Source organism: Oryctolagus cuniculus, chromosome 13 (assembly GCF_051225735.1).
Source record: "Oryctolagus cuniculus isolate XC-2025 breed Fujian yellow rabbit chromosome 13, ASM5122573v1, whole genome shotgun sequence".
Lineage (NCBI taxonomy): Eukaryota > Metazoa > Chordata > Mammalia > Lagomorpha > Leporidae > Oryctolagus > Oryctolagus cuniculus.
This window is the reverse complement of record NC_142879.1, coordinates 69,990,288-70,131,571: the sequence shown is the minus strand read 5'-3', so window position 1 is coordinate 70,131,571 and position 141,284 is coordinate 69,990,288. Positions and strand designations below refer to the sequence as shown.

Below are 141,284 nucleotides of genomic sequence, written 5' to 3'. Positions count from 1 at the left end.
GATGCCAGCACCATAAGCAGAGGCTTAGCCTACTACACCACAGCGCTGGCCTCATCCCCTTAAATTTTGCCGCTTGGGAGGCTGCCTCTACTTGCCTCAGCCTAATCTGGGGCCTACTGAGCCCGGGGAAGAAAATGAATGGATGGAACATGAAATGTGACCCCTGACCTTTGGCCTCAGAGAGGCTTCAGGGATTGGTGGGAACAGCATCATGAACTGGAAAGCCCCACTGGGCCCCAAAGGAGCTCCAGTATTGGGTGTGGACAGCATGTTATCCTGGGAGAATGTGCACCCACGGGACCGTCAGTCTGTGAGACCAAGAAGTCAACCATCCGGGGTGTGTGAGGATCCTCATTCCCTTTTGAATGCAAGTAATGAAATTAAAACCTTCTGGCTGGCGCCGCGGCTCACTAGGCTAATCCTCTGCCTAGCGGCGCCGGCACACGGGGTTCTAGTCCCGGTTTGGGCACTGGATTCTGTCCCGGTTGCCCCTCTTCCAGGCCAGCCCTCTGCTGTGGCCAGGGAGTGCAGTGGAGGATGGCCCAGGTGCTTGGGCCCTGCACCCCATGGGAGACCAGGAAAAGCATCTGGCTCCTGGCTCCTGCCATCGGATCAGCGCGGTGCGCCGGCCGCGGCAGCCATTGGAGGGTGAACCAACGGCAAAGGAAGACCTTTCTCTCTGTCTCTCTCTCTCACTGTCCACTCTGCCTGTCAAAAAAAAAAAAAAAAAAAAACCAACCTTCTAAGGCCAAGGGATTAAATATATATATATATATATATATATATATATATATATATGGCTGCTGTTCGTTCTGGCTTCAGGGCAATCAATTCAGAATCAATACAAGGTGTATTGGATCAATACTGCTTTCCCAGCAGTAATATTAACATGATGTTCCCTCTGGTTATCATCTACACAAGCATCTAAATTCCACATTTTAGCCCCAGAAGAAGCAATCCCGAGCACGTTCATGTGTCAGTAGTCAATATCCACATGATTAGGATTCTGAGGTCCTCTGGCTTCTCACTGATAAGAGCCAAAAAGGCACAAGGCCCACAAATTGATTTCCTGGTAAACAAACTGGACTAAAATCCAGTTTAGTTAAAACTCGCACACCCTTCACATTTTCATATATCTTAAAATTTTTGTTTCTAACTCATCAGCTCTGAGAGCTGCAGCAACGTGAACTTATACCTTCCGGAAGCCTTGGGTTCTGTTCCGCCCGGATCCATGGATGAGCAAAGGATGAAAGAAAACTGTGTCCCCCTTCTCCATCACAAGGTGCACGCGGGCGTTGTTCTTCTCGTAGTCCTGGATCCCGTGGTACATTATGTTAACTCCTCCCTGCAACACACAAGAGAAGACACAGCTAAACGCGAGGAAGCAGCAGCATCAGTAAAAACTTGTTCAACGGCTCACCACGGGAGCACGGGCGCTCTCTGTTCTTCCAAGAGAAAGAGACATCTGAATCAGAGTCTTGGAAAAGTTTTCAGGGGCCAGCACTGTGGTACATGGGTTGAGCTTTTGCCTATATTGCTGGCATCCCATGTGGGCACCAGTTCAAGTCCTGGCTGTCCCACTTCCAATCTAGCTCCCTGCTAATGTGCCTGGGAAGGCAACAGAAGATGGCCCAAGTGCCTGGGTGCCTGCACCAATGTGGGAGACCAGGAAGAAGCTCCAGGCTTTAGCTTGGCCCAACCCCAGCCCTTGCAGCCATTAGGGGAGGGAACCAGCAGATGGAAGCGCTCTCTTGCTCTCTCTCCCTCTTTCCCTCTCTCACTGTGTTTGTGTGTGTGTGTGTGTGTATGTGTGTATCTCTGCCTTTAAAATAAATAAATAATTATTTAAAAAAATAAGGAAAGCCAAATTTTTCCATACGCAAAAACTCTCGGGTGTCTGGTTTGAGAAGTCATGTGTTGGTATTAAAATCTTTGAAATTTCATGACTGAGTCAAACAGGAAGCCTCAGACGGGCTTTGCTTTTTGGATCAGTACAGGGGCGACCCTTCCCGCCCTCCTCCTGACCCTGCCAGCTGACTCTGTAACAGTCTTTGCCAGCAGTGTCCTCTCCCAGAGCTCGCGAACATTCTTCTCCATTACAGGGCCGCGTCTCTGAGAAGCCAGTCCTTCTGAAATAGGGGCAGGGTGGAAATGCTCAATTTGTACTTTATTTACTTTTTGCTCAAAACCATTTATGTCACTTCCTTAGTAAGAAAAAAACAAAAAGAATACAGTTGGTGTTTGTTTAAAACTGTTTCCAAAGCAAGTTATCGCTTTAGGTAATGGGTTACATCTTTATTGCAGAAACTCAAGTGAGAAGCATGTAAAGCTTGCAAGCCTCAGGGTGTGGTTTGGCTTAGCTGTGTAGATGCCTACACTCCACATGAGGGGCCTGAGTTCCATACCCACCTCCAGCTTCCTACTAACGCCGACCCTGGGAGGCAGCAGAATATGGGTCAGGAACTTGGGTTCCTGGGGCCGGCGCTATGGCACAGTGGGTTAAACCTTGGCCTGAAGTGCTAAAACCGGCAATCCATATGGGCGCTGGTTCTAGTCCCAGCTGCTCCTCTTCCGACCAGCTCTCTGATATGGACTGGGAAAGCAGTGGAAGGTGGCCCAAGTCCTTGGGCCCCTGCACCCACGTGGGAGACCCAGAAGAAGCTCCTGGCTCCTGACTTCGGATCTGCACAGCTTTGGCCGTTTTGGACATCTGGGGAGTGAACCAGTGGATGGAAGAACTCTCTCCCTCAGTCTCTACCTCTCTCTGTAACTCTGCCTTTCAAATAAATAAAAATATCTTTAAAAATAAATAAAATAATAAGCTGTAAGCTCCTATTTTTAAAAAAAGTACTTGGGTTCCTGCCACCCACATGAGAGACCTGGCCTGAGCTCCCAGCTCCTTGGTCTCTGCCACTGCGGGTTTCTGGGGAGCGTGAACCAGTAGATGGGAGTGCATGCATGCGCTGTGTTTGTCTCTGAAAGAAAAAGAGAAGGAAGGAAGGGACAGAGGGAGGGAGGGAGACAGCGAGGGAAAGAGAGGGAGGAGGGAAGGAAGGGAGAGAGGAAAGACAGACAGCGAGAAAGACAATAAAGTTCACAGTGTGGGAGTTTACATGGGTCACTGGGGGGCAGGGAGGCAGGAGCACCCATTCAGCTTCCCAAGGGATCCCAAATCCCATGCCTCTGTCTGCGCCCACTTCCCTGCTGCAGAGTGGTGAACCTTGACCCAGTGCCCTTCTCCTCTGGTCCAGGTGGAAACGTGACGCAGGCTCCGCGAGTCAGACCCCCCAGCCCGGCAGCTGCCACCACTCTGAGCCCCGCAGAGGGGACAGCCCCAGCCTGGCCCTGGAGTCCTACAGACATCCCTCGGCCTAAGGCATCCAGAGCCTCTCCTGCTGCTTACTTGCATTAACTCTCCCCGAAACCGGAACTTCATGGATGATCTCACAATTCCAAGTTTTTCCAACAGGATCCAGACTCAAATATTTTCACGTAACACTAATCATCCATGCAAGAATTCTAACTAACGGAGACGAACGTTCAGAGGTTCTTCATTTCTGAAGACCCACAACCCCCACTTCCTGCTCAGCCGCAGGTGCTCTTCCAGCCCAACCGTCTCTCAGGCCTTCCCAACCTCCTCATCTTATGCCTCAAATGCTCATGGTCTCCTTCTGGTTCCTCTGGCTCTGGACGCCCACAGCTCCAGTGCATCCTGGGCCAGAGTGTCAGCCTATTCTTCCTCAAGGACTGATCTGATGCCGCCACTCGTTGGCTTAAAGGAGCTTAACAGTCCCCAGCATCTACAGCTGCACGGATGCACAAAGCCAGAAAGTAACTCAGTGTTTACCTGTGATTAAGAGAGCTTATCTCGCCAGCACTGCAGCTCACTAGGCTAATCCTTCGCCTTGCGTCACCGGCACACCAGATTCTAGGTCAGTCGGGGCGCCGGATTCTGTCCTGGTTGCCCCTCTTCCAGGCCAGCTCTCTGCTGTGGCCCGGGAGTGCAGTGGAGGATGGCCCAAGTGCTTGGGCCCTGCACCCCATGGGAGACCAGGAGAAGCACCTGGCTCCTGCCATCGGATCAGCGCGGTGCGCCGGCCGCATTGGAGGGTGAAACATCGGCAAAGGAAGACCTTTCTCTCTGTGTCTCTCTCACTGTCCACTCTGCCTTTCAAAAAAAAAAAAAAAAAAAAGAGAGAGAGAGAGCTTCTCTCGATTGTGGTGGGGATTGCACAAGGGTGTGTTTGTGTGTGTGTATGTGTGTCAAAGTGATCATGTTATAGATTCAAAATATGCTCAATTTGGGGCAAAGATGATGACTGGGAAACCCACATGCCACATCAGAATGCCTGGTTTGAGTCCTGGTTCCTAGGCTTCTGGACCCAGCTTCTTGCTGACCCAAATCCTGTGACAAAGCAGGTGTCAAGTGTGTGGGTCCCTGCCACCTACGGGGGAGACCTGGCGCAGCCCTGGCTGTTGTGATCATTTGGGGAGTGAACCTGCAGGTGGAAGAGCTCTGTCTCTCTCTCTCTCTTTCTGCTCTCTGCCCTTTAACCCAGGCCTCCTGCTTGGGCCGTTCTCCCCCGCGCAGCCCTCCGAAGAGCCCCGATGGCCTCTGCAGTTGCAGCACACGGTCCCATCCTCTTCTCCGCTCTCAGAGCCACGGTCAGCGAGCAGACTCGGGGGGCACGTATCACCCACATCCAGGGCTGAAGTGCTTACGTCTTCCTCTGCGATTAGGCCGTGCCATCTCGGGCCCTCCGCAGCACCTGCTCAAGTTCCCCCTCCTGGGCCGGTTTTCAAACACGTGTTCAAAGGACAACTACACTGGGTGTTTGGTCTGACATCCTGCAACTGGCCCTGATCGCATTTCTAAGTCTTGGGACAGCGCTTGGCTAAGAAAGGCAGTGCCCTCTCCTCTGTATGCTCTTTATGGATGCTGAGTGAAATTTAAAACTGGGAAGGAGATTCGGCTCCTAGACAGACTTACCTCCCACTGCGGGTAGTCGTGCGGCTTCAGGGGGCCTTTGTGGGTGCCGGGAAGCACCACCAGACAACCGTTGTTCCGGTCAATGTGCTCCATTGCGGTCCACGCACAAACAATGAGATTGCTGGGCCGGAAGGGGAAATAGTGCAGATCCTGGTGCAAGGGATGACGGGACGTCTTCTTGCCTGAAAGACAACCTGCTGTTAAAAGCTGTTCAAGGGCAGACAAGAGGCCCTGTGGTTAAGACACTGGTGAGGACATCTGCATCCCCATTCAGATGCCTGGGTGTGATACTCAGTCCTGGCTCCTAACTCCAGTTTCTTGCCACTCTGCACCCTGGAAGGCACTGGGTGAAGATGGTTCAAGTACCTTAGTTCCTGCCACCCAGGTGGGTACCGGGATTGAGTTCCTGGCCCAGCCCCAGGCATTGCAAGTATCTGGGGAGTGAATCAGAAGATGGGCTCTTTCTTGTACTCTTTTCTTCTCAGATAAATATTTATAATTTTAAATAAATAATCAAATTAAATCTAATATCTTAAAAAGACATTTGTCCAAGTCTCAGAATTCCTTATCCTTTGCCTGGAAAACCGGAAAAATGATCTATCCCCAGGCAAATGAAACAACACTACAGAAAAATCAACCTCGAGAGAGAAGCAACCAACTGGATGTCAAATCAACATGGGCAGGGGCCGGCACTGTGGCATAGAGGGTAAGGTCGCCACCTGCAGTGCCACATGCCATATGGGTGGGGGTTTCAGTCCTGGCTGCTCCACTTCCGATCCTGCTCTGTGCAATGGGCTGAGAAAGCAGTATACCGTGGCCCAAGTCCTTGGGCTCCTGCACTTGCGTAGGAGACCCAGAAGAAGCTCCTGGCTTTGGATCGGCCCAGCTTTGGTCATTGTGGCCATTTGGGGAGTGAACCAGGCACTGCAACTGCAGGAGCAAAGCCAGTCTGAGCCAGAAGCCTGGAAGTTCTGCACCAGCAAGGTCAGAACATCAACCTCACATATGTTAATTGAACAATTTTTTTCTATGTTCTCCTTAATAAGAAGAGTCCTGGAGCCATTGTGGTGGCACGGCTGGTTAAGTACCACCTACAATGCTGGCATCCTTTATGAGCGCTGGGTCAAGTCCTGGCTGCTCCACTTCCAATCCAGCTCCATTCTGATGTGCCTGGGAAGGCAGCAGAAGATGGCCCAAGTGCTTGGGCTCCTGCCACCCATCAGGGGAGACCCAGAGGGAGCTCCAGGATCCTGGCTTCAGCTTGGCCCAGCGCTGGCTATTAGAGGTCATTTGGGGAGTGAACCAGCAGATGGAAGATCTCTCTCTATCTGTAACTCTGCCTTTCAAATGAATAAATAAATCTAAAATAATAAGAAGAAAAGTCCTTTACCAACATCTGGAGGTTTGTTAATCAGCATTGTGTGCATGGCCATAATATTGGGTCCGGTGAAGCACTCCACATATTTCAAGATCTAAGAAAAATAAGGGGGATAAGGAGGAACAAAGTTTCATGGGCAATCAGAAGTACAGGCCAGTGGCACCAAGGCCAGCTACTCTATGACAGGCAAGATGGTAACAGTCAGTATTTCACAACACTGAGAACAAAGCATGGCAGAAAATCCAGAAACTGGAAACCACTCTATATCTACAACCCGTTGAATTGGGCAGGCTTGTCTGAGTAGCTGGGAATATAACCTGTTTCTCTTCTACAAGAAAGGGGTGCGTTTCTGTAAGGTATCAGCCTAGAAGGCCAGGACCAGCCCTTCTGCCACCCAAAGCCACAGACAGTGCCCAGGGAGAAACGGCTTCCTTTTTCTTCTTGGAGACCCTGCACAAGAACGACCCTGCCTAAGTGGGCCCAAGGGGAGCATCTGGCCCGGCAGCTGGGTTTGAGTCCCAGCTCTGTGCCCAATTCCAGCTCCCTGCTCCTGCACACGCTGGGAGGGAGCAGCTGATGGCTCAAGTCGCTGGGTTCTTGCCACCCACGTGGGAGACCTGGATTGAGTTCCAGCGCCCACCTTTGGCAGGCCCAGCCCTGGACACTTATGGGCATCTGTGGAGTAGAATTGTGAGTGGAGATTTCTCCATCAGTCTGCCTCTCAGACAGTAAGAGAAGAAAGGAAGAGCCCAACAGGATTTGCTGCTGTCAGGAGCGGCCAGGTCAGAGCAGGGCAGCGGCTCAGAGGACACTGCACAACCAGTGTGCCCTCCCCTCCACGTCTTCACATAGGCAGGAAGCAGGCCCAGTCACAGGAAGCAGGCGTGCAGCAGTGGACAAGAAAAGCAGGTCCTGTGCCTGTGCAGTTGGAGGTCACATAGGAATCAAGATGCTGACTCGATCATGACCTGGGAGCATTGTGTGGCACGGCCAAAGGTGAGCTGCACCAAGAGGACCTGACAAGGAGTGGGGAATTGGTCCCGGGCTCTGGGGGTGGGGGTGCTGCGGCACACAGGGACCCCAGCCACAGACTCCCAACCAAATGCCCATGACACATCGGGCCAAATAAGCCTTACATGATGCCTAAATTTCACTCCGTCTTCCAAAGAATCCCTGAAGATGAAAGTCCCGCACGGATAAACCCAAGACTCAGAAGTCAGATCAGGGAAGAAGACGGCATTCAAGCATGGCCGGATCTGATTCCAAAACAGGAGGCAGGGGCAACTCCTCCTCACAGCCTGATCTCTGCTAGGTCGGGAATGTTGGCAGTTACAGCCTGAAACACTTGACTTGTACAGACAGCTCGAGAGGCAGGCCTCACGGTTCCATCTACACCAAGCCTGGGACTGTGCGCCTTCGCCTGGGCTGGCGCTTATAAACCCCCACGGCTGAGAGCCATCCCCACCATCACTGCTGTCCTCCGGACTGTTCTTTAGCCAGTCACTTCTCTCAATTACATCATCTTCCTTCTAAATCTTATCCCAAGTTAACTTCCTGAAAATCGTTGAGTTTGATGTGCTGGTGATGCTTCCCAACACATGGACAGAGAAGTAACCATTCACGTAACTCGTACCCACTGAGGGCGCTACAGGAACTGCCAATATTCACCCAAGGTATTCACAGCAGCGTTTCGCCAACCACAAGTTGTCACCCACCATCCCGCAGCCGAGTTCCATCTCCAGCACAGGACTGCACGACAGTCCAGGGGGCCGCTTCCCCTCGGTCCTCTGTCTGGGACCTGAACGTGACAGCACAGGTGGCATCCCTGTACAGCCCACCTCTGGGAACCAAGCTCTCTAACAGCACCTGGTTATAATTCCTATACTCCCTGGGAAGCCTCCTGCAAACAAATGGCTCGGAAACTAAGACCCTGGTATACTGCAGTTTGAAAGTTACCAGGTGGCTCCATGCAGAGGGCTACGGGAGGATGACAGGACCCACTGTAAGTGAAAAACACAAGGTGACAGCCAGGAGGTTCCTGATCCCCGACACAGGCAAGGGGTGTACAAGTGAGAGAAAACCCGACACATACACTCAACAGGGAGCAAGGTTCCGGGGAGGTGGGGTCACTCCTTTTTGCTTCATGTCTTTGTGTACTCTTTAGATCTTTTCTTATTTGTTTTTAACTAATTAATTAATTTATTTTTGACAGGCAGAGTCGACAGTGAGAGAGAGAGACAGAGAGAAAGGTCTTCCTTTTCCATTGGTTTACCTCCAATGACAGCTGCGGATGGCACACTGCGGCTGGAGCACCACGCTGATCCAAAGCCTGGAAGCAGGTGCCTCTCCTTGTCTCTCATGTGGGTGCAGGGCACAAGGACTCCAGGCCACAGCAGAGAGCTAGACTGGAAGAGGAGCAACCGGGACAGAATCGGGTGCCCCGACTGGGACTAGAACCCAGTTTGCTGGTGCCCCAGGTGGAGGATTAGCCTATTGAGCCGCAGCACCTGCTTTAGGGCTCACTTGGCTAATTCTCCACCTGCGGCACCAGCACACCAGGTTCTAGTCCCGGTTGTGGTGCCAGATTCTGTCCCGGTTACTCCTCTTCCAGTCCAGCTCTCTGCTGTGGCTCGGGAAGGCAGTGGAGGATGGCCCAAGTGCTTGCGCCCTGCACCTGCATGGGAGACCAGGAGGAAGCACCTGACTCCTAGCTTCGGATCGGTGCCGCACGCCAGCCGCAGCAGCCATTTGAGGTGTGAACCAACAAAAGGAAAACCTTTCTCTCTGTCTCTCCATCTCTCACTGTCTAACTCTGCCTGTCAAAAACAAAAAAAGATTAATACTATTTTTTAAAAAAAACAGAAATCTAATTTTAAAACAAATGCATCCTGGGCTAGTGCTATGGTGTATCGGGTAAAGCTGCCGCCTGCAGCATCAGCATCCGATATGGATGACGGTTCAAGTCTCAGGGGCTCCACTTCCGATCCAGCTCTCTGCTATGGCCTGTGAAAGCAGTGGAAGATGGCCCAAGTCCTTGGGCCCCTGCAGCCACATGAGAGACCTGGAAGAAGCTCCTAGCTCATAGCTTTGGATGCACCCAGCTCCAGCTGTTGGGGCTTTTGGGGAGGGAACCAGCAGATGGAAGACCAATCTCTCTCTCTCTCTCCCTCTCTCTGTCTGTAACTTCTATTTCTAAAGTAAACATTTAAAAAAAAAAAAGGAAAAAATACATGAGTTTACGAATCATAGCCTCAGGAACTTGACGCCCGTTGTCTTGGAAGGGCTGTGTCCCATTCACCCAGAATTCTGTTCCTTCTCAACAGACACACGGCTCCTCAAAGCTGCCATCCCTGGCGCTGCGGGTGCGGTCATTCTCTGTCTGGGGAGGGGGCTGCTCTGGCTCTGGGCACTGTAGCATGGCTGAGCCCCATTACTGCGTGATCCCCGGCTCCCACCCAGGAGAAGCCACCGCGAGCCAACCAAAACCTGCCAATACCCACTGGGGGCCCAAAGCACCTCCAGCTGCGGACTACAGCGCTTAGAGCCACATGTGGGAAGGGGCAGGGGCAGCAGATCTGGGGACAGGGGTGCAGGCTCGCAGCCTGGCGATGCTGCACACAAGCCCAGCACACAGAGCCTCTGACCTCGGGCAGGGTGCAGTATCTGAAGAGCTCCTCGTCTTCCTGGAAGTCCTGGATCTTGGTAACGGATTTCTCACTCAGGTTATGCTCCGATTTCACAATGGCCACATCTTTCATCACCAATAAGCCCGGTGGTCTCACCTCCTTTCTGCAGATTCTTTCAAACTCACTCCTAGGAAAATAAATTTGCATACGGTGTCATGAAGCCAGGCTCCCAGCACCTGTCCAGTCCCGCCCTGCCAGAGGGACCTACAGACTCCAGCGGCAGGTTTTCCTGCACAACAGAATAGTCCTGGCGATAGGGAGGGGACACGGCCACCTCAGATGTGCCGGCCTCTTTACTGCCAGGTAGGGATCACCCTACCACAATGAAAACGTGGCTCAGCTTGGCAAACCTGCAGGGAAACCGTTTTGTGGTTTTGGTTGCACGGTAAAAATGATGGCCACAGGCCAGTCGCGTTCACCGCGTGCCAGCCCCCACTTGCTACGTTTTCCTTACTTGTCACTGTACTTAGTCTTAGCCGCTGGGATGGCGGCACTGTCCCGATGGCCATTGCACAGATGAAATGTAGCAGGGAGGGGACACGGAGTCGCGGAAACCTAGGCAGATAGCCCAGGACGCGGCCCTCAGTCTAGCCCAGAGCTCATACCCAGCTCCTAACAAAGTGAATCACTGCAAACACGGATCAGGAAGAGGCGGGTCTTGACTCGGGTCCTCATGCCACAGAACACACAGTTCATAACGAACAAACAGTGCTACCGTACCTGAAGCGCTGAATGTCAGCATCCGACACCAGATTCTTAATGACCAGATACCCGTTTTCTTCATAAAATTTTCTCTGTTCTAGGCTTAGAACATTATTATCCAGAGTATACCTAAAGAAGGAAAGATTTCCATAATATCTTTATAATTATAAGGAAACAACATGTATCAAGAACATAACAAATATTCATACTCTATTCTCCAATCTGTTATTTCTGTTCCTGACTGTATGGAACTAATCTAAAACAACCTAAAAAGCATGAACTATAATTAACCCCCCAAAAAACTGCAGTAATAGAAGAAAAATTAACTGACATTATGAGGGTACTTCAAAAAGTTTCAGGGAAATAGAGTAAAAATACAAGTTTATTGAGGTACAAAGAATTTTTTTGAAATCTATGCACAGTATTTACACAGTCTAGATTTTCCAACTTTTTGAACACCCTTGTATATCCACTCAATAGATTATGTCTCCAGCATTAAAAAAAAAGGGCATGGGGCCAGTGCTGCGGCGTAGCGGGTTAAGCCGCTGCCTGTAGTGCTGGTATCCCATATGAATGCCAATTCAAGACCCAGCTGCTCCACCTCTGATCCAGCTCTCTGCTATGCACTGGGAAAACAGTGGAAAATGGCCCAAGTCCTTGGGACCCTGCACCAACTAAAGTGGGAGATCCAGAGGAATCTCCTGCCTTTGGATTGGCACAGCTCCGGCCATTGTGGCCAACTGTGGAGTGAACCAGTGGATAGAAGACCTCTCTCTCTCTCTCTCTCTCTCTCTCTCTCTCTCTCTCTGCCTCTCCTCTCTGTGTATAACTCTTTCAAATAAATAAATATTAAAAATAAAGGGCATATGATAGTTTGGATGATGTTTCTTCTAATACGATATGAGGACCGTGATGTAAAGCCAAGACACTACTTGTGGGAAGATGCAGGGGCAGGTGTTTGGAGCAGCAGCGTAAGTCATCCCCTGAGACACCTACATCCCATTCCTGAGTGCCTGGTTCGAGTCTTGGCTACTCCATCTCTGATCCAACTTCCTCTTAATGTGCATCCTGGGAGGCAAGAGATGATGGCTCAGCGGCTTGGATTCCTGCACCCGCGTCAGAGACTTGGATGGAATTCTGGGCTCCTGGCTTCAGCCTCGGCCTAGTCTCACCTACTGTGTTCCTTGGAGAGTGAACCAGGGGGTGGTAGCTCGCTCTCTCTTTTTTTGCCATTGTCTTTCTCTCTCTCTCTCTCCCTTTCAGATAAAATGAAAATACATCAATAAAAACTTAGAAGAAAAGTTTAAAACCTGCAAAAATATATCCAAAATAATTTGTAAGAGTGAGTGCCTTTCAGCAATGGAATTATAGATGAGTATATAAGATTTTTGGTGTAATGAATATAAGTGGTTTTTCAGATGGGAAACAATCCAATACACTTTTAATTTTCTGGTTGGTGCATTCGTAGAAGTAATCAAAGTGACAACATCCAAGTAAGTACACAGCATGTCCACAGACTCAAGCTACATAACCCACTCCTTGACATGAGCCCTTCTGCTCTGTAACACAGCAGGGTACCTGGACTCTAGAACAATTAATTATGCACTTGATACCACGTAGAGCAGAAGAAATGGTATCTGAGGAGGTAGAAAAACTAATTACCCCATTTGATCATTTTATATTGCATACATGTATCAAATTACAACATCATATCCCATAAATAAGTATAAATCTTAACCAGCAATTTAAAAATTGGAATTATTGCTAATAATATTTATTACAAGAAGAATATTTATGAAGGTCAAAGCTTTCTCTATCAAAAGTGACTTAAGATATGCCAGAGATGCTAGCTAGCTAATATGTCAATATAACTACAAGCTAATTTAAATGTAATATATATCATGCCTGGGTTATTAGTTATGTAGTTTCTGATGCTGTTCCTTCCTTCTGAAATTTACATATAGAAAATTAAAGTCAACATGTGAAACATTTTCCCAACTTTACTGATTAGAACTAGTTCTGGGGGACTGGTGCTGTGGTATATATAGTAGGTTAAGCATGTGCCTGTGACACCAGCATCCCATATAGGCACCGGTTCGAATACCAGCAGCTCCAGTTCCAAACCAGCTGCCTGCTGATGGCCTGGGGAAGTAGTAGCAGATGGCCCAAGTGCTTGAGCCCCAGAACCCTCTTGGGAGACCCGAAGAAGCTCCTGGCTCCTGGCTCCAAATCAGCACAGGTCTTGCTGTTATGCCCAATTGGGGTGTGAACCAACGGATGGAAGACCTCTCTTTCTCTTTGTGTCTCCTTGTCTCTCTGTGTAACTGTTTCAAATAAAATAAATCGTTTTAAAAAAATAAAAAATCACAGTTAGATCTACTTACTGGAATTGCTGAGGCTGGAAACTGGCAGGGGAAGATGTCCCTGAAGTGGGGTGGGCTACCTAGGACGTGAATTAAGGCAAATAAGGTAAAACCGAGGAGCCAGCCGGTCCGAGAAATAGCCCCCCCCCCCCCCCCCCCCCGTGCTAGTTCAGTTCTCACGAGAAAGGCATCTTCCTGAACAGACGCGGGAGCTCTGACTTCACTCCTCCTCGGACAGGTGCACACCGCGGCTAAGGCGCTTTGGCCTCTACCACCTCACTTCATCTTCACAAGGACCCTAGAGGTGGCCGGAAGATGAAGAACCCCCCGCTTTGGCATTTGTGAGCAGGGCTCTGGGCGGCCTCAGAGAAAATGGCAAAGTCCTCTTCGGAATCAGCTGCCCAGACCCCAGAGCAAGAAACCGAACCCTTAAGGGCGCGCGGACAATGGAGCAAAGCCACAGAGGCCAGCGAGGCCCGCCGGGGCCACCAGCGTCGCGGGACACGACCTCCTCCCCGCTGCCCGGCTCGCTCTGGGGGAAAAGTGACCCTAGCTGGGACGAGCGCACACAGGCCATCGCCCCGAGCCCGGACCCGAGCAGCGCGCGCGCAGGCTCAAGGATATGATGGCCGCAGCCGAGGGGTGGCAGAGGTGTCCCAGCAGGATCCTCAGGCGGGCGCCAGCGCGCAGCTGATCCATGGCGGCAGCGCGGAGACCCCATGGCCTGGGACTTAACTCTGCAGGCAGCACCGGAGGCGGGGCGGCCCCGCCCAAGACCGGGGCGTGGACGCTCGCGGCACGCGGGATCCCTGGCAGCGCCGCCCCGGCGTGGGCTGGCCGGGCCACCGGGCTGCGGGGACGTCCTCCCGGCGACCGGGGGAAGGGGGTCCTCCCGGCGGCACCCAGGCTTGAGGGCCAGGGATTGGACGGAGGCCGTCCAGTGACCCGTGGCTGAGCGGAGAAGGGACCCAATCCGTTTAACCCCACGTGGCTCCCTTCCACTAACTGCAGAGCGCACGCAGTCAAAGGTTCACCCCTGCAAGTCACACGCCTGAGCCCTTTGGCCTGTGACCCCTCCTCCCCCAGAGCCCCCGAGGTAGCAGAAGGACCTCGGGCCTGCTCCTTGCCCTACTCCCTGTTAACCTCCGCCGCCGCCCCGGTCACCCCATGCAAGATCCTGATCCTTCAGCTGGCAGGCTGGGATCGCGGAGGCGCACCTGGCTTTTGAGCCCCGCTTCAGAGGCTGAGCCTTGGAGGAGCAACTACCAGATGGGGAGCGGACCAACTGGTGTCTCCCTACCGCCCTCGCCTGGTGAGCAGTAGGAACTGCTAAGAAGAGAGAGAGAGAAAAAAAAAACTAACTAAAAATACGAATGCGGCTCACCTGTCACCTACTTGGAGCTCAGACCTCGCCCGAACTGGGCCTGGCAGTGACTGCTTTCCCACCTACTTAGACCTACACTGGTTATGCTGCTCTCAAATGCCCTCGTTGAGCAGGTGTGAAGATCCCCGCTCCTGCTAAGACATTTTTTTTAAGATATGTTTCAATGTATGATTGTTACCACGAGATGAAGAAAATCCTTGAACGTCTACAATCGTCCTTTATCTGTTTAAAGTCTAAAGGATGTTCTCTTCCTCCCTTCCTTCCTTCCTTCCTTCCAGTTGGAGGCAGGTGTTGAGCCTAGGAGTTCAGATGCCTGCATACCACATGGGCGTGCCTGGGTTCAATTCCCAGCGTCAGCTCCTGTCTCCAGCTTCCTGAGAGGCGGCGACGGCTCCAGTGGTTGGGTCCCTGCCCTCCACACTGGATATCTGGACTGTGGCAGTCTTGGATTGAGTTTCCGGCTTGGGCCAGCCCAACCCATGCCGTTGTGGGAATTTGGGGGAGTGAAACATCCAATGGGAACACTCTCCTTCTCTGTTCCTCTCAAAGACATTTCTTAAAAAAATTTTTAAACAAATTTGTTCATTTACGAACCCATGGGGAATTAAAACAATTTTTTAAATAAAGGGGTCATTTGATTGATGTTATTTGCATTCTTAAGCAGCAATTTGGACTACTTGGACATTTCCTGCTTAAGCATCTTCAGGAACTGTGTTGCATTTTAGAATATTTATCTGGGGCCGGCGCTGTGGGTAGCAGGTAAAGCCGCTGCCTGTGGTGCTGGCAGCCCATATGGGAACCAATTCGAGACCTGGCTGCTCCACTTCCAATCCAGCTCTCTGCTATGGCCTGGGAAAGCAGTAGAAGATGGCCTAGGCCCTTGGGCCCCTGCACCCACGTGGAAGACTTGGAAGAAGCTCCTGGTTCCTGGCTTCAGATCGGCCCAGCTCTGGCCGTTGCAGCCACTTGGGAGTGAACCAGTAGATGGAAGACTCTCTCTCTCTCTCTCCCTGCCTCTCTTTCTCTCTCTGTGCAACTCTGACTTTCACATAAAATAAATATACCTTTATTAAAAATAAATGAAGTGGGGGCCGGCACCGAGGCTCACTTGGTTAATCCTCCACCTGCATTACCAGCATCCCATATGGGCCCCGGGTTCTAGTCAGATTGCTCCTCTTCCAGTCCAGCTGTCTGCTCTGGCCCGGGAGGGCAGTGGAGGATGGCCCAAGTGCTTGGACTCTGCAACTGCATGGGAGACCAGGAGGAAGCACCTGGCTGCTGGCTTCGGATTGGCGTAGCTCCGGCCATAGTGGCCATTTGGGGGGTGAACCAAGGAAGGAAGACCTTTCTCTCTTTCTTTCACTGTCTAACTCTATCTGTCAAATAAATTTAAAAAATGAAGTGTTTAATAATTATTTATTTAAATTTGAGTGGTAAAGCAAGTGAGCCGGATGCTGAACTCCAGACCCCGTCACCAATGGTCTACATCATATTGCCTCTAGGATTTCTTTTCTTTCTTTTTCTCTCTCTCTCTTTCTTAGTTATTTATTTGAAAGGCAGAGTTCCAGAGAGGCAGAGGCAGAGAGAGAAAGAGAGAGGTCTTCCATCCACTGGGCCACTCCCCAGTTGGCTGCAACGGCCAAAGCTGTGCTGATCCGAAGCCAGGAGCCGGGAGTGTCTTCCCTGTCTCCCACTCACGCACACTCACACATATGCTTCCCGTTACTGCCATTCCTTTAGATCTGAATTACAATTTCAGTTCTGCACCAGAAATTGAGGTGGTCTCATGTAAGAATAATTAAAAAAAAAAAAAAACAGGATAAAGACATTTCCAATAGCACAAACACAACTAAGCCGTAGGCGGTGGTTTGAAGACAACAATCTTGATGTGAATGGAAGGGGAGAGGGAGCGGGAAAGGGGAGGGTTGCGGGTGGGGCCCTCCACCAAACACTGTAACTCCAAGTAGTTCAGACTCAGCGACCCATTAACAAAGAAAGCTCAACAGGACGCTTGCTTACTCAGAGGTTTCCAGCACACTTTATTTTGCAGACCACTGGCCTGCGGCTCGAGGACCAGCGTCTGTATAAATGCCTGTGAAACGTTCAGTTAGCTTCAGTTCTGCAGCAGCCTCTCGCGCACCAGCCGCCACACAGGGCTGCAGTCCAGGCGCTCCTGCAGAGGGGCTGCCTCGGTTCCCACGGGAAGGCTCCTCCAGGTAACACCTCTTCCAGGGAGCCTCCCCTTCCCTGTTTTGGAGCCTTGGGCAACAAGTGGATGGGTGTGCAAGTGCAGCTCTGGTGCCCGGAGCAGGAAGTGTTCAGGCCCTGGGAGAGACGCGGCGCTTTCTCTGACGACAGACACTCAGGGGCTCGGTGCCCCACGCTTCGCCCACGGTTCACCCCACAGGAATCCCCCCTGCTTGTTTACTGGGTGAAAATATAAGGAAGCCTCCGATTTTAAGCCAGACAGTCAACACCCGTTTAGATAGCCTATGGTTTCTAGAACTACAAAATTCAATTCAAGAAAATACAGGTCCCATGAAAGACTGAAAAGTTTTTTTAAAACTAAAATCTAGTTTTCCCCGATAAATTGTGCTTTAGGCAAAATCCTCCCGATGCTTCTAAAATAATACCAAGAGGGGCATCTGATTATACAAGAGCAGTTAAAAAATTAAATATTTATTTGAATAACAAGTTTAAGTTCAAGCTGTAATGTTAGCAATGCCGATTTTTAACACAGATCACAAAAAGCATGCACAAAAAAAAAAAAAAAGGACTGGTGCTAAGGGCAAAATAATGCTAAGAATTAGGCTAAATAGCTACTGATTTTAACAAAAGGCTTGCAATCACTATACAAAATATAAAATGTATTTTTTCACTTTTATTTAATAAATATAAATTTCCAAAGCACAGCTTATGAATTGCAATGGCTTTCCCCCCACATAACTTCCTCCCACCCGCAACCCTCTCAACTCCCGCTCCCTCTCCCATTCCATTCACATCAAGATTCATTTTCAATTATCTTTATATACATGAGATCAATTTAGCATATATCAAGTAGAAATTTCAACAGTTTGCACCCACACAGAGCATAAAGTATAAAATACTGTTTGAGTACTAGTTTTAGCATTAATTCAGATTGAACAACACATTAAGGACAGAGATCCTACCTGAGGGGTAAGTGCACAGTGACTCCTGTTGTTGACTTAACAAATTGACACTCTTGTTTATGGTGTCAGTAATCTCCCTAGGCTCTTGTCATGAGTTGCCAAGGCTATGGAAGCCTTTTGAGTTCAGAGACATTGATCTTATTTAGACAAGGTCATAGTCAAAGTGGAAGTTCACTCCTCCCTTCAGAGAAAGGTACCTCCTTCTTTGATGGCCCGTTCTTTCCACTGGGATCTCACTCACAGAGATCTTTCATTTAGGTTTCTTTTTTTTTCCCCCAGGGTGTCTTGCTTTACATGCCTAAAATACTCTCGTGGACTCTTCAGCCTTTCCGAATGCCTTAAGGGCTGATTCTGAGGCCAGAGTGCTGTTTAGGACATCTGCCATTCTATGAGTCTGCTGTGTATCCTGCTTCCCATGTTGGATCGTTCTCTCCCTTTTTAATTTTATCGGTTAGTATTTTCAGACACTAGTCTTGTTTATGTGATCCCTTTGACCTTAGACCTATAAGTATGATCATTTGTGAACTGAAATTGATCACGTGGACTAGTGAGATGGCATTGGTACATGCCACCTTGATGGGATTGAATTGGAATCCCCAGGCAGGTTTCTAACTAACCATCTGGGGCAAGTCAGCTTGAGCTTGTTGCAAATTGCACATCTTCTCCCTCTCTTATTCACACTCTTATATTTAACAGAAAAAATTTTCAGTTAATTGAAACACCTAAGAATAATTGTGTGTCAATGACAGAGTTCAACCAATAGTATTAAGTAGAAGAAAAAAATAGTAAAAGGGATAAAGTATTAAGTTGTACATCAACAGTCAGGACAAGGGCTGATCAAGTCACCGTTTCTCATAGTGTCCATTTCACTTCAACAGGTTTCCTTTTTGGTGCTCGGTTAGTTGTCACCGATCAGGGAGAACATATGATATTTGTCCCTTTGGGACTAGCTTAATTCACTCAGCATGATGTTTTCGAAATTCCTGCATTTTGTTGCAAATGACTGGATTTCATTGTTTTTTACTGCTGATAGTATTCTATAGAGTACATGTCCCATAACTTCTTTATCCAGTCTACTGTAGATGGGCATTTAGGTTGATTCCAGGACTTAGCTATTGTGAATTGATGCAATAAACATTAAGGTGCAGACAGCTTGTTTGTTTGCCCATTTAATTTCCTTTGGGCAAATTCCAAGCAGTGGGAAGGCTGGGCTGTATGGAAGGGTTATATTCAGGTTTCTAAGGAATCTCCAGACTGACTTCCATAGTGGCTTGACCAGCTTGCATTCCCACCAACAGTGGGTTAGTGTCCCTTTTTCCCCACATCCTCACCAGAGTCTGTTGTTGGTAGATTTCTGTATGTGAGCCATTCTCACCTGGGTGAGGTGAAACCTCATTGTGGTTTTGATTTGCATTTCCCTGATTGCTAGTGACCCCAAACATTTTTTCCTGTGCCTGTTGGCCATTTGGATTTCCTCTTTTGAAAAATGTCTATTGAGGTCCTTGACCCATCTCTTAAGTAGGTTGTTTGTTTTGTTGTTGTGGAGTTTTCTTGATCTCTTTGTAGACTCTGGTGTGGGGAGCAGCCCGGACTGGACTAAGTTACTGGAATTAAGACTTATTCTATGCATCTGCTCTCCTGTGGGGAGCAGCCCGGACTGGACTGAGTTACTGGAATTAAGACTTATTCTATGCATCTGCTCTCCCACAATATGGCGCTGGGAGAGAAGTAAACAGCTTCCGCACAGCTGCCTCCAGTTCAACCAATTAACTGTAGGACTTGCTCCTGATTGGAGAGCAGCGTACTCGGCGTGTGGGCAGCCGAGTTGGGATTGGCAGAGAAGGACTATAAAGGAGGAGAGAGACGGCACGCACCAGGAACATCTATGGGGAACATCTAAGGGAACCCGTGCAGCCCCCCAGAGAGCCGGCCGGCGGTGTGCCGCTCCCCTGCGGAAGTGGGGAATGCGGCCAGGGGGAACTGCCCTTCCACGGAGGTGGAAGGGATAGTAGCCAACCCGGGAAGAACCAGCAGCAAACCCGGGGAGGGCCGAGCAGATGAAAGAACAGCGCAGGGTCCTGTGTCGTTCCTCCACGAAGAGGGGGAGCGACATAATGGTGCCGTGACTCGGATAGGAAACCTGACTTGGATAGGAAACCTAGCTCGGATAGGAAACCGAGGACGGATATGAAACTTAGGAGGGAAGAAACGGGAAGAATTGGGAAAATATCGGAGAGAGAGACTAGCAAACAGCCTAGGGAAAATACCGGAGAGAGAGACTAGCAAACAGCCTAGGGAAAAGCCGGACGAAAAGGGTGCCGGAAGAAGCTATTGAAAGCCTAGGCATAGACTCGGATACGGACTACGGGGGGAAGCTGGGAGGAATCTCTAAGGTCGAAAGCGAAAGTGAAAGCTAGAACAAACAGACTCGGACGCGGACTGTGGGGAGAGGCCAGGAGAAATGAGGGAGGAATATCGTTGGAGGAAAGCTTGGGGAAACATACCGGGTAGAGAAAAATGTTAGGGAAATTGAAGCCGCGGGGGGCAGGCCAAGGCGGAAACGAAAGCCACTTTGGGATTCTCAAGTTAGCCCGGGAATAGGGGGCGGAAAGTTAAAACCAGAAGCTGAGACGCAAGCCAGATTGGGATCCGTCTGATTAGCCCGGGGAGCAAAGGACGGGAAGCCAAACCGTGGGGCGGAGACGTACGCTGGGTTGAATTCGCCAGGCTAGCCCGGGGAACTTGGATTGAATGCTAGTGGTGGAGACGCAAGCTACGCTGTGTTACTCGCGGAAGCCGCCGCGTGCAGAGAGAGCACGGGGCGTGAATAGATAGGGAACGCTGGCGTAGGCCGTGGTTCAGACGCGAAAGGGTTAAGCGTGGAGACCGCGGAGCGCGCAAAGCCGAGCCGCGCAAAGCCGGGAAGCTGCGCAGATGAGAGAGGCGCGCGGGCTGAAGCGGCGAGGTGCCGGGAAGCTGCGGGGATAAGAGAAACAGAAGTTTGGAAGTGAAGTAAAAGAGAAATGGGAATGCTGGAAGATAGAAGTAAAATGGGAGAAATAGGAATGCCCGGAGATAGAGAAATAGAGAAAATAAGGCCTCCCCTCAACATGCCAATTAGAAGGCTTGGATTCGGTCTGCCCGATTAGTGAGGCGATGAGTACCTGGGCGGCTAGCCGCAGGTCACCGAAGACAGGCACGAATTAACATCAGTAAAGCTTCCCCACAATGCAACAATTAGGAGGCTTGGATTCGGTCTGCCTGATTTAAGGCGGTAAGCGCCAGCAAAGCTCGACCAGAGTATGAGCTGCAGGTCACCGAAGATAGGCACGAACCAACACTGATAAGTCTCCCCCACAATAAGGCAATGAGAAGGCTTGGATTCGGTTTGCCTGATAGGTCTTGTAAGTCCCCTGCAGGCAGAGCAGAGCATGCGCTGCAGGGCACCGAACACAGGCACACATCAGCGCCTAAAAACCTCCTCACAACATGGTGAAGAGAGGACCCGGATTCGGTTTTCCTGATTGATAGGACTTGTAAGAGCCTGTGGCAACTCTAGCAAGCAGAGCAGAGTGTGTGCCACGGGGCACCGAAGACAGGCGCGTATCAACGCCAAAAAATAAAAAGAAAGGGGGATCTGTGGGGAGCAGCCCGGACTGGACTAAGTTACTGGAATTAAGACTTATTCTATGCATCTGCTCTCCTGTGGGGAGCAGCCCGGACTGGACTGAGTTACTGGAATTAAGACTTATTCTATGCATCTGCTCTCCCACAATATGGCGCTGGGAGAGAAGTAAACAGCTTCCGCACAGCTGCCTCCAGTTCAACCAATTAACTGTAGGACTTGCTCCTGATTGGAGAGCAGCGTACTCGGCGTGTGGGCAGCCGAGTTGGGATTGGCAGAGAAGGACTATAAAGGAGGAGAGAGACGGCACGCACCAGGAACATCTATGGGGAACATCTAAGGGAACCCGTGCAGCCCCCCAGAGAGCCGGCCGGCGGTGTGCCGCTCCCCTGCGGAAGTGGGGAATGCGGCCAGGGGGAACTGCCCTTCCACGGAGGTGGAAGGGATAGTAGCCAACCCGGGAAGAACCAGCAGCAAACCCGGGGAGGGCCGAGCAGATGAAAGAACAGCGCAGGGTCCTGTGTCGTTCCTCCACGAAGAGGGGGAGCGACACTCTGGTTGTTAATCCTTTACCAGTTTCATCGTTTGCAAATATTTTTTTCCCATTCTATCGGTTGCCTCTTCACTTTCCTGACTTTTTTTTTCTGTACAGAAACTTCTCAATTTGATGCAATCCCAATACTTAATTTTGGCTTTGACTGCCTGTGCTTCCGGAGTCTTTTCCAAGAAGTCTTTGCCGGTGCCTATATCTTGCAAGGTTTCTCCAATGTTCTCTAATAATTTGATGGTGTCAGGTCATAGATTTAGGGCTTTAATCCATGTTGAGTGGATTTTTGTGTAAGGTATAAGGTAGGGTTCTTGCTTCATGCTTCTGCACGTGGAAATCCAGTTTTCCCAGCACCATTTATTGAATAGACTATCCTTGCTCCAGGAATTGGTTTCAGATCCTTGATCAAATCTAAGTTGGCTGTAGATGTTTGGGTTGATTTCTGGTGATTCTATTCTCTTCCATTGGTCTATCATCTGTTTCTGTACCAGTATCATGCTGTTTTGATTACAACTGCCCTGTAGCATGTCCTGAAATCTGGTATTGTGATGCCTCCAGCTTTGCTTTTGTGGTACAAGATTGCTTTAGCTATTCGAGTTCTGTGTTTCCATATGAATTTCAGCATCATTTTTTCTAGATCTGAGAAGAATGTCTTTGGTATTTTGATTGGTATCACATTGAATCTATAAATTGCTTTTTGGAGAATGGACATTTTGATGATGTTGATTCTTCCAATCCATGAGCATGGAAGATTTTTCCTTTTTTCGTTATCTTCTTCTATTTCTTCCTTTAAATATCGTAGAGATATTTAAGGTCCTTGGTTAAGTTTATTCCAAGGTATTTGTTTTTGTGGCTATTGTGAATGGGATTGATCTTAGAAGTTCTTTCTCAGCCGTGGCATTGCCTGTGTATACAAAGGCTATTGATTTTTGTGCATTGATTTTATATCCTGCTACTTTGCCAAACTCTACTATGAGTTCCAATAGTCTCTTAGTAGAGTTCTTTGGATCCCCTACATAAAGAATCTTATCATCTGCAAAAAGGGATAGTTTGACTTCTTCCTTCCCAATTTCTATGCCTTTAGTTTCTTTTTCTTCCCTGATGGCTCTGGCTAAAACTTCCAGAACTATATTGAATAGCAGTGGTGAGAGTGGGCATCCCTGTCTGGTACCAGATCTCAGTGGAAATGCTTCCAACATTTTCCCATTCAAAAGGATGCTGGCCATGGGTTTTTCATAAATTGCTTTGATTATATTGAGGAATGTTCCTTTTATACCCAATTTGTTAGAGTTTTCATCATGAAAGGGTGTTGTATTTTATCAAATGCATTCTCTGCATCTATTGAGATAATCGTATCATTTTTATTCTGCAGTCTGTCAATGTGGTGTATCACATTGATTGATTTGCACACATTGAACCAACCCTGCATACCAGGGATAAATCCCACTTGGTCTGGGTAGATGATCTTTCTGATGTGTTGTTGCATTCTATTGGCCAGAATTTTATTGAGGATTTTTGTGTCTATGTTCATCAGGAATATTGGTCTGTAATTTTCTTTCAATGATGCATCTTTTTCAGCTTAGGGATTGAAGCAATGCTGGCTTCATATAAATATTTGGGAGGATTCCATCTTTTTGGATTTTTCTAAGTTTTGAGAAGAATTGGAGTTAGTTCTTCTTTAAATTTCTGGTAGAATTCAGCAGTGAATCCATCTGGTCCTGGGCTTTTCTTTGATGGGAGGGCCTTTATTGCTGTTTTAATTTCTGTCTCAGTTATGGGTCTGTTTAGGTTTTCTATGTCTTCATGGTTCAATTTAGGAAGGTTGTCTGTGTCCAGGAATCTATCCATTTCTGATAGATTTCCCTGTTTGCTGGCATACAAGTCCTTGTAGTAATTTCTGATGATTCTTTTTCTTTCTGTGATGTCTGTTGTTACTTTCCCTTTTTCCTCTCTGATTTTATTGATTTGGATCTTTTCTCTTCTTTTTTTAGTCAGTTGGGCCAAGGGGTGTCAATTTTGTTTATTTTTTGAAAAAATCAGCTCTTCTTTTGGCTGATTTTTTGTAATGGTTTTGTGGATTCAATCCTGTTGATTTCTTCTCTGATGTTAATTATTTCTCTTCTCCTACTAGATTTGGGTCTGGTTTGCTGCAGTTGTTCTAGATGCTTGAGATGCACTGAAAGCTCATTTATTTGGTGCCTTTCCAATTTCTTGATGTAGGCAGCTATCGCTATAAAGTTTCCTCTTTACACTGCTTTTGCCGTATCCCATAAGTTTTGATATGTTGTGTTGTTATCCTCATTTACTTCCAGAAAGTTTTTGATTTCTCTTTTGATTTCTTCTGTGACCCAGTGTTCATTCAGGAGCTTGTTGTTCAGTCTCCGTGTGTTTGCATACACTCTAGGGATTCCTGAGTTGCTAATTTCCAACTTCATTCCACTGTGGTCTGAGAAGCTGCATCATATGATCCTAATTTTTTGAATTTGCTGAGACTTGTTTTATGGCTTAGTATGTGGTCAGTCCTAGAGTGGGTTCCATGTACTGCTGAGAAGAATGTAAATTCTTTAAGTGTAGGATTGAAAGTTCTGTAGATATCTGTTAGATCCATTTGGGCTATAGTGTCGATTAAACCTGCTGTTTCCTTGTTGATCTTCTGTCCGTTTGATCTGTCTATTTCTGAGAGTGGAGTATTGAAGTCCCCCAGTGCTATTGTATTGGAGCCTACATCTCCCTTTAAGTCCCTTAGCATATGTTTTAAATAAACCAGTGCCCTGTAATTAGGTGCATATACATTGATAATAGTTACATCTTCCTGTTAATTGTACCTTTAATCATTATACAGTGCCCCTCTTTGTCTCTGTTAACAGTTTTTGTGTTAAAGTTTATTTTGTCTGATATTAAGATGGCTACACCTGCTCTTTTTTCATTTCTGTTAGCATTGTATATCTTTTTCCAGCCTTTCACTTTCAGTCTGCATGCATCTTTATTGGAAATATGTGTTTCTTGGAAGAAGCAAATGCATGGGTTTTGTTCATTAACCCATTCAGCCAGTCTGTGTCTTTTAACTGGAGAGTTAAGGCCATTAACGTTCAATGTGACTATTGATAAGTAGTAACTTTGCCCTGCCATTTGCCAAAGATATTTTCTAATATAAGCTTTTAACTTCCTGTGATCTTTCACTGTGAGGTTTTTTTTCTTCCTTTCCCATCTTTCATATTGACAGTCGTGTTTCTGTGTGTAACACATCTTTGAGCTTCTTTTGCAGGGCTGGACGAGTGGCAACAAATTCTTTCAATTTCTGTTTGCTATGAAAGGTCTTTATTTCACCTTCATTCACAAATGAGAGCTTTGCAGGATATAATATTCTGGGCTGGCAGTTTTTCTCTCTTACTACCTGTGATATATCTCACCATTCCCTCCTAGCCTGTAGGGTTTCTGATGAGAAGTCTGCTGTGAGTCTATTGGAGATCCTCTGAAAGTAATCTGATGTTTCTCTCTTGCACATTTTAGAATCTTTTCGTTGTATTTCACTGTGGTGAGTTTGATTACAACGTGTCATGGTGAAGATCTCTTTTGGTCATATTTACTAGGGGTTCTATGAGCTTCTTGTATTAGGATGTTTCTGTCCTTCTCTAAACCCAGGAAGTTCTCTGCTAGTATCTCACTACAAAGACCTTCTAATCCTTTCTCCCTCTCCATGCCTTCAGGAACTCCTAGAATCCAAATATTGGGTTTTTTAAAATAGTTTCCTATAGATTCCCAACTATATTTTTTAGATTTCTAATTTCCTCTTCTTTTCTTTGGTTTGACTGTATACTTTCCTGTGCTCTGTCTTCTAAGTCCGATATTCTCTCTTCTGTTTCACTGACTCTGTTGTTAAGGCTCGCTAAATAGTTTGTCATTTGATCTATCAAATCTTCAATTAATTTTGACTTCTCTTCACTATCACAATTTCCTGCTCTACTAGTTTCTTCATTTCATTTAGATCCCTCCTTAATATTTCATTTTCATGAGAGAGATTTTCTATCCTGTCCAGTAAGGATTTCTGTAGTTCAAGAATTTGTCTTTGAGAACTTCTTAATATTCTTATAAATTTTTTGAGACCTATTTCTTGCATTTCTTCTATCTCATCATCCTCATAATCTTGAATTGGGGTGTCTTGTTCATTTGGGGTGCGTCATAATGTCTTCCTTGTTCTTGTTTGCTCGGTTTCTGCGTTTGTTGCTTGGCACTGTGGAGATATTCTTTGGGTTCTTCGCTGTAGTGGTTTTTCTCATTATACTATGACTCTAGATTAAGTGGGCTGTCTGCTTTTGACGTATTCTTAGAGGCTTGTGATAGGTGTGCCCAGAGAACTCTGTTTGGTTCTTCAGGGTTAAGGGTGTGCCAAAGTTGACATATCCAGGTTAGGGGTGGTAAATCTCTCTCTCTCTCTCTCTCTCTCTCTCTCTCTCTCTCTCTTCTCTCTCTCTTTCTCTCTCTCTTTTTTAAATTCAGAAGGGAAGTAATTGAGCACAACTGAGCAGAATTCAAAGTAGTCAATGTCTGAAATCTGGGCCCTGTGGGTATCTCTGTAGTCTCCCACCAGGTTTCCAATATTACTGAGTTTGTGCACTCTCTGGAGAGTACTCCCGTCTCTGTGAGTTCTCTCCTGAACCTTCAGATTTTCACAGTCTCAGTTCATTAGCTCCACATGTTCACTAGGTCCTAACCTCCTGGTAGTTCTCCCCACCAGAGTCAGGTTTTTCTGCTTGGCTGATGGCAGTCGCTGCTTTTACGTCTGTCCAAAATGGCACCTGCTCTTTATCTTACTCGCCTTTGTAAGGTGAGTGTAGAGAGAGACTCGTGTCCCTACCGGTCCCTTTTATTTATTTATTTTTCTCTCCTCTAGTTAGCCTGGTGAATTTTCCTCAGTGGAGCTTCAACCTCGTTCCCTCTAGGCTCTTCCTGCCATTTCCCCACCAATGTCTCAGGTTACTGAGATTTTGCCTTGCCTCCCTTTCCAGTGGTGGTGGGTAGACTCCACGCCTGGGCTCCCGAGCCGTGGGCACCCTTGCCCCCAAGGTAGGTTCACCGAGCCCCCTAGTTCTGGAAGAGTATCCTCTGCATTTTTTTTTCCCGAACCTTTTCCCTGAAACTACAGTATCTCCACTTTTATTAAACTATCTTTTCCCGGACTATCAGTGCACGCCCTCATGATTCTGCCATCTTGCCTCCCTCCCCATATAAAAGGTATTAAACACTACCATCCACACAACAGTCTTTATTACTGATTTTATTTAAAAATAATCTGCGTAATTATATATTGAATTGTAAATGAGTATTATACATGAACTCCCTTCGGGAAGGCAATTCCTCATTGCACTATAGAACATGTAATTACATTGCAAAGAGTATCCTTTTTTGAGGTCAACAGAGAAAACAGTTAATGATGCTACTGTAAATATCAAGAAGGCTACAAAAAAATAAATAAAATTTCTTTTTTGTCTTCTAAGTGCTTTCCATGCAGAGGGAAGCACTCGACTTGTGGAACTGAATGCACTATTGGAGAATGTCCTGGGCCAAAGACATGCTCTAGGATGATAAGACTCAAAGGAACCATGCAACCCTCCTGCAGCTCAGAAGCCGTCATTCTCATTTACCAATTCCATCTTTCCAGACGCCATTCAAGATGCTTGAAAAAAGATCAGGCTTTTATGATAAATACACATCAAATGAAAAGACACGCACCGCTACCTGACACCACTACTGGTGACGTCTGTGCTGTGTGAAAGCACCTTTAGAAAGAGCCTATGCGGCGAGAGATAAGTGTCTAAAGATTCAAAATGAATCAACAGTATTGGATAACAATATAATTCTCAACTCAGAAGCTGCCTCAAGAGCAGGTGCATCTTCAGTTAATGTAACAGGAAAAAAAGGCCATGGATTTTATTTTATTAATTGTACCCACTCACAAATCGACCTCAGGTCACCAGATGTGTAGACACAATGAGATTTTTGTTGTTGCTTATAGTCTTTAAATGAAGTGATGAGAAAGGAAATAGATCTATTTAAAAACAAAACCAAGTAGCTACTGCTGTCTAAATTAAGAGGTAGCACCGGGTGTGGGGTTCATATTTTGAGTGGCCACTTGTGGGATGACTTCAATGATCCAGGGCTTATCTATGATCCTGGCGGTATGGTTGCCCTTCTCTACATCCCAATAACCCTTGCTTGGTGACCTTCACCATAGTTGGGGGACTTTATCTCTGCACAGAACCGAGCTGCTTGCTCACGTGGTAAACAGATTAGGAGGCCTCCTGGCAAAGGAATAAAGAGGGACCATTAGTTGTGACACTACAAGAGCAACTTCTCCAACCAGCGCCGTGGCTCACTAGGCTAATCCTCCGCCTGCAGCGCCAGCACACTGGGTTCTAGTCCCGGTCGGGGCACCGGATTATGTTCCAGTTGCCCCTCCCCCAGTCCAGCTCTCTGCTGTGGCCAGGGAGTGCAGTGGAGGATGGCCCAAGTACTTGGGCCCTGCATCCCATGGGAGACCAGGATAAGTACCTGGCTCCTGCCATCGGATCAGAGATTGGAGGGTGAACCAACGGCAAAGGAATACCTTTCTCTGTAACTCTCTCTCATTGTCCACTCTGCCTGTCAAATAAATAAATAAACAATTAAAAAGAAAAAAAAGAGCAGCTTCTCCACCTCTGTGTGTCTACAGACACTTCCAACCAGACCACCACCTCACTGGGCCTGCAGCTCAGATGCCTCGTCTATCCTGTACAGCGGTTCAGCAAGTTCTCAGTCAGCTCCACTTTGTTAAATAAAAAACACTTCTACAACAAACACTCAAAATGGTGAAAACGATCAATCTATGAACGATTAAATTTACATAGGAGTAAGGGAGCTACACTGAAGTCCATACAAACAAGAGGATCCCTCATCTTAACCAAGAATGTGCTCTGGCGTGTTTTAAAATAAAAACTCTTTCATGAGTATATGCCACCATGTACTTAAGTTCTAGTGCAGACCATCATTCCTCTAAATATTCACCCTCTCCCACTCACCACCAGATTCTGATGTCAAAAAGAACATGGGACACTCCCAATGAAGCAGCTCTGTCACACACAGGCTGCTGGGGCCTAGAAGCCCATACACAGCAGGAGGCTGCCACGGCCACAGGGGACTGACCTCAAAGTGGGGTCACATGCACAGACTGGACCCACACCCTTGCACCTGATGTTTCCAGGCAGGTCCCATGCATGAGGCCAAACATGTTTCCACAGGCCTTGCTCACAGCAGCCATCTTGGCCAGCACAGGAAGGTTGTGGATCACAAACGACACCTCATTCCTCTGCTGCGTGGCTAGCATCTGTGCCTGGCCCAGGATCCCGAAGTCTGTGAGAAGCCTATTCTCCAACTGGTGCCCATATGGGATGATGGCACTTGCAAGCAGTGGCTTTGCCCATTACGCCACAACACTGGCACCTAGAGGAAAACTTGTCACCCAACTACATTGTGGGTTCGGTTTTATCATAAAATCAAATCAGCCCACAAGACTTCCTATCATCAGAAATCTGACTTTATTTTTCAGGTCAACCTTCAAATACAATAAACCTGCAAATACACCCCCTGACACAATCATGTCACCTCCAACTTCAGAGGCAAATAGGCAGGCACAGTGCCTTGCTGTCAGTTTCTCTCGGGGATGGAGTCAGCTCCCGTGCCTGCAGGTTTTCTCACTGCTGCTTCCTTACTCTGTTGTCACCCGATTTTGAAATCAGAAGAACATCCACCTGGAGGTTTTCACTCCCTTGAGGAGTGAACCTCGATGAGGTCCATACATTGGGGCTTGGGGAGGAGCTCTTTGTCTATTTCTTCTAATGTTTTTTAAATTATTTTAAAGATTTATTTATTCATCTGCAAAAGCTTGGGTGATGGGGAAAGAGAAACATTCCACCTTCTGGTTCACTCCCCAAATGCCTGTAACAGCGAGGATTGGGCCAGGAGCCAGGAACTGCATCTGCCAGTCCCTATTTTTACTTATTTGAAAGGCCAAGAGAGAGAGAGACAGAGATCTTCCATCTTCTGGTTCACTTCCTAAATGGGCCAGGCCAAAGCCAAGAGCCTAGAATTCAATCCAGGTCTACCATGTGGGTAGCAAGGCTCCAAGCATTTCAGCCAACACCTGCTGCTTCCCAGGGAGTGCATTGGCAGGAAGCTGGAGGCGGATATGGGATGCAGTGTTTTAGCAGTGAGGCGAAACTTCCACTCTGGTCTGAGCTACCGGTAAGTGCACAGTTCAGCAGCATTGCATGCATTCCTCACATTGCACAACCACCACTGCTGCCTATCCCCAGAGCTCTTTTTCTTTCCAGCTTGTAAAACTGAGCCCTGCACCCATTCAAAAATGGCTTGCCATTCCACTTCCCAAGAACCAGCAGCCACCATTCCATGTTCTGTCTAGGAATTTGATTGCTCTAGGCACCTCATGTAAGTAGAATTAGATAGTATTTGTTCTTTTGTGTCTGGCGTATTTCACTAAGCATAAACTCGAGGTTCATCCACCTCAGAGCCTGTGTCAGAGTTTCCTTCCTTGTTTAGGCTGAACAATATAGTGTATGTTATGGGGCAGCCATCACCAGGTTAAGCCACTTGTTACTCTCTCTCTCTTTTATTTTTTTTTTACCAGACATTCCCTACTGGGTGTGAGGATTTGATTTACACTGTGCTGCTTGTCTTATGTGAAAAAGTGGAAAGGATTGGAAAGCCCACACCTCCTCCGTCCCTGGGCACATGTCAGAACAGTTTCAGGAAAGAGTGGATGGAGATTGAGCTAGAACTTGGTGCTCAAAACCAGGGCCACTGCACCTGCAGAGACTTCACGGACACCTCCCTCTCTGACCTCGGGAAGGCGTAGGGAGAAGAGAGAAGGTCTGAGAAGGCAAAGCGTGCACAGAGTTAGACATCAAGGACAGGAAGAGAACCAGCAAAGGAGACTGAGAAGGAACCCCCCGGAGGCTCTAGGAGAGTGGGGTTGAGAGCCCGCAGGGGAGGGCCAGGGAAATGAGTTGCTGGCAGGAGGCATCCCGCACATCTGGGGAACCTGGGCACTGATTCTCAGTGGGGTCTTTATGGCCTTGGAAACACCTTCTTTCAGGGTCCTCAGAGTAGGTTTGGTGGGGTCAATCGGCAGAGAAAAGAGAGTACCCCTCATGTTCTGGGGTCACCCTGGCCTCCTCTCTTCCTCTCACCATCACATCTAACTCCGCTGCTTCTGTGTCTTAAACAAGGTCCACTGTGTCCATTCTTGCATTCTGCATCTGCTATGGCTGAGGCTCTCATTTCAAACCCTCCCATGCTGCTTTCCCTGTCGGGAGTGCCCGTTTTCTCCCCCTTAGCATCCTGTGAACTGTTTCCGGAGTCATCTTTCCACAATGTGAATCAGATCACATTGTCCCTCCACCCAAAGCCCACAAGCAGGGCTCAGCACAGCAATGGCACGTGCCACTCCCTTCTCTGGCAGCAGAGCTGAGATGTCATCCAAGTATCTGCCAACCATGTGCATCTCGACCCATCTCCAGCCCCTGGGGTAGGGCTTGATGAGTCAACTCAGTTAAGTAAGTCCCCTTGCTAATCATTGATTTAACAAGGGGTGCATGAACCTGATGGTGTGGAGGAATGAACCTTATGGGGTGTATGAGATTTGGGGAAAGGTTTCTTAGTTCTTAGTTTTTACAAAGAAACAAATATAAAGAAAGGATTCTAATCCCTTGAAAGGAGACAAAAGGGCAGGCACAGCAGGTTAGAGCCCTGGCCTACAATGCTGGCATCCCATATGGTCGCCAGTTCAAGTCCCACCTCCACTTCCCATGCACCACTTCCAATCCAGCTCCCTGCTAATGCACCTGGGAAAGCAGCAGATGATGGTCCAAGTGCTTGAGCCCTTTTACCCATGTGGGAGACCCCAAGGAAGCTCCTGGCTCCTGGCTTCAGCCTGGCCCAGCCCCGGCTGTTGCAGCCATTAGGGAGTGAACCAGCATCCAGCAGAGGCCCTAGCCAGCACAGGGGCCTCAGGGACAGGGCTGGGGATTAGAGATCTCACAGATCCCAACAGTCATAACCCAGCCTGTCCCTTTGCACTGTGCCCACCCGCTCTGCACCCCTGGCTCCCAGCCTCATTTGGGGCAAATCCCTGTGCCCCAGAACATCTGCAAACAACAAAGTCCATTTGCTGTTCTCAGGGTCTGGGTCAGCTTCTGATGTTTGCAACCAAAACAGCTGACTGCTCCTGACATACACGCTTACCCAGAATCCATGAAGAGATCACATCTCCCCTCATGCCTTCAAGCAGTTCCCTTCTGGGCAGCAATGACACAGAACTGGCAAAGGATGGGGCTTAACAGGTGACTCCACGCAACTCAATTCAAAACCGGCCACTTCAAGAAAACAAAAGGAGCCATTCTGCACACCCAGGAGGGTGTACAGAGGGAGAGGCTGGCAGAACCTTCTGCCCATTTGTAAGAGCAGTGAGGAACGGGTCCCCCAAAGCACCGCTCCTCAGGTGGGGGTGCTGCTTGCCAAGGTGCAGGGCTGTTTGCTTTGCTGAAGTTGTATGTTCATCTAGAGCAGAGCAGGCAGACCAGAGCCCCAGCCTCAGGCCTGGCAGACGGCCTCTTTGTAAATAGAGTTTTGTTGGGTCCCAGCCACGCTCCTTGAGGTCCTGTTGTCTCTGGCAGCCTTCCTGCCCCAACGGCAGAGTGGAATCAATGCAGCAGATGTGGCCTGGGCTGCATGGGGGAAAATACTGACCATCCGGGTCTTGACAGGACAAGCTTGCAGGCTCCTGACCCAGGGCCCAAGTATGCACCTGACTCGATGGAAAGTTCTGCTTGTACCAGAGGGTCTTCACAAGGTTCATAGAAAATGCATGTTATGGAAACAGGGCACATGGATTTCAAATTGTGGCACCCAAATACATGTGTTTTATTTTCATTTTCTACCCACTTTTTTTAAAGGACTTTCGTTGTCCTGGGTCCATTCTCTGTTGCTCTAAATTTCTTCCTGTTTATTGTCTCTTTTTCTTTTTCTCTGAAGAGTTGTTTATTTATTGGAAAGGCAGAGTGATGGAGAGGAGAGAGGGAGAGACACTGGCTCACTCTCCAGATGGCCTCAACAGCCTGGTCAGGGCCAGGCAAAACTGGAAGGCTGGGGCTCCATCCGGGTCTCCCACATGGATGACAGGGGCCCAAGTACTTGGGCTGTCTTCTGCTGCCATCCAAGGTAGATAGCAAGAAGCTGGGTCAGAAGCAGAGCAGCAGGGACTCGAACCTGCTACTAGAAGTAGCCACTTAACCAGCTACACCACAACACTGGTCACCCTGTTCATTGTTTCAATTTAAAAATTCATTTTAGTTTCTACACATTTGTGTGATTTACATGAAAATCAAAGGAATACAAAAAGTCCTAAAAAAAAAAGAAGAAGAAGAAGAAAAGGCCAGCGCCGCAGCTCACTAGGCTAATCTTACGCCTGCGGCACTGGCACCCCGGGTTCTAGTCCCGGTCAGGGTGCTGGATTCTGTCCCAGTCAGAAACCATGACCCCTATGCAAGAGACATAGAAAAAAACAAAGCAGACCCATGGTGCATTAAAACTCTGTAGAAGAACTGATCGGTTGCTGTGCACTTCCTATATAAGTTCCTAATACCCAGACCTGGATGGACCCCTCCCTGGAGGACCCCTCCTGAAAAATGGAAGCCTGCTTCTCAATGAAATCAGCTTAAACTTACTTTTCTCACCCTATTTGCTGTCCACATCATGATTCTTCCTTGTGGTGAGACAAAGGCCCAACTCCAAACTCCTATAACACCTGGGCCCCTGCCCCCAGTGTGAAGACCTGGAAGAAGCTCCTGGCTCCTAACAAAGAGAAAGGCCTTCCATCTTATGGTTCATTCCTCAGATGGCTGCAACAGCCAGGGCAGGGCAAGGCCAAAGCCAGGTACCAGGAGCTTCATCTGGGTCTCCCACATGGGTGCTGGAGTCCAAGTACATGGGCCATCTTCCATTGCTTTCCCAGGGACATTAGCAGGGAGCTAGATAGGAAATGCAGCACTCAGGACTCAAACCATGACCCATATGGTAAGCCAGTAATGCAGGTGGCTGCTTTACTTGCTACGCCACAACATTGGTCCCCATGACTTTTTTTTAATGACTTTTTTTAAAGACTTATTTATTTCACAGGCAGAATCAGAGAGAGAGAGAGAGAGAGAGAGAGAGAGAATGAGAATCTTCCATCTGCTGGTTCACTCCCCAGTTGACCACACTGCTAGGGTCGGGCCAGGCTGCAGCCAGGAGCCGGGAACTCCACAGGGATCTCCTGTGTGGGTGACAGGGGCCCAAGCCCTTGGGCCATCCTCCACTGCCTTCATAGGCGCCTTACTAGGAAGCTGCATCAGAAATAGAGCACCCAGGACTCAAGCCAGCATTTACATGGGATGCCAGCCTTGCAAGCAGTGGCTTAACCTGCTGTGCCACAATGCCAGCCCCTGGCCAAGGCTTTCTGCCTCCACGTTGGTCAGTCACAGGGGAAAGGGCGTGACCTTGGTGGAGGCAGCTCTGCCGCGGAGGCCATTCCCAAAGAGGCTGGCATTTGAAGGCTGTTTACTGACAGTCCTAGCAGCGGCAGGAATTGTGTTCTGTATTACTGAGAGGAATCTGGGCTGTGCAGCACTCCCCACCCCACCCCACCCTCGCCGCAATATATCATCCTGTGAGTCCCGTACAAACAGCCTACAGAGCAGTCATATTGTAGATACTTTATAGATGAGGAAACAGGCTCCGAGAGGTCAGCTTGCTGGGAATTGTGGGCCTGGGGTTGCACGGCCTCCGCTGTTGTGTGAAACCCTTCCTCTTGCAAAGCATCCAGCCTGCAGGCCTGGCGACCTTCAGGGAAGGAGGTCCACGGGACGGCTGCCCCAGGGCTTCATTTACGAGGTGTTCCTCCTTAGAGCCTGCCAAGATCTCTCCTGATTTATCAACGTGGCCCTCATGAGCACGGAAAACAGCTTTTTAACGTCTCCTCAGCCTCTTCACCAACTCCTTCATTAGGTTTCTCTAAGCTTCTAGGCTTCAATCTAACTTGAGCCCAAACAGGTGCATTCCTTGGAGTCATTGTGAAGTCACAGTCTGTGGTGGAATGAGAAGGCCATGCCAAGGTGGCCACTGGCAAGCGAGCGTCAGTTACTCAGGAATGGCTTTGAAACCCACCTGGCTTTAGAAGCTGCCTGGCAACAGGCTGTGATTGGTTGGGGCATAGACCGCCCCTTGACCAGATTGGCTGGTCTTGGCTATATAACATGTGGTTCCAACTGTAATAAACTATCTGCGGGTTAACGCCCTGGCCTGAAGCCCCAACATCCTATATGGTGCTGGTTTTAGTCCTGGCTGCTCCATTTCTGATCCAGCTCTCTGCTATGGCCTGGGATACCAGTAGAAGATGGCCCAAGTCCTTGGGCCCCTGCACCTGCATGGAAGACCCAGAAGAAGCTCCTGGCTCCTGGCTTCGGATCGAGAAGCTCTGGACGTTGCAGTCATCTGGGGAGGAAACCAGCAGACAGAAGACCTCTCTCTCTGTCTCTACCTCTCTCTGTAACTCTTTCAAATAAATAAAATCAATCTTTTTAAAAAATGGCATATGGGTGCTGACGCTGTGGTACAGTTGATTAAAGCCTTGGTGTGCAGTGCCAGCATCCTCTATGGGCACCAGTTCGGGTCTCTGCTGCTCCACTTCTGATCCAGCTCTCTGCTATGGCCTGGGATACCAGTAGAAGATGGCCCAAGTCCTTGGGCCCCTGCACCTGCATGGGAGACCCCGAAGAAGCTGCTGGCTTCTGATTGGCTCAGCTTCAGCAGTTGCAGCCATTTGTGGAGTGAACCAGTGGATGGAAGACCTCTCTCTCTCTCTCTCTGTCTCTACCTCTCTCTAACTCTGCCTCTCAAATAAGTAAGTCTTAAATAAAAAAACAGTTTATGTTGGGTTGGTGTTGTGGTATAACATGCTAAGCTGTTGCCTGCAGCACCGGCATCCCATATGACCACCAATTTGAGTCCTTGCTACTCCACTTCTGATCCAGCTCCCTGCTAATGTGCCTGGGAAAGCAGCAGAAGATGGCCCAAGTGTTTGGGTCCCTGTACCCATATGTGAGACCCAGAAAAGCTCCTTGCTTTGGACTGGTCCAGCTCCAGCCATTATGGCCATTGGGGAGTGAACCAGCAGATGGAAGATTCTCTCTCTACTTCTCTCACTGTAACTCTGCCTTTCAAATAAATAAAATGAGTCTTTTTTAAACAAAAGTTATGGAAAAAACAAACCTGATTTATGTGGAAGAGTTTCCATTAGGGGCATTTTACAATTGAAAAAAAAAAAAAAAAGAACACAGGAATGAAAGGTGAGTCGAGGAAGGCTTGCACTGTAGACAGTGAGCAAAGACCTTTGGTTTTCCTAAGCTGGGAGTCCCAAAATTCATACAAGGGAAGCCTTTCCTTTTGTTTCGTTTTGTGCTTTGTTTGAGCATTAACTTCTAGATTAGTCTCTGCTGAAAGGAACAGCAGCCCAGGCCAAGTCCAGCCTCTGAGGCACCAGGCAGCCCTCATTCTGACAAGCACCAGTGCCATCCACTTTACAGCTCCTCCTCTCTCCTCCACTCGCCTGGGATCCACACAGACGATGAGCAGTGCCCATTTCCTCAGCTGTTCTTTTCCTTCATGGACAAAACCATGGATAAAATGTGACGTCCTGATTGGTTGGCTTTCACTCACAAATACACATGGACAGAAACAACATCTTGTGCTATCTACTTTTCCTACAGAAGTTTTTTTTTTTTTGTCTTTATTTTTTAATGTACTTATTTATTTGAAAGCCAGTGTTACAGAGGCAGAGAGAGAGAGAGAAAGAAAGTCTTCCATATACTGGTTCATTCCCCAAATGGCCACAACAGCCAGAGTCTGCCAATCCAAGCCAGGAGCCAGGAGCTTCTTCAGGGTCTCCCATGCAGGTACAGGGGCCCAAGGACTTGAGCCATCTTCTACTGCTTTCCCAGGCCATAGCAGAGAGCTGGATCAGAAATGGAGCAGCCAGGACTTCAACCAGCACCCATATGGGATGCCAGCACTGAAGGCGGCGGCTTTACCCACTATGCCACAGCACCGGCCCCAAATCCACTCTTTTCAAACAAGCTCCACGCACTATGCCACAATGCCACACACACACACACCCTTTTTTTAACACTGAAGTTTGAAACCAGCTTGGGAAGTTTAGTCCAGAACAAAACAGTGTTGCCTAAGTGCTATCTATTCACACTGGCATTCCTTCTTTACATTTTAGCGCCATTCCACAATCCAGTCTGCTCAAATCCTCCCCAGGAGTCCCTTGGCAACCCTGGTTTCCAGATGGAACAAGTCCTAAACAAGGTGTCCCTACAAAGAAACCGACCAGAAAGGTGATGCTAGATTTGGGGACATTTCTGCTTAGCAGAATGGCAAGAAAGCGACCCTTTGTTATTTTTTCTCACTAAAGTCCTAACTACAATTTTAAAAATCAAGACTGTGTTTCCTTGCTGCCCTCCACTGGTCCAGAAATATGGTGCTGTGGTGAAGTCCTCTCCAGTCCATGGATACTTCCAATCCAGGCAAAAGTACCTAAAACTTTCTCTGTACAATGAAGGAAGTGGTGTTTCATTCATAAATGCTCAAGGCTTTCGACTGCCCTGCCCAATAGAACACACCATCTGAACAGAGGAAAAGATCAGAGGTAGGGGCCAGCATTGTGGCAATAGTAGGCTAAGCCTCCACCTGCAGTGCAGGCATCCCGTGTGGATGCTGGTTCAAGTCCTGGCTGCTCCACTTCCAATCCAACTCCCTGCTCATGGCTTGGGAAAGCAGTGGAAGATAGCCCAAGTCCTTGGGCCACTTCACTCACATGGGAGACACAGAAGATGCTCCTGGCTCCTGTCTTTGGCCACGTAGGGAGTAAGCAGTGCATAGAAGATCTCTCTGTCTCTCCCCCTCTCTGTCTGTAACTCTGCCTCTCAAATAAATAAACTAATTTTTAAAAGAACAGAAATACCAGGTGGGTTTCTTAAGGAGGACAGTTGGGTTGAGCAAGTTGTGCAAGAAGGCCTGTATCAGACCCTTACTGTGTCTTTATTATGTCCTCCTGAAGCCTTTAATAAAAGGTCAATGTGTTATATGGTGTTCTTAATTGGAGAAGCATCTGTCACGACAGGAAATTGGTAGGTTGTGGGTTTATCAGGACAGAAATGCAAACCTCAGCTCTTCCTGAGTTCCAAAGCATTCATTTCAGCAACTGAACGAAATAACCGACTTCACACACTGAAATTATGTCAACTATCTTTATTAATCTTGTTGTAACTCCAGATGATTTTCCTTGAGACAATACTATTTCAGTTTTACTGTTTTTACTTCCATCACCACACCCTCATTGCACTGCAGAATTCACTGTATGCAATCAAGTACCTGAGCCATGGTTTGTGATTTTGTTAACGAGTGATAGCACAGATGACACCATCACAAGGGAAGGGTTTTCTTCTGACACCTGGTTTTGTTTTGGGTTCCTGTAGGAGAGTTTTAGCAAAGGGTGGTTTCAAAGGTTGACTCGTTCCCCCTTCACAAGTCGACTTCGAAATATAAAAACATCCTGGAAATAAGGCCAAACAGAAGGAATTTATGGAACACTTCTATTTGCCTACTCACCATCTACATAGGGTTAAATAGGGGGAAAATTCCCCATAATTGCTACACTGGTTAGTAAGTAAACCATGTTCTCAGACTCCAATTAATGTAATATCTAAAATAGTGCCACCACACTAAGTCAGTGGGGGCCCCACATCGCCAGCCCTGGCTGAGGTGGTGCACCTGCTAACTGCAGGGAATGTCTCGTAACGCTAGGGCTGGGAGAAGAAAACAGGAGAATGGACATGAACGTGCTTTGATACCTCACAAAGAATTATAAAGCAGATCACAACAATTAGTACCGCCATTCCCAGTAAGCCTGAGGAACAATGACCTGCTCGATAACTCAATTAAATATAGGAGGCATTTATTCAGCATAGCCTTGCTGAATTCAAACATATGTGCAGCTGGACCTCATCATATCTTCAGGGCACTGGTTCCAGGACCCCCAGGGAATACAACATCTAAGGCTGCTCCAGTCCCTCGTCTGAGTATCAAGTAGTGTATAAAACCTGAATCTAACCTGTGCACATCCTCCTGCCTACTTCAAGTCATCTTTAGAGTCTTCATAATATTAGTACAATGACTATGCTATGTAAACAGCTGTTCTGGATCATTCAGGGACTAATGACACAGACAATTTGTCTGCTGGTCACCGGTAGCTTTGACTGTCTGCTCGTTAATAAGGAACAGGTCTGTATGTATTCAGAACAAGTGGAATATTTTTTCAAATGTTTCTGCTTGTCTTTTATACATTGGATGATTGACTCTACAGACGCAGAACTTGCAATTAAGCAGAGCTGACTGCATACTGTGTTTATCCTATGTTGAAATTCAGGGTGTCAGATATAAGTCCCAGTGGACAGATTAGGTTGTCTGTGTGAGGCATTTTAAGGACTGAACAAAAGGCAAGGGACAAGATTTCGTGGGAAAAATGCCAAGACCTGCCAGCTGGGGTCACACCTGCAGGTAATGAAGGAAGAAGATTCTCATGCTGGGAAGCTACTTCAGAAGGTGCACTCTGCACCTCCCAGAATTAACCTGGGTGGGAGAACCATGAAGCATCTGAAGACACACCTGACACCTGTACCTAATTTTTCACAAGCGTACCTTCAAGTCCACGGTGCCCTCATAGCCCTGGAATTTATCCGCCATTCGTGAAGCTTCCTTCCCAATGTTTTCTTGGCTGGTGCCCTCCACATCAATGTAGTGGCAGTCGGCACTGGCGTAATGGCAGGAAATGGCCTGTGGAGAGTGGTGAAATTGAGAAACACATCCCATTGCTGCCAGCAACCAACCAGGCAGGGAGGCCTTCTCTTACCCATCCAATTCTACACTGGAAGCCTGCTCCATGGGACACAAAATCAGTGTCTCTGTAGCTCAGCTCCATCCCTCTCCCAGGACCCCAGTTAAAGGCTAACTGAAAATTTACAAATGGTTTTAACCAGGTGTGATAACTGAGGCAGCTGAGCCGATCATTGTTTTTTAAAAGGTGTAGATGGGGGGCTGGTGCTGTGGCATAGTGAACTAAGCCTTTGCCTATATCACCAGCGTCCCATATGGGCACTGGTTCATGTCCTGGCTGCTCCTCTTCCAATCCAGCTCTCTGCTAGGGCCTGGGAAGGTAGTAGAAGATGGCCTAATTACTTGGTCCCCTGCACCCATGTGTGGACTTGGAAGAAGCTCCTGGCTCCTGGCTTCAGATCAGCCCAGCTCTGGCCATTGCAGCCAATTGGGGAGGGAACCAGTGGATGGAAGACCTCTCTTGGGAAAGCACTTGGGTCCTTGCCCCACACAGACTTCCAGGATTCTGCTTTCAGCCTGGCCCAGCTCTGGCTATTGCAGCCATTTGAGGAGTGAACCAGTGCATCAAAGATCCTCTCTCTCTCTCTCTCTCTTTCTCTGTCACTTTGCCTTTTAAATAAAAAGTACATCTTTAAGAAAAGAAAAGGTATAGAGGGGACAGGAAACACAATCCCCTAGGTGAGAGAACTTTGCCATGGGATTTTCCTAAGCCCCACAAAGCCAGGTATCCCAAGTAGCCCGTCATCTTCTTAGTTCCAAGGCTAGTCCCCCTGCCAAATTTGGGAGGGTTAGTATTCTGATGGCAAGCATGAAAACAAAAGACACCGTGGAAAGAAAACCCATGCCCACCTCCTCGCAAATCAGAGGGAACACTTCAAGGCCAAGGCCGCTGTTTCCTTCAAGGCAAAGGCTTAAGTTATGTGGTTCTTCCCGTTCCAGAAAAACTTATACACAGACCTAAGTGGCAAAGCAACGTTAAAACTCACTGTCTTTGCCACAGGTCAGATATCTTAAGGTGACTGCACCCTGCAGGAGGACTTACTACTTTGCCCAACACATGGAGCTTCCAGAGAGTGGAGTGACAAACTCCATTTCCTTAGGTGAGCCCCCGTGTAGCCACAGCAGAGCCCCAGGCAAAGGCAAACACGTGTGCGCCGGCATTCACATTGTTATGTCATGATGATTAATATTTTTCCAGGGCATTAAGGCTACTGAAAACATCCTGGAGGAACACTGCACAGTCAGGTAGTAAAACCCACAGCGACATTTGCATAACTGTCCCTGCACCTCCTCACTCCTGTGGCTCGGAGGGCTGTGTGAGTGCAGAGTCCAATCCCATCTTCTATTTAAGATTCTGGCATTGTTGCACAGGATGGGTTGTTTGTGTTCATTGTGACTTGGGAAAAATGTAAGGGACCTTGATTGCTGAGGTTTTATTGGAATCCTCTGAATTTTTTTAAGTTTTTTTTTTTTTTTTTGAGAGGTCAAGTACAGAGACAGAGAAAGACAGAAAGATCCACCATCTGCTGGTTCACACCCCAAATGACCACAATGGCCAGAGCTGGGCCAGGACAAAGCCAGGAGCTTCATCCGGGTCTCCCATGTGGGTGGAGGGACCCAAGCACTTGGGCCATCTTCCACTGCTTTCCCAGCCATAGTAGACTCTGGATTGGAAGAGGAGCAGCTGGGACACGAACCAACAGACATATGGATGCCAGCACCACAAGCAGAGGCTTAGTCTACTACACCACAGCGCTGGCCTCATCCCCTTAAATTTTGCCCCTGGGGAGGCTTCCTCAACTTGCCTCAGCCTAATCTGGGCCCTACTGAGCCCAGGGAAGAAAATGAATGGATGGAACATGAAATGTGACCCCTGACCTTTGGCCTCAGAGAGGCTTCAGGGATTGGTGGGAACAGCATGATGAACTGGAAAGCCCCACTGGGCCCCAAAGGAGCTCCAGTATTGGGTGTGGACAGCATGTTATCCTGGGAGAATGTGCACCCATGGGACCGTCAGTCTGTGAGACCAAGAAGTCAACCATCCGGGGTGTGTGAGGATCCTCATTCCCTTTTGAATGCAAGCAATGAAATTAAAACCTTCTAAGGCCAAGGGATTAAAAAAGATACATATATATCTCTATATATATCTCTATATCTATGTAGATATAGATATATACAGATGCATATATATGGCTGAAGTCCATTCTGGCTTCAGGGCAATCAATTCAGAATCAATACAACAGTATTGGCTCAATACTGTTTTCCCAGCAGTAATATTAACATGAAGTTCCCTCTGGTTATCCTTTACACAAGCATCTAAATTCCACATTTTTGCCCCAGAAGAAGCCATCCCGAGCACGTTCATGTGTCAGTAGTAATATCCACATGATTAGGATCCTGAGGTCCTCTGGCTTCTCACTGATAAGAGCCAAAAAGGCACAAGGCCCAGAAATTGATTTCCTGGTAAACAAACTGGACTAAAGTCCAGTTTAGTTAAAACTCGCACACCCTTCACATTTTCATATATCTTAAAATTTTTGTTTCTAACTCATCATCTCTGAAAGCTGCAGCAACGTGAACGCATACCTTCCGGAAGCCTTGGGTTCTGTTCCGCCCGGATCCATGGATGAGCAAAGGATGAAAGAAAACTGTGTCCCCCTTCTCCATCACAAGGTGCACGCGGGCGTTGTTCTTCTCGTAGTCCTGGATCCCGTGGTACATTATGTTAACTCCTCCCTGCGACACACAAGAGAAGACACAGCTAAACACGAGGAAGCAGCAGCATCAGTAAAAACTTGTTCAACGGCTCACCACGGGAGCACGGGCGCTCTCTGTTCTTCCAAGAGAAAGAGACATCTGAATCAGTCTTGGAAAAGTGTTCAGGGGCCAGCACTGTGGTACATGGGTTAAGCTTTGGCCTATAATGCTCGCATCCCATATTGGCGCCAGTTCGAGTCCTGCCTGCTCCACTTCCAATCCAGCTTCCTGCTAATGTGTCTGAGAAGGCAACAGATGTTGGCCCAAGAACCTGGGTGCCTGCACCAATGTGGGAGACCAGGAAGAAGCTCCCGGCTTTAGCTTGGCCCAACCCCAGCCCTTGGGGAGGGAACCAGCAGATGGAAGTGCTCTCTCACTCCCTCTCACTCCCTGTCGCTCCCTCTCACTCTCTCTCGCGCTCTGTGTGTGTGTGTGTGTGTGTGTGTATCTCTGCCTTTCAAATAAATAAAAGAACCTTTAAAAAAAAAACAGAAAGAAAGACAAAGTTTTCCATACACAAAAGCCTCTCGGTGCCTGGTTTGAGAAGTCATGTGTTGGTATTAAAATCTTTGAAATTTCATGACTGAGTCAAACAGGAAGCCACAGACGGGCTTTGCTTTTTGGATCAGTACAGGGGTCACCCTTATCCGCCCTCCTCCTGACCCTGCCAGCTGACTCTGTAACAGTCTTTGCCAGCAGTGTCCTCTCCCAGAGCTCGCGAACATTCTTTTCCATTACAGGGGCGCGTCTCTGAGAGGCCAGTCCTTCTGAAATAGGGGCAGGGTGGAAATGCTCAATTTGTACTTTATTTACTTTTTGCTCAAAACCATTTATGTCACGTCCTTAGTAAGAAAAAAACAAAAAGAATACATTTGGTGTTTGTTTCAAACTGTTTCCAAAGCAAGTTATCGCTTTAGGTAATGGGTTGCTTCTTTATTGCAGAAACACAAGTGAGAAGCATGTAAAGCTTGCAAGCCTCAGGGTGTGGTTTGGCTTAGCTGTGTAGATGCCTACACTCCACATCAGGGGCCTGAGTTCCATACCCGCCTCCAGCTTCAACTAATGCCGACCCTGCGAGGCAGCAGAATATGGGGCAAGCACTTGGGTTCCTGGGGCCGGTGCTATGGCACAGTGGGTTAAAGCCTTGGCCTGAAGAGCCAGAACCAGCATCCCATATGAGTGCTAGTTCTAGTTCCGACTGCTCCTCTTCGGAACAGCTCTCTGCTGTGCTCCAGGAGTTCAGTGTAGGATGGCCCAAGTCCTTGGGCCCCTGCACCCACATGGGAGACCCAGAAAAAGCTCCTGGCTCCTGACTTCGGATCTGCACAGCTTTAGCCATTGTGGCCATCTGGGGAGTGAACTAGTGGATGGAAGACCTCTCTCTCTCAGTCTCTACCTCTCTCTGTAACTCTGCCTTTCAAATAAATAAAAATATCTTAAAAATAAATAAAATAATAAGCTGTAAGCTCCTATTTTAAAAAATTACTTGGGTTCCTGCCACCCACATGAGAGACCTGGCCTGAGCTCCCAGCTCCTTGGTCTCTGCCACTGCGGGTTTCTGGGGAGCGTGAACCAGTAGATGGGAGTGCATGCATGCGCTGTGTTTGTCTCTGAAAGAAAAAGAGAAGGAAGGAAGGGACAGAGGGAGGGAGGGAGACAGCGAGGGAAAGAGAGGGAGGAGGGAAGGAAGGGAGAGAGGAAAGACAGACAGCGAGAAAGACAATAAAGTTCACAGTGTGGGAGTTTACATGGGTCACTGGGGGGCAGGGAGGCAGGAGCACCCATTCAGCTTCCCAAGGGATCCCAAATCCCATGCCTCTGTCTGCGCCCACTTCCCTGCTGCAGAGTGGTGAACCTTGACCCAGTGCCCTTCTCTTCTGGCAAAAGGTGGAAACGTGACCCAGGCTCAGTGAGTCAGACCCCCAGCCCTGCAGCTGCCACCACTCTGAGCCCCACAGAGGGGACAGCCCCAGCCTGGCCCTGGAGTCCTACAGACATCCCTCGGCCTAAGGCATCCAGAGCCTCTCCTGCTGCTTACTTGCATTAACTCTCACCAAAACCGGAACTTCATGGATGATCTCACAATTCCAAGTTTTTCTAACAGGATCCAGACTGAAATATTTTCACGTAACACTAATCATCCGTGCAAGAATTCTAACTAACGGAGTCGAACGTTCAGAGGTTCTTCACTTCTAAAGACCTACAACCCCCACTTCCTGCCGCAGGTGCTCTTCCAGCCCAACCATCTCTCAGGCCTTCCCGACCTCCTCATCTTACGCCTCAAATGCTCATGATCTCCTTCTGGTTCCTCTGGCTCTGGACGCCCACAGCTCCAGTGCATCCTGGGCCAGAGTGTCAGCCTATTCTTCCTCAAGGACCGATCTGATGCCGCCACTCATTGGCTTAAAGGAGCATACCAGTCCCCAGCATCTACAGCTGCACGGATGAACAAAGCCAGAAAGTAACTCAGTGTTTACCTGTGATTAAGAGAGCTTATCTCGATTGTGGTGGGGATTGCACAAGGGTGTGTTTGTGTGTGTGTGTATCAAAGTGATCATGTTATAGACTCAAAATATGCTCAGTTTGGGGCAAAGATGATGACTGGGAAACCCACATGCCACATCAGAATGCCTGGTTTGAGTCCTGGTTCCTAGGCTTCTGGACCCAGCTTCTTGCTGACACACATCCTGCGACACAGCAGGTGACAAGTACAGTGTGTCCCTGCCACCTACTGGGGACACCTGTCCAAGCCCTGGCTGTTGTGATCATTTGGGGAGTGAATTTGCAGATGGAGGAGCTCTCTCTCTCTCTCCCTCTCTCTCGCACCCTCTCCCCCCCCCACCCCTCCCCTCTCTTTCTGTCTCTCTGCCCTTTAAACCAGGCCTCTCTGCTTGGGCCATTCTCCCCCGACCAGCCCTCCGAAGAGCCCTGCTGGCCTTTGCAGTTGGAGCACACGATCCCTTCCTCTTCTCCGCTCTCAGAGCCACAGTCAGCGAGCAGACTCGGGGGGCACGTATCACCCACATCCAGGGCTGAAGTGCTTACGTCTTCCTCTGCGATTAGGCCATGCCATCTCGGGCCCTCCGCAGCACCTGCTCAAGTTCCCCACCTGGGCCGGTTTTCAAACGCGTGTTCAAAGGACAACTACACTGGGTGTTTGGTCTGACATCCTCCAACTGATCGCACTTCTAAGTCTCAGGACAGCGCTTGGCTAAGAAAGGCAGTGCCCTCTCCCCTGTATGCTCTTTATGGATGCTGAGTGAAATTTAAAACCGGGAAGGAGATTCGGCTCCTAGACAGACCTACCCCCCACTGCGGGTAGTTGTGCGGCTTCAGGGGGCCTTTGTGGGTGCCGGGAAGCACCACCAGACAACCGTTGTTCCGGTCAATGTGCTCCATCGCGGTCCACGCACAAACAATGAGATTGCTGGGCCGGAAGGGGAAATAGTACAGATCCTGGTGCAAGGGATGACGGGACGTCTTCTTGCCTGAAAGAGAACCTGCTGTTAATAGACGTTCAAGGGCAGACAAGAGGCCCTGTGGTTAAGACACTGGTGAGGACATCTGCATCCCCATTCAGATGCCTGGGTGTGATACTCAGTCCTGGCTCCTAACTCCAGTTTCTTGCCACTCTGCACCCTGGAAGGCACTGGGTGAAGATGGTTCAAGTACCTTAGTTCCTGCCACCCAGGTGGGTACCTGGATTGAGTTCCTGGCCCAGCCCCAGGCATTGCAAGTATCAGGGAGTGAATCAGAAGATGGGCTCTTTCTTGAGAGGGCTCTCGCTCTCTCTCTTTTCTTCTCAAATTTTTTTTAATTTTAAATAAATAATCAAATTAAATCTAATGTCTTAAAAAGACATTTGTCCAAGTCTCAGAATTCCTTATCCTTTGCCTAGAAAACCAGAAAAATGAACTATCCCCAGGAAATGAAACAACACTACAGAAAAATCAACCTTGAGAGAGAAGCAACCAACTGGATGTCAAATCAAATGCGAAGGGGCCAGTACTGTGGAGTAGCAGTGCCACATCCCATATGGGTGGGGGTTTCAGTCTTGGCTGCTCCACTTCCGATCCAGCTCTGTGCAATGGCCTGAGAAAGCAGTTTACTGTGGCCCAAGTCCTTGGGCCCCTGCACTTGCGTAGGAGACCCAGAAGAAGCTCCTGGCTTTGGATCGGCCCAGCTTTGGTCATTGTGGCCATTTGGGGAGTGAACCAGCCACTACAACTGCAGGAGCAAAGCCAGTCTGAAGCCAGAAGCCTGGAAGTTCTGCACCACCAAGGTCAGAACATCAACCTCACATATGTTAATTGAACAATTTTTTCTTGCTTCTCCTTAATAAGAAGAGTCCTGGAGTACTGTGGTGGCACCGCTGGTTAAGTACCACCTACAATGCTGGCATCCTTTATGAGCGCTGGTTCCAGTCCTGAATGCTGCACTTCCAACGCAGCTCCCTTCTGATGCACCTGGGAAGGCAGCAGAAGATGGCCCAAGTGCTTGGGCCCCTGCCACCCACCAGTGAACTCAGGGGGCTTCCATAGCCTTGGCAGCTCATGACAAGAGCCCAGGGTGATTACTGATGCCATAAACAAGAGTGTCAATTTGTTAAGTCAACAACAGGAGTCACTGTGCACTTACTCCTCATGTAGGATCTTTGTCCTTAGTATGCTGTACATTGTGATTTAATGCTATAACTAGTACTCAAACAGTATTTTTCACTTCTTGTTTCTGTGTGGGAGCAAACTGTTGAAATCTTTACTTAATGTATGCTAAACTGATCTTCTGTATATAAAGAGAAACGAAAATGAATCTTGATGAGAATGGAAGGGGAGAGGGAGTGGGAAAGGGGAGGGTTGTGGTTGGGAGGGACGTTATGGGGGGGAAGTCATTGTAATCCATAAGCTGTACTTTGGAAATTTCTATTCATTAAATAAAAGTTAAAAAAAAAAAAGAAAGAGGGTTGGAGGGAGGTTACGGGGGGGAAAACGCTATAATCCAAAACTGTACTTTTGAAATTTATATTTATTAAATAAAAGTTTAAAAAAATAAAATTAAATAAAAAAAAATAAGAAGAGTCCTTTACCAACATCTGGAGGTTTGTTAATCAGCATTGCGTGCATGGCCATAATATTGGGTCCAGTGAAGCACTCCACATATTTCAAGATCTAAGAAAAATAAGGGGGAGGGGGAGGAACAAAGTTTCATGGGCAATCAGAAGTACAGGCCAGTGGCACCAAGGCCAGCTACTCTATGACAGGCAAGATGGTAACAGTCAGTATTTCACAACACTGCGAACAAAGCATGGCAGAAAATCCAGAAACTGGAAACCACTCTAAATCTACAACCCGTTGAATTGGGCAGGCTTGTCTGAGTAGCTGGGAATATAACCTGTTTCTCTTCTACCAGAAAGGGGTGCGTTTCTGTAAGGTATCAGCCTAGAAGGCCAGGACCAGCCCTTCTGCCACCCAAAGCCACAGACAGTGCCCAGGGAGAAACGGCTTCCTTTTTCTTCTTGGAGACCCTGCACAAGAACGACCCTGCCTAAGTGGGCCCAAGGGCAGCATCTGGCCCGGCAGCTGGGTTTGAGTCCCAGCTCTGTGCCCAATTCCAGCTCCCTGCTCGTGCACACGCTGGGAGGGAGCAGCTGATGGCTCAAGTCGCTGGGTTCTTGCCACCCACGTGGGAGACCTGGATTGAGTTCCAGCGCCCACCTTTGGCAGGCCCAGCCCTGGACACTTATGGGCATCTGTGGAGTAGAATTGTGAGTGGAGATTTCTCCATCAGTCTGCCTCTCAGACAGTAAGAGAAGAAAGGAAGAGCTCAGCAGGATTCGCTGCTGTCAGGAGCGGCCAGGTCAGAGCAGGGCAGCAACTCAGAGGACACTGCACAACCAGTGTGCCCTCCCCTCCACGTCTTCACATAGGCAGGAAGCAGGCCCAGTCACAGGAAGCAGGCGTGCAGCAGTGGACAAGAAAAGCAGGTCCTGTGCCTGTGCAGTTGGAGGTCCCGTGAGAATCAAGATACTGACTCAGTCATGACCTGGGAGCATTGTGGGTGCACGGCCAAGGGTGAAGTCAGATCAGGGAAGAAGACGGCATTCAAGCGTGGCCGGGTCTGATTCCAAAACAGGAGGCAGGGCCCGCTCCTCCTCACAGCCTGATCTCTGCTAGGTCGGGAATGTTGGCAGTTACAGCCTGAAACACTTGAAATGTACAAACAGCTCGAGAGGCAGGCCTCACGGTTCTGTCTACACCAAGCCTGGGACTGTGCACCTTCACTTGGGCTCGCGCTTATAAACCCCCACGGCTGAGAGCCATCCCCACCATCCCTGCTGTCCTCCGTACTGTTCTTTAGCCAGTCACTTGCCTCAATTACATCAGCTTCCTTCTAAATCTTATCCCCAGTACTAACTTCCTGAAAATCGTTGAGTTCGATGTGCTGGTGATGCTTCCCAACACATGGACAGAGAAGTAACCATTCACGTAACTCGTACCTCCTGAGGGCGCTACAGGAACTGCCAATATTCACCCAAGGTATTCACAGCAGCGTTTCGCCAACCACAAGTTGTCACCCACCATCCCGCAGCCGAGTTCCATCTCCAGCACAGGACTGCACGACAGTCCAGGGGGCCGCTTCCCCTCGGTCCTCTGTCTGGGACCTGGATGTGACGGCACAGGTGGCATCCCTGTACAGCCCACCTCTGGGAACCAAGCTCTCTAACAGCACCTGCTTATAATTCCTATACTCCCTGGGAAGCCTCCTGCTGAGCCATTCCAACAAATGGCTCGGAAACTAAGACTCTGGTATACTGCAGTTTGAAAGTTACCAGGTGGCTCCATGCAGAGGGCTATGGGAGGATGACAGGCACCCACTGTAAGTGAAAAACACAAGGTGACAGCCAGGAGGTTCCTGATCCCCGACACAGGCAGGAGATGTACAAGTGAGAGAATTCCCGACGTATACACTCAACAGGGAGCGAGGTTCCGGGGAGCTGGGGTCACTCCTTTTTGCTTCATGTCTTTGTGTACTGCTTAGACCTTTTCTTATTTGTTTTTAATTTGATTTATTTATTTAATTTTGACAGGCAGAGTGGACAGTGAGAGAGAAGCAGAGAGAAAGGTCTTTCTTTTCCGTTGGTTCACCTTCCAATTGCCGCTGTGGACAGCACGCTCGGCCGGCGCATCACGCTGATCCAAAGCCAGGAGCCAGGTGTTTCTCTTGGTCTCCCATGCGGGTGCAGGGCCCAAGCACTTGGGCCATCCTCCACTACACACACCCAGGCCACAGCAGAGAGCTGGACAGGAAGAGGAGCAACCGGGACAGAATCCGGCGCCCCGACCGGGACTAGAACCCGGTGTACCAGTGCCGCAGGTGGAAGATTAGCCTATTGAGCCGGGGGGCTGGCCTGTTTAGATCTTTTTTGTAAATATGGTTCATGCTTAAAGAATAATACTCTTGGATGGCGCCGCAGCTCACTTGGTTAATCCTCTGCCTGTGGCTCCGGTACGTTGGGTTCTAGTCCCAGTTGGGGCGACGGATTCTGTCCTGGTTGCTCCTCTTCCAGTCTAGCTCTCTGCTGTGGTCCAGGAAGGCAATGGAGGATGGCCCAAGTGCTTGGGCCCTGCACCCACATGGGAGACCAGGAGGAAGAACCTGGCTCCTGGCTTCAGATGGGTGTAGCACTCCGGCTGCAGCAGCCATTTGTGGGGTGAACCAATGAAAGGAAGACCTTTCTCTCTGTCTCTCCATCTCTCACTGTCTAACTCTGCCTGTCAAAAAAAAAAAAAAAAGAATGCTCTTTTTCAAAAAAAAAGAAATCTGATTTTTAAATCAAAGCATCCTGGGGCCAGTGCTGTGGCATAGCAGGTAAAGCTGTCGCCTGCAGCATCAGATTCCGATATGGGCGCCGGTTCAAGTCTCAGGGGCTCCACTTCCAATCCAGCTCTCTGCTATGGCCTGGGAAAGCAGTGGAAGATGGCCCAAGTCCTTGGGCCCCTGAACCCACATGGGAGCCCCGGAAGAAGCTCCTACTCATAGCTTCGGATGCGCCCAGCTCCAGCTGTTGCGGCTATTTGGGGAGGGAACCGGCAGATGGAAGACCTCTGTCTCTCCCTCTCTCATTCTGTAACTTCTATCTCTCAAGTAAATAATCAAAAGAAAAAAAATACATGAGTTTACGTATCGTGGCCCCAGTAACTTCACGCCCGTTGTCTTGGAAGGGCTGTGTCCCGTTCACCCAGAATTCTGTTCCTTCTCAACAGACACACGGCTCCTCAAGGCTGCCATCCCTGGCGCTGCGGGTGCGGTCATTCTCTGTCTGGGGAGGGGGCTGCTCTGGCTCTGGGCACTGTAGCATGGCTGAGCCCCGCTACTGCGGCATCCCCGGCTCCCACCCAGGAGAAGCCAACGGGAGCCAACCAAAAACCGCCAAATACCCACTGGGGGCCCAAAGCACCTCCAGCTGCAGACTACAGCGCTTAGAGCCACATGTGGGAAGGGGCAGGAGCAGCAGATCTGGGGGCAGGGGTGCAGGCTTACAGCCCGGTGATGCCACACACAAGCCCAGCACACAGAGCCTCTGACCTCGGGCAGGGTGCAGTATCTGAAGAGCTCCTCGTCTTCCTGGAAGTCCTGGACCTTGGTAACTGATTTCTCACTCAGGTTATGCTCCGATTTCACAATGGCCACATCTTTCATCACCATTAAGCCCGGTGGTCTCACCTCCTTTCTGCAGATTCTTTCAAACTCACTCCTAGGAAAATAAATTTGCATACGGTGTCATGAAGCCGGGCTCCCAGCACCTGTCCGGCCCCGCCCTGCCAGAGGGACCTACAGACTCCAGCAGCAGGTTTCCCTGCACAACAGAATAGTCCTGGCGACAGGGAGGGGACACGGCCACCTCAGACGTGCCAGCCTCCTTACTGCCAGGCAGGGATCACCCTACCACAATGAAAACATTGCTCAGCTTGGCAAACCTGCAGGGAAACAGTTTTGTGCTTTTGGTTGCATGGTAAAAATGATGGCCACACGCCAGTCGCGTTCACCGCGTGCCAGCCCCCACTTGCTACGTTTTCCTTACTTGTCACTGTACTTAGTCTTAGCCACTGGGATGGCGACACTGTCCCGATGGCCATTGCACAGATGAAATGTAGCAGGGAGGGGACACGGAGTCGCGGAAACCTAGGCAGATGGCCCAGGACGAGGCCCTCAGTCTAGCCCAGAGCTCATACCCAGCTCCTAACAAAGTGAATCACTGCAAACACGGATCAGGGAGAGGCGGGTCTTGACTCGGGTCCTCATGCCACAGAACACACAGTTCATAACGAACAAAGAGTGCTACCGTACCTGAAGCGCTGAATGTCAGCATGCGACACCAGATTCTTAATGACCAGATACCCGTTTTCTTCATAAAATTTTCTCTGTTCTAGGCTTAGAACATTATTATCCAGAGTATACCTAAAGAAGAAAAGATTTCCAAATATCCTTATAAGAAAACAACATGTATCAAGAACCTAAGAAAGATTCATACTCTACTCTCCAATCTGTTATTTCTGTTCCTCACTGTAAGGAACTAATCTAAAACAACCTAAAAAGCAAGGACTGTAATTAACCCCCCAAAAAACTGCAGTAATAGAAGAAAAATTATCCAACATTATGAGCGTACTTCAAACAGTTTGAGGGAAATAGAGTAAAAATACAAGTTTATTGAGGTACAAAGAATTTTTTTGAAATCTATGCAGAGTATTTTCACAGTCTAGATTTTCCACAGACTTTTTGAACACCCCGGTATATCCACTCAATAGCTTATGACTCCAGCATTAAAAATAAAAGGCATGGGGCCAGTGCTGTGGCATAGCGGGTTAAGCCACTGCCTGTAGTGCCGGTATCCCATATGGATGCCAGTTTGAGACCCAGCTGCTCCACCTCTGATCCAGCTCTCTGCTATGCACTGGGAAAGCAGCAGAAAATGGTCCAAGTCCTTGGGCCCCCACAACCAACCCAAGTGGGAGATCCAGAGGAATCTCCTGGCTTTGGATTGGCACAGTTCCAGCCATTGTGGCCAACTGGAGAGTGAACCAGTGGGTAGAAGACCTCTCTCTCTCTCTCTCTCTCTCTCTCTCTCTCTCTCTCTGCCTCTCCTCTCTGTGTGTAACTCTTTCAAATAAATAAATATTAAAAATAAAGGGCATATGGTAGTTTGGATGATGTTTCTTCTAATACGATATGAGGACCGTGATGTAAAGCCAAGACACTACTTGTGGAAAGACTGCAGGGGCAGGTGTTTGGAGCAGCAGCGTAAGTCATCCCCTGAGACACCTACATCCCATTCCTGAGTGCCTGGTTCGAGTCTTGGCTACTCCATCTCTGATCCAACTTCCTCTTAATGTGCATCCTGGGAGGCAAGAGATGATGGCTCAGCGGCTTGGATTCCTGCACCCACGTCAGAGACTTGGAAGGAATTCTGGGCTCCTGGCTTCAGCCTCGGCCTAGTCTCAACTACTGTGTTCCTCTGGAGAGTGAACCAGGGGGTGGTAGCTCACTCTCTCTTTTTTTGCCATTGTCTTTCTCTCTCTCTCTCTCTCTCTCCCTTTCAGATAAAATGAAAATACATCAATAAAAACTTAGAAGAAAAGTTTAAAACCTGCAACAATATATCAAAAATAATTTGTAAGAGTGAGTGCCTTTCAGCAATGGAATTATAGATGAGTATATAAGATTTTTGGTGTAATGAATATATGTGGTTTTTCAGATGGGAAACAATTTAATACACTTTTAATTTTCTGGTTGGTGCATTCGTAGAAGTAATCAAAGTGACAACATCCAAGTAAGTACACAGCATGTCCACAGACTCAAGCTACATAACCCACTCCTTGACGTGAGCCCTTCTGCTCTGTAACACAGCAGGGTACCTGGACTCTAGAGCAATTAATTATGCACTTGAAACCACGTAGAGCAGAAGAAATGGTATCTGAGAGGTAGAAAAACTAATTACCCCATTTGATCATTTTATATTGCATACATGTATCAAATTACAACATCATATCCCATAAATAAGTATAAATCTTAACCAGCAATTTAAAAATTGGAATTATTGCTAATAATATTTATTACAAGAAGAATATTTATGAAGGTCAAAGCTTTCTCTATCAAAAGTGACTTAAGATATGCCAGAGATGCTAGCTAGCTAATATGTCAATATAACTAGAAGCTAATTTAAATGTAATATATATCATGCCTGGGTTATTAGTTATGTAGTTTCTGATACTGTTCCTTCCTTCTGAAATTTACATATAGAAAATTAAAGTGAACACACGAAACATTTTCCCCAACTTTACTGATTAGAACTAGTTCTGGAGGACTGGTGCTGTGGTATAGTAGGTTAAGCATCTGCCTGTGACACCAGCATCCCATATAGGCACCGGTTCAAATACCAGCAGCTCCAGTTCCAAACCAGCTGCCTGCTGATGGCCCGGGGAAGTAGTAGCAGATGGCCCAAGTGCTTGGCCCCAGAACCCTCTTGGGAGACCCGAAGAAGCTCCTGGCTCCTGGCTCCTGGCTTCGGATCGGCACAGGTCGTGCTGTTGCGGCCAATTGGGGACTGAACCAACGGATGGTAGACCTCTCTCTCTCTCTCTCTCTCTGCGTCTCCTTCTCTCTCTGTGTACCTTTTTCAAATAAAATAAATCGTTTAAAAAAAATAAAAAATCACAGTTAGATCTACTTACTGGAATTTCTGAGGCTGGAAACTGGCAGGGGAAGATGTCCCTGAAGTGGGGTGGGCTACCTAGGACGTGAATTAAGGCAAATAAGGTAAAACCGAGGAGCAAGCCGTTCCGAGAAATAGCCCCCCACCCCCACCCCTCCGTGCTAGTTCAGTTCTCAGGAGACAGGCATCTTCCTGAACAGACGCGGGAGCTCTGACTTCACTCCTCCTCGGACAGGTGCACACCGCGGCTAAGGCGCTTTGGCCTCTACCACCTCACTTCATCTTCACAAGGACCCTGGAGGTGGCCGGAAGATGCAGCACCCCCCGCTTTGGCATTTGTGAGCAGGGCTCTGGGCGGCCTCAGAGAAAATGGCAAAGTCCTCCTCCGGATCACCTCCCGAGACCGCAAAGCAAGAAACGGAGCCCCTAAGGGCGCACGGCCTCCTCCCCGCTGCCCGGCTCGCTCTGGGGGAAAAGTGACCTAGAGGGGACGAGCACACGGAGGCCATCGCCCCGGGCCCGGGCCCGAGCAGCGCGCGCAGGCACAAGGATACGATGGCCGCGGCCAAGGGGTGGCCGAGGTGTCCCAGCACGATCCTCAGGCGGGCGCCAGCGCGCAGCTGATCCATGACGGCGGTGCTGAGACCCCATGGCCTCGGACTTAACTCTGCAGGCAGCACCGGAGGCGGGGCGGCCCCGCCCAAGACCGGGGCGTGGACGCGCGCGGCACTAGGGATCCCTGGTTCGCCGCCCCGGCGTGGGCTGGCCGGGCCACCGGGCTGCGGGGACGTTCTCCCAGCGACCGGGGGGAGGGGGGTCCTCCCGGCAGCACCCAGACTTGGGGGCCAGGGACTGGACGGAGGCCCTCCAGTGACCCGTGGCTGAGCGGAGAAGGGACCCAATCCGTTTAACCCCACGTGGCTCTCCTTCCACTAACTGCAGAGCGCACGCAAAGTCAAAGGTTCACCCGTGCAAGTCACACGCCTGAGCCCTTTGGCCTGTGACCCCTCCTCCCCCAGAGCCCCCGAGGTAGCAGAAGGACCTCGGGCCTGCTCCTTGCCCTACTCCCTGTTAACCTCCGCCGCCTCCCGGGTCACCGCATGCAAGATCCTGATCCTTTGCTGGCCGGCTGGGATCGCGGAGGCGCACCTGTCTTTTGAGCCCCACTTCAGAGGCTGAGCCTTGGAGGAGCAACTACCAGATGGGGAGCGGACCAACTGGTGTCTCCCTACCGCCCTCGCCTGGTGAGCAGTAGGAACTGCTAAGAAGAAAGAGAGAGAGAGAGAGAGAGAGAGAGAGAGAGAGAGAGAGAGAGAGAAACTAACTAAAAATATGAATGGGGCTCACCTGTCACCTGCTTGGAGCTCAGACCTCGCCCGCACTGGGCCTGGCAGTGACTGCGTTCCCACCTACTTAGACCTGCACTGGTTATGCTGCTCTCAAATGCCCTCGTTGAGCAGGTGTGTGAAGATCCCCGCCTCGGCTCTGTTAAAACATTTTTTAAGATTATGTTTCAATGTATGATTGTCACCGCGAGAAGATAAAATCCTTGAACGACTACAATCGTCCTTCATCTGTTTAAACTCCAAGGGATGTTCTTTTACTTCCTTCCTTCCTTCCTTCCTTCCTTCCTTCCTTCCTTCCTTCCCTCCTTCCTTCCCTTCCTTCCTTCCTTCCTTCCTTCCTTCCTTCCTTCCTTCCTTCCTTCCTTCCCTCCCTCCCTCCTTCCCTTCCTTCCTTCCTTCCTTCCTTCCTTCCTTCCTTCCTTCCTTCCCTCCCTCCTTCCCTTCCTTCCTTCCTTCCTTCCTTCCTTCCTTCCTTCCTTCCTTCCTTCCTGTAGGAGGCAGGTGTTGAGCCTAGGAGTTCAGAAGCCTGCATACCACATGGGCGTGCCTGGGTTCAATTCCCAGCGTCAGCTCCTGTCTCCAGCTTCCTGAGAGGCGGCGACGACCCCAGTGGTTGGGTCCCTGCCCTCCACACTGGGTATCTGGACTGTGGCAGTCTTGGATTGAGTTTCTGACTTGAGCCAGCGCAACCCATGCCTTTGTGGGAATTTGGGGGAGTGAAACATCCAATGGGAACACTCTCCTTCTCTGTTCCTCTCAAAGACATTTTTAAAAAACAATTTTTAAACAAATGTGTTCATTTACGAACCCATGGGGAATTAAAACAATTTTTTAAATAAAGGGGTCATTTGGTTGATGTTATTTGCATTCTTAAGCAGCAGTTTGGACTACTTGGACATTTCCTGAGTAAGCATCTTCAGGAACTGTAGTGTTTATCTGGGGCCAGTGCTGTGGGTAGCAGGTAAAGCCGCTGCCTGCAGTGCCGGCATCCCATATGGGAACCAATTCGAGACCTGGCTGCTCCACTTCCAATCTAGCTCTCTGTATGGCCTGGGAAAGCAGTAGAAGATGGCCTAGGCCCTTGGGCCCCTGCACCCCCATGGAAGACTTGGAAGAAGCTCCTGGTAGGATCCTGGCTTCAGATCGTCCCAGCTCTGGCTGTTGCGGCCACTTGGGGAGTGAACCAGCAGATGGAAGACTCTCTCTCTCTCCCTGCCTCTCTTTCTCTCTCTGTGCAACTCTGACTTTCACATAAAATAGATAAACCTTTATTAAAAATAAATGAAGTGGGGGCCGGCACCGTGGCTCACTTGGTTAATCCTCCACCTGCAACACCGGCATCCCATATGGGCCCCGGGTTCTAGTCCTGGTTGCTCCTCTTCCAGTCCAGCTGTCTGCTATGGGCCGGGAGGGCAGTGGAGGATGGCCCAAGTGCTTGGGCTCTGGACCCGCATGGGAGACCAGGAGGAAGCACCTGGCTGCTGACTTCGGATCGGCGTTCCTCCGGCCATAGCGGCCATTTAGGGGATCAACCAAGGAAGGAAGACCTTTCTGTCTCTCTTTCACTGTCTAACTCTATCTGTCAAACAAATTTTAAAAATGAAGTGTTTAATAATTATTTATTTAAATTTGAGTGGCAAAGCAAGCGAGCCGGATGCTGAACTCCAGACCCCGTCACCAATGGTCTACATCATATTGCCTCTAGGATTTCTTTTCTTTCTTTCTCTCTCTCTCTCTTTCTTTCTTAAAGAGTTATTTATTTGAAAGGCAGATTTCCAGAGAGGCAGAGACAGAGAGAGAAAGAGAGAGGTCTTCCATCCGCTGGGCCACTCCCCAGTTGGCTGCAACGGCCAGAGCTGCGGTGATCCGAAGCCAGGAGCCAGGAGTTTCTTCCCCGTCTCCCACCTGAGTACAGAGGCCCAAAGACTTGGGCCATCTTCTACTGCTTTCCCAGGCCATAGTAGAGAGCTGGATTGGCAGTGGAGCAGCCAGGACTTGAACCGGCGCCCATTTGGGATGCCGGCACTGCAGGTGGCAGATTTACCCACTATGCCACAGCACCGACCACACCCCCCTCAACAAAGGATCCCTGACACCTCCAAAAGATGGTGTCTCCCTTGCTGGAAGATATGTTCACATCCTAGTCCCCAGGAAAAGGTGAGTGTGGCCTTGTGTGGAAACATGGTCTGTTTTTTTTCCTTTCAGATTCAGGGTCCTGAGATAAACTCAGGCTGGGACCATTGGGGCTAGGCCACTGGGAGGCACTAAATCTAACACAACCACAACAAAAATCTCTCTGGGTGATTTGACATGCCCCTGCTCCCCACCCCACCCCCATCCTGTTGAGAATGGTGGATCTGTGGTATTTGGTGGTGAAGAAGGGGTGGGGAGGAAGGGACTAAGGAGGGAAAAGTCACACTCACACACTTGCACACACAACACATATGCTTCCCGTTTACTGCCATTCCTTTAGATCTGAATTACAATTTCAGTTCTGCACCAGAAATTGAGGTGTTCTCATGTAAGAATAATTAAAAAGAAAAAACAGGATAAAGACATTTCCAATAGCACAAACACAACTAAGCCATAGGCAGTGGTTTGAATACAACAATCTTGATGTGAATGGAAGGGGAGAGGGAGCGGGAAAGGGGAGGGTTGCGGGTGGGGCCCTCCACCAAACACTGTAACTCCAAGAAGTTCAGACTCAGCGACCCATTAACAAAGAAAGCTCAACAGGACGCTTGCTTACTCAGAGGTTTCCAGCACACTTTATTTTGCAGACCACTGGCCTGCGGCTCGAGGACCAACGTCTGTATAAATGCCTGTGAAACGTCCGGATAGCTTCAGTTCTGCAGCAGCCTCTCACACACCAGCCGCCACACACGGCTACAGTCCAGGCGCTGGTGCAGAGGGGCTGCCTCGGTTCCCACGGGAGGGCTCGGCCAGGTAATGCCTCTTCCAGGGAGCCTCCCCTTCCCGGGACGGAGCCTTGGGCAACAAGTGGATGGGTGTGCAAGTGCAGCTCTGGTGCCCGGAGCAGGAAGTGTTCAGGCCCTGGGAGAGACGCGGCGCTTTCTCCGACGACAGACACTCAGGGGCTCAGTGCCCCACGCTTCGCCCACGGTTCACCCCACAGGAATTGCCCCTGCTTGTTTACTGGGTGAAAATATAAGGAAGCCTCCGTTTTTTAGCCAGACAGTCAACACCTGTTAAATAGCCTATTGTTTCTAGAACTACAAAATTCAATTCAAGAAAATATAGGTCCCGTGAAAGACTTAAAGTTTTATAAAACTAAAATCTAGTTTTCCCCGATAAATTGTACTTTAGGCAAAACCCTCCCGATGCTTCTAAAATAATACTATAAGGGGCATCTGCTAATACAAGAGCAATTAAAAAATTAAATATTTATTTGAATAACAAGTTTAAGTTCAAGCTGTAATGTTAGCAATGCCGATTTTTAACACAGATCACAAAAAGCATGCACAAAAAAAGGACTGGTGCCAAGGGCAAAATACTGCTAAGAATTAGGCTAAATAGCTACTGATTTTAACAAAAGGCTTGCAATCATTATACAAAATATATAATGTATTTTTTCACTTTTATTTAATAAATATAAATTTCCAAAGTACAGCTTATGGATTGCAATGGCTTTCCCCCCACATAACTTCCCTCCCACCCACAACCCTCCCAACTCCCACTCCCTCTCCCATTCCATTCACATCAAGATTCATTTTCAATTATCTTTATACACATGAGATCATTTTAGCATATAGTAAGTAGAAATTTCAACAGTTTGCACCCACACAGAGCATAAAGTATAAAATACTGTTTGAGTACTAGTTATAGCATTAATTCAGATTGAACAACACATTAAGGACAGAGATCCTACATGAGGGGTAAGTGCACAGTGACTCCTGTTGTTGACTTAACAGATTGACACTCTTGTTTATGGTGTCAGTAATCTCCCTAGGCTCTTGTCATGAGTTGCCAAGGCTATGGAAGCCTTTTGAGTCTGCCGACTTCGATCTTATTTAGACAAGGTCATAGTTAAAGTGGAAGTTCACTCCTCCCTTCAGAGAAAGGTACCTCCTTCTTTGATGGCCCGTTCTTTCCACTGGGATCTCACTCAATTGTGAACTGAAATTGATCACATGGACTAGTGAGATGGCATTGGTACATGCCACCTTGATGGGATTGAATTGGAATCCCCAGGCAGGTTTCTAACTAACCATCTGGGGCAAGTCAGCTTGAGCTTGTTCCAAATTGCACATCTTCTCCCTCTCTTATTCACACTCTTAGATTTAACAGAAATCAATTTTCAGTTAAATTGAAACACCTAGGAATAATTATGTGTTAATTACAGAGTTCAACCAATAGTATTAAGTAGAACAAAAAAATAGTAAAAGGAATAAAGTATTAAGTTGTACATCAACAGTCAGGACAAGGGCTGATCAAGTCATTGTTTCTATAGTGTCCATTTCACTTCAACAGGTTTCCTTTTTGGTGCTCGGTTAGTTGTCACCGATCAGGGAGAACACATGATATTTGTCCCTTTGGGACTAGCTTAATTCACTCAGCATGATGTTTTCCAGATTCCTCCATTTTGTTGCAAATGACTGGATTTCATTGTTTTTTACTGCTGATAGTATTCTATAGAGTACATGTCCCATAACTTCTTTATCCAGTCTACCGTTGATGGGCATTTAGGTTGATTCCAGGTCGTAGCTATTGTGAATGGAGTTGCAATAAACATTAAGGTGCAGACCGCTTTTTTGTTTGCCCATTTAATTTCCTTTGGGCAAATTCCAAGCAGTGGGAAGGCTGGGCTGTATGGAAGGGTTATATTCAGGTTTCTAAGGAATCTCCAGACTGACTTCCATAGTGGCTTGACCAGTTTGCATTCCCACCAACAGTGGGTTAGTGTCCCTTTTTCCCCACATCCTCACCAGGTCGGTAGATTTCTGTATGTGAGCCATTCTCACTGGGGTGAGGTGGAACCTCACTGTGGTTTTGCTTTGCATTTCCCTGATTGCTAGTGACCCCAAACATTTTTTCCTGTGCCTGTTGGCCATTTGTATTTCCTCTTTTGAAAAATGTCTATTGAGGTCCTTGACCCATCTCTTAAGTGGGTTCTTTATTTTGTTGTTGTGGAGTTTTCTTGATCTCTTTGTAGATTCTGGTTGTTAATCATTTATCTCTAGCATAGTTTGCAAATATTTTTTCCCATTCTATCGGTTGCCTCTTCACTTTCCTGACTTTTTTTTTTCTGTACAGAAACTTCTCAATTTGATGCAATCCCAATACTTAATTTTGGCTTTGACTGCCTGTGCTTCCGGAGTCTTTTCCAAGAAGTCTTTGCCGGTGCCTATATCTTGCAAGGTTTCTCCAATGTTCTCTAATAATTTGATGGTGTCAGGTCATAGATTTAGGGCTTTAATCCATGCTGAGTGGATTTTTGTGTAAGGCGTAAGGTAGGGGTCTTGCTTCATGCTTCTGCATGTGGAATCCAGTTTTCCCAGCACCATTTATTGAATAGACTGTCCTTGCTTCAGGAATTGGTTTTAGATCCTTGATCAAATATAAGTTGGTTGTAGATGTTTGGGTTGATTTCTGGTGTTTCTATTCTGTTCCATTGGTCTATCCATCTGTTTCTGTACCAGTACCATGCTGTTTTGATTACAACTGCCCTGTAGTATGTCCTGAAATCTGGTATTGTGATGCCTCCAGCTTTGTTTTTGTGGTACAAGATTGCTTTAGCTATTCGAGTTCTGTGCTTCCATATGAATTTCAGCATCATTTTTTCTAGATCTGGGAAGAATGTCTTTGGTGTCTTGATTGGTATCACATTGAATCTATAAATTGCTTTTGGGAGAATGGACATTTTGATGATGTTGATTCTTCCAATCCATGAGCATGGAAGATTTTTCCATTTTTTGGGATCTTCTTCTATTGCTTTCCCTAAGATTTTGTGATTCTCATCGTAGAGATCTTTAAGGTCCTTGGTTAAGTTTATTCCAAGGTATTTGTTTGTTTTTGTGGCTATTGTGAATGGGATTGATCTTAGAAGTTCTTCCTCAGCCATGGCATTGCCTGTGTATCCAAAGGCTATTGATTTTTGTGCATTGATTTTATATCCTGCTACTTTGCCAAACTCTACTATGAGTTCCAATAGTCTCTTAGTAGAGTTCTTTGGATCCCCTACGTAAAGAATCTTATCATCTGCAAAAAGGGATAGTTTGACTTCTTCCTTCCCAATTTCTATGCCTTTAGTTTCTTTTTCTTCCCTAATGGCTCTAGCTAAAACTTCCAGAATGGTATTGAATAGCAGTGGTGAGAGTGGGCATCCCTGTCTGGTACCAGATCTCAGTGGAAATGCTTCCAACTTTTCCCCATTCAATAGGATGCTGGCCATGGGTTTTTCATAAACTGCTTTGATTATATTGAGGAATGTTCCTTTTATACCCAATTTGCTTAGAGTTTTCATTATGAAAGGGTGTTGTATTTTTTTTTATAATTTTTAAAATTTTTTTTTGACAGGCAGAGTGGACAGTGAGAGAGAGAGAGAGAGAGAGAGAGAAAGGTCTTCCTTTTCCATTGGTTCACCCTCCAATGGCCACCACGGCCAGCATGCTGCGGCTGGCGCACCACGCTGATCCGATGGCAGGAGCCTGGTACTTCTCCTGGTCTCCCATGGGGTGCAGGGCCCAAGCACTTGGGCCATCCTCCACTGCACTCCCTGGCCACAGCAGAGAGCTGTCCTGGAAGAGGGGCAACCGGGACAGAATCCAGAGCCCGGACCGGGACTAGAACCCGGTGTGCTGGCACTGCAAGACAGAGGATAAGCCTAGTGAGCCGCGGCGCCAGCCAAGGGTGTTGTATTTTATCAAATTCTTTCTCTGCATCTATTGAGATAATCGTATCGTTTTTATTCTGCAGTCTGTCAATGTGGTGTATCACATTGATTGATTTGCACACATTGAACCATCCCTGCATACCAGGGGTAAATCCCACTTGGTCTGGGTGGATGATCTTTCTGATGTGTTGTTGCATTCTATTGGCCAGAATTTTATTGACAATTTTTGTGTCTATGTTCATCAGGAATATTGGTCTGTAATTTTCTTTCAATGTTGCATCTTTTTTGGCTTAGGGATTAAAGTGATGCTGGCTTCATAGAAAGAATTTGGGAGGATTCCCTCTTTTTTGATTGTTCTAAGTATTTTGAGAAGAAATGGTGTTAGTTCTTCTTTAAATGTCTGGTAGAATTCAGCAGTGAATCCATCTGGTCCTGGGCTTTTCTTTGATGGGAGGGCCTTTATTGCTGTTTCAATTTCTGTCTCAGTTATGGGTCTGCTTAGGTTTTCTATGTCTTCATGGTTCAATTTAGGTAGGTTGCCTGTGTCCAGGAATCTATCCATTTCTGATAGGTTTCCCTGTTTGCTGGCATACAAGTCCTTGTAGTAATTTTTTTTTTTTTGACAGGCAGAGTGGACAGTGAGAGAGAGAGACAGAGAGAGAAAGGTCTTCCTTTGCCGTTGGTTCACCCTCCAATGGCCGCCGCTGCAGCCGGCGCACCGCGCTGATCCTGGCAGGAGCCAGGAGCCAGGTGCTTTTCCTGGTCTCCCATGGGGTGCAGGGCCCAAGCACCTGGGCCATCCTCCACTGCACTCCCTGGCCATAGCATAGAGCTGGCCTGGAAGAGGGGCAACCGGGACAGAATCCGGCGCCCCAACCGGGACTAGAACCCGGTGTGCCGGCGCCGCAAGGTGGAGGATTAGCCTATTGAGCCACGGCGCCGGCCTTGTAGTAATTTTTGATGATTCATTTTATTTCTGTGATGTCTGTTGTCACTTTCTCTTTTTCATCTCTGATTTTATTTTTTGGGTCTTTTCTCTTTATTTTTTTAGTCAGTTGGGCCAAGGGGTGTCAATTTTGTTTATTTTTTCAAAAATCGGCTTTTTGGCTGATTTTTTGTAATTTTTTTTTTTAGATTCAATCCTGTTGATTTCTTCTCTGATGTTAATTATTTCTCTTCTCCTACTAGATTTGGGTCTGGTTTGCTGCAGTTGTACTAGATCCTTGAGATGCACTGAAAGCTCATTTATTTGGTGCCTTTCCAATTTCTTGATGTAGGCACCTATTGCTATAAAGTTTCCTCTTAACACTGCTTTTGCCGTATCCCATAAGTTTTGATATGTTGTATTGTTATCCTCATTTACTTCCAGAAAGTTTTTGATTTCTCTTTTGATTTCTTCTATGACCCAGTGTTCATTCAGGAGCTTGTTGTTCAGTCTCCGTGTGTTTGCATACACTCTAGGGATTCCTGAGTTGCTAATTTCCACCTTCATTTCACTGTGGTCTGAGAAGCTGCATCACATGATTCTAATGTTTTGAATTTGCTGAGACTTGTTTTATGGCCTAGTATGTGGTCAGTCCTAGAGTGGGTTCCATGCACTGCTGAAACGAATGTAAATTCTTTAAGTGTAGGATTGAAAGTTCTGTAGATATCTGTTAGATCCATTTGGGCTATAGTGTCAATTAAACCTGCTGTTTTCTTGTTGATCTTCTGTCCGTTTGATCTGTCTATTTCTGAGAGTGGAGTATTGAAGTCCCCCAGTGCTATTGTATTGGAGACTACATCTCCCTGTAAGTCCCTTAGCATATGTTTTCAATAAACCGGTGCCCTGTAATTAGGTGCATATACCTTGATAATAGTGACATCTTCCTTTCCAGCGCTAGTGCGTAGACTCCACGCCTGGGCTCCCGAGCCGTGGGCACCTTGCCCTCCAGGTAGGTCCACCAAGCCCCCTAATTCCAGAAGAGTTTCCTCCGCAGTTTTTTTCCTGAACCTTTCCCTGAAACTACAGTATCTCCACTTTTATTAAACTATCTTTTCCCGGACTATCAGTGCACACCCTCATGATTCCGCCATCTTGCCTCCCTCCCCATATAAAATGTATTAAATACTACCATCCACACAACAGTCTTATTACTGATTTTATTTAAGAATTACTCCCCAAATGCCTGCAATAGCGAGGATTGGGCCGGGAGCCAGGAACTGCATCCGCCAGTCCCTATTTTTACTTATTTGAAAGGCCAAGAGAGAGAGAGACAGAGATCTTCCATCTTCTGGTTCACTTCCTAAATGGGCCAGGCCAAAGCCGAGAGCCTAGAATTCAATCCAGGTCTACCATGTGGGTGCCAAGGCCCCAGGCATTTCAGCCAACACCTGCTGCTTCCCAGGGAGTGCATTGGCAGGAAGCTGGAGGCGGATATGGGATGCAGTGTTTTAGCAGTGAGGCGAAACTCCCACTCCGGTCTGAGCTATCGGTAAGTGCACAGTTCAGCAGCATTGCATGCATTCCTCACATTGCACAACCACCACTGCTGCCTATCCCCAGAGCTCTTTTTCTTTCCAGCTTGTAAAACTGAGCCCTGCACCCATCAACAATAGCTTGCCATTCCACCTCCCAAGAACCAGCAGCCACCATTCCATGTTCTGTCTAGGAATTGGACTACTCTAGGCACCTCATGTAAGTAGAATTAGATAGCATTTGTTCTTTTGTGTCTGGCATATTTCACTAAGCATAAACTCGAGGTTCATCCACCTCAGAGCCTGTGTCAGAGTTTCCTTCCTTGTTTAGGCTGAACAATATAGTGTATGTTATGGGGCAGCCGTGGTGATGCAGCAGGTTAAGCCACTTGTTACTCTCTCTCTCTTTTATTTTTTTTTTTTTTTACCAGACATAACCTACTGGGTATGAGGATTTCATTTACACTGTGCTGCTTGTCTTATGTGAAAAAGTGGAAAGGATTGGAAAGCCCACACCTCCTCCGTCCCTGGGCACATGTCAGAACAGTTTCAGGAAAGAGTGGATGGAGATTGAGCGAGAACTTGGTGCTCAAAACCAGGGCCACTGCACCTGCAGAGACTTCACGGACACCTCCCTCTCTGACCTCGGGAAGGCGTAGGGAGAAGAGAGAAGGTCTGAGAAGGCAAAGCGTGCACAGAGTTAGACATCAAGGACAGGAAGAGAACCAGCAAAGGAGACTGAGAAGGAACCCCCCGGAGGCTCTAGGAGAGTGGGGTTGAGAGCCCGCAGGGGAGGGCCAGGGAGATGAGTTGCTGGCAGGAGGCATCCCGCACATCTGGGGAACCTGGGCACTGATTCTCAGTGGGGTCTTTATGGCCTTGGAAACACCTTCTTTCAGGGGTCCTCAGAGTAGGTTTGGTGGGGTCAATCGGCAGAGAAAAGAGAGTACCCCTCATGTTCTGGGGTCACCCTGGCCTCCTCTCTTCCTCTCACCATCACATCTAACTCCGCTGCTTCTGTGTCTTCAACAAGGTCCACTGTGTCCATTCCTGCATTCTGCATTTGCTATGGCTGAGGCTGTCATTTCAAACCCTCCCATGCTGCTTTCCCTGTCGGGAGTGCCTGTTTTCTCCCCCTTAGCATCCTGTGAACTGTTTCCGGAGTCATCTTTCCACAATGCAAATCAGATCACATTGTCCCTCCACCGAAAGCCCACAAGCAGGGCTCAGCACAGCAATGGCACGTGCCACTCCCTTCTCTGGCAGCAGAGCTGAGATGTCATCCAGTTTTCTGCCAGCCATGTGTATCTGGACCCATCTCCAGCCCCTGGGGTAGGGCTTGATGAGTCAACTCAGTTAAGTAAGTCCCCTTGCTAATCATTGATTTAACAAGGGGTGTGTGAACTTGATGTGGTGGAGAAAGGATCCTTATGGGGTGTATGAGATTTGGGAAAAGGTTTCTTAGTTCTTAGTTTTTACAAAGGAACAAATATAAAGAAAGGATTCTAATCCCTTAAAGGAGACACAAGGGCAGGCACAGGAGGTTAGAACCCAGGCCTGCAACGCTGGCATCCCATATGGTCGCCACTTCGAGTCCCATCTCCACTTCCCATGCTCCACTTCCAATCCAGTTCTCTGCTATGTCCCTGGAAAAGCAGCAGAGGATGGCCCAAGTGCTTGAGCCCTTGTACCCATGTGGGAGACACTGAGGAAGTTCCTGGCTCCTGGCTTCAGCCTGGACCAGCCCTGGCTGTTGCAGCCATTTGGAGATTGAACCAGTGTATGGAAGACCTGTCTCTCTCTGTCTCTACCTGTTTCTGTAACTCTCTATTTCAAATAAGTAAAGTAAATCATAAAAATAATCAGAACACACAAAGAAGAGTTATAATTACTTTTTGCCTTTGAATGATGTTGTTCAAGGATGCAATGCCTGGGGCCACTATACCCATTCTTCAAAAATGAAAGGAGTCATCAAAATAATAAGGATAGAATAGGGAACAGATGAAAATAATCCAAAACTTTGATAACCAGTGAGCATTTTGGACCCCTTCCCTGGACTTCCAGTTATAAGAGGCAACATGTTTATTTTTACTGGCTAAGCCTACAGAGTTGACTTTGAAGCGTTCTTGCCACCAAAGGCATCCTGAACTACTCATCATAGAACACTACATCAATTGCAGATCACTTTGTATGACACCAAAGGGTGGCTCCCACATGCCCATTTTCCCTACACCCCCCACTGTCCCAGCCTGTGCGCTTGGCCACGTCACACTTGGACCCACCCTTCGCATACCTGCTCTGGTGAGCAACCTTGCCTGTCTGGAACAATCTCCCTACTTCTTCAAGGTTGCTGTGAGGCACCCTGTTCTCCCGTGCCTCTCTCTCCTCACCACTCCAGGGGGCAGTTCTCCTTTTCTTGTGTCCCCTTGCACTTCTCTCCTTTTCACCCTTGCTTTCTCTCACCTCTAGGGCCGGTCTCACTCCACGCACATAGATTTTTGTGTCGTGCCTTCTGCCCCCACCCCCCCTTCACTTCTGAACTCCGTGGAAGCAAAGACCATGTCTGACTCAGTTGTGTTTCTGCCAGGGGTTACGACAGTGCCTGGCACATCCCAGTCACTCAGTAGATATTTGGCGATGGAGATTGATGGGGAGGATTTGGGCTGAAGCTGGGAGAGGCAGGAAAGGTGGCCAGGCAAAGCTGAGAGGTGCGGGCTGGACAATTGTGTATTGTGTGAGTGTGCACACACAGGTGGTAGCCCGGTGCCTGGTCTCTGTGTTGAAGGAATGAGGGGAAGAGTGGCTGTGCGAATATTGCAGGTGCCAGTGAGTGGGTGACTGTGGGCTTGTGTCCAGGAAGTCTCTGGAGTGAGGAGGAATGAGAGGGAGCTTGTTTGAGTCCCTGAGGGTGCCTGTGAGATGGTGGGAGTGAAACTCCAAGGACTGATTTTGGGACTCACCACTTGGGAAAACCAAAGGCTTTTGCTCATTCTCCGTGCTTCAAACTCCTCACTCACCGCCACCCTTTCTTTCTATGGTTTTTTCTTTTATTGTAGTAGAACATATACATCATAAAAGCTCCCAATTCAACCATCCTTACTGCAGAGTTCAGTGGCATTAAGCACACTCACTCTGTTCTGCATCTGTCACCACCCTCCATCCGTCCCAGAAGTTTCCCATCTCCTCCGAGGGAAACTCTGTCCCCTTAACAACAACTCCCCATTCTCCCTTCTCCATCCCCGACAGCCACCGTTCTGCCTGTCTCTGTGAATTCAGTTTCTCTAGGATCCTCATCTCAGGGCAATCATTCAATGTTTGTCCTTTTGTGACTAGTGGCTTACTTCACCTAACATAGCGATCTCGAGGTAGGTGCACGGTGTGGCATATGTCAGAACTTCCTTCCTTTTAAGGCTGAATCATATTCCACTATGGATAGACTGCGTTTTGTTCATCCCCTCTGTCATCCATCTGCCTCTGTCATCGGACACTTGGGTTGCCTCCACCATTTGGCTATGGTGAATGATGCTGCTGTGTCCGTGGGAAGCTGAATGCCTCTGAGACTCTGCTTTCCATTCTGTTAGGTACCTACCCAGAAGTGGAGTCTGGGTTGGATCAGTGTATTTTTTAAAAAAGACTTGTTAATTTATTTATTTGAAAGGCAGAGTGGCAGAGAGAGGCGAGAAGTGATCTTCCAACTGCTGTTTCACTTCCCAGATAACTGAAACAGCTGTGGGTGGGCCAGGCTGAAGCTGGGAGCCAGGAACTCCATCCAGGTCTCCTACCTGTGTAGCAGGGACCTACATATTAGGGCCAAAATCTGCTGCCTTCCCAGGTGCATTAGCAGGGAGCTGGGCAGGAAGCAGAGCAGCTGGGACTGCAACTGAAACGCTAACATGGGATGCCGGCATTGCAGCAGGCAGCTTAACCTGCTGTGCCAGTCCCAGGATCATTGGCTTTCTATAAAAATTATTTATTTATTTATTTATTTATTTATTTACTTGAAAGAGAGAGAGAGATTCTATTTTTTAAGATTTATTTATTTTATTGAAAGGGAGAGTTACATAGAGAGAGAAGGAGAGACAGAGAGAGTTAGAGAGAGAGAGAGTCTTCCATCCACTGGTTTACTCCGCAGTTGGCCACAACAGCTGGAGCTGTGCCGATCCGAAGCCAGGAGCCAGGAGCTCCTTCCAGGTCTCCCACATGGGTGCTGGGGCCCAAAGACTTTGACCATCTTCTACAGCTTTCCCAGGCAACAGCAGAGAGCTGGATTACAAATGGAGCAGCCAGGACTTGAACTGGCACCCATCTGGGATGCTGGCACTGCAGGCAGCAGCTTTACCCGCTACGCCACAGCACCAGCCCCAAGACGGTAATTATCCACTGATTCCTCCTTCAAATGGCTGCAACACCTAGGGCTGGGCCAGCCTAAGACAAGAACCTTTGGTTTCCCACATACTTGGGCCATCTTCCATGGCCTTCTCAGATGCAGCAGAGAGCTGGATCAGAAGCAGAGCAGCAGGACTTAGATTGGCACTCTAATAATGAATGCCTATGTTTAGACAGCTGCTTAACACACTGTACCCCAATGCCAGTCCAGATTAGTTTATTGTTAATAGAGGCATGTTGTCTAATATTCAGAATGTACTGACCACAATTACTTTTATCAGTTCCCTTCCGTGTGGTTGCCTTACCCAACACACACACACACACACACACACACACACACACACACACACAATTGGGACTATTAGCCACTGCTCGTGTTATTTAAGGAAGAAGCTGATAATATTAAAGGGTAATCAGGGAAGGGCAGAATCCCTGATCCCCAGCAATGCAGAGTGCAAACTAAGCAAATGCTGCAGTCGGACTGCCCTCTTGGCAAGGAGAGATGGGAACTCCAGCTGCTACCAGTGTTGGGAACCAGGAGAAGCTGCTCTGTTGGCCAAAGGAATGAAGCAGCAGCACAGAGAGGGGCAGAGCTAGGAGGCTGGGGGCTCCTGGCTTCCTTCCTGCATCATTTCCGCGGCTGCAGGGCCCGACTCTTCCTTAGGCGTCATGAAGTGGACCAGCCTCCTGAGGTTTGTGAAGTTCCATGCTGCTCAAGCCATCCCCTACAAATCAGTCCTGATGCTTGTAGGTCTGCCAACACAGGGACACGTTCTGCCCAACTCAGTACAGACTTCTGATTTAACTGTGTCCTTTTTTAAACTTTAATTTAGTAAATATAAATTTCAAAAGTACAGCTTATGGATTACAATGGCTTCCCCCCCCATAACTTCCCTCCCACCTGCAACTCTCCCAACTCCCGCTCCCTCTCCCATTCCATTCACATCAAGATTCATTTTCAATTATCTTTAGATACAGAAGATCAATTTAGTATATATTAAGTACAGATTTCAACAGTTTGCACCCACACAGAACCATAAAGTATAAATCCTGTTTGAGTACTAGTTATAACATGAATTCACATTGAACAACACATTAAGGACAGAGATTCTACATGAAGAGTAAGTGCACAATGACTCCTGTTGTTGACTTAACAAATTGACACTGTTGTTTATGGTGTCAGTAATCTCCCTAGGCTCTTGTCATGAGTTGCCAAGGCTATGGATGCCTTTTGAGTTCAGAGACATCGATCTTATTTAGACAAGGTCATAGTCAAAGTGGAAGTTCACTCCTCCCTTCAGAGAAAGGTACCTCCTTCTTTGATGGCCTGTTCTTTCTGCTGGGATCTCACTTGCAGAGATTTTTCTTTTTTCTTTTTTTTTTTTTTTTTTTTTTTTTTTTTTTGCCAGAATGCCTTGGCTTTCCATGCCTAAAATACTCTCATGGACTCCTCAGCAAGATCCGAATGACTTAATGGCTGAATCTGAGACCAGAGTGCTGTTTAGGACATCTGCCAATCTACTGGGTCATTAAAAAATGATTATTCTTACAGTCCACCATGGTTATATTTCAAAAACATACACTGAATTCCAGTAGAGCTGGAATTTTTTTAAAAAAGGTTTATTTTATTTAGTTAAAAGGCAAAGTTACAGAGAGACAGAGAAAGGGATCTTCTATTACAGTATCAATCCCAAAATGGCCACAATGGCCAGGGCTGGGCCAGGCCAAAGCCAGGAGCCAGAAACTCAGAATCTGAGTCTTCCATGTGGGTGACGGGGACTCAATTACTTGAGTGATCACCTGCTGCCTCCCAGGGTGACATTAGCAGGGTGCTGGAGTCAGGAGCTGAGACAGAACTTGTACCCAGATACTTTTTTTAAAGATGTATTTAATTATTTGAAAGGCAGAGTTACAGAGACAGGGGGAGAAAGAGAGAGAGAGAGAGAGAGAGAGAGAGAGAGAGAGAGAGGAGAGAGATCTTCATCCACTGGTTCACTGCTCAAAGGCCACAATGGCCAAGGCTGGACCTGGCCAGAGCAAGGAGCCAGGAGCCAAGAGCTTCTTCCAAGCCTTCTTCATGGGTAGCAGGGGCCCAATCACTTGGATTGTAATCCATTGCTTTTCCCAGGCCATTAGCAGGGAACTGGATAGGAAGTGGAGCAGCTGGGACTTGAACCAGTGCCTATATGGGATGCTGGCATTGCAGGCAGTGACTTTAACAGCTATACTGCAATGATAGCTCCGCCAAATGGCTTCATTACCTCTGTGTATATTGTCCACCCTCACTAAATTCTTTTATTCAAAAGTGGAGGTTGTGACCCACCACTAGTCAGGTCCTAATGCCAGAGGTTGACCTAATGCCAGGTGATGAGTCTGTTGTGTCTAGGGGACCGAAGTCATGAATGTTTGTAGAAGGAAGACCGCCCAGCCCCAGCCTCACTACCTTTCCCTCTGCTGTGCTCTGGTTGGGGTCCCATCTCCATGCAGGCCAGCATGAAAGTCAGACGTGTGGTCAACACTCGCCGGGAGTTGCAATGAGTCCTGATGGTGGCGCTGTCCTCTTCCTCACTGCTACGTGATATGGCCTGGAGCCCATCTCTGCTCCACCATGATGTGTGGGTTCAGGCATGGCCTCCAAGCCACAGAGACAGAAGTGTCCCTTTCTCTCCCCACCTCTATGGCAGCCAGTAGAGGCTTGCATCCAGCAGAGCCTGTCCCCAGCACAGGGGCCTCAGGGACAGGGCTGGGGGTTAGAGATCTCACAGATCCCAACAGTCATAGCCCAGTCTGTCCCTTTGCACTGTGCCCACCCGCTCTGCACCCCTGGCTCCCAGCCTCATTTGGGGCAAATCCCTGTGCCCCAGAACATCTGCAAACAACAAAGTCCATTTTCTGTTCTCAGGGTCTGGGTCAGCTTCTGATGTTTGCAACCAAAACAGCTGACTGCTCCTGACACACACGCTTGCCCAGAATCCATGAAGAGATCACATCTCCCCTCGTGCCTTCAAGCAGTTCCCTTCTGGGCAGCAATGACACAGAACTGGCAAAGGATGGGTCTTAACAGGTGACTCTATGCAACTCAATTCAAAACCGGCCACTTCAAGAAAACAAAAGGAGCCGTTCTGCACACTGAGGAGGGTGTACAGAGGGAGAGGCTGGCAGAACCTTCTGCCCATTTGTAGGAGCGGTGGGGTATGGGTCTCCCGAAGCACCGCTCCTCAGGTGGGGGTGCTGCTTGCCAAGTTGCAGGGCTGTGTGCTTTGCTGAAGTTGTATGTTCATCTAGAGCAGAGCAGGCGACCAGAGCCCCAGCCTCAGGCTGGCAGACAGCCTCTTTGTAAATAGAGTTCTGTTGGGTCCCGGCCATGCTCCTTGAGTTCCTGTTGTCTCTGGTGGCCTTCCTGCCCCAACGGCAGAGTGGAATCAATGCAGCATGTGGCCCAGGCTGCATGGGGGAAAATATTGAGCATCCGGGTCTTGACAGGACAAGCTTGCAGGCTCCTGACCCAGGGCCCAAGTATGCACCTGACTCGATGGAAAGTTCTGCTTGTACCAGAGGGTCTTCACAAGGTTCATAGAAAATGCATGTTATGAAAACAGGGCACATGGATTTCAAATTGTGGCACCAAAATACATGTGTTTTATTTCCATTTTCTACCAGTGTTTTTTAAAGGACTTCCATTGTCCTGGGTCCATTCTCTGTTGTTCTTAATTTCTTCCTGTTTATTGTCTCTTTTTCTTTCTCTCTGAAGAGTTGTTTATTTATTGGAAAGGCAGAGTGATGGAGAGGAGAGAGGGGGAGACACTGGCTCACTCTCCGGACGGCCTCAACAGCCTGGTCAGGGCCAGGCAAAACTGGAAGCCTGGAGCTCCATCCGGGTCTCCCACATGGATGACAGGGGCCCAAGTACTTGGGCTGTCTTCTGCTGCCATCCAAGGTAGATAGCAAGAAGCTGGGTCAGACGCCGAGCATCAGGGACTCGAACCTGCTACTAGAAGTAGCCACTTAACCAGCTACACCACAACATTGGCCACATTGTCCATTGTTTCAGTTCAAAAAATCACTTTAGTTTCTACACATTTGTGTGGTTTACATAAAAAAGGAATACAAAAAGTCCTAAAAAAAAAAAAAAAAGGCCTGCACTGCGGTTCACTAGGCTAATCCCCCACCTGTGACGCCAGCACCCCAGGTTCTAGTCCCAGTTGCTCCTTTTCCAGTCCAGCTCTCTGCTGTGGCCGAGGAAAGTAGTGGAGGATGGCCCAAGTGCTTGGGTCCTGCACCCGCATGGGAGGCCAGGAGGAAGCACCTGGCTCCTGGCTTTGGATCGGTACAGCACCAGCTGGGGTGGCCATTTGGTGGGTGAACCAACGGAAGGAAGACCTTTCTCTCTGTCTCTCTCTCTCTCTCACTGTCTAACTCTGCCTGTCCAAAAAAAAAAAAAAAATTCCTGTTCCTGTCTCTCCTCACTGGCCACCATATTCCAAGAAATGACAATCCTCAAGGGGAACAGATAAAAGTCTGAACTTTTTGGAGGCCTGAGGAAGACCCTGGATTCTCTGAGAGCAAAGATAGGCCTCCGGAGCAGAGCAGTTAGAATGACTGACCTCACAGCGGGGCTGGAGCAAGGGCTCCCCGTTCCAGGTTGTGTAAGAATCACCTGGGAGCCAGGGTTCGCAGTGTACATTTTGAGTAGCTGCAGTGCCCACAGTTGGGTCTCTAACACCAACCTCCAATAAGAGGAGCCAGGGCTCATGGGAGAAAAGCCTGGTGACAAATAGGTAAGGAAAGATACAGGAGGAGCCTGGAGCATCCTTCCAGTCTCAGAAAGTAAGGAAGAGCTAACAGATTCAATGAGGCTTGCACTGTGTGCAGTTGGTAAAGCCACCGTCTGCAACCCTGGTATCTCCTAAGGGCACCAGTTCATGTCCCAGCTGCTCCACTTCAGATTCAGATTCCTGCTAATGCCATAGAGAAAGCAGCGGCAGAAGGCCCACATACTTGGGTGAGGAATTAGAGGATTAATATGCAGTTACAAAAGGCCTCTGTGGGAAGAAGAAAGAAAGTGCTTGTGTAAAACCTACCACTGCCCCAAGAAAATGATTGATAGAGAACATAGTGGGTCCTGTACCCATAGGCAACCATATGAGAAACTAGGTTCTGGCATCACACCAGACCACAGCACACAATAGCATGTCTCAAGTGCTTCACATCCCATCAGGTAGGCATAACCTACCTTAACTGGCCAGGTCAACAATACTTCTCAACAGTCACATCTCACAGGTAGTCCACATGGTCAAGTTTGCTAACTGGTCAGGAACCATGACCCCTATGCAAGAGACATAGAGAAAAACAAAGCAGACCCATGGCATATTGAAACTGTGTAGAAGAACTGATCAGTTGCTGTGCACTTCCTATAGAAGTTCCCAATACCCGGACCTGGATGGACCCCACCCTGGAGGACCCCTCCTGAAAAGCGGGAGTCTGCTTCTCATAAAATCTGCTTTCACTTGCTTTTCTCACCCCATTTGCTATCCACATCATAATTCTTACTTATCGTGAGACAAAGGCCCAACTCCAAGCTCCTATAACACTTGGGCCCCTGCCCCCAGTGTGAAGACCTGGAAGAAGCTCCTGGCTCCTAACAAAGAGAAAGGCCTTCCATCTTATGGTTCATTACTCAGATGGCTGCAACAGCCAGGGCAGGGCAAGGCCAAAGCCAGGTACCAGGAGCTTCATCTGGGTCTCCCACATGGGTGCTGGAGTCCAAGTACATGGGCTATCTTCCACTGCTTTCCCAGGGACATTAGCAGGGAGCTAGATAGGAAATGCAGCACTCAGGACTAGAACCATGACCCATATGGTATGCCTGTACTGCAGGTGGCTGCTTTACATGCTACACCAGAATAATGGTCCCCAAGACTTTTTTTAATGACTTTTTTTTAAAGACTTATTTATTTCACAGGCAGAATCGGAGAGAGAGAGAGAGAATCAGAATCTTCCATCTGCTGGTTCACTCCCCAGTTGACCACACTGCTAGGGTCGGGCCAGGCTGAAGCCAGGAGCCGGGAACTCCACAGGGATCTCCTGTGTGGGTGACAGGGACCCAAGCCCTTGGGCCATCCTCCACTGCCTTCATAGGCGCCTTACTAGGAAGCTGCATCAGATATAGAGCACCCAGGACTCAAGCCAGCATGTACATGGGATGCCAGCCTTGCAAGCAGTGGCTTAACCTGCTGTGCCACAATGCCAGCCCCTGGCCAAGGCTTTCTACCTCCACGTTGGTCAGTCACAGGGAAAGGGCATGACCTTGGTGGAGGCAGCTCTGCCGCGGAGGCCATTCCCAAAGAGGCTGGCATTTGAAGGCTGTTTACTGACAGTCCTAGCAGCGGCAGGAATTGTGTTCTGTATTACTGAGTTAATCCGTGCAGTACGGCACTCCCAACCCCCACCGCACCCTCGCCGCAATATATCATCCTGTGAGTCCCATACAAACAGCCTACAGAGCAGTCATATTGTAGCTACTTTATAGATGAGGAAACAGGCTCCGAGAGGTCAGCTTGCTGGGAATTGGTGGGCCTGGGGTCACACAGCCTCCGCTGTTGTGTGAAACCCTTCCTCTTGCAAAGCATCCAGCCTGCAGGCCTGGCGACCTTCAGGGAAGGAGGTCCATGGGACGGCTGCCCCAGGGCTTCATGTATGAGGCGTTCCTCCTTAGAGCCTGCCAAGATCTCTTCTGATTTATCAACGTGGCCCTATGAGCATGGAAAACGGCTTTTTAACGTCTCCTCAGCCTCTTCACCAACTCCTTCATTAGGTTTCTCTAACCTTCCAGGCTTCAATCCAACTTGACCCCAAACAGGTGCATTCATTGGAGTCATTGTGAAGTCACAGTCAACTTTCAGTTGTCTGTAGAAGTCTGCACTAAGAATCTTTCAGTCAAAAATATTGAACTCGGGGCTGGTGTTGTGGCACAGTGGGTTAAGCCTCTGGCCTTCAATGTCGGCAACCCGTATCAGAGTGCAGGTTCAAGTCCTGGCTGCTCCGTTTCCCATCCAGCTGTCTGATAATGGGCCCGGGAAAGCACTAGAAGATGGAATTCCTGACTCCTGACTTCAGCCTAACTCAGCCCCAGCTGTAAGGAGAGTGAACCAGCAAATGAAAGCACTTCTCACTCTGCCTTTCAATTAAATAAAGCTTTGAAAAGAAAGAAAGAAAGCACAGTGGTGGTTTCCAGGGGCTGGAGGCATGTGGAAATGTGGAGTTACGCTTTAGTGGGTGCTGGATTTCCATTCTGTAACATGAAAAGTGCTCTGGAGATGGATGGGGGTGATGGTTAGACAACAAAATTAAAAATGTTTCATACAAATAAATTGTGGTTTTTAAAAAATGGCATATGGGGGGCCAGTGCTGTGGCGCAGTGGGTTAACGCCCTGACCTGAAGCGCCAGCATCCTATATGGTGCTGGTTTTAGTCCTGGCTGCTCCATTTCTGATCCAGCTCTCTGCTATGGCCTGGGATACCAGTAGAAGATGGTCCAAATCCTTGGGCCCCTGCACCCACATGGGAGACCCAGAAGAAGCTCCTGGCTCCTGGCTTCAGATCGAGAAACTCTGGACGTTGCAGTCATGTGGGGAGGAAACCAGCAGATGGAAGACCTCTCTCTCTGTCTCTACCTCTCTCTGTAACTCTTTCAAATAAATAAAATAAATCTTTTTTAAAAATGGCATATGGGTGCTGACACTGTGGTACAGTGGATTAAAGCCTTGGCGGGAAGTGCCAGCATCCTCTATGGGCACAAGTTCGGGTCTCTGCTGCTCCACTTCTGATCCAGCTCTCTGCTATGGCCTGGGAGGGCAGCAGAGGATGGCCCAAGTCCTTGGGCCCCAGCACCCACATGAGAGACCCTGAAGAAGCTGCTGGCATCGGATTGGCTCAGCTTCAGCCATTGCAGCCATTTGTGGAGTGAACCAGTGATGGAAGACCGCTCTCTCTCTGTCTCTACCTCTCTCTAACTCTGCCTCTCAAATAAGTAAGTCTTAAAAAAAAAAATTTATGTTGGGTTGGTGTTGTGGTATAACATGATAAGCTGTTGCCTGCAGCACCGGCATCCCATATGAGCACCAATTCGAGTCCTGGCTACTCCACTTCTGATCCAGCTCCCTGCTAATGTACCTGGGAAAGCAGCAGAAGATGGCCCAAGTGTTTGGGTCCCTGCACCCATATGTAAGACCCAGAAAATCTCCTGGCTTTGGACTGGTCCACCTCCAGCCATTATGGCCATTGGGGAATGAACCAGCAGATGGAAGATTCTCTCTCTCCTTCTCTCACTGTAACTCTGCATTGCAAATAAATAAAATGAGTCTTTTTTTAAAAAAAGTTATGGCAGGCCAGCGCCGCGGCTCACTAAGCTAATCCTCCGCCTTGCGGCACTGGCACACCGGGTTCTAGTCCCGGTCGGGGCGCCAGATTCTGTCCCGGTTGACCCTCTTCCAGGACAGCTCTCTGCTGTGGCCAGGGAGTGCAGTGGAGGATGGCCCAAGTGCATGGGGCTTGCACCCCATGGGAGACCAGGATAAGTACCTGGCTCCTGCCATCGGATCAGTGCGGTGCGCCAGCCCCAGCACACCGGCCGCAGCGGCCATTGGAGGGTAAACCAACGGCAAAGGAAGACCTTTCTCTCTGTCTCCCTCTCTCTCACTGTCCACTCTGCCTGTCAAAAAAAAAAAAGGTTAAGGCAAATACAGCAAAAAACAAACCTGATTTATGTGGAAGAGTTTCCATAGGGGCATTTTACAATTGAAAAAAAAAAAAGGAAAAAAAAAAGGACACAGGGATGAAAGGTGAGTCGAGGAAGGCTTGCACTGTAGACAGTGAGCAAAGACCTTTGGTTTTCCTAAGCTGGGAGTCCCGAAATTCATACAAGGGAAGCCTTTCCTTTTGTTTCGTTTTGTACTTTGTTTGAGCATTAACTTCTAGATTAGTCTCTGCTGAAAGGAACAGCAGCCCAGGCCAAGCCCAGCCTCTGAGGCACCAGGCAGCCCTCATTCTGCCAAGCACCAGTGCCATCCCCTTTACAGCTCCTCCTCTCTCCTCCACTCGCCTGGGATCCACATGGATGATGAGCAGTGCCCATTCGTTCAGCTGTTCTTTTCCTTCATGGACAAAACCATGGATAAAATGTGACGTCCTGATTGGTTGGCTTTCACTCACAAATACACATGGACAGAAACATCTTGTGCAAACTATTTTTCCAACTGAAGTGGTTTTTTTTGTCTTTTTTTATTTTTTATGTACTTATTTATTTGAAAGCCAGTGTTACAGAGGCAGAGAGAGAGAGAGAGAAAGTCTTCCATATACTGGTTCATTCCCCAAATGGCCACAACAGCCAGAGCTCTGCCAATCCAAGCCAGGAGCCAGGAGCTTCTTCAGGGTCTCTCATGCGGGTGCAGGGGCCCAAGGACTTGAGCCATCTTCTACTGCTTTCCCAGGCCATAGCAGAGAGCTGGATCAGAAATGGAGCAGCCAGGACTTCAACCAGCACCCATATGGGATGCCAGCACTGAAGGTGGCGGCTTTACCCACTCTGCCACAGCACCGGCCCCAAATCCACTCTTTCCAAACAGCTCCACCCACTATGCCACAATGCCACACACACACACACCCTTTTTTTTTTAACACTGAAGTTTGAAACCAGCTTGGGAAGTTTAGTCCAGAACAAAACAGTGTTGCCTAAGTGCTAGCTATTCACACTGGCATTCCTTCTTTACATTTTAGCGCCATTCCACAATCCAGTCTGCTCAGATCCTCCCCAGGAGTCCCTTGGCAACCCTGGTTTCCAGCTGGAACAAGTCCTAAACAAGGTTTCCCTACAAAGAAACCGACCAGAAAGGTGATGCTAGATTTGGGGACATTTCTGCTTAGCAGAATGGCAAGAAAGAGACCCTTTGTTATTTTTTCTCACTAAAGTCCTAACTACAATTTTAAAAATCAAGACTGTGTTTCCTTGCTGCCCTCCACTGGTCCAGAAATATGGTGCTGTGGTGAAATCCTCTCCAGTCCATGGATACTTCCAATCCAGGCAAAAGTACCTAAAACTTTCTCTGGACCATGAAGGAAGTGGTTTTTCATTCATAAATGCTCAAGGCTTTCGACTGCCCTGCCCAACAGCACACACCATCTGAACAGAGGAAAAGATCAGAGGTAGGGGCCAGCATTGTGGCAATAGTAAGCTAAGCCTCCACCTGCAGTGCCAGAATCCCATGTGGATGCTGGTTCAAGTCCTGGCTGCTCCACTTCCAATCCAACTCCCTGCTCATGGCTTGGGAAAGCAGTGGAAGATGGCCCAAGTGCTTGGGCCCTTGAACTCACATGGGAGACCCAGAAGATGCTCCTGGCTCCTGTCTTCGGACACGTAGGGAGTAAACAGTGGATAGAAGATCTCTCTGTCTCTCCCCCTCTCTGTCTGTAACTCTGCCTCTCAAATAAATAAACTAATTTTTAAAAGAACAGAAATACCAGGTGGGTTTCTTAAGGAGGACAGTTGGGGTGAGGAAGTTGTGCAAGGAGGCCTGTATCAGACCCTTACTGTGTCTTTATTATGTCCTCCTTAAGCCTTTAATAAAAGGTCAATGTGTTATATGGTGTTCTCAGTTGGAGAAGCATCTGTCACGACAGGAAATTGGTAGGCTGTGGGTTTATCAGGACAGAAACGCAAACCTCAGCTCTTCCTGAGTTCCAAAGCATTCATTTCAGCAACTGAATGAAATAAACCGACTTCACACACTGAAATTATATGTCAACTATCTTTATTAATCTTGTTGTAACCCCAGATGATTTTCCTTGAGACAATACTATTTCAGTTTTACTGTTTTTACTTCCATCACCACACCCTCATTGCACTGCAGAATTCACTGTATGCAATCAAGTACCTGAGCCATGGTTTGTGATTTTGTTAACGAGTGATAGCACAGATGACACCATCACAAGGGAAGGGTTTTCTTCTGACACCTGGTTTTGTTTGCGTTCCTGTAGGAGAGTTTTAGCGAAGGGTGGTTTCAAAGGTTGACTCGTTCCCCCTTCACAAGTCGACTTCGAAATATCCAAACATCCTGGAAATAAGGCCAAACAGAAGGAATTTATGGAACACTTCTATTTGCCTATTCACCATCTACATAGGGTTAAATAGGGGGAAAATTTCCCCATAATTGCTACACTGGTTAGTAAGTAAACCATGTTCTGAGACTCCAATTAACGTAATATCTAAAATAGTGCCACCACACTAAGTCAGTGGGGGCCCCACATCGCCAGCCCTGGCTGAGGTGGTGCACCTGCTAACTGCAGGGAATGTCTCGTAACATCGCCAGTTCCTGAAGAGTTTCCTCTGCACTTCCCTGCCGCCCTTTATGCTAACTGCTTGAGCCATCTAGAACATTCTACTCCTGATTACATCCTAACCGGGAAAACCAGTGTCTTGGGTTACTAATTTGTTTGTTGCTTTTTTTCCTTTGTTTTTTGATGACACAATTTAGAACTCCTTGTTTATTATTTATTTCTGGGCAAAAGGTATGGTGGAAAGGATGGTTTTAAATTAGACCTCTGAATTCTTATGTTGCTAAGGGAACTTGCACCAACCACTGGGACTCATGTTCTCCTACACAGCATGGAGCTGTGCTGACTGCTCCTTTCGGTGTGGGAGAAGAAAACAGGAGAATGGACGTGAACGTGCTTTGATACCTCACAAAGAATTATAGAGCAGATCACAACAATTAGCACCGCCATTCCCAGTAAATATAGGAGGCATTTATTCAGCACAGCCTTGCTGAATTCAAACATATGTGCAGCTGGACCTCATCATATCTTCAGGGCACTGGTTCCAGGACCCCCAGGGAATACAACTTCTGAGGCTGCTCCAGTCCCTCATCTGAGTATCAAGTAGTGTATAAAACCTGATCTAACCTGTGCACATCCTCCTGCCTACTTCAAGTCATCTTTAGAGTCTTCATAATATTAGTACAATGACAATGCTATGTAAACAGTTGTTCTGGATCATTCAGGGACTAATGACACAGATAATTTGTCTGCTGGTCACCGGTAGCTTTGACTGTCTGCTCGTTAATAAGGAACAAGTCTGTACATATTTGAGTCTAGTGGAATATTTTTTAAAATGTTTCTGCTTCTCTTTTATACTTTGGATGATTGATCTACAGACACAGAACTTGCAATTAAGCAGAGCTGACCCCATACTGTGTTTGTCCTATGTTAAAATTCAGGGTGTCAGACAGAAGTCCCAGTGGACAGATTAGGTTGACTGTGTGAGGCATTTTAAGGACTGAACAAAAGGCAAGGGACAAGATTTCGAGGGAAAAATGCCAAGCCAAGACATGTCAGCTGGGGTCACACCTGCAGGAAATGAAGGAAGAAGATTCTCACACTGGGAAGCTACTTCAGACTGTGACTGGCAACGGCTGGTGGCTGCCTTGGCAGGCAGTGTCCTACAGCCCACTCAGCAGCCCAGAGTCCCTGTGGTAGCCCGTCTCCCTCGGAGGCATTTGCCATTGCACTTGTCATTATCTATTACAAATTACATATAAAGAACAGATAAAACGCGCATATTACATGAACTAAGGTCACCACGTTTAGTTATTTGGCTTGACTGATAATCCGTCTACTGGTCTTCAGCAGAATATCCACTAGCTAAAAATGATGATGCACGCGTGATGCGTGTCCACAAGAGAGCATATGCAGCACTGTTTCATGGCCCTACTCAATGAATGTTCCTGATCTTTACCCCTGCTGTATGCAACCTGCGGCTCTCCTCAAACCCCAGAGGCAAGTTTACCAAAAGGAACATGTACTTGGGCATTGCTCTCTGGCAGCCTCACTGGCTTTGCTAATGGCCAAATGCGTGATTCTGTGGTGAACAGGAGGCCTGTGATGGCCATCCCGAACTTGGACCTGCCCTGCTCTGCCTTCAGAAGGTAGCGTTCTGAGCTTCATTTTATCTCACCGAAATCTGCTTCCTACTTTTGTTCTTGTCTGTGCTGTGTGCAACAGGGCTGACCTCACACTGTGGGACCTCCCCAAGACACAGAGCGGCAGCTGCAGGTGCCCGGGTCCCCTGCAGGGGGAAGCAGGTGCAGCCGGAAAGGCCACTGCCACTCTCAGTGCGGCTCAGCAGTGCACTCTGCACCTCCCAGAATTAAACTGGGTGGGAGAACCGTGAAGCATCTGAAGACACACGTGACACCAGTACCTTATTTTTCACAAGCGTACCTTCAAGTCCACGGTGCCCTCATAGCCCTGGAATTTATCCGCCATTCGTGAAACTTCCTTCCCAATGTTTTCTTGGATGGTGCCCTCCACATCAATGTAGTGGCAGTCGGCACTGGCGTAATGGCAGGAAATGGCCTATAGAGAGTGGTGAAATTGAGAAACACATCCCATTGCTGCCAGCAACCAACCAGGCAGGGAGGCCTTCTCTTACCCAGCCAATTCTACACTGGAAGCCTGCTCCATGGGACACAAATTCAGTCTCTCTGTAGCTCAGCTCCACCCCTCTCCCAGGACCCCAGTTAAAGGCTAACTGAAAATTTACAAATGGTTTTAACCAGGTGTGATAACTGAGGCAGCTGAGCCGATCATTGTTTTTTAAAAGGTGTAGATGGGGGGCTGGTGCTGTGGCATAATGAAGTAAGCCTTTGCCTATATCACCAGCATCCCATATGGGCACTGGTTCATGTCCTGGCTGCTCCTCTTCCAATCCAGCTCTCTGCTAGGGCCTGGGAAGGTAGTAGAAGATGGCCTAATTACTTGGTCCCCTGCACCCATGTGTGGACTTGGAAGAAGCTCCTGGCTCCTGGCTTCAGATCAGCCCAGCTCTGGCCATTGCAGCTAATTGGGGGGAGGAGGAACCAGTGGATGGAAGACCTCTCTTGGGAAAGCACTTGGGTCCTTGCCCCACACAGACTTCCAGGATTCTGGTTTCAGCCTGGCCAAGCTCTGGCTATTACAGCCATTTGAGGAGTGAACCAGTGCATCAAAGATTCTCTCTCTCTCTCTCTCTCTCTCTCTCTTTCTCTGTCACTTTGCCTTTTAAATAAAAAATACATCTTTAAGAAAAGAAAAGGTATGGAGGGGACAGGAAACACAATCCCCTAGGTGAGAGAACTTTGCCATGGGATTTTCCTAAGCCCCACAAAGCCAGGTATCCCAAGTAGCCCGTCATCTTCTTAGTTCCAAGACTAGTCCCCCTGCCAAATTTGGGAGGGTTAGTATTCTGATGGCAAGCATGAAAACAAAAGACACTGTGGAAAGAAAACCCATGCCCACCTCCTCGCAAATCAGAGGGAACACTTCAAGGCCAAGGCCGTGTTTCCTTCAAGGCAAAGGCTTAAGTTATGTGGTTCTTCCCGTTCTAGAAAAACTTATACACAGACCTAAGTGGCAAAGCAACGTTAAAACTCACTGTCTTTGCCACAGGTCAGATATCTTAAGGTGACTGCACCCTGCAGGAGGACTTACTACTTTGCCCAACACATGGAGCTTTCAGAGAGTGGAGTGCCAAACTCCATTTCCTTAGGTGAGCCCCCATGTAGCCACAGCAGAGCCCCAGGCAAAGGCAAACACGTGTGCGCCGGCATTCACATTGTTATGTCATGATGATTAATATTTTTCTGGGGCATTAAGGCCACTGAAAACATCCTGAAGGAACACTGCACAGTCCATGTAGTAAAACCCATAGCGCATTTGCATAACTGTCCCTGCACCTCCTCACTCCTGTGGCTCGGAGGGCTGTGTGAGTGCAGAGTCCAATCCCATCTTCTATTTAAGATTCTGGCATTATTGCACAGGATGGGTTGTTTGTGTTCGTTGTGACTTGGGAAACATGTTAGGGACCTTGATTGCTGAGGTTTTATTGGAATCCTCTCAATTTTTTTAAGTGTTATTTTTTTTTTTTTGAGAGGTCAAGTACAGAGACAGAGAGAGACAGAAAGGTCCTCCATCCGCTGGTTCACTCCCCAAATGACCACAATGGCCAGAGCTGGGCCAGGACAAAGCCAGGAGCTTCATCCGGGTCTCCCATGTGGGTGGAGGGACCCAAGTACTTGGGCCATCTTCCACTGCTTTCCCAGCCATAGTAGACTCTGGATTGGAAGAGGAGCAGCTGGGACACGAACCAACAGCCATATCGGATGCCAGCACCATAAGCAGAGGCTTAGTCTACTACACCACAGCGCTGGCCTCATCCCCTTTAATTTTCCCGCTTGGGAGGCTGCCTCAACTTGCCTCAGCCTAATCTGGGCCCTACTGAGCCCGGGGAAGAAAATGAATGGATGGAACATGAAATGTGACCCCTGACCTTTGGCCTCAGAGAGGCTTCAGGGATTGGTGGGAACAGCATGATGAACTGGAAAGCCCCACTGGGCCCCAAAGGAGCTCCAGTATTGGGTGTGGACAGCATGTTATCCTGGGAGAATGTGTACCCACGGGACTGTCAGTCTGTGAGACCAAGAAGGCAACCATCCGGGGTGTGTGAGGATCCTCATTCCCTTTTGAATGCAAGCAATGAAATTAAAACCTTCTAAGGCCAAGGGATTAAAATATATATATATATATATATATATATATATATATGGCTGCTGTTCGTTCTGGCTTCAGGGCAATCAATTCAGAATCAATACAACGTGTATTGGCTCAATACTGTTTTCCCAGCAGTAATATTAACATGAAGTTCCCTCTGGTTATCCTTTACACAAGCATCTAAATTCCACATTTTTGCCCCAGAAGAAGCCATCCCGAGCACGTTCATGTGTCAGTAGTAATATCCACATGATTAGGATCCTGAGGTCCTCTGGCTTCTCACTGATAAGAGCCAAAAAGGCACAAGGCCCACAAATTGATTTCCTGGTAAACAAACTGGACTAAAGTCCAGTTTAGTTAAAACTCACACACCCTTCACATTTTCATATATCTTAAAATTTTTGTTTCTAACTCATCATCTCTGAGAGCTGCAGCAACGTGAACGCATACCTTCCGGAAGCCTTGGGTTCTGTTCCGCCCGGATCCATGGATGAGCAAAGGATGAAAGAAAACTGTGTCCCCCTTCTCCATCACAAGGTGCACGCGGGCGTTGTTCTTCTCGTAGTCCTGGATCCCGTGGTACATTATGTTAACTCCTCCCTGCGACACACAAGAGAAGACACAGCTAAACACGAGGAAGCAGCAGCATCAGTAAAAACTTGTTCAACGGCTCACCACGGGAGCACGGGCGCTCTCTGTTCTTCCAAGAGAAAGAGACATCTGAATCAGAGTCTTGGAAAAGTTTTCAGGGGCCAGCACTGTGGTACATGGGTTGAGCTTTTGCCTATATTGCTGGCATCCCATGTGGGCTCCAATTCAAGTCCTGGCTGCTCCACTTCCAATCCAGCTTCCTGCTAATGTGCCTGGGGAGGCAACAGAAGATGGCCCAAGTGCCTGGGTGCCTGCACCAATGTGGGAGACCAGGAAGAAGCTCCAGGCTTTAGTTTGGCCCAACCCCAGCCCTTGCAGCCATTAGGGGAGGGAACCAGCAGATGGAAGCGCTCTCTTGCTCTCTCCCTCTCTTTCCCTCTCTCACTGCGTGTGTGTATGTGTGTGTGTATGTATGTGTGTATCTCTGCCTTTAAAATAAATAAATAATTATTTTAAAAAAATAAGGAAAGCCAAATTTTTCCATACGCAAAAGCCTCTCGGGTGCCTGGTTTGAGAAGTCATGTGTTGGTATTAAATCTTTGAAATTTCATGACTGAGTCAAACAGGAAGCCTCAGACGGGCTTTGCCTTTTGGATCAGTACGGGTCGACCCTTCCCTGCCCTCCTCCTGACCCTGCCAGCTGACTCTGTAACAGTCTTTGCCAGCAGTGTCCTCTCCCAGAGCTCGCGAACATTCTTCTCCATTACAGGGGCGCGTCTCTGAGAAGCCAGTCCTTCTGAAATAGGGGCAGGGTGGAAATGCTCAATTTGTACTTTATTTACTTTTTGCTCAAAACCATTTATGTCACGTCCTTAGTAAGAAAAAAAAAAACAAAAAGAATACATTTGGTGTTTGTTTAAAACTGTTTCCAAAGCAAGTTATTGCTTTAGGTAATGGGTTACATCTTTATTGCAGAAACTCAAGTGAGAAGCATGTAAAGCTTGCAAGCCTCAGGGTGTGTGTTTGGCTTAGCTGTGTAGATGCCTACACTCCACATCAGGGGCCTGAGTTCCATACCCGCCTCCAGCTTCCTACTAATGCAGACCCTGGGAGGCAGCAGGTGAAGGGTCAAGTACTTGGGTTCCTGGGGCCGGTGCTATGGCACAGTGGGTTAAAGCCTTGGCCTGAAGTGCTAAAACCGGCAATCCATATGGGCGCTGGTTCTAGTCCCAGCTACCCCTCTTCCGACCAGCTCTCTGATATGGACTGGGAAAGCAGTGGAAGATGGCCCAAGTCCTTGGGCCCCTGCATCCATGTGGGAGACCCAGAAGAAGCTCCTGGCTCCTGACTTCGGATCTGCACAGCTTTGGCCGTTTTGGACATCTGGGGAGTCAACCAGTGGATGGAAGACCTCTCTCTCTCAGTCTCTACCTCTCTCTGTGACTCAGCCTTTCAAATAAATAAAAATATCTTTAAAAATAAATAAAATAATAAGCTGTAAGCTCCTATTTTTAAAAAAAGTACTTGGGTTCCTGCCACCCACATGAGAGACCTGGCCTGAGCTCCCAGCTCCTTGACTCTGCCACTGTGGGTTTCTGGGAAGCGTGAACCAGTAGATGGGAGTGCATGCATGCGCTGTGTTTGTCTCTGAAAGAAAAAGAGAAGGAAGGAAGGAACAGAGGGAGGGAGGGAGACAGCGAGGGAAAGAGAGGGAGGAGGGAAGGAAGGGAGAGAGGAAAGACAGACAGCGAGAAAGACAATAAAGTTCACAGTGTGGGAGTTTACATGGGTCACTGGGGGGCAGGGAGGCAGGAGCACCCATTCCCCTTCCCAAGGGATCCCAAATCCCCTCTGTCTGCGCCCACTTCCCTGCTGCAGAGTGGTGAACCTTGACCCAGTGCCCTTCTCTTCTGGCAAAAGGTGGAAACGTGACCCAGGCTCCGCGAGTCAGACCCTCCAGCCCCGCAGCTGCCACCACTCTGAGCCCCGCAGAGGGGCACAGCCCCATCCTGGCCCTGGAGCCCTACAGACATCCCTCGGCCTAAGGCATCCAGAGCCTCTCCTGCTGCTTACTTGCACTAACTCTCACCAAAACCGGAACTTCATGGATGATCTCACAATTCCAAGTTTTTCTAACAGGATCAGACTCAAATATTTTCACGTGACACTAATCATCCGTGCAAGAATTCTAACGGAGACGAACGTTCAGAGGTTCTTCACTTCTGAAGACCCACAACCCCCACTTCCTGCTCAGCCACAGGTGCTCTTCCAGCCCAACGGTCTCTCAGGCCTTCCCAACCTCCTCATCTTATGCTTCAAATGCTCATGGTCTCCTTCTGGTTCCTCTTGCTCTGGACACCCACAGCTCCAGTGCATCCTGGGCCAGAGTGTCAGCCTATCCTTCCTCAAGGACCGATCTGATGCCGCCACTCGTTGGCTTAAAGGAGCTTAACAGTCCCCAGCATCTACAGCTGCACGGATGCACAAAGCCAGAAAGTAACTCAGTGTTTACCTGTGATTAAGAGAGCTTATCTCGCCAGCGCTGCAGCTCACTAGGCTAATCCTTCGCCTTGCGGCACCGGCACACCGGATTCTAGGTCAGTCGGGGCACCAGATTCTGTCCTGGTTGCCCCTCTTCCAGGCCAGCTCTCTGCTGTGGCCAGGGAGTGCAGTGGAGGATGGCCCAAGTGCTTGGGCCCTGCACCCCATGGGAGACCAAGAGAAGCACCTGGCTCCTGCCATCGGATCAGCGCGGTGCACCGGCCGCATTGGAGGGTGAAACAACGGCAAAGGAAGACCTTTCTCTCTGTCTCTCTCTCTCTCACTGTCCACTCTGCCTTTCAAAAAAAAAAAAAAAAGAGAGAGAGAGAGAGAGAGAGCTTATCTCGATTGTGGTGGGGATTGCACAAGGGTGTGTTTGTGTGTGTGTGTGTGTGTGTGTCAAAGTGATCATGTTATAGATTCAAAATATGCTCAGTTTGGGGCAAAGATGATGACTGGGAAACCCACATGCCACATCAGAATGCCTGGTTTGAGTCCTGGTTCCTAGGCTTCTGGACCCAGCTTCTTGCTGACGCACATCCTGCGACACAGCAGGTGTCAAGTACGTGTGTCCCTGCCACCTATGGGGGAGACCTGGCCAAGCCCTGGCTGTTGTGATCATTTGGGGAGTGAACCTGCAGATGGAAGAGCTCTGTCTCTCTCTCTCTTTCTGCTCTCTGCCCTTTAACCCAGGCCTCCTGCTTGGGCCATTCTCCCCCGCGCAGCCCTCCACAGAGCCCCGATGGCCTCTGCAGTTGCAGCACACGGTCCCATCCTCTTCTCCGCTCTCAGAGCCACGGTCAGCGAGCAGACTCGGGGGCACGTATCACCCACATCCAGGGCTGAAGTGCTTATGTCTTCCTCTGCGATTAGGCCATGCCATCTCGGGCCCTCCGCAGCACCTGCTCAAGTTCCCCACCTGGGCCGGTTTTCAAACGCGTGTTCAAAGGACAACTACACTGGGTGTTTGGTCTGACATCCTGCAACTGGCGCTGATCACATTTCTAAGTCTCGGGACAGCGCTTGGCTAAGAAAGGCAGTGCCCTCTCCTCTGTATGCTCTTTATGGATGCTGAGTGAAATTTAAAACTGGGAAGGAGATTCGGCTCCTAGACAGACCTACCTCCCACTGCGGGTAGTCGTGCGGCTTCAGGGGGCCTTTGTGGGTGCCGGGAAGCACCACCAGACAACCGTTGTTCCGATCAATGTGCTCCATTGCGGTCCACGCACAAACAATGAGATTGCTGGGCCGGAAGGGGAAATAGTGCAGATCCTGGTGCAAGGGATGACGGGACGTCTTCTTGCCTGAAAGAGAACCTGCTGTTAAAAGCTGTTCAAGGGCAGACAAGAGGCCCCGTGGTTAAGACACTGGTGAGGACATCTGCATCCCCATTCAGATGCCTGGGCGTGATACTCAGTCCTGGCTCCTAACTCCAGTTTCTTGCCACTCTGCACCCTGGAAGGCACTGGGTGAAGATGGTTCAAGTACCTTAGTTCCTGCCACCCAGGTGGGTACCTGGATTGAGTTCCTGGCCCAGCCCCAGGCATTGCAAGTATCAGGGAGTGAATCAGAAGATGGGCTCTTTCTTGAGAGGGCTCTCGCTCTCTCTCTTTTCTTCTCAAATTTTTTTTAAATTTTAAATAAATAATCAAATTAAATCTAATGTCTTAAAAAGACATTTGTCCAAGTCTCAGAATTCCTTATCCTTTGCCTAGAAAACCAGAAAAATGAACTATCCCCAGGCAAATGAAACAACACTACAGAAAAATCAACCTCGAGAGAGAAGCAACCAACTGGATGTCAAATCAAGTGCGAAGGGGCCAGTACTGTGGAGTAGCAGTGCCACATCCCATATGGGTGGGGGTTTCAGTCTTGGCTGCTCCACTTCCGATCCAGCTCTGTGCAATGGCCTGAGAAAGCAGTTTACTGTGGCCCAAGTCCTTGGGCCCCTGCACTTGCGTAGGAGACCCAGAAGAAGCTCCTGGCTTTGGATCGGCCCAGCTTTGGTCATTGTGGCCATTTGGGGAGTGAACCAGCCACTACAACTGCAGGAGCAAAGCCAGTCTGAAGCCAGAAGCCTGGAAGTTCTGCACCACCAAGGTCAGAACATCAACCTCACATATGTTAATTGAACAATTTTTTCTTGCTTCTCCTTAATAAGAAGAGTCCTGGAGTACTGTGGTGGCACCGCTGGTTAAGTACCACCTACAATGCTGGCATCCTTTATGAGCGCTGGTTCGAGTCCTGAATGCTGCACTTCCAACGCAGCTCCCTTCTGATGCACCTGGGAAGGCAGCAGAAAATGGCCCAAGTGCTTGGACCCATGCCACCCACCAGTGAACTCAGGGGGCTTCCATAGCCTTGGCAGCTCATGACAAGAGCCTAGGGTGATTACTGATGCCATAAACAAGAGTGTCAATTTGTTAAGTCAACAACAGGAGTCACTGTGCACTTACTCCTCATGTAGGATCTTTGCACTTAGTGTGCTGTACATTGTGATTTAATGCTATAACTAGTACTCAAACAGTATTTTTCACTTTATGTTTCTGTGTGGGAGCAAACTGTTGAAATCTTTACTTAATATATGCTAAACTGATCTTCTGTATATAAAGAGAAACGGAAATGAATCTTGATGAGAATGGAAGGGGAGAGGGAGTGGGAAAGGGGAGGGTTGTGGTTGGGAGGGACGTTATGGGGGGGGAAGCCATTGTAATCCATAAGCTGTACTTTGGAAATTTATATTCATTAAATAAAAGTTAAAAAAAAAAAGAAAGAGGGTTGGAGGGAGGTTACGGGGGGGAAACGCTATAATCCAAAACTCTACTTTTGAAATTTATATTTATTAAATAAAAGTTTAAAAAAAATAAAATTAAATTAAAAAAAAAAATAAGAAGAGTCCTTTACCAACATCTGGAGGTTTGTTAATCAGCATTGTGTGCATGGCCATAATATTGGGTCCGGTGAAGCACTCCACGTATTTCAAGATCTAAGAAAAAAGCGGGGAGGGGAAGGAACAAAGTTTCATGGGCAATCAGAAGTACAGGCCAGTGGCGCCAAGGCCAACTACTCTATGACAGGCAAGATGGTAACAGTCAGTATTTCACAACACTGCGAACAAAGCATGGCGGAAAATCCAGAAACTGGAAACCACTCTAAATCTACAACCCTTTGAATTGGGCAGGCTTGTCTGAGTAGCTGGGAATATAACCTGTTTCTCTTCTACAAGAAAGGGGTGCGTTTCTGTAAGGTATCAGCCTAGAAGGCAAGGACCAGCCCTTCTGCCACCCAAAGCCACAGACAGTGCCCAGGGAGAAACGGCTTCCTTTTTCTTCTTGGAGACCCTGCACAAGAACGACCCTGCCTAAGTGGGCCCAAGGGGAGCATCTGGCCCGGCAGCTGGGTTTGAGTCCCAGCTCTGTGCCCAATTCCAGCTCCCTGCTCCTGCACACGCTGGGAGGGAGCAGCTGATGGCTCAAGTCGCTGGGTTCTTGCCACCCACGTGGGAGAGAGACCTGGATTGAGTTCCAGCGCCCACCTTTGGCAGGCCCAGCCCTGGACACTTATGGGCATCTGTGGAGTAGAATTGTGAGTGGAGATTTCTCCATCAGTCTGCCTCTCAGACAGTAAGAGAAGAAAGGAAGAGCCCAGCAGGATTCACTGCTGTCAGGAGCAGCCAGGTCAGAGCAGGGCAGCGGCTCAGAGGACACTGCACAACCAGTGTGCCCTCCCCTCCATGTCTTCACATAGGCGGGAAGCAGGCCCAGTCACAGGAAGCAGGCGTGCAGCAGTGGACAAGAAAAGCAGGTCCTGTGCCTGTGCAGTTGGCAGTCACGTGGGAATCAAGATGCTGACTCGATCATGACCTGGGAGCATTGTGTGGCACAGCCAAGGGGGAGCTGCACCGAGAGCACCTGACAAGGTCCCGGGCTCTGGGGGTGGGGTGCTGCGCCACACAGGGACCCCAGCCACGGACTCCCAACCAAATGCCCACGACACATCGGGCCATCTAAGCCTTACACAACGCCTGAAAATTCACTCCGTCTTCCAAAGAAGCCCTGAAGGTGAAAGTCCCGCACGGATAAACCCAAGACTCAGAAATCAGATCAGGGAAGAAGACGGCATTCAAGCGTGGGCCAGGTCTGATTCCAAAACAGGAGGCAGGGCCCGCTCCTCCTCACAGCCTGATCTCTGCTAGGTCGGGAATGTTGGCAGTTACAGCCTGAAACACTTGAAATGTACAAACAGCTCGAGAGGCAGGCCTCACGGTTCTGTCTACACCAAGCCTGGGACTGTGCACCTTCACTTGGGCTCGCGCTTATAAACCCCCACGGCTGAGAGCCATCCCCACCATCCCTGCTGTCCTCCGTACTGTTCTTTAGCCAGTCACTTGCCTCAATTACATCAGCTTCCTTCTAAATCTTATCCCCAGTACTAACTTCCTGAATCGTTGAGTTCGATGTGCTGGTGATGCTTCACAACACATGGACAGAGAAGTAACCATTCACGTAACTCGTACCTCCTGAGGGCGCTACAGGAACTGCCAATATTCACCCAAGGTATTCACAGCAGCGTTTCGCCAACCACAAGTTGTCACCCACCATCCCGCAGCCGAGTTCCATCTCCAGCACAGGACTGCACGACAGTCCAGGGGGCCGCTTCCCCTCGGTCCTCTGTCTGGGACCTGGATGTGACGGCACAGGTGGCATCCCTGTACAGCCCACCTCTGGGAACCAAGCTCTCTAACAGCACCTGCTTATAATTCCTATACTCCCTGGGAAGCCTCCTGCAAAGCCAGTCCAAACAAATGGCTCGGAAACTAAGACCCTGGTATACTGCAGTTTGAAAGTTACCAGATGGCTCCATGCAGAGGGATGTGGGAGGACGACAGGCACCCACTGTAAGTGAAAAACACAAGGTGACAGCCAGGAGGTTCCTGATCCCTGACACAGGCAGGAGGGGTACAAGTGAGAGAATTCCCGACATATATACTCAACAGGGAACGAGGTCCCGGGAGATGGGGTCACTCCTTTTGTGTACTGCTTGGATATTTTCTTATTTGTTTTTAATTTTATTTATTTATTTATTTATTTTGGACAGGCAGAGTGGACAGTGAGAGAGAGAGGCAAAGAGAAAGGTCTTTCTTTTCCATTGGTTCACCCTCCAATTGCCGCTGTGGACAGCACGGTTGCCCGGTGCACCACGCCGATCCAAAGCCAGGAGCCAGGTGTTTCTCTTGGTATCCCATGTGGATGCAGGGCCCAAGCACTTGGGCCATCCTCCACTACACACACCCAGGCCACAGCAGAGAGCTGGACAGGAAGAGGAGCAACCGGGACAGAATCCGGCGCCCCGACCGGGACTAGAACCCGGTGTACCAGTGCCGCAGGTGGAAGATTAGCCTATTGAGCCGGGGGGCTGGCCTGCTTAGATATTTTTTGCAAATATGGTTCACTCTTAAACAATAATACTCTTGGATGGCACTGCAGCTCACTTGGTTAATCCTCTGCCTGTGGCACCGGTACGTTGGGTTCTAGTTCCAGTTGGGGCACCGGATTCTGTCCTGGTTACTCCTCTTCCAGTCCAGCTCTCTGCTGTGGCCCAGGAAGGCACTGGAGGATGGCCCAAGTGCTTGGGCCCTGCACCCACATGGGAGACCAGGAGGAAGAACCTGGCTCCTGGCTTCAGATGGGTGTAGCACTCCGGTTGCAGCAGCCATTTGTGGGGTGAACAAACGGAAGGAAGACCTTTCTCTCTGTCTCTCCATCTCTCACTGTCTAACTCTGCCTGTCAAAAAAAAAAGAATACTCTTTTTCAAAAAAAGAAATCTAATTTTTAAAACCAAAGCATCCTGGGGCCAGTGCTGTGGCATAGCAGATAAAGCTGCCGCCTGCAGCATCAGCATCCGATATGGATGACGGTTCAAGTCTCAGGGGCTCCACTTCCAATCCAGCTCTCTGCTATGGCCTGGGAAAGCAGTGGAAGATGGCCCAAGTCCTTGGGCCCCTGCACCCACATGGGAGACCCGGAAGAAGCTCCTAGCTCATAGCTTCGTTTGTGCCCAGCTCAAGCAGTTGCGGCTATTTGGGGAGTGAACCGGCAGATGGAAGACCTCTGTCTCTCTCCCTTTCTCTGTCTGTAACTTCTATATCTCAAGTAAATCTTAAAAAGAAAAGAAAAGAAAAAAAATACATGAGTTTACGTATCATGGCCCCAGTAACTTCACGCCCGTTGTCTCGGAAGGGCTGTGTCCCGTTCACCCAGAATTCTGTTCCTTCTCAACAGACACACGGCTCCTCAAGGCTGCCATCCCTGGCGCTGCGGGTGGGGTCATTCTCTGTCTGGGGAGGGGGCTGCTCTGGCTCTGGGCACTGTAGCATGGCTGAGCCCCGCTACTGCGGCATACCCGGCTCCCACCCAGAGGAGCCAACGGGAGCGAACCAAAACTCGCGAAATACCCACTGGGGGCCCAAAGCACCTCCAGCTGCAGACTACAGCGCTTAGAGCCACATGCAGGAAGGGGCAGGGGCAGCAGATCTGGGGGCAGGGGTGCAGGCTCGCAGCCTGGCGATGCTGCACACAAGCCCAGCACACAGAGCCTCTGACCTCGGGCAGGGTGCAGTATCTGAAGAGCTCCTCGTCTTCCTGGAAGTTCTGAATCTTGGTAACCGATTTCTCACTCAGGTTTTGCTCAGATTTCACAATGGCCACATCTTTCATCACCATTAAGCCCGGTGGTCTCACCTCCTTTCTGCAGATTCTTTCAAACTCACTCCTAGGAAAATAAATTTGCATATGGTGTCATGAAGGCAAGCTCCCAGCACCTGTCCAGTCTCGCCCTGCCAGAGGGACCTACAGTCTCCAGCAGCAGGTTTCCCCGCACTACAACAGAATAGTCCTGGCAACAGGGAGGGGACAAGGCCACCTCAGACGTGCCGGCCTCCTTACTGCCAGGCAGGGATCACCCTACCACAATGAAAACGTGGCTCAGCTTGGCAAACCTGCAGGGAAACCGTTTTGTGGTTTTGGTTGCAGGGTAAAAATGATGGCCACACGCCAGTCGCGTTCACCGCGTGCCAGCCCCCACTTGCTAAGTTTTCCTTACTTGTCACTGTACTTAGTCTTAGCCGTTGGGATGGCGGCACTGTCCCAATGGCCATTGCACAGATGAAATGTAGCAGGGAGGGGACATGGAGTCGCGGAAACCTAGGCAGATGGCCCCAGGACGCGGCCCTCAGTCTAGCCCAGAGCTCATACCCAGCTCCTAACAAAGTGAATCACTGCAAACACGGATCAGGAAGAGGCAGGTCTTGACTCGGGTCCTCATGCCACAGAACACACAGTTCATAACGAACAAAGAGTGCTACCGTACCTGAAGCGCTGAATGTCAGCATCCGACACCAGATTCTTAATGACCAGATACCCGTTTTTTTCATAAAATTTTCTCTGTTCTAGGCTTAGAACATTATTATCCAGAGTATACCTAAAGAAGAAAAGATTTCCATAATATCTTTATAATTATAAGGAAACAACCTGTATCAAGAACCTAAGAAAGATTCATACTCTACTCTCCAATCTGTTATTTCTGTTCCTAACTGTATGTAACTAATCTAAAACAACCTAAAAAGCATGAACTATAATTAACACCCCAAAAAACTGCAGTAATAGAAGAAAAATTAACTGACATTATGAGGGAAGTTAAAAAGTTTGAGGGAAATAGAATTAAAATATAAGTTTATTGAGGTACAAAGAATTTTTTTGAAATCTACGCATAGTATTTTCACATTCTGGATTTTCCACAGACTTTTTGAACACCCTGTATATCCACTCAATACTTTATGAATCCAGCATTAAAAATAAAAGGCATGGGGCCAGTGCTGTGGCGTAGTGGGTTAAGCCGCTGCCTGTAGTGCCAGTATCCCATATGAATGCCAGTTCGAGACCCAGCTGCTCCACCTCTGATCCAGCTCTCTGCTATGCACTGGGAAAACAGTGGAAAATGGCCCAAGTCCTTGGGACCCTGCACCAACCCAAGTGGGAGATCCAGAGGAATCTCCTGGCTTTGGATTGGCACAGCTCTGGCCATTGTGGCCAACTGGGGAGGGAACCAGTGGGTAGAAGACCTCTCTCTCTCTCTCTCTCTCTCTCTCTCTCTCTCTGCCTCTCCTTCTCTCTGTGTGTAACTCTTTCAAATAAATAAATATTAAAAATAAAAGGCATATGATAGTTTGGATGATGTTTCTTCTAATACGATATGAGGACCGTGATGTAAAGCCAAGACACTACTTGTGGAAAGATGCAGGGGCAGGTGTTTGGAGCAGCAGCGTAAGTCATCCCCTGAGACACCTACATCCCATTCCTGAGTGCCTGGTTCGAGTCTTGGCTACTCCATCTCTGATCCAACTTCCTCTTAATGTGCATCCTGGGAGGCAAGAGATGATGGCTCAGCGGCTTGGATTCCTGCACCCACGTCAGAGACTTGGAAGGAATTCTGGGCTCCTGGCTTCAGCCTCGGCCTAGTCTCAACTACTGTGTTCCTTGGAGAGTGAACCAGGGGGTGGTAGCTCGCTCTCTCTTTTTTTGTCATTGTCTTTCTCTCTCTCTCTCACTCCCTTTCCGATAAAATGAAAATACATCAATAAAAACTTAGAAGAAAAGTTTAAAACCTGCAAAAATATATCCAAAATAATTTGTAAGAGTGAGTGCCTTTCAGTAATGGAATTATAGATGAGTATATAAGATTTTTGGTGTAATGAATATATGTGGTTTTTCAGATGGGAAACAATTCAATACACTTTTAATTTTCTAGTTGGTGCATTCGTAGAAGTAATCAAAGTGACAACATTGAAATAAGTACACAGCTACATAAGTACTCAAGCTACATAACCCACTCCTTGACATGAGCCCTTCTGCTCTGTAACACAGCAGGGTAACTGGACTCTAGAACAAATAATTATGCGCTTGAAACCACGGAGAGCAGAAGAAATGGTATCTGAGGAGGTAGTAAAACTACCCCTATTTGATCATTTTACATTGCATACATGTACCAAATTACAATATCATATCCCATAAATAAGTATAAATCTTAACCAGCAATTTAAAAATTGGAATTATTGCTAATAATATTTATTACAAGAAGAATATTTATGAAGGTCAAAGCCTTCCCTATCAAAGGTGACTTAAGATACGCCAGAGATGCTAGCTAGCTAATATGTCAATATAACTACAAGCTAATTTAAATGTAATATATATCATGCCTGGGTTATTAGTTATGTAGTTTGATACTGTTCCTTCCTTCTGAAATTTACATATAGAAAATTAAAGTCAACACACGAAACATTTCCCCCAACTTTACTGATTAGAACTAGTTCTGGAGGACTGGTGCTGTGGTATAGTAGGTTAAGCATGTGCCTGTGACACCAGCATCCCATACAGGCACCGGTTCGAATACCAGCAGCTCCAATTCCAAACCAGCTGCCTGCTGATGGCCTGGGGAAGTAGTAGAAGATGGCCCAAGTGCTTGGGCCCCAGAACCCTCTTGGGAGACCCGAAGAAGCTCCTGGCTTCGAATCGGCACAGGTCTTGCCGTTGCGGCTAATTGGGGAGTGAACCAACGGATGGAAGACCTCTCTTTCTCTCTCTCTCTCTCTCTGCCTCTCCTTGTCTCTATGTGTAACTGTTTCAAATAAAATAAATCTTTTTTAAAAAAATAAAAAATCACAGTTGGATCTACTTACTGGAATTGCTGAGGCTGGAAACTGGCAGGGGAAGATGTCCCTGAAGTGGGGTGGGCTACCTAGGACGTGAATTAAGGCAAATAAGGTAAAACCGAGGAGCCAGCCGTTCCGAGAAATAGCCCCCCGTGCTAGTTCAGTTCTCACGAGAAAGGCATCTTCCTGAACAGACGCGGGAGCTCTGACTTCACTCCTCCTCGGACAGGTGCACACCGCGGCTAAGGCGCTTTGGCCTCTACCACCTCACTTCATCTTCACAAGGACCCTAGAGGTGGCTGGAGACGGAGCACTCTGTTATTACTCCTGCTGTACAGAGCAGGAATCCTGGGTGGGGGAGACTCAGCACGGGGCCAAGTTCACTTAGAGGGATCCACACTCTGCAGCTGCCATGGGCTTTAGTCCACAGAACTGCTCCTTTCTCCAAACTGCTAAACAACCAAGAATCTCCAAGGTGCAACTCCAGAAGGAGAGGGGCATGTGTCGTTCACAGAAGGTTTTCAATTTAGTGGGACTTCTGTCCAAACTATTAAAAAAAAAAAAAACCTGTAAAATAAACAAGAACTCCAACAGCAGTAGGGTCTACACAGCTGAGTATAAATTTAGGTATCTTGAAGAAATTCTTTAAGATTTATTTTTTATTTATTTGAAATAGAGAGTTAAGAGAGCGTAAAGATGGAGAGTGAGAGAGAGAGAGAGAGAGAGAAAGTCTTCCATGCACTGGTTCATTCCCCAAATGGCTGTAACAGCTGGAGCTGGGCTGATTCAAAGCCAGGAGCCGGGAGCTTCCTCTAGGTCTCCCATATGGGTGCAGGGGCCTGACCATTTGGGCTGTCTTCTGCTACTTTCCCAGGCACACTAGCAGGGAGCTGGATCAGGAGTGGAGCAGCCAGGACTTGAACCAGTGCACATATGGGATGCCGGCACTGCAGTTCGGCGCTTCAACCCACTGTGCCAGGGTGCCGGCCCCTGAAAATTCTTTTTGTAAGCTCTCTTTCATGGTTACACATCAGTGACGTAGTATCTCGTGCTGGTTTTTTCTCATTAGTTCTGTAGTCTGAAGAGCTTTTTTCAGATTGTCACTTGTCATCACATGTCATTTCTTCAATAATGTCTTCATAGCATGTGGTGACAATGCCATACTCCAGGAGCGAGGCAAGTCAGAGTCAGAATTATTAGCTTCTGTCTGTTTACACTGAGGCACAGAGGCTCACAGGATACTAAGTCTTGGTCAACAACTCTCAGTAAAACATTGTGAACACAGCCAGACTTCAGCCTCCCCTCTTCCTGCATCGTGGTGTCTTTTGGGCTGTTGCTCCTGGAGCACTGCTTAATGATGTGCAAATGTTTCCTCTATAAATTCAGGAACAACGGGCTGATGCTGTGGTGCAGTGGGTTAAGCCACTGCATGCAACAGCAGCATCCGGTATCACAGTGCCTGGTCAAGAGTCCTGGCTGCTCCACTTCCAGTCCAGCTCCATGCTGATGAGCTTGGGAGGGCAGCAGAAGATGGCCCAAATGCTTGGGCCCCTGCACCCACATGGGACACCCAGATGGAGTTCCTGACTCCTGGCTTTAGCCCAGCCCAGCCCAGCCCAGCCGAGACATAGCTATTGAGGCCATTTAGGAAGAGAACCAGCAGATGAAAGGCCTCTCTCTCTTTCTCTCTCTCTCTCTCTCTCTCTTACTCTCTTTTTCAAGTAAATAAATCCTTTAAAAAAATAGTTGAGGGGTCAGCGCTGTGGCGTAGTGGGTAAAGCCACCACCTGCAGTGCCGGCATCCCATATGGGTGCTGGTTTGAGTCCCAGCTGCTCCGCTTCTGATCCAGCTCTCTGCTATGGCCTGGGAAAGCAGTAGAAAAAGGTCCAGTGCTTGGGCCCCTGCACCTACATGAGAGACCCCAAAGAAGCTCCTGGCTCCTGGCTTCAGATTGGCGCACTCCAGCTGTTGTGGCCATCTGGGGAGTGAACCAGTGGATGGAAGACCTCTCTCTCTCTCTCTGCCTATGTAACTCTGCCTTTCAAATAAATAAATAAACCTTTTAAAAACCACATTATGTTTTAAACTTCAAATGATTATTCCTAATTCCAAAATCAACATCACTTTAGAAACAGTTAAGACTGGGAAGAGCGCTCTGGGCTTTAGCGTGTCCTCTTGGAAACCTCAGCGCCATGAGAGGCAAGTGGAGGAAGAAGCGAATGCCAGGCGGAAGTGCAGAAGAAGGAAGATGAAGCACACATCCAAGTACGCTGCTGGCTGTGTGCCCATGGGGGCCAAAGGAGCAGAAGTAAGAAGTGCCGGATCCTGGGGACACCGGGACACATTTCGCTACAAGCTGTTGGACTGCCTGCTCCCAGCTACAACCTGTCTTGGAAGGATCTGGAACTTCATCACCAATGGATCGCCAGAACCACCTATGAGACGCACTTTGCTGACACCAAAACCGTCCTTGATGGCCTTTGCCCTTGGCCTGTGACATTCTGGACTAGTTCTGTTCTCCACTGTGGCCAAGGATAACCCGGGTTCAATAAATTATTTCTTCTGCTGTGTTAGCCAAGGAATTGAAAACAAGAAAAACCACTGGGGAGAAACAGAGTTCCCAGGGGCCCACGCAAGAGTAAACCACTCATTCACCAGAAGTCTAAGCCAGGGCTGTCCCACTAGCCACTGGCCATACCTGGCTATTTAAATTGGAGTTTATTGGAGCAAAGAAATCCCTCCCCTGCCATATTTCAAATGCTCAATAGCCAAATGAGACAGGTAGTGACCAGAATGGACAGTGCATGGACAGAACGGTTCCAACACTGCAGAGAGCTGTACTGCTGAGCACTGTTCCAGGAGTCACCAGTGAAAACACCAGGTTCTACCCTCCATCCCACGACACCATCATCAAATTTTAAAAAGTGGTTAGAGAATCGACTGGGGAATCTCAGCTCTGGTCCCACGTAGATCTAGTCACAGTATTAGCACCGGGTCTCAATCTGCAGCTTGCATCAGAATTTGGGCCCCACCCCCACACTCTGATTCCTTAGGTTTGAGTTGAGCCCTAGAATATCTGCATTTCTAACAGGTCCCTGGTGATGCTGGGGCTTCTGGCCCAGGGACCACACTTTGGCCATCTCTGCTTTCGTTAAAGGAGCTTCGTTACGGTTTTTACTCTCTCCTAGCCTGTCAAGTGAGACTGCAACATCTCCTCCAGCCCCCTATTTTGTGGACAGAACCTTAAATTTGCCGAATTTCTGATACACTGCTGCTCGGGAACTCAGCAGGGAGAGCAATCGCCGAGGCAAAAGAAACAGCTGTAGGCTGGCACCGCGGCTCACTAGGCTAATCCTCCGCCTTGCGGCACCAGCACACCTGGTTCTAGTCCCAGTTGAGGCGCTGGATTCTGTCCCGGTTGCCCCCTTCCAGGCCAGCTCTCTGCTGTGGCCAGGGAGTGCAGTGCCGGATGGCCCAAGTGCTTGGGCCCTGCACCCCATGGGAGACCAGGAGAAGTACCTGGCTCCTGCCATCAGATCAGTGTGGTGCGCCGGCCGCAGCGCGCTGGCCGCAGCGCCCATTGCATGGTGAACCAACAGCAAAAGGAAGACCTTTCTCTCTGTCTCTCTCTCTCACTGTCCACTCTGCCTGTCAAAAAATAAAATAAATAAAATAAAATAAGATAAAATAAAAAGAAAAGAAAAGAAACAGCTGTAATCAACAGCTGTAATCAACTTCAGGGCAGCTCAAGATTCTAAATGCAGAGGAACTGCAGTGAAGCAGGTCACTCACTCAAAGAAAAATCCCAGGCGTTTTTCTAGTGGGTTACCAAAAGGACCAGCATGCCCGATTTCAAACTATCTTTGATCCAAAATAAGCTTATCTTTTAATTCCATTTCCCACGAACTTTGGAAGGACCTGCGCATGCTCTGGATGAGAACCCTTAACCCGAACAGGCACCTGGCCTCGGGCCTCGTCCAGAGACAAGTATCCGGATCCACAGCCACCCAACATCAGCAGCGCACCCAGTCCTGGGCGTGGCTTCTGAAGCCGCAATGAGGAGGCAGGTTCAAAGTACCAAGTCCCTTTGCAGGGCACGGTGTCAAAGTCCCGCGGGGGGTCCCAGAACGCACCCCCCACACACCCCCAGGAAGGAATGAAAGCAGTGCTGGCTCCACCAGGACAGGCAGTCGCAGGGCAGCGCCACGCCAAGCGCTGGAGCCCCCTCGGGGAGCGTCCCTAACACCTGCCTGCCAGCTCACACCGCGCTTTGCATATGTGTCCAGGGCTCTGAGCAGCCTCAGAAAAAATGGCAAAGTCCTCTTCAGGATCAGCTGCCCAGACCCCAGAGCAAGAAACCGAACCCCCAAGGGCGCACGGACCATGGAGCAAAGCCACAGCGGCCAGCGAGGCCCGCCGGGGCCACCCGCGTCTCGGGACACGGCCTCCTCCCCGATGCCCGGCTCGCCCTGGGGGAAAAGTGACCCTAGCTGGGACGAGCGCACGGAGGCCATCGCCCCGGGCCCGGGTCCGAGCGGCCCACGCAGGAGCAAGGATACGATGGCCGTGGCCGAGGGGTGGCCGAGGTGTCCCAGCAGGATCCTCAGGCGGGCGCCAGCGCGCAGCTGATCCATGACGGCGGTGCTGAGACCCCATGGCCTCGGACTTAACTCTGCAGGCAGCACCGGAGGCGGGGCGGCCCCGCCCAAGACCGGGGCGTGGACTCGCGCGGCACTAGGGATCCCTGGTTCGCCGCCCCAGCGTGGGCTGGCCGGGCCACTGGGCTGCGGGGACGTCCTCCCAGCGACCGGGGGGGGGGGGGGCCCTTCCGGCAGCACCCAGGCTTGGGGCCAGGGACTGGACGGAGGCCCTCCAGTGACCCGTGGCTGAGCGGAGAAGGGACCCAATCCGTTTAACCCCACGTGGCTCTCCTTCCACTAACTGCAGAGCGCACGCAAAGTCAAAGGTTCACCCGTGCAAGTCACATGCCTGAGCCCTTTGGCCTGTGACCCCTCCTCCCCCAGAGCCCCCGAGGTATTAGAAGGACCTCGGGCCTGCTCCTTGCCCTACTCCCTGTTAACCTCCGCCGCCGCCCCGGTCACCCCATGCAAGATCCTGATCCTCAGCTGGCAGGCTGGGATCGCGGAGGCGCACCTGGCTTTTGAGCCCCACTTCAGAGGCTGAGCCTTGGAGGAGCAACTACCAGATGGCGAGCGGACCAACTGGTGTCTCCCTACCGCCCTCGCCTGGTGAGCAGTAGGAACTGCTAAGAAGAGAAAAAAAACCAACTAAAAATATGAATGCGGCTCACCTGTCACCTACTTGGAGCTCAGACCTCGCCCGCACTGGGCCTTGCAGTGACTGCTTTCCCACTACTTAGACCTGCACTGGTTATGCTGCTCTCAAATGCCCTCGTTGAGCAGGTGTGTGAAGATCCCCGCCTCGGCTCTGTTAAAACATTTTTTAAGATTATGTTTCAATGTATGATTGTTACCACGAGGAGAGCCACGAGAAGAAGAAAATCCTTGAACGTCTACAATCGTCCTTTATCTGTTTAAAGTCAAGGGATGTTCTTTTCCTTCCTACTACCTTATTATTTATTTATTTATTTATTTATTTATTTCAGTTGGAGGCAGGTGTTGAGCCTAAGAGTTCAGATGCCTGCATACCACATGGGAGTGCCTGGGTTCAATTCCCAGCGTCAGCTCCTGTCTCCAGCTTCCTGAGAGGCGGCGACGGCTCCAGTGGTTGGGTCCCTGCCCTCCACACTGGGTATCTGGACTGTGGCAGTCTTGGATTGAGTTTCTGGCTTGGGCCAGCCCAACCCATGCCGTTGTGTGAATTTGGGGGAGTGAAACATCCAGTGGGAACACTCTCCTTCTCTATTCCTCTCAAAGACATTTCTTTTTTTTATTTATTTATTTATTTTTTTATATTTGACAGGCAGAGTGGACAGTGAGAGAGAGAGACACAGAGAAAGGTCTTCCTTTGCTGTTGGTTCACCCTCCAATGGCCGCCGCAGCCGGCGCGCTGCGGCCGGCGCACCCCGCTGATCCGATGGCAGGAGCCAGGAGCCAGGTGCTTTTCCTGGTCTCCCATGGGGTGCAGGGCCCAAGCACCTGGGCCATCCTCCACTGCACTCCCTGGCCACAGCAGAGAGCTGGCCTGGAAGAGGGGCAACCGGGACAGAACCCGGCGCCCCAACCGGGACTAGAACCCGGTGTGCTGGCGCCGCTAGGCGGAGGATTAGCCTAGTGAGCGGCAGCGCCGGCCTCAAAGACATTTCTTAAAAAAAAAAAAAATTTTTAAACAAATTTGTTCATTTACGAACCCATGGGGAATTAAAACAATTTTTTAAATAGAGGGGTCATTTGGTTGATGTTATTTGCATTCTTAAGCAGCAATTTGGACTACTTGGACATTTCCTGAGTAAGCATCTTCAGGAACTGTGTTGCATTTTAAAGTGTTTATCTGGGGCCAGCGCTATGGCACAGCAGGTAAAGCCACCGCCTGCGGTGCCTGCATCCCATATGGGGACCAGTTTGAGACCCGGCTACTCCACTTCCAGTCAAGCTCTCTGCTATGGCCTGGGAAAGCAGCAGAAGATGGCCCAAGTCATTGGGCCCCTGTACCCACGTGGGAGACCCAAAAGAAGCTCCTGGCTCCTGGCTTCAGATCGGCCCAACTCTGGCCATTGCAGCCACTTGGGGAGTGAACCAGTGGATGGAAGACCTCTCTCTCTCTCTCTCTCTCTCTCTTCTCTTTCTCTTTCTCTCTTTCTCTCTCTCTGCCTCTCTTTCTCTCTCTGTGTAACTCTGACTTTCACATAAAATAAATAAACCATTTTTAAGAAATAAATGATTGGGGGCCAGCACCACTGCTCACTTGGTTAATAGTCCACCTGTGGCGCTGGCATCGTATATGGGCACCAGGTTCTAGTCCCAGTTGCTCCTCTTCCAGTCTAGCTCTCTGCTGTGGCCCAGGAGGGCAGTGGAGGGTGGCCGAAGTGCTTGGGCCCCTGCACCCACGTTTGAGAACAGGAGGAAGCACCTGGCTCCTGGCTTCAGATTGGCGTAGCTCCAGCCGTAGCAGCCATTTCGGCGGTGACCCAAGGAAGGAAGACCTTTCTGTCTGTCTCTCTTTCATTGTCTAATTCTGTCAAATAAAAAAAAATGTTTTTTAATTATTTATTTAAATTTGAGAGGCAAAGCAAGCGAGCCGGATGCTGAACTCCAGTGTCACCAATGGTCTACATCATATTGCCTCTAGGATTTCTTTTTCCTTCCTTCCTTCCTCTCTCCCTCTCTCTCTGTCTCTCTCTCTCTTTCTTAAAGAGTTATTTATTTGAAAGGCTGAGTTACAGAGAGGCAGAGGCAGAGAGAGAAAGAAAAGAGAGGTCTTCCATCACTCCCTAGTTGGCTGCAATGGCCAGAGCTGTGCTGATCTGAAACCAGGAGACTGGAGTTTCTTCCCCACATCCCACGTGGGTGCAGAGGCCCGAAGACTTGGGCCATCTTCTACTGCTTTCCCAGGCCATAGTAGAGAGCTGGATCGGAAGTGGAGCAGCCAGGACTTGAACCGGCGCCCATTTGGGATGCCGGCACTGCAGGTTGCAGATTTACCCACTATGCCACAGCACCGACCACCCCCCCCTCAAAATAGGATCCCTGACACCTCCAAAAGATGGTGTCTCCCTTGCTGGAAGATATGTTCACATCCTAGTCCCCAGGAAAAGGTGAGTGTGGCCTTGTGTGGAAACATGGTCTGTTTTTTTCCATTCACATTCATGGTCCTGAGATAAACTCAGGCTGGGACCATTGGGGCTAGGCCACTGGGAGGCGCTAAATCTAACACAACCACCTCAAAAATCTCTCTGGGTGATTTGCCATAACCCTGCTCCCCACCCCACCCCCATCCTGTTGAGAATGGTGGATCTGTGGTATTTGGTGGTGAAGAAGGGGTGGGGAGGAAGGGACTAAGGAGGGAAAAGTCACACTCACGCACACTCACACACTGGCACACACAACACATATGCTTCCCGTTTACTGCCATTCCTTTAGATCTGAATTACAATTTCAGTTCTGCACCAGAAATTGAGGTGTTCTCATGTAAGAATAATTAAAAAAAAAAAAAACAGGATAAAGACATTTCCAATAGCACAAACACAACTAAGCCGTACGTGGTGGTTCGAAGACACATTTCCTCTCAATCATTTGCAGACAAAGGGATAGAAACTGATTTTTCTCCAGCCTGTTTCTGATGGCAGCCATGATGAAAGTAATCCCGAAGAACTCAGATGATGTGTGATGCAGCATCAAATAGAAACCAAGAATATACATGCACATAAATCGGGAGAAGATGAAAGAATAAAATTATCGGGGGCAGAGCCAAGATGGCAGAATAGTGAGGGCACACGCTGACAGTCCGGGAAAAGGTAGCTTAATAAAAGTGGAGTTACTGTAGTCTCAGGAAAAGGCTCGGGAAAAAAATTGCAGAAGAATCTCTTCCACATCTAGTGGATGTGACACGGAGAACCTGCAGGGAGAGCAAGGACGCCCACGGCACGGAAGCCGAGCCTCGGAAGCTGAGCTGCGGAGTCTGCACGTCAGCGCTGGAAGGGGAGGTGAGACAAAAAACTCGGTAACCCGAGTCATTCGCAGGGAAAGGCAGTAAGAGCCTAGAGGGAATGAGGCTTAAGGCCCCGCTGGGGAAAGTTCACCAGGCTGACTGGAGGAGAGAAAAAAAAATGAATAAAAAAGGGTAACCGGCATGGACACTAGTCTCTCTCTCCACTCACCTTACAAAGCTGAGCAAGACAAAGAGCAGGCACCATTTTGGACATACGTAAAGCAGCGCCCGCCATCAGCCAAGCAGAAAAAGCTGACTCTGGTGGGGAGAAATAACTGGAGGTAAGAACATAGTGAAAGTGTGGAGCTAACGAACTGAGACTGTGAAAATCTTAGGGTGGGCAAGTGAGCTCACCGAGTATACAAACTCGGTAACCTTGGCAACCCAGTGAGAGACTGCGGAGAAATTTGAGACCACATTGAGGGCTGCATAGACCCTTTGTGTGGTCCTTGGGGTAGAGCAGACTAATACCCACAGGGGCCAGATTTCATACATCAACTACCCTCAATTCCACTCAGCTGTGCAGAATTACTTCCCTTCTGAGTCAAAAAAAAGAGAGCAAGTAAGCGAGCCAGAGAGAACAACCTGGGTGAGTCACCTTTGGCACACCCTTAACCCTGAAGAACCAAACAGAGCCACACCCATCACAGCCTCTAAGGACACATCAAAAGAAGAAAGTCCACTTCATCTAGAGTCATAGTACAACGAGAAAAAACACCACATTAAAGAAACCAAAGAATATCTCCACAATGTCAAACAAATGCAGAAACTGAGGTAACAAGAACAAGGAAGACACTATGACGCCCCCAAATGAACAAGACACCCCAATTCAAGATTATGAAGATGATGAGATAGAAGAAATGCAAGAAGCAGATCTCAAAAAACTTGATAAGAACATTAAGAAGTTCTCAATAACAAATTCTTGAACTACAGAAATCCTTACTGCACAGGATAGAAAATCTCTCATGAAAATGAAATCATAAGGAGGAATCAAAATGAAATGAAGAAACTAGTAGAACATGAAACTGGTAGTGACGAGAAATCATAATGAAATGAAGAAGTCAATAGATCAAATGACAAACACATTAGAGAGCCTTAAAAACAGAATGAGTAAAGCAGAAAAGAGACTATCAGACTTAGAAGACAGAACACAGGAAAGTATACAGTCAACCAAAGAAAAGAAGAGGAAATTAGAAATCTAAAAAACATTGGTGGGAATCTACAGAATAATATTAAAAAAACCAACATTCGAGTTCTAGGAGTCCTGAAGGCATGGAGAGGGAGAAAGGATTAGAAGGTCTTTGTAGTAGGATACTAGCAGAGAACATTCCGGGTTTGGAGAAGGACAGAGACATCCTAGTACAGGAAGCTCATAGAACCCCCAGTAAACATGACCAAAGAGATCCTCACCACGACACATTGTAAATAAACTCACCACAGTGAAACATAAAGAAAAGATCCTAAAATGTGCAAGAGAGAAACATCAGATTACTCTCAGAGGATCTCCAATGAGACTCACAGCTGACTTCTCATCAGAAACCCTACTGGCTAGGAGGGAATGGCGAGATATAGCCCAGGTACTAAGAGAGAAAAACTGCCAGCCCAGAATTTTATATCCTTCAAAGCTCTCATTTGAGAATGAAGGTTAAATAAAAACCTTTTATAGCAAACAGAAATTAAAAGAATTTGTTGCCACATGTGCAGCCCTGCAAAAGATGCTCAAAAATGTGTTACACACAGAAACACAGAAACATGACCAACAATATGAAAGACGGTAAAGGAAGAAAACCTCCCAGTAAAAGATCACAGGAAGTTAAAAGCTTATGAATTACAATGGCTTCCCCCCACATAACTTCCCTCCCACCCGCAACCCTCCGATCCCCAACACCCTCTCCCATTCCATTCACATCAAGATTCATTTTCAATTCTCTTTATATACAGGAGATCAATTTTAGCATATATTAAGTAAAGATTTCAACAGTTTGCACCCACACAGACTATAAAGTGAAAAATTCTGTTTGAGTACTAGTTATAGCATTAATTCACATTGAACAACACATTAAGGGCAGAGATCCTGCATGAGGAGTAAGTGCACAATGACTCCTGTTGTTGACTTAACAAATTGACAGTCTTGTTTATAGTGTCAGTAATATCCTCAAGCTCTTGTCATGAGCTGCCAAGGCTATGGAAGCCTTTTGAGTTTGCCAACTCCAATCTTATTTAGACAAGGTCATAGTCAAAGTGGAAGTTCTCTCCTCCCTTCAAAGAAAGGTACCTCCTTCTTTGATGGCCCTTTCTTTCCACTGGGATCTCACTCGCAGAGATCTTTCATTTAGGTCATTTTTTTTTGCCAGAGTGTCTTGGCTTTCCATGCTTATAATACTCTCATGGGCTCTTCAACCAGATCCGAATGCCTTAAGGGCTGATTCTGAGGCCAGAGTGCTGTTTAGGACATCTGCCATTCTATGAGTCTGCTGTGTATCCTGCTTCCCATGTAGGATCGTTCTCTCCCTTTTTTATTCTATCGGTTAGTATTTTCAGACACTAGTCTTGTTTATGTGATCCCTTTAATTATTATTCCTATCATTATGATCAATTGTGAACAAAAATTGATCACTTGGACTAGTGAGATGGCATTGGTACATGCCACTTTGATGGGATTGAATTGGAAACCCTGGTATGATTCTAACTCTACCATTTGGGGCAAGTCAGTTTGAGCATGTCCCAAATTGTACATCTCTTCCCTCTCTTGTTCCCACTCTTACATTTAAAAGGGATCACTTTTCAGTTAAGTTTCAACACTTAAGAAATACCGTGTATTAATTACAGAATTAAACCAATAGTATTAAGTAGAACAAACAAAAAAAAAGTACTAGGAGGGATAAAGTATTAAGTTGTTCATCAACAGTCAGGGCAAGAGCTGATCAAGTCACCGTTTCTCATAGTGTCCATTTCACTTCAACAGGTTTCCTTTTTGGTGCTCGGTTAGTTGTCACTGATCAGGGAGAACATATGATATTTGTCCCTTTGGGACTGGTTTATTTTATTCAGCATAATATTTTCCAGATTCCTCCATTTTGTTGCAAATGACCGGATTTCATTGTTTTTTACTGCTTTATAGTATTCTGTAGAGTACATATCCCATAAATTCTTTATCCAGTCTACTGTTGATGGGCATTTAGGTTGATTCCAGGTCTTAGCTATTGTGAATGGAGCTGCAATAAACATTAAGGTGCAGACCACTTTTTCTTTGCCCATTTAATTTCCTTTGGGCAAATTCCAAGGAGTGGGATGGCTGGGTTGAATGGTAGGGTTATATTCAGGTTTCTGAGGAATCTCCAGGCTGACTTCTGTAGTGGCTTAACCAGTTTTCATTCCCACCAACAGTGAGTTAGAGTCCCTTTTCCCCCACATCTTCACCAGCATCTGTTGTTGGTAGATTTCTGAATGTGGGCCATTCTCACCGGGGTGAGGTGAAACCTCATTGTGGTTTTGATTTGCATTTCCCTGATGGCTAGTGATCTTGAACATTTTTTCATGTGGCTGTTGGCCATTTGGATTTCCTCTTTTGAAAAATGTCTATTGAGGTCCTTGACCCATCTCTTAAGTGGGTTGTTAGTTTTCTTGTTGTGGAGTTTCTTGATCTCTTTGTAGATTCTGGTTGTTAATCCTTTATCTGTTGCATAGTTTGCATATATTTTTCCCATTCTGTTGGTTGCCTCTTCACTCTCCTGACTGTTTCTTTTGCAGTACAGAAACTTCTCAATTTGATGCAATCCCAAATGTTAATTTTGGCTTTGACTGCCTGTCCCTCTGAGGTTTCCAGGAAGTCTTTGCTCGTGCCAATATCTTGCAGGGTTTCTCCAATGTTCTCTAATAATTTGATGGTGTTGGGTCATAGACTTAGGGCTTTAATGCATGCTGAGTGGATTTTTCTGTAAGGTGTAAGGTAGGCATCTTGCTTCATGCTTCTGCATATGGAAATCCAGTTTTCCCAGCACCATTTATTGAATAGAGTGTCCTTGCTCCGGGAAATGGTTTTAGATCCTTGATCAAATATAAGTTGGTTGTAGATGTTTGGATTGATTCCTGGTGTTTCTATTCTGTTCCATTGGTATATCCACCTGTTTCTGTACCAGTACCATGCTGTTTTCATTACCACTGCCCTGTAGTATGTCCTGAATCTGGTATTGTGAGGCCTCCAGCTTTGTTTTTGTTGTACAAAATTGCTTTAGCTATGCAAGTTCTGTGTTTCCATATGAATTTCAGCATCATTTTTTCTAGATCTGAGAAGAATGTCTTTGGTATCTTGATTGGTATCGCATTGAATCTATAAATTGCTTTTGGGAGAATGGATATTTTGATGATATTGATTCTTCCAATCCATGAGCATGGAAGATTTTTCCATTTTTTGGTATCCTCTTCTATTTCTTTCTTTAAGATTTTGTAATTCTCATCGTAGAGATCTTTAATTTCCTTGCTTAATTTTATTCCAAGGAATTTGATTGTTTTTGTGGCTGTTGTGAATGAGATTGATCTTAGAAGTTCTTTCTCAGCTGTGGCATTGCCTGTGTTGATTTTTGTGCATTGATTTTATATCCTGCCACTTTGCCAAACTCTTCTATGAGTTCCAATAGTCTCTTAGTAGAGTTCTTTGGATCCCCTACATAAAGAATCATATCATCTGCAAAGAGGGATAGCTTGAGTTCTTCCTTCCCAATTTGTATCCCTTTAATTTCTTTTTCTTCCCTGATGGCTCTGGCTAAAACTTCCAGAACTATATTGAATAGCAGTGGTGAGAGTGGGCATCCCCGTCTGGCACCAGATCTCAGTGGAAATGCTTCCAACTTTTCCCCATTCAATAGGATGTTGGCCATGAGTTTTTCATAAATTGCTTTGATTGTATTGAGGAATGTTCCTTCTATACCCAATTTGCTTAGAGTTTTCATCATGAAAGGGTGTTCAATTTTATCAAATGCTTTCTCTGCATCTGTTTAGATAATCATGGTTTTTCTTCTGCAGTCTGTTAATGTGTTATATCACATTGATTGATTTGCACACATTGAACCATCCCTGCATACCAGGGATAAATCCCACTTGGTCTGGGTGGATGATCTTTCTGATGTGTTGTTGCATTCTATTGGCCAGAATTTTATTGAGGATTTTTGTGTCCATGTTCATCAGGAATATTGGTCTGTAATTTTCTTTCAATGTTGCATCTTTTTTGGCTTAGTGATGCTGGCTTCATAGAAAGAATTTGGGAGGATTACATCTTTTTGGATTGTTCTGAGTAGTCTGAGAAGAATTGGAGTTAGTTCTTCTTTAAATGTCTGGTAGAATTCAGCAATGAATCCATCTGGTCCTGGGCTTTTCTTTGTTGGGAGAGCCTTTTTACTGTTTCAATTTCTGTCTCAGTTATGGGTCTGTTCAGGTTTTCTACGTCTTCGTTGTTCAATTTAGGAAGGTTGCCTGTGTCCAGGAATCTATCCATTTCTGATAGATTTCCCTGTTTGCTGGCATACAAGTCCTTGTAGTAATTTCTGATGATTCTTTTTATTTCTGTGGTTTCTTTTGTTACTCTCCCTTTTTCATCTCTGATTTTATTTATTTAGGTCTTATCTTTTTTTAGTCAGTTGGGCCAATGGTGTGTCAATTTTGTTTATTTTTTTCAAAAAAACAGCTCTTCTTTTGGCTGATTTTTGGTAATGTTTTTGTGGATTCAATCCTGTTGATTTCTTCTCTGATGTTAATTATTTCCTCTTATCCTACTAGATTTGGGTCTGGTTTTCTGTAGTTGTTCTAGATCCTTGAGATGCACTGAAAGCTCATCTATTTGGTGCCTTTCCAATTTCTTGATGTAGGCACCTATTGCTATAAAATTTCCTCTTTACACTGCTTTTTCTGTATCCTATAAGTTTTGATATGTTGTACTGTTTTCCTCATTTACTTCCAGAAAGTTTTTGATTTCTCTTTTGATTTCTTCTATGACCCAGTGTTCATTCAGGAGCATGTTGTTCAGTCTTCATGTGTTTGCACACACTCTAGGGATTCCTGAGTTGCTAATTTCCAACTTCATTCCATTGTGGTCTGAGAAGCTGCATCATATGATTCTAATGTTTTGAATTTGTTGAGACTTGCTTTATGGCCTAGTATGTGGTCAATCCTAGAGTAGGTTCCATACACTGCTGAGAAGAATGTAAAATCTGTAAGTGTAGGATTGAAAGTTCTGGAGATATCTGTAAGACCCATTTGGGCTATAGTATCCATTAAATCTGCTGTTTCCTTGTTGATCTTCTGTCCGTTTGATCTGTCTATTTCTGAGAGTGGAGTATTGAAGTCCCCCAGTGCTATTGTATTGGAGTCTACATTTCCCTTTAAGTCCCTTAGCATATGTTTTAAATAAACCGGTGCCCTGTAATTAGGTGCATATACATTGATAATAGTTACATCTTCCTATTGAATTGATCCTTTAATCATTATATAGTGCCCCTCTTTGTCTCTGTTAACAGTTTTTGTGTTAAAGTTTATTTTGTATAATATTAAGATGGCTACACCTGCTCTTTTTTCATTTCTGTTGGCATTGTATATCTTTTTCCAGCCTTTCACTTTCAGTCTGCATGCATCTTTGTTGGAAAGATGTGTTTCTTGTAAGCAGCAAATGGATGGGTTTTGTACCTTAACCCATTCAGCCAATCTGTGCCTTTTAAATGGAGAGTTGAGGCCATTAATGTTCAATGTGACTATTGATAAGTAGTAACTTTGCCCTGCCATTTTCCCAAAAGATATTTTCTAATATATGGTTTTAACTTCCTGTGATCTTTTACTGGGAGGTCTTCTTCCTTTCCCATCTTTCATATTGATGGTCATGTTTCTGTATTTCTGTGTGTAACACATCTTTCAGCATCTTTTGCCGGGCTGGACATGTGGCAACAAATTCTTTTAATTTCTGTTTGCTATGAAAGGTCTTTATTTCACCTTCATTCACAAATGAGAGCTTTGCAGGATATGATATTCTGGGCTGGCAGTTTTTCTCTCTTAGTACCTGGGCTATATCTCGCCATTCCCTCCTAGCCTGTAGGGTTTCTGATGAGAAGTCAGCTGTGAGTCTCATTGGAGATCCTCTGAGAGTAATCTGATGTTTCTCTCTTGCACATTTTAGAATCTTTTCGTTGTATTTCACTGTGGTGAGTTTAATTACAACGTGTCATGGTGAAGATCTCTTTGGTCATGTTTACTGGGGGTTCTATGAGCTCCCTGTACTAGGATGTCTCTGTCCTTCTCCAAACCCGGAATGTTCTCTGCTAGTATCCTACTACAAAGACCTTCTAATCCTTTCTCCCTCTCCATGCCTTCTGGAACTCCTAGCACTCGAATGTTGGGGGTTTTAATAGTATCCTGTAGATTCCTGCCAATATTTTTTAGATTTCTAATTTCCTCTTCTTTTCTTTGGTTTGACTGTATACTTTCCTGTGCTCTGTCTTCTAAGTCCGATATTCTCTCTTCTGCTTCACTGACTCTGTTTTTAAGGCTCTCTAATGTGTTTGTCATTTGATCTATTGAGTTCTTCATTTCATTTTGATTTCTCTTCACTATCAATTTCATGTTCTACTAGTTTCTTCATTTCATTTTAATTCCTCCTTATGATTTCATTTTCATGAGAGAGATTTTCTTTCCTGTCCAGTAAGGATTTCTGTAGTTCAAGAATTTGTTATTGAGAACTTCTTAATGTTCTTATCAAGTTTTTTGAGATCTGCTTCTTGCATTTCTTCTATCTCATCATCTTCATAATCTTGAATTGGGGTGTCTTGTTCATTTGGGGGCGTCATAGTGTCTTCCTTGTTCTTGTTACCTCAGTTTCTGCATTTGTTGCTTGCCATTATGGAGATATTCTTTGGTTTCTTCGCTGTAGTGGTTTCTGTCATTATACTATGACTCTAGATGAAGTGGACTGTCTGCTTTTGATGTATCCTTAGAGGCTTGTGATGGGTGTGCCCAGAGAACTCTGGTTCTTCAGGGTTAAGGGTGTGCCTAAGGTGACACACCCAGGTTAGGAGTGGTAAATCTCTCTCTCTCTCTTTTTAAATTCAGAAGGGAAGTAATTCCGTACAGCAGTGAAATTGAAGATAGTTAATGTCTGAAATCTGGCCCCTGTGGGTATCTCTGCAGTCTCCCACTGGGTTGCCAAGGTTACCGAGTTTGTGTACTCTCCAGAGAGTACTCATGTCTCTGTGAGTTCTCTCCCACACGTTCAGTTTTTCACAGTCTCAGTTCATTAGCTCCACACGTTCACTAAGTCCTAACCTCCTGGTAGTTCTCCTCACCAGAGTCAGGTTTTTCTGCTTGCTGATGGCGGACGCCACTTTTACGTATGTGTAAAATGTACCTGCTCTTTATCTTACTTGCCTTTGTAAGGTGAGTGCAGAGAGAGACTTGTGTCCCTGCTGGTCCCTTTTATTTATTTATTGTTTTCTCTCCTCTAGTTAGCCTGCTGAACTTTCCCCAGTGGGGCTTCAAGCCTCGTTCCCTCTAGGCTTTTCCTGCCATTTCCCCACCAATGTCTTGGGCTACTGAGGTTTTGCCTCACCTCCCTTTCCAGCGCTGGTGTGTAGACTCCGCGGCTCCCGAGCCGTGGGCACCCTTGCCCTCCACATAGGTCCAACGTGCCCCCTAGTTCCAGAAGAGTTTCTTCTGCAGTTTTTTTCCTGAACATTTCCCTGAAACTACAGTATCTCCACTTTTATTAAACGATCTTTTCCCAGACTATCAGGGCACTCCCTCATGATTCCGCCATCTTGCCTCCCTCCCCATATAAAAGGTATTAAACACTACCATCCACACAACAGTCTTTATTACTGATTTTATTTAAAAATTATTTGCATAATTATATATTGAATTGTAAATGAGTATTATACATGAACCCGCTTTGGGAAGACAATTCCTTGTTGCACTATAGAACATCTAATTACATAGCAAACAGGATACTTTTTTGCTGTCAACAAAGAAAACAGTTAATGATGCTACTGTAAATATCAAGAAGGCTAAAAAAAAGAAATTCTATTTCTTTTTTTGTAGAAAATTTATTTCTTCTTTTGTCTTCTAAGTGCTTTCCATGCAGAGGGAAGCACTCGACTTGTGGAACTGAATGCACTATTGGAGAATGTCCTGGGCCAAAGACATGCTCTAGGATGATAAGACTCAAAGGAACCATGCAACCCTCCTGCAGCTCAGAAGCCGTCATTCTCACTTACCAATTCCATCTTTCCAGACGCCATTCAAGATGCTTGAAAAAAGATCAGGCTTATATGATAAATACACATCAAATGAAAAGACACGCACCGCTACCTGACACCACTACTGGTAACGTCTGTGCTGTGTGAAAGCACCTTTAGAAAGAGCCTATGCGGTGAGAGATAAGCGTCTAAAGATTCAAAATGAATCAACAGTATTGGATAACAATATAATTCTCAACTCAGAAGCTGCCTCAAGAGTAGGTGCATCTTCAGTTAATGTAACAGGAAAAAAAGGCCATGGATTTTATTTTATTAATTGTACCCACTCACAAATCGACCTCAGGTCACCAGATGTGTAGACACAATGAGATTTTTGTTGTTGTTTATAGTCTTTAATTGAAGTGATGAGAAAGGAAATAGATCTTTTTAAAAACAAAACCGAGTAGCTACTGCTGTCTAAATTAAGAGGTGGCACCAGGTGTGGGGTTCACTTTGAGTGGCCACTTGTGGTGCGACTTCAATGATCCGGGGCTTGTCTATGATCCTGGTGGTACGGTTGCCCTTCTCTACAATCCCAATAATCCATGCTTGGTGACCTTCACCATATTTGGGGGACTTTATCTCTGCACAGAACCGAGCTGCTTGCTCACGTGGTAAACAGATTAGGAGGCCTCCTGGCAAAGGAATAAAGAGGGACCATTAGCTGTGACACTACAAGAGCAGCTCTCCACCTCTGTGTGTCTACAGACACTCCCACCCAGACCAGCGCCTCACTGGGCCTGCAGCAAGCTGCGCCTTCCATTCAGCTCAGATGCCGGGTCTGTCCTGAACAGCGGCTCAGCAAGTTCTCAGTCAGCTCCACTTTATTAAATAAAAACCACTTATACAACAAAAATGAAAAATGATGAAAACAATCAATCTGTGAATGATTAATGCTACATAGGAGCAAGGGAGCTACACTGAAGTCCATACAAACAAGAGGATTCCTCATCTTAACCAAGAATGTATTCTGGCGGGTTTTTTTTTTTTTTAAATTTAAGACTCTTTCATGAGTATATGCTACCACGCACCTAAATTCTAGTCCAGACCATTATTCCTCCTAATATTCACCCACTCCCACCCATCACCAGATTCTGATGTCAAAAAGAACACGGGACAGTCCCAATGAAGCTGCTCAGTCACACACAGGCTGCTGGGCCTGGAAGCCCATACACAGCAGGAGGCTGCCACGGCCACAGGAGACTGACCTCAAAGTGGGGTCACATGCACAGACTGGGCCCACACCCTTGTACTTGATGTTTCCAGGCAGGTCCCATGCATGAGGCCAAACATGTTTGACAGGCCTTGCTCACAGCAGCCATCTTGGCCAGCACAGGAAGGTTGTGGATCACAAATGACACCTCGTTCCTCTGCTGCTTGGCTAGGTTCTGTGCGTGGCCCAGGATCCCGAAGCCTGTGAGCAGCCTGGTCTCTAACTGGTGCCCATATGGGATGCTGGCACTTGCAAGCAGTGGCTTTGTCCATTTCGCCACAACACTGGTGCCTAGAGGAAAACTCGTCACCCAACTACATTGTGGGTTCGGTTTTATTATAAAATCAAATCAGCCCACAAGACTTCCTATCATCAGAAATCTGACTTTATTTTTCAGGTCAACCTGCAAATACAATTAACCTGCAAATACACCCACTGAGACAATCATGTCACCTCCAACTTCAAAGACAAATAGGCAGGCACAGCGCCTTGCTGTCAGTTTCTCTCGGGGCTGGAGTCAGCTCCGTTGCTTGAAGGTTTTCTCACTGCTGCTTCCTTACTCTGTTGTCACCCGACTTTGTCATCGGAAGAACATCCACCTGGAGGTTTTCACTCCCTTGAGGAATGAACCTTGATGAGGTCCATACATTGGGGGCTTGAGGAAGAGCTGTTTGTCTTTTTCTTCCAATGTTTTTTTAAATTATTTTAAAGATTTATTTATTCATCTGCAAGAGCTTGGGTGAGGGGGAAAGAGAAATATTCCACCTTCTGGTTCACTCCCCAAATGCCTGCAATAGCGAGGATTGGGCCAGGAGCCAGGAACTGCATCCGCCAGTCCCTATTTTTACTTATTTGAAAGGCCAAGAGAGAGAGAGACAGAGATCTTCCATCTTCTGGTTCACTTCCTAAATGGGCCAGGCCAAAGCCGAGAGCCTAGAATTCAATCCAGGTCTACCATGTGGGTGCCAAGGCCCCAGGCATTTCAGCCAACACCTGCTGCTTCCCAGGGAGTGCATTGGCAGGAAGCTGGAGGCAGATATGGGATGCAGTGTTTTAGCAGTGAGGCGAAACTCCCACTCTGGTCTGAGCTACCGGTAAGTGCACAGTTCAGCAGCATTGCATGCATTCCTCACATTGCACAACCACCACTGCTACCTATCCCCAGAGCTCTTTTTCTTTCCAGCTTGTAAAACTGAGCCCTGCACCCATCAACAATAGCTTGCCATTCCACCTCCCAAGAACCAGCAGCCACCATTCATGTTCTGTCTAGGAATTGGACTACTCTAGGCACCTCATGTAAGTAGAATTAGATAGTATTTGTTCTTTTGTGTCTGGCGTATTTCACTAAGCATAAACTCGAGGTTCATCCACCTCAGAGCCTGTGTCAGAGTTTCCTTCCTTGTTTAGGCTGAACAATATCGTGTATGTTATGGGGCAGCCGTGGTGATGCAGCAGGTTAAGCCACTTGTTACTCTCTCTCTCTTTTATTTTTTTTTTACCAGACATAACCTACTGGGTATGAGGATTTGATTTACACTGTGCTGCTTGTCTTATGTAAAAAAGTGGAAAGGATTGGAAAGCCCACACCTCCTCTGTCCCTGGGCACATGTCAGAACAGTTTCAGGAAAGAGTGGATGGAGATTGAGCTAGAACTTGGTGCTCAAAACCAGGGCCACTGCACCTGCAGAGACTTCACGGACACCTCCCTCTCTGACCTCGGGAAGGCGTAGGGAGAAGAGAGAAGGTCTGAGAAGGCAAAGCGTGCACAGAGTTAGACATCAAGGACAGGAAGAGAACCAGCAAAGGAGACTGAGAAGGAACCCCCCGGAGGCTCTAGGAGAGTGGGGTTGAGAGCCCGCAGGGGAGGGCCAGGGAGATGAGTTGCTGGCAGGAGGCATCCCGCACATCTGGGGAACCTGGGCACTGATTCTCAGTGGGGTCTTTATGGCCTTGGAAACACCTTCTTTCAGGGGTCCTCAGAGTAGGTTTGGTGGGGTCAATCGGCAGAGAAAAGAGAGTACCCCTCATGTTCTGGGGTCACCCTGGCCTCCTCTCTTCCTCTCACCATCACATCTAACTCCGCTGCTTCTGTGTCTTCAACAAGGTCCACTGTGTTCATTCTTGCATTCTGCATTTGCTATGGCTGAGGCTGTCATTTCAAACCCTCCCATGCTGCTTTCCCTGTCGGGAGTGCCCGTTTTCTCCCCCTTAGCATCCTGTGATCTGTTGCCAGAATAATCTGTCCACAATGCAAATCAGATCACATTGTCCCTCCACCCAAAGCCCACAAGCAGGGCTCAGCACAGCAATGGCACGTGCCACTCCCTTCTCTGGCAGCAGAGCTGAGATGTCATCCAAGTATCTGCCAACCATGTGCATCTCGACCCATCTCCAGCCCCTGGGGTAGGGCTTGATGAGTCAACTCAGTTAAGTAAGTCCCCTTGCTAATCATTGATTTAACAAGGGGTGCATGAACTTGATGGTGTGGAGGAAGGAACCTTATGGGGTGTATGAGATTTGGGGAAAGGTTTCTTAGTTCTTAGTTTTTACAAAGAAACAAATACAAAGAAAGGATTCTAATCCCTTGAAAGGAGACAAAAGGGCAGGCACAGCAGGTTAGAGCCCTGGCCTACAATGCTGGCATCCCATATGGTCTCCAGTTCAAGTCCCACCTCCACTTCCCATGCACCACTTCCAATCCAGCTCCCTGCTAATGCACCTGGGAAAGCAGCAGATGATGGTCCAAGTGCTTGAGCCCTTGTACCCATGTGGGAGACCCCAAAGAAGCGAGAAAGACAATAAAGTTCACAGTGTGGGAGTTTACATGGGTCACTGGGGCCAGGGAGGCAGGAGCACCCATTCAACTTCCCAAGGGATCCCAAATCCCATGCCTCTGTCTGCGCCCACTTCCCTGCTGCAGAGTGGTGAACCTTGACCCAGTGCCCTTCTCTTCTGGCAAAAGGTGGAAACGTGACCCAGGCTCAGCGAGTCAGACCCCGAGCCCTGCAGCTGCCACCACTCTGAGCCCCACAGAGGGGCAGCCCCAGCCTGGCCCTGGAGTCCTACAGACATCCCTCGGCCTAAGGCATCCAGAGCCTCTCCTGCTGCTTACTTGCATTAACTCTCACCAAAACCGGAACTTCATGGATGATCTCACAATTCCAAGTTTTTCTAACAGGATCCAGACTCAAATATTTTCACGTAACACTAATCATCCGTGCAAGAATTCTAACTAACGGAGACGAACGTTCAGAGGTTCTTCACTTCTAAAGACCTACAACCCCCACTTCCTGCCGCAGGTGCTCTTCCAGCCCAACCATCTCTCAGGCCTTCCCGACCTCCTCATCTTACGCCTCAAATGCTCATGATCTCCTTCTGGTTCCTCTGGCTCTGGACGCCCACAGCTCCAGTGCATCCTGGGCCAGAGTGTCAGCCTATTCTTCCTCAAGGACCGATCTGATGCCGCCACTCATTGGCTTAAAGGAGCATACCAGTCCCCAGCATCTACAGCTGCACGGATGAACAAAGCCAGAAAGTAACTCAGTGTTTACCTGTGATTAAGAGAGCTTATCTCGATTGTGGTGGGGATTGCACAGGGGTGCGTGTGTGTGTGTGGGTGTGTGTGTGTGTGTATCAAAGTGATCATGTTATAGACTCAAAATATGCTCAGTTTGGGGCAAAGATGATGACTGGGAAACCCACATGCCACATCAGAATGCCTGGTTTGAGTCCTGGTTCCTAGGCTTCTGGACCCAGCTTCTTGCTGACGCACATCCTGCGACACAGCAGGTGACAAGTACAGTGTGTCCCTGCCACCTACTGGGGACACCTGTCCAATCCCTGGCTGTTGTGATCATTTGGGGAGTGAATTTGCAGATGGAGGAGCTCTCTCTCTCTCTCCCTCTCTCTCGCACCCTCTCCCCCCCCCCTCTCTTTCTGTCTCTCTGCCCTTTAAACCAGGCCTCTCTGCTTGGGCCATTCTCCCCCGACCAGCCCTCCGAAGAGCCCTGCTGGCCTTTGCAGTTGGAGCACACGATCCCTTCCTCTTCTCCGCTCTCAGAGCCACGGTCAGCGAGCAGACTCGGGGGGCACGTATCACCCACATCCAGGGCTGAAGTGCTTACGTCTTCCTCTGCGATTAGGCCATGCCATCTCGGGCCCTCCGCAGCACCTGCTCAAGTTCCCCACTGGGCCAGTTTTCAAACGCATGTTCAAAGGACAACTACACTGGGTGTTTGGTCTGACATCCTCCAACTGATCACACTTCTAAGTCTCAGGACAGCGCTTGGCTAAGAAAGGCAGTGCCCTCTCCCCTGTATGCTCTTTATGGATGCTGAGTGAAATTTAAAACCGGGAAGGAGATTTGGCTCCCAGATAGACCTACCTCCCACTGCGGGTAGTCGTGCGGCTTCAGGGGGCCTTTGTGGGTGCCGGGGAGCACCACCAGACAACCGTTGTTCCGGTCAATGTGCTCCATCGCGGTCCAAGCACAAACAATGAGATTGTTGGGCCGGAAGGGGAAATAGTACAGATCCTGGTGCAAGGGATGACGGGACGTCTTCTTGCCTGAAAGAGAACCTGCTGTTAATAGATGTTCAAGGGCAGACAAGAGGCCCCGTGGTTAAGACACTGGTGAGGACATCTGCATCCCCATTCAGATGCCTGGGTGTGATACTCAGTCCTGGCTCCTAACTCCAGTTTCTTGCCACTCTGCACCCTGGAAGGCACTGGGTGAAGATGGTTCAAGTACCTTAGTTCCTGCCACCCAGGTGGGTACCTGGATTGAGTTCCTGGCCCAGCCCCAGGCATTGCAAGTATCAGGGAGTGAATCAGAAGATGGGCTCTTTCTTGAGAGGGCTCTCGCTCTCTCTCTTTTCTTCTCAGACAAATTTTTTTAAATTTTAAATAAATAATCAAATTAAATCTAATGTCTTAAAAAGACATTTGTCCAAGTCTCAGAATTCCTTATCCTTTGCCTAGAAAACCAGAAAAATGAACTATCCCCAGGAAATGAAACAACACTACAGAAAAATCAACCTTGAGAGAGAAGCAACCAACTGGATGTCAAATCAAATGCGAAGAGGCCAGTACTGTGGAGTAGCAGTGCCACATCCCATATGGGTGGGGGTTTCAGTCTTGGCTGCTCCACTTCCGATCCAGCTCTGTGCAATGGCCTGAGAAAGCAGTTTACTGTGGCCCAAGTCCTTGGGCTCCTGCACTTGCGTAGGAGACCCAAAAGAAGCTCCTGGCTTTGGATCGGCCCAGCTTTGGTCATTGTGGCCATTTGGGGAGTGAACCAGCCACTACAACTGCAGGAGCAAAGCCAGTCTGAAGCCAGAAGCCTGGAAGTTCTGCACCACCAAGGTCAGAACATCAACCTCACATATGTTAATTGAACAATTTTTTCTTGCTTCTCCTTAATAAGAAGAGTCCTGGAGTACTGTGGTGGCACCGCTGGTTAAGTACCACCTACAATGCTGGCATCCTTTATGAGCGCTGGTTCGAGTCCTGAATGCTGCACTTCCAACGCAGCTCCCTTCTGATGCACCTGGGAAGGCAGCAGAAGATGGCTCAAGTGCTTGGGCCCCTGCCACCCACCAGTGAACTCAGGGGGCTTCTATAGCCTTGGCAGCTCATGACAAGAGCCCAGGGTGATTACTGATGCCATAAACAAGAGTGTCAATGTGTTAAGTCAACAACAGGAGTCACTGTGCACTTACTCCTCATGTAGGATCTTTGTCCTTAGTATGCTGTACATTGTGATTTGATGCTATAACTAGTACTCAAACAGTATTTTTCACTTTGTGTTTCTGTGTGGGAGCAAACTGTTGAAATCTTTACTTAATGTATGCTAAACTGATCTTCTGTATATAAAGAGAAACGAAAATGAATCTTGATGAGAATGGAAGGGGAGAGGGAGTGGGAGAGGGGAGGGTTGCGGGTGGGAGGGACGTTATGGGGGGGAAGCCATTGTAATCCATAAGCTGTACTTTGGAAATTTATATTCATTAAATAAAAGTTAAAAAAAAAAGAAAGAGGGTTGGCGGGAGGTTATGGGGGGAAAATGCTATAATCCAAAACTGTACTTTTGAAATTCATATTTATTAAATAAAAGTTTAAAAAAATAAAATTAAATAAAAAAAAAATAAGAAGAGTCCTTTACCAACATCTGGAGGTTTGTTAATCAGCATTGCGTGCATGGCCATAATATTGGGTCCGGTGAAGCACTCCACATATTTCAAGATCTAAGAAAAATAAGGGGGAGGGGGAGGAACAAAGTTTCATGGGCAATCAGAAGTACAGGCCAGTGGCACCAAGGCCAACTCCTCTATGACAGGCAAGATGGTAACAGTCAGTATTTCACAACACTAAGAACAAAGCATGGCGGAAAATCCAGAAACTGGAAACCACTCTAAATCTACAACCCTTTGAATTGGGCAGGCTTGTCTGAGTAGCTGGGAATATAACCTGTTTCTCTCTACAAGAAAGGGGTGCGTTTCTGTAAGGTATCAGCCTAGAAGGCCAGGACCAGCCCTTCTGCCACCCAAAGCCACAGACAGTGCCCAGGGAGAAACGGCTTCCTTTTTCTTCTTGGAGACCCTGCACAAGAACGACCCTGCCTAAGTGGGCCCAAGGGCAGCATCTGGCCCGGCAGCTGGGTTTGAGTCCCAGCTCTGTGCCCAATTCCAGCTCCCTGCTCGTGCACACGCTGGGAGGGAGCAGCTGATGGCTCAAGTCGCTGGGTTCTTGCCACCCACGTGGGAGACCTGGATTGAGTTCCAGCGCCCACCTTTGGCAGGCCCAGCCCTGGACACTTATGGGCATCTGTGGAGTAGAATTGTGAGTGGAGATTTCTCCATCAGTCTGCCTCTCAGACAGTAAGAGAAGAAAGGAAGAGCTCAGCAGGATTCGCTGCTGTCAGGAGCGGCCAGGTCAGAGCAGGGCAGCGGCTCAGAGGACACTGCACAACCAGTGTGCCCTCCCCTCCACGTCTTCACATAGGCGGGAAGCAGGCCCAGTCACAGGAAGCAGGCGTGCAGCAGTGGACAAGAAAAGCAGGTCCTGTGCCTGTGCAGTTGGAGGTCCCGTGAGAATCAAGATACTGACTCAATCATGACCTGGGAGCATTGTGGGTGCACGGCCAAGGGTGAAGTCAGATCAGGGAAGAAGACGGCATTCAAGCGTGGCCGGGTCTGATTCCAAAACAGGAGGCAGGGCCCGCTCCTCCTCACAGCCTGATCTCTGCTAGGTCGGGAATGTTGGCAGTTACAGCCTGAAACACTTGAAATGTACAAACAGTTCAAGAGGCAGGCCTCATGGTTCCATCTACACCAAGCCTGGGACTGTGCACCTTCACTTGGGCTGGCGCTTATAAACCCCCACGGCTGAGAGCCATCCCCACCATCCCTGCTGTCTTCCGTACTGTTCTTTAGCCAGTCACTTCCCTCAATTACATCAGCTTCCTTCTAAATCTTATCCCGAGTACTAACTTCCTGAAAATCGTTGAGTTCGATGTGCTGGTGATGCTTCCCAACACATGGACAGAGAAGTAACCATTCACGTAATTCGTACCCCCTGAGGGCGCTACAGGAACTGCCAATATTCACCCAAGGTATTCACAGCAGCGTTTCGCCAACCACAAGTTGTCACCCACCATCCCGCAGCCGAGTTCCATCTCCAGCACAGGACTGCACGACAGTCCAGGGGGCCGCTTCCCCTCGGTCCTCTGTCTGGGACCTGGATGTGACGGCACAGGTGGCATCCCTGTACAGCCCACCTCTGGGAACCAAGCTCTCTAACAGCACCTGGTTATAATTCCTATACTCCCTGGGAAGCCTCCTGCTGAGCCATTCCAACAAATGGCTCAGAAACTAAGACCCTGGTATACTGCAGTTTGAAAGTTACCAGGTGGCTCCATGCAGAGGGCTATGGGAGGATGACAGGCACCCACTGTAAGTGAAAAACACAAGGTGACAGCCAGGAGGTTCCTGATCCCCGACACAGGCAGGAGATGTACAAGTGAGAGAATTCCTGACACATACACTCATCGGGGAGCAAGGTTCCGGGGAGCTGGGGTCACTCCTTTTTGCTTCATGTCTTTGTGTACTGCTTAGATCTTTTCTTTAAATAAAGTTCACTCTTAAAGAGTAATACTCTTAGCTGGTGCCGTGGCTCACTTGGCTAATCCTCTGCCTGCGGCACCGGTACCCCGGGTTCTAGTCCCAGTTGGGGCGCCGGATTCTGTCCCAGCTGCTCCTCTTCCAGTCCAGCTCTCTGCTGTGGCCCGGGGAAGCAGTGGGGGATGGCCCTATTGCTTGGGCCCTGCCCCCGCATGGGAGACCAAAAGGAAGCACCTGGCTCCTGGATTCTGATCAGTGCAGCACGGCGGCCGCTGTGGCCATTTGGGGGGTGAACCAACGAAAAGATGACCTTTCTCTCTGTCTCTCCATCTCTCACTGTCTAACTCGGCCTGTCAAAAAAGAGAATAATACTCTTCTTCTTCAAAAAAAAAAAAGAAATCTAATTTTTAAAACAAACGCATCCTTGGGCCAGTGCTGTGGTGCAGCGGGTAAAGCATATGCCTACAGAATCAGCATCCGATATGGGTTCTGGTTTGCTCAGAGGCTCAGAGGCTCCACTTCTGATCCAGCTCTCTGCTGTAGCCTGGGAAAGCAGTGGAAGATGGCCCAAATCCTTGGGCCTCTGCACCCACATGCAAGACCCGCGAGAAGCTCCTAGCTCATAGCTTCAGATGCGCCCAGCTCCAGCTGTTGAGGCTATTTGGGGAGGGAACTGGTAGATGAAAGACCTCTGCCTAAAACTTCTATCTCTCCAGTAAATATTTAAAAGAAAAAAGAAAAAAATACATGAGTTTACGAATCATATCCTCAGTAACTTCACGCCTGTTGTCTTGGAAGGGCTGTGTCCCGTTCACCCAGAATTCTGTTCCTTCTCAACAGACACATGGCTCCTCAAGGCTGCCATCCCTGGCGCTGCAGGTGTGGTCATTCTCTGTCTGGGGAGGGGGCTGCTCTGGCTCTGGGCACTGTAGCATGGCTGAGCCCCGCTACTGCGGCATACCCGGCTCCCACCCAGAGGAGCCAACGGGAGCGAACCAAAACTCGCGAAATACCCACTGGGGGCCCAAAGCACCTCCAGCTGCGGACTACATGGCTTAGAGCAACATGCGGGAAGGGTCAGGGGCAGCAGATCTGGGGGCAGGGGTGCAGGCTCGCAGCCCGGTGATGCCGCACACAAGCCCAGCACACAGAGCCTCTGACCTCGGGCAGGGTGCAGTATCTGAAGAGCTCCTCGTCTTCCTGGAAGTCCTGGACCTTGGTAACTGATTTCTCACTCAGATTTCACAATGGCCACATCTTTCATCACCATTAAGCCCGGTGGTCTCACCTCCTTTCTGCAGATTCTTTCAAACTCATCCTAGGAAAATAAATTTGCATACGGTGTCATGAAGGCAGGCTCCCAGCACCTGTCCGGCCCCACCCTGCCGGAGGGACCTACAGACTCCAGGATGGGTTTCCCTGCACAACAGAATAGTCCTGGCGACAGGGAGGGGACACGCCCACCTCAGACATGCAGGCCTCCTTAAGGCCAGGCCTTACCACAATGAAAACATTGCTCAGCTGACAAACCTGCAGGGAAACAGTTTTGTGCTTTTGGTTGCACGGTAAAAATGATGGCCACATGCCAGTCGCGTTCACCGCGTGCCAGGCCCCACTTGCTACGTTTTCCTTACTTGTCACTGTACTTAGTCTTAGCCACTGGGATGGCGGCACTGTCCCAATGGCCATTGCACAGATGAAATGTAGCAGGGAGGGGACACGGAGTCGCGGAAACCTAGGCAGATGGCCCCAGGACGCAGCCCTCAGTCTAGCCCAGAGCTCATACCCAGCTCCTAACAAAGTGAATCACTGCAAACACGGATCAGGGAGAGGCGGGTCTTGACTCGGGTCCTCATGCCACAGAACACACAGTTCATAACGAACAAACAGGGCTACCGTACCTGAAGCGCTGAATGTCAGCATGCCACACCAGATTCTTAATGACCAGATACCCGTTTTCTTCATAAAATTTTCTCTGTTCTAGGCTAGAACATTATTATCCAGAGTATACCTAAAGAAGAAAAGATTTCCATATATCCTTATAAGAAAACAACCTGTATCAAGAACCTAAGAAAGATTCATACTCTACTCTCCAATCTGTTATTTCTGTTCCTCACTGTAAGGAACTAATCTAAAACAACCTAAAAAGCAAGGACTGTAATTAAGCCCCCAAAAAACTGCAGTAATAGAAGAAAAATTAACCGACATTATGAGCGTACTTCAAACAGTTTGAGGGAAATAGAGTAAAAATACAAGTTTATTGAGGTACAAAGAATTTTTTTGAAATCTATGCAGAGTATTTTCACAGTCTAGATTTTCCACAGACTTTTTGAACACCCCGGTATATCCACTCAATAGCTTATGACTCCAGTATTAAAAATAAAAGGCATGGGGCCAGTGCTGTGGCATAGCGGGTTAAGCCACTGCCTGTAGTGCCGGTATCCCATATGGATGCCAGTTTAAGACCCAGCTGCTCCACCTCTGATCCAGCTCTCTGCTATGCACTGGGAAAGCAGCAGAAAATGGTCCAAGTCCTTGGGCCCCCACAACCAACCCAAGTGGGAGATCCAGAGGAATCTCCTGGCTTTGGATTGGCACAGTTCCAGCCATTGTGGCCAACTGGAGAGTGAACCAGTGGGTAGAAGACCTCTCTCTCTCTCTCTCTCTCTCTCTCTCTCTCTTTGCCTCTCCTCTCTGTGTGTAACTCTTTCAAATAAATAAATATTAAAAATAAAGGGCATATGATAGTTTGGATGATGTTTCTTCTAATACGATATGAGGACCATGATGTAAAGCCAAGACTACTTGTGGAAAGATGCAGGGGCAGGTGTTTGGAGCAGCAGCGTAAGTCATCCCCTGAGACACCTACATCCCATTCCTGAGTGCCTGGTTCGAGTCTTGGCTACTCCATCTCTGATCCAACTTCCTCTTAATGTGCATCCTGGGAGGCAAGAGATGATGGCTCAGCGGCTTGGATTCCTTCACCCACGTCAGAGACTTGGAAGGAATTCTGGGCTCCTGGCTTCAGCCTTGGCCTAGTCTCAACTACTGTGTTCCTCGGAGAGTGAACCAGGGGGTGGTAGCTCACTCTCTCTTTTTTTGCCATTGTCTTTCTCTCTCTCTCTCTCTCTCTCTCTCTCTCTCTCTCTCCCTTTCAGATAAAATGAAAATACATCAATAAAAACTTAGAAGAAAAGTTTAAAACTTGCAACAATATATCAAAAATAATTTGTAAGAGTGAGTGCCTTTCAGTAATGGAATTATAGATGAGTATATAAGATTTTTGGTGTAATGATTATAAGTGGTTTTTCAGATGGGAAACAATCCAATACACCTGTGCCCCAGAACATCTGCAAACAACAAAGTCCATTTTCTGTTCTCAGGGTCTGGGTCAGCTTCTGATGTTTGCAACCAAAACAGCTGACTGCTCCTGACATACACGCTTACCCAGAATCCATGAAGAGATCACATCTCCCCTCGTGCCTTCAAGCAGTTCCCTTCTGGGCAGCAATGACACAGAACTGGCAAAGGATGGGGCTTAACAGGTGACTCCACGCAACTCAATTCAAAACCGGCCACTTCAAGAAAACAAAAGGAGCCGTTCTGTACACCCAGGAGGGTGTACAGAGGGAGAGGCTGGCAGAACCTTCTGCCCATTTGTAAGAGCAGTGAGGAACGGGTCCCCCAAAGCACCGCTCCTCAGGTGGGGGTGCTGCTTGCCAAGGTGCAGGGCTGTTTGCTTTGCTGAAGTTGTATGTTCATCTAGAGCAGAGCAGGCAGACCAGAGCCCCAGCCTCAGGCCTGGCAGACGGCCTCTTTGTAAATAGAGTTTTGTTGGGTCCCAGCCACGCTCCTTGAGGTCCTGTTGTCTCTGGCAGCCTTCCTGCCCCAACGGCAGAGTGGAATCAATGCAGCAGATGTGGCCTGGGCTGCATGGGGGAAAATACTGACCATCCGGGTCTTGACAGGACAAGCTTGCAGGCTCCTGACCCAGGGCCCAAGTATGCACCTGACTCGATGGAAAGTTCTGCTTGTACCAGAGGGTCTTCACAAGGTTCATAGAAAATGCATGTTATGAAAACAGGGCACATGGATTTCAAATTGTGGCACCCAAATACATGTGTTTTATTTCCATTTTCTACCCACTTTTTTTAAAGGACTTTCGTTGTCCTGGGTCCATTCTCTGTTGCTCTGAATTTCTTCCTGTTTATTGTCTCTTTCTTTTTCTCTGGAGAGTTGTTTATTTATTGGAAAGGCAGAGTGATGGAGAGGAGAGAGGGAGAGACACTGGCTCACTCTCCAGATGGCCTCAACAGCCTGGTCAGGACCAGGCAAAACTGGAAGGCTGGGGCTCCATCCGGGTCTCCCACACGGATAACAGGGGCCCAAGTACTTGGGCTGTCTTCTGCTGCCATCCAAGGTAGATAGCAAGAAGCTGGGTCAGAAGCAGAGCATCAGGGACTCGAACCTGCTACTAGAAGTAGCCACTTCACCAGCTACACCACAACATTGGCCACCCTGTTCATTGTTCAATTTAAAAATTCATGTTAGTTTCTACACATTTGTGTGATTTACATGAAAATCAAAGGAATACAAAAAGTCCTAAAAAAAAAAAAGAAGAAGAAGAAGAAAAGAAGAAGAAGAAGAAGAAGAAGAAGAAGAAGAAGAAGAAGAAGAAGAAGAAGAAGAAGAAGAAGAAGAAAAGGCCAGCGCCGCAGCTCACTAGGCTAATCTTACGCCTGCGGCACTGGCACCCCGGGTTCTAGTCCCGGTCGGGGTGCTGGATTCTGTCCCAGTCAGAAACCATGACCCCTATGCAAGAGACATAGAAAAAAACAAAGCAGACCCATGGTGTATTCAAACTGTGTAGAAGAACTGATCGGTTGCTGTGCACTTCCTATATAAGTTCCTAATACCCAGACCTGGATGGACCCCTCCCTGGAGGACCCCTCCTGAAAAATGGAAGTCTGCTTCTCAATAAAATCAGCTTAAACTTACTTTTCTCACCCTATTTGCTGTCCACATCATGATTCTTCCTTGTGGTGAGACAAAGGCCCAACTCCAAACTCCTATAACACCTGGGCCCCTGCCCCCAGTGTGAAGACCTGGAAGAAGCTCCTGGCTCCTAACAAAGAGAAAGGCCTTCCATCTTATGGTTCATTACTCAGATGGCTGCAACAGCCAGGGCAGGGCAAGGCCAAAGCCAGGAGCAGGAGATTCATCTGGGTCTCCCACATGGGTGCTGGAGTCCAAGTACATGGGCCATCTTCCACTGCTTTCCCTGGGACATTAGCAGGGAGCTAGATAGGAAATGCAGCACTCAGGACTCAAACTATGACCCATATGGTAAGCCAGTAATGCAGGTGGCTGCTTTACTTGCTACGCCACAATATTGGTCCCCATGACTTTTTTTTAATGACTTTTTTTAAAGACTTATTTATTTCACAGGCAGAATCAGAGAGAGAGAGAGAGAGAGAATGAGAATCTTCCATCTGCTGGTTCACTCCCCAGTTGACCACACTGCTAGGGTCGGGCCAGGCTGCAGCCAGGAGCCGGGATCTCCACAGGGATCTCCTGTGTGGGTGACAGGGGCCCAAGCCCTTGGGCCATCCTCCACTGCCTTCATAGGCGCTTTACTAGGAAGCTGCATCAGAAATAGAGCACCCAGGACTCAAGCCAGCATTTACATGGGATGCCAGCCTTGCAAGCAGTGGCTTAACCTGCTGTGCCACAATGCCAGCCCCTGGCCAAGGCTTTCTGCCTCCACGTTGGTCAGTCACAGGGGAAAGGGCGTGACCTTGGTGGAGGCAGCTCTGCCGCGGAGGCCATTCCCAAAGAGGCTGGCATTTGAAGGCTGTTTACTGACAGTACTAGCAGCGGCAGGAATTGTGTTCTGTATTACTGAGAGGAATCTGGGCTGTGCAGCACTCCCCACCCCACCCCACCCTCGCCGCAATATATCATCCTGTGAGTCCCGTACAAACAGCCTACAGAGCAGTCATATTGTAGATACTTTATAGATGAGGAAACAGGCTCCGAGAGGTCAGCTTGCTGGGAATTGTGGGCCTGGGGTTGCACGGCCTCCGCTGTTCTGTGAAACCCTTGGTCTTGCAAAGCATCCAGCCTGCAGGCCTGGCGACCTTCAGGGAAGGAGGTCCACGGGACGGCTGCCCCAGGGCTTCATTTACGAGGCGTTCCTCCTTAGAGCCTGCCAAGATCTCTTCTGATTTATCAACGTGGCCCTCATGAGCACGGAAAACGGCTTTTTAACGTCTCCTCAGCCTCTTCACCAACTCCTTCATTAGGTTTCTCTAAGCTTCCAGGCTTCAATCTCACTTGAGCCCAAACAGGTGCATTCATTGGAGTCATTGTGAAGTCACAGTCTGTGTTGGAATGAGAAGGCCATGCCAAGGTGGCCACTGGCAAGCGAGCGTCAGTTACTCAGGAATGGCTTTGAAACCCACCTGGCTTTAGAAGCTGCCTGGCAACAGGCTGTGATTGGTTGGGGCATAGACCGCCCCTTGACCAGATTGGCTGGTCTTGGCTATATAACATGTGGTTCCAACTGTAATAAACGATCTGCGGGTTAACGCCCTGGCCTGAAGCGCCAGCATCCTATATGGCGCTGGTTTTAGTCCTGGCTGCTCCATTTCTGATCCAGCTCTCTGCTATGGCCTGGGATACCAGTAGAAGATGGCCCAAGTCCTTGGGCCCCTGCACCTGCATGGGAGACCCAGAAGAAGCTCCTGGCTCCTGGCTTCGGATCGAGAAGCTCTGGACGTTGCCGTCATCTGGGGAGGAAACCAGCAGACAGAAGACCTCTCTCTCTGTCTCTACCTCTCTCTGTAACTCTTTCAAATAAATAAAATAAATCTTTTTAAAAAATGGCATATGGGTGCTGACGCTGTGGTACAGTGGATTAAAGCCTTGGCGTGCAGTGCCAGCATCCTATATGGGCACCAGTTCGGGTCTCTGCTGCTCCACTTCTGATCCAGCTCTCTGCTATGGCCTGGGAGGGCAGCAGAGGATGGCCCAAGTCCTTGGGCCCCAGCACCTGCATGAGAGACCCCGAAGAAGCTGCTGGCTTCGGATTGGCTCAGCTTCAGCAGTTGCAGCCATTTGTGGAGTGAACCAGTGGATGGAAGACCTCTCTCTCTCTCTCTCTGTCTCTACCTCTCTCTAACTCTGCCTCTCAAATAAGTAAATCTTAAATAAAAAAAACAGTTTATGTTGGGTAGGTGTTGTGGTATAACATGCTAAGCTGTTGCCTGCAGCACCGGCATCCCATATGAGCACCAACTTGAGTCCTTGCTACTCCACTTCTGATCCAGCTCCCTGCTAATGTGCCTGGGAAAGCAGCAGAAGATGGCCCAAGTGTTTGGGTCCCTGTACCCATATGTGAGACCCAGAAAAGCTCCTTGCTTTGGACTGGTCCAGCTCCAGCCATTATGGCCATTGGGGAGTGAACCAGCAGATGGAAGATTCTCTCTCTACTTCTCTCACTGTAACTCTGCCTTTCAAATAAATAAAATGAGTCTTTTTTAAACAAAAGTTATGGAAAAAACAAACCTGATTTATGTGGAAGAGTTTCCATTAGGGGCATTTTACAATTGAAAAAAAAAAAAAGAACACAGGAATGAAAGGTGAGTTGAGGAAGGCTTGCACTGTAGACAGTGAGCAAAGACCTTTGGTTTTCCTAAGCTGGGAGTCCCAAAATTCATACAAGGGAAGCCTTTCCTTTTGTTTCGTTTTGTGCTTTGTTTGAGCATTAACTTCTAGATTAGTCTCTGCTGAAAGGAACAGTAGCCCAGGCCAAGCCCAGCCTCTGAGGCACCAGGCAGCCCTCATTCTGCCAAGCACCAGTGCCATCCCCTTTACAGCTCCTCCTCTCTCCTCCACTCGCCTGGGATGCACACAGACGATGAGCAGTGCCCATTCACTCAGCTGTTCTTTTCCTTCATGGACAAAACCATGGATAAAATGTGACGTCCTGATTGGTTGGCTTTCACTCACAAATACACATGGACAGAAACATCTTGTGCTATCTACTTTTCCTACAGAAGTTTTTTTTGGTGTGTCTTTATTTTTTAATGTACTTATTTATTTGAAAGCCAGTGTTACAGAGGCAGAGAGAGAGAGAGAGAAAGAAAGTCTTCCATATACTGGTTCATTCCCCAAATGGCCACAACAGCCAGAGTCTGCCAATCCAAGCCAGGAGCCAGGAGCTTCTTCAGGGTCTCCCATGCAGGTACAGGGGCCCAAGGACTTGAGCCATCTTCTACTGCTTTCCCAGGCCATAGCAGAGAGCTGGATCAGAAATGGAGCAGCCAGGACTTCAACCAGCACCCATATGGGATGCCAGCACTGAAGGCGGCGGCTTTACCCACTATGCCACAGCACCGGCCCCAAATCCACTCTTTTCAAACAAGCTCCACGCACTATACCACAATGCCACACACACACACACCCTTTTTTTAACACTGAAGTTTGAAACAAGCTTGGGAAGTTTAGTCCAGAACAAAACAGTGTTGCCTAAGTGCTATCTATTCACACTGGCATTCCTTCTTTACATTTTAGCGCCATTCCACAATCCAGTCTGCTCAAATCCTCCCCAGGAGTCCCTTGGCAACCCTGGTTTCCAGATGGAACAAGTCCTAAACAAGGTGTCCCTACAAAGAAAGCGACCAGAAAGGTGATGCTAGATTTGGGGACATTTCTGCTTAGCAGAATGGCAAGAAAGCGACCCTTTGTTATTTTTTCTCACTAAAGTCCTAACTACAATTTTAAAAATCAAGACTGTGTTTCCTTGCTGCCCTCCACTGGTCCAGAAATATGGTGCTGTGGTGAAGTCCTCTCCAGTCCATGGATACTTCCAATCCAGGCAAAAGTACCTAAAACTTTCTCTGTACAATGAAGGAAGTGGTGTTTCATTCATAAATGCTCAAGGCTTTGGACTGCCCTGCCCAATAGAACACACCATCTGAACAGAGGAAAAGATCAGAGGTAGGGGCCAGCATTGTGGCAATAGTAGGCTAAGCCTCCACCTGCAGTGCAGGCATCCCGTGTGGATGCTGGTTCAAGTCCTGGCTGCTCCACTTCCAATCCAACTCCCTGCTCATGGCTTGGGAAAGCAGTGGAAGATAGCCCAAGTCCTTGGGCCACTTCACTCACATGGGAGACCCAGAAGATGCTCCTGGCTCCTGTCTTTGGCCACGTAGGGAGTAAGCAGTGCATAGAAGATCTCTCTGTCTCTCCCCCTCTCTGTCTGTAACTCTGCCTCTCAAACAAATAAACTAATTTTTAAAAGAACAGAAATACCAGGTGGGTTTCTTAAGGAGGACAGTTGGGTTGAGCAAGTTGTGCAAGAAGGCCTGTATCAGACCCTTACTGTGTCTTTATTATGTCCTCCTGAAGCCTTTAATAAAAGGTCAATGTGTTATATGGTGTTCTTAATTGGAGAAGCATCTGTCACGACAGGAAATTGGTAGGTTGTGGGTTTATCAGGACAGAAATGCAAACCTCAGCTCTTCCTGAGTTCCAAAGCATTCATTTCAGCAACTGAACGAAATAACCGACTTCACACACTGAAATTATGTCAACTATCTTTATTAATCTTGTTGTAACCCCAGATGATTTTCCTTGAGACAATACTATTTCAGTTTTACTGTTTTTACTTCCATCACCACACCCTCATTGCACTGCAGAATTAACTGTATGCAATCAAGTACCTGAGCCATGGTTTGTGATTTTGTTAACGAGTGATAGCACAGATGACACCATCACAAGGGAAGGGTTTTCTTCTGACACCTGGTTTTGTTTGCGTTCCTGTAGGAGAGTTTTAGCAAAGGGTGGTTTCAAAGGTTGACTCGTTCCCCCTTCACAAGTCGACTTCGAAATATAAAAACATCCTGGAAATAAGGCCAAACAGAAGGAATTTATGGAATACTTCTATTTGCCTACTCACCATCTACATAGGGTTAAATAGGGGGAAAATTTCCCCGTTATTGCTACACTGGTTAGTAAGTAAACCATGTTCTGAGACTCCAATTAATGTAATATCTAAAATAGTGCCACCACACTAAGTCAGTGGGGGCCCCACATCGCCAGCCCTGGCTGAGGTGATGCACCTGCTAACTGCAGGGAATGTCTCGTAACATCGCCAGTTCCTGAAGAGTTTCCTCTGCACTTCCCTGCCGCCCTTTATGCTAACTGCTTGAGCCATCTAGAACATTCTACTCCTGATTACATCCTAACCGGGAAAACCAGTGTCTTGGGTTACTAATTTTTGTTGCTTTTTTTTCCCTTTGTTTTTTGATGACACAGTTTGAACCTCCTTGTTTAGTATTTATTTCCGGGCAAACAGCAACGTATGGTGGAAAGAATGATTTTAGAATTAGGCCTCTGAAATCTTATGTTGCTAAGGGAACTTGCACCAACCACTGGGACTCATGTTCTCCTACACAGCATGGAGCTGTGCTGACTGCTCCTTTCAGTGTGGGAGAAGAAAACAGGAGAATGGACATGAACGTGCTTTGATACCTCACAAAGAATTATAAAGCAGATCACAACAATTAGTACCGCCATTCCCAGTAAGCCTGAGGAACAATGACCTGCTCGATAACTCAATTAAATATAGGAGGTATTTATTCAGCATAGCCTTGCTGAATTCAAACATATGTGCAGCTGGACCTCATCATATCTTCAGGGCACTGGTTCCAGGACCCCCAGGGAATACAACATCTAAGGCTGCTCCAGTCCCTCATCTGAGTATCAAGTAGTGTATAAAACCTGAATCTAACCTGTGCACATCCTCCTGCCTACTTCAAGTCATCTTTAGAGTCTTCATAATATTAGTACAATGACTATGCTATGTAAACAACTGTTCAGGATCATTCAGGGACTAATGACACAGATAATTTGTCTGCTGGTCACCGGTAGCTTTGACTGTCTGCTCGTTAATAAGGAACAGGTCTGTACATATTTGGGACAAGTGGAATATTTTTTCAAATGTTTCCTCTTGTCTTTTATACATTGGATGATTGACTCTACAGACGCAGAACTTGCAATTAAGCAGAGCTGACTGCATACTGTGTTTATCCTGTGTTAAAATTCAGGGTGTCAGATATAAGTCCCAGTGGACAGATTAGGTTGTCTGTGTGAGGCATTTTAAGGACTGAACAAAAGGCAAGGGACAAGATTTCGTGGAAAAATGCCAAGACCTGCCAGCTGGGGTCACACCTGCAGGTAATGAAGGAAGAAGATTCTCATGCTGGGAAGCTACTTCAGAAGGTGCACTCTGCACCTCCCAGAATTAAACTGGGTGGGAGAACCATGAAGCATCTGAAGACACACCTGACACCTGTACCTAATTTTTCACAAGCGTACCTTCAAGTCCACGGTGCCCTCATAGCCCTGGAATTTATCCGCCATTCGTGAAGCTTCCTTCCCAATGTTTTCTTGGATGGTGCCCTCCACATCAATGTAGTGGCAGTCGGCACTGGCGTAATGGCAGGAAATGGCCTATAGAGAGTGGTGAAATTGAGAAACACATCCCATTGCTGCCAGCAACCAACCAGGCAGGGAGGCCTTCTCTTACCCAGCCAATTCTACACTGGAAGCCTGCTCCATGGGACACAAAATCAGTGTCTCTGTAGCTCAGCTCCATCCCTCTCCCAGGACCCCAGTTAAAAGCTAACTGAAAATTTACAAATGGTTTTTAACCAGGTGTGATAACTGAGGCAGCTGAGCCGATCATTGTTTTTTAAAAGGTGTAGATGGGGGGCTGGTGCTGTGGCATAGTGAACTAAGCCTTTGCCTATATCACCAGCGTCCCATATGGGCACTGGTTCATGTCCTGGCTGCTCCTCTTCCAATCCAGCTCTCTGCTAGGGCCTGGGAAGGTAGTAGAAGATGGCCTAATTACTTGGTCCCCTGCACCCATGTGTGGACTTGGAAGAAGCTCCTGGCTCCTGGCTTCAGATCAGCCCAGCTCTGGCCATTGCAGCCAATTGGGGAGGGAACCAGTGGATGGAAGACCTCTCTTGGGAAAGCACTTGGGTCCTTGCCCCACACAGACTTCCAGGATTCTGCTTTCAGCCTGGCCCAGCTCTGGCTATTGCAGCCATTTGAGGAGTGAACCAGTGCATCAAAGATTCTCTCTCTCTCTCTTTCTCTGTCACTTTGCCTTTTAAATAAAAAATACATCTTTAAGAAAAGAAAAGGTATAGAGGGGACAGGAAACACAATCCCCTAGGTGAGAGAACTTTGCCATGGGATTTTCCTAAGCCCCACAAAGCCAGGTATCCCAAGTAGCCCGTCATCTTCTTAGTTCCAAGGCTAGGCCCCCTGCCAAATTTGGGAGGGTTAGTATTCTGATGGCAAGCATGAAAACAAAAGACACCGTGGAAAGAAAACCCATGCCCACCTCCTCGCAAATCAGAGGGAACACTTCAAGGCCAAGGCCGCTGTTTCCTTCAAGGCAAAGGCTTAAGTTATGTGGTTCTTCCCATTCTGGCAAAGCAATGTTAAAACTCACTGTCTTTGCCACAGGTCAGATATCTTAAGGTGACTGCACCCTGCAGGAGGACTTACTACTTTGCCCAACACATGGAGCTTCCAGAGAGTGGAGTGACAAACTCCATTTCCTTAGGTGAGCCCCCGTGTAGCCACAGCAGAGCCCCAGGCAAAGGCAAACATGTGTGCGCTGGCATTCACATTGTTATGTCATGATGATTAATATTTTTCTAGGGCATTAAGGCTACTGAAAACATCCTGGAGGAACACTGCACAGTCCATGTAGTAAAACCCACAGCGACATTTGCATAACTGTCCCTGCACCTCCTCACTCCTGTGGCTCGGAGGGCTGTGTGAGTGCAGAGTCCAATCCCATCTTCTATTTAAGATTCTGGCATTGTTGCACAGGATGGGTTGTTTGTGTTCGTTGTGACTTGGGAAAAATGTAAGGGACCTTGATTGCTGAGGTTTTATTGGAATCCTCTGAATTTTTTTAAGTTTTTTTTTTTTTTTTTTTTGAGAGGTCAAGTACAGAGACAGAGAAAGACAGAAAGATCCACCATCTGCTGGTTCACTCCCCAAATGGCCACAATGGCCAGAGCTGGGCCAGGCCAAAGCCAGGAGCTTCATCCGGGTCTCCCATGTGGGTGGAGGGACCCAAGCACTTGGGCCATCTTCCACTGCTTTCCCAGCCATAGCAGACTCTGGATTGGAAGAGGAGCAGCTGGGACATGAACCAACAGCCATATCGGATGCCAGCACCACAAGCAGAGGCTTAGTCTACTACACCACAGCGCTGGCCTCATCCCCTTAAATTTTGCCCCTGGGGAGGCTGCCTCAACTTGCCTCAGCCTAATCTGGGCCCTACTGAGCCCAGGGAAGAAAATGAATGGATGGAACATGAAATGTGACCCCTGACCTTTGGCCTCAGAGAGGCTTCAGGGATTGGTGGGAACAGCATCATGAACTGGAAAGCCCCACTGGGCCCCAAAGGAGCTCCAGTATTGGGTGTGGACAGCATGTTACCCTGGGAGAATGTGCACCCACGGGACCGTCAGTCTGTGAGACCAAGAAGTCAACCATCCGGGGTGTGTGAGGATCCTCATTCCCTTTTGAATGCAAGCAATGAAATTAAAACCTTCTAAGGCCAAGGGATTAAAAAGATGCATATATATCTCTATATATATCTCTATATCTATATAGATATAAATATATATAGATACATATGTATGGCTGAAGTTCATTCTGGCTTCAGGGCAATCAATTCAGAATCAATACAACGTGTATTGGATCAATACTGCTTTCCCAGCAGTAATATTAACATGAAGTTCCCTCCAGTTATCATTTACACAAGCATCTAAATTCCACATTTTTGCCCCAGAAGAAGCCATCCCGAGCACGTTCATGTGTCAGTAGTAATATCCACATGATTAGGATCCTGAGGTCCTCTGGCTTCTCACTGATAAGAGCCAAAAAGGCACAAGGCCCAGAAATTGATTTCCTGGTAAACAAACTGGACTAAAGTCCAGTTTAGTTAAAACTCACAGATCCTTCATATTTTCATATATCTTAAAATGTTTGTTTCTAACTCATCATCTCTGAGAGCTGCAGCAACGTGAACGCATACCTTCCGGAAGCCTTGGGTTCTGTTCTGCCCGGATCCATGGATGAGCAAAGGATGAAAGAAAACTGTGTCCCCCTTCTCCATCACAAGGTGCACGCGGGCGTTGTTCTTCTCGTAGTCCTGGATCCTGTCGCTCCCCGTTTTCGTGGAGGAGCAACACAGGACCCTGCGCTGTTCTTTCGTCTGCTCGGCCCTCCCCGGGTTTGCTGCTGGTTCTTCCCGGGTTGGCTACTATCCCTTCCACCTCCGTGGAAGGGCAGTTCCCCCTGGCCGCATTCCCCACTTCCGCAGGGGAGCGGCACACCACCGGCCGGTTCTCTCGGGGGCTGCACGGGTGTTCCTTCAGCTAGATGTTCCCCATAGATGTTCCCGGTGCATGCCGTCTCTCTCCTCCTTTATAGTCCTCCTCCGCCAATCCCAACTCGGCTGAGTACGCTGCTCTCCAATCAGGAGCAAGTCCTACAGTTAATTGGTTGAACTGGAGGCAGCTGTGCGGAAGCTGTTTACTTCTCTCCCAGCGCCATATTGTGGGAGAGCAGATGCATAGAATAAGTCCTAATTCGAGTAACTTAGTCTAGTCCGGATTGCTCCCCACAGATCCCCCTTTCTTTTTATTTTTGGCGTTGATACGCGCCTGTCTTCGGTGTCCCGCGGCACACACTCTACTCTACTTGCTAGAGTTGCCACAGGCTCTTACAAGTCCTATCAATCAGGAAAACCGAATCCGGGTCCTCTCTTCGCCATGTTGTGAGGAGGTTTTTAGGCGCTGATGCGTGCCTGTGTTCGGTGCCCTGCAGCGCATGCCCTGCTCTGCTAGAACTGCCTGCAGGTGTTTACAAAACCTATCAGGCAAACCGAATCCAAGCCTTCTCATTGCCTTATTGTGGGGGAGACTTATTAGTGTTGGTTCGTGCCTATCTTCGGTGACCTGCAGCTCATACTCTGGTCGAGCTTTGCTGGCGCTTACCGCCTTAAATCAGGCAGACCGAATCCAAGCTTAATATTGTTGTATTGTGGGGAAGCCTTACTGATGTTAATTCGTGCCTGTCTTCGGTGACCTGTGGCGCATAAGCTGCTAGCTGCCCGCAGGTGCTCATCGCCTCACTTGATTAGGCAGACCGAATCCAAGCCTTCTAATTGGCATGTTGAGGGGAGGCCTTATTTTTCTCTATTTCTCTATCTCCGGGCATTCCTACCTCTCCCATTTCACTTCTATCTTCCAGCATTCCCATTTCTCTTTTACTTCACTTCCAAACTTCTGTTTCTCTTATCCCTGCGGCTTTCCGGCACCTCGCCCCGCCGGCAGGTTCCCGGCTCTGCGCTGCTTCAGCCCGCGCGCCTCTCTCATCTGCGCAGCTTCCCGGCTTTGCGCGGCTCGGCTTTGCGCGCTCCGCGGTCTCCACGCTTAACCCTTTCGCGTCTGAACCACGGCCTACGCCAGCCCCGTTCCCTATCTACTCACGCCCCGTGCTCTCTCTGCACGTGGCGGCTTCCGCGAGTAACACAGCGTAGCTTGCGTCTCCACCACTAGCATTCAATCCAAGTTCCCCGGGCTAGCCTGGCGAATTCAACCCAGCGTACGTCTCCGCCCCACGATTTGGCTTCCCGTCCTTTGCTCCCCGGGCTAATCAGACGGATCCCAATCTGGCTTACGTCTCAGCTTCTGGTTTCAACTTTTCGCCCCCTATTCCCGGGCTAACCTGAGAACCCCAAAGTGGCTTTCGTTTCCGCCTTGGCCTGCCCCCCGCGGCTTCAATTTCCCTAACAGTTTTCTCTACCCGGTATGTTTCCCCAAGCTTTCCTCCAACGATATTCCTCCCTCATTTCTCCTGGCCTCTCCCCACAGTCCGCGTCCGAGTCTGTTTGTTCTAGCTTTCACTTTCGCTTTCGACCTTAGAGATTTCTCCCAGCTTCCCCCCGTAGTCCGAATCCGAGTCTATGCCTAGGCTTTCAATAGCTTCTTCCGGCTCCTTTTTCGTCCGGCTTTTCCCTAGGCTGTTTGCTAGTCTCTCTCTCCGATATTTTCCCAGTTCTTCCCGTTTCTTCCCTCCTAAGTTTGCTATCCGTCCTAGGTTTTCTATCCGAATCACGTTTCTTCCCTCCTA

The 141,284-nt window shown here is 48.1% G+C and overlaps 4 protein-coding genes and 1 pseudogene across 6 annotated transcripts in view; all 5 read right to left on the bottom strand.

Moving 5' to 3' along the window:
- Positions 1 to 14,441, bottom strand: part of LOC100344679 (phytanoyl-CoA dioxygenase, peroxisomal) — an 18,888-nt gene extending 4,447 nt beyond the window's left edge. The window contains exons 1-7 of the mRNA XM_089312335.1: positions 13,744 to 14,441; positions 13,141 to 13,199; positions 10,775 to 10,885; positions 10,013 to 10,181; positions 6,381 to 6,462; positions 4,991 to 5,187; positions 1,196 to 1,345 (exon numbers count right to left, since the gene is read on the bottom strand). Coding sequence (XP_089168461.1) covers positions 1,196 to 1,345; positions 4,991 to 5,187; positions 6,381 to 6,462; positions 10,013 to 10,181; positions 10,775 to 10,885; positions 13,141 to 13,199; positions 13,744 to 13,818 — 843 coding nt within the window. The 5' untranslated portion in view covers positions 13,819 to 14,441. The remainder of the gene's footprint in view (positions 1 to 1,195; positions 1,346 to 4,990; positions 5,188 to 6,380; positions 6,463 to 10,012; positions 10,182 to 10,774; positions 10,886 to 13,140; positions 13,200 to 13,743) is intronic.
- A 23,836-nt stretch (positions 14,442 to 38,277) lies between these two features.
- LOC149122660 (phytanoyl-CoA dioxygenase, peroxisomal-like) lies at positions 38,278 to 55,543 on the bottom strand. The gene is made up of 9 exons (XM_089312333.1): positions 54,906 to 55,543; positions 54,371 to 54,429; positions 51,990 to 52,100; positions 51,228 to 51,396; positions 47,728 to 47,809; positions 45,951 to 46,132; positions 42,474 to 42,623; positions 39,693 to 39,827; positions 38,278 to 38,547 (listed from the first exon to the last, which is right to left on the bottom strand). Exons 1-9 carry the CDS (start codon positions 54,978 to 54,980, stop codon positions 38,494 to 38,496), a joined length of 1,017 nt encoding a protein of 338 aa, XP_089168459.1. The 5' UTR covers positions 54,981 to 55,543; the 3' UTR covers positions 38,278 to 38,493.
- Positions 55,544 to 80,181: 24,638 nt separating this feature from the next.
- Positions 80,182 to 103,080, bottom strand: LOC149122659 (phytanoyl-CoA dioxygenase, peroxisomal-like). 3 transcript variants are annotated; one of them, XM_089312331.1, is made up of 9 exons: positions 102,967 to 103,080; positions 97,839 to 98,110; positions 95,474 to 95,584; positions 94,708 to 94,876; positions 91,009 to 91,090; positions 89,227 to 89,408; positions 85,423 to 85,572; positions 82,666 to 82,800; positions 80,182 to 80,501 (listed from the first exon to the last, which is right to left on the bottom strand). In XM_089312331.1, the coding sequence occupies exons 4-9, from the start codon at positions 94,825 to 94,827 to the stop codon at positions 80,448 to 80,450; spliced, it is 723 nt and encodes a 240-aa protein (XP_089168457.1). In that variant the 5' UTR covers positions 94,828 to 94,876; positions 95,474 to 95,584; positions 97,839 to 98,110; positions 102,967 to 103,080; the 3' UTR covers positions 80,182 to 80,447. The 3 variants fall into 3 exon arrangements, with proteins under 3 accessions (XP_089168457.1, XP_089168458.1, XP_089168456.1); XM_089312332.1 differs by having other exon boundaries at positions 97,839 to 97,897; positions 102,967 to 103,052; XM_089312330.1 differs by lacking the exon at positions 102,967 to 103,080 and adding an exon at positions 102,372 to 102,466 and having other exon boundaries at positions 97,839 to 97,897.
- An 18,096-nt stretch (positions 103,081 to 121,176) lies between these two features.
- Positions 121,177 to 127,828, bottom strand: LOC149122658 (phytanoyl-CoA dioxygenase, peroxisomal-like; annotated as a pseudogene).
- Positions 127,829 to 134,632: 6,804 nt separating this feature from the next.
- LOC149122657 (phytanoyl-CoA dioxygenase, peroxisomal-like) lies at positions 134,633 to 139,550 on the bottom strand. The gene is made up of 3 exons (XM_089312329.1): positions 139,183 to 139,550; positions 136,428 to 136,562; positions 134,633 to 134,950 (listed from the first exon to the last, which is right to left on the bottom strand). Exons 1-3 carry the CDS (start codon positions 139,261 to 139,263, stop codon positions 134,897 to 134,899), a joined length of 270 nt encoding a protein of 89 aa, XP_089168455.1. The 5' UTR covers positions 139,264 to 139,550; the 3' UTR covers positions 134,633 to 134,896.
- Between the last annotated feature and the right edge of the window lie 1,734 nt (positions 139,551 to 141,284).

What these genes read in the sequence shown, in the direction of transcription:
- LOC149122660 (XM_089312333.1), bottom strand. Translation starts at nt 54,980, where the DNA reads ATGGATCAGCTGCGCGCTGGCGCCCGCCTGAGGATCGTGCTGGGACAC. An exon ending in TTCCAGCCTCAGAAATTCCA is followed by an intron (nt 52,101 to 54,370) that starts GTAAGTAGATCT and finishes TTTCTTCTTTAG; the next exon opens with GTATACTCTGGATAATAATG. An exon ending in GCTGACATTCAGCGCTTCAG is followed by an intron (nt 51,397 to 51,989) that starts GTACGGTAGCAC and finishes TTATTTTCCTAG; the next exon opens with GAGTGAGTTTGAAAGAATCT.
- LOC149122659 (XM_089312330.1), bottom strand. Translation starts at nt 102,446, where the DNA reads ATGGATCAGCTGCGCGCTGGCGCCCGCCTGAGGATCCTGCTGGGACAC. An exon ending in GCTGACATTCAGCGCTTCAG is followed by an intron (nt 94,877 to 95,473) that starts GTACGGTAGCAC and finishes TTATTTTCCTAG; the next exon opens with GAGTGAGTTTGAAAGAATCT. An exon ending in AGGGCACCGTGGACTTGAAG is followed by an intron (nt 80,502 to 82,665) that starts GTACGCTTGTGA and finishes CCTTATTTCCAG; the next exon opens with GATGTTTGGATATTTCGAAG.
- LOC149122657 (XM_089312329.1), bottom strand. Translation starts at nt 139,263, where the DNA reads ATGGAGAAGGGGGACACAGTTTTCTTTCATCCTTTGCTCATCCATGGA. An exon ending in GAACCCAAGGCTTCCGGAAG is followed by an intron (nt 136,563 to 139,182) that starts GTATGCGTTCAC and finishes CACTCTCTATAG; the next exon opens with GCCATTTCCTGCCATTACGC. An exon ending in AGGGCACCGTGGACTTGAAG is followed by an intron (nt 134,951 to 136,427) that starts GTACGCTTGTGA and finishes CCTTATTTCCAG; the next exon opens with GATGTTTTTATATTTCGAAG.